The sequence below is a fragment of the Musa acuminata genome, chromosome BXJ3-7, assembly GCF_036884655.1.
Source record: "Musa acuminata AAA Group cultivar baxijiao chromosome BXJ3-7, Cavendish_Baxijiao_AAA, whole genome shotgun sequence".
NCBI classification, from domain to species: domain Eukaryota; kingdom Viridiplantae; phylum Streptophyta; class Magnoliopsida; order Zingiberales; family Musaceae; genus Musa; species Musa acuminata.
Window position 1 is genome coordinate 29,988,663 of NC_088355.1, and position 144,179 is coordinate 30,132,841.

The following is a 144,179-nucleotide window of genomic DNA, read 5'->3' on the forward strand; positions in this document are numbered from 1 at the left end:
TGTACCTCTCGACTGGAGAGGTGGCACCGCCTGGCAGAGCTCGAAGACTGAGCTCTGCCGATTGCTTCTCTCTGCCAGAGCTCGAAGACTGAGCTCGATGGTTGCATCACCTGGCAGAGCTCGAAGACTGAGCTTGGTGGTTGCATCACCTGGCAGAGCTCGAAATCTGAGCTTGGTGGTTGCATCACTTGGCAGAGCTCCAAACTGAGCTCAAGCTGATGCACCATTCTGCCAGAGCTCGAAGACTGAGCTTGGTGAATGCATCACCTGGCAAAGCTCGAGACTGAGCTCAGGCTGATGCACCACTCTGCCAGAGCTCGAAGACTGAGCTCGGTGGTTGCATCGCCTGGCAGAGCTCGGAACTTGAGCTCTGGCGGTGCAACCTCTTGGCTGGAGCGGTTGCACCTCCCAGCCTTGCAACCCTGGCGGTTGCACCTCCTGGCTGGGGCGGTTGCACCTCCCAGCCTTGCAACCCTGGCGGTTGCACCTCCTGGCTGGGGCGGTTGCACCTCTCAACCCCACAGCCCAGGCGGTTGCACCTCCTGGCTGGGGCGATTGCACCTCCTGGTGCAATCAGGGTCCGAATGGTTCACTCCATTCGACCCACTTTGAATCTTTTCAGGGGCCCAATTGCCCCAAGATTAAGCTAATGGGATCACCTCCCATTTTCATGCTTAATCATCGTGCTAACTACGAATATCTCTAAGACAACTTCTACAGCTTTGCTCCGATGCGTCAATCGCTTCTTCCGGCGAGTTTCCGGCCAACTTCCGTCGATCAACCGATAACCTTCGGTGATCCTTCTGCGGACATCCGGCATACTCCTGGACTTTGCGACGATCCACTTGGCGAGTTCCGACGAGCTTCGCTTGGCAAGCTTCTGGACTTCTCGGATCTGTTCTCTCTGAACCTCCGACGACCGTCCGAACTTCCGTCGAACTCTCGAACTCCCAACGTGATCATGATCTTGACTCCGGCGCAACTCCTGCTGCTTGTCTTACTCTCATCGTAGTTAATCCTGCACAACAAAACAAAACTTCAATCGAGACAATTAATCCTAAGCAATTAACCAAGTTGTCCGACATGTCATTGGTCCCTCGATGCTTCATCCGATTCTTCGGCGCATCGTCCTCTCGTGCAGCCTATTGCCCAATCGGCCAGTTGACTCCGCAACTCCGATATCCTTGGCACAATACCCGCTCTTCTTGGCCCGATGCCCGAGTCCACGGCCCGAAGCCTTCTGTCGATACGTCGACCGATCCACTGGCCCGACGTCCAATCTTCTGACATGTTCCTTCGGCACAACATGATTTTCCTGCTTTAATTGTCTCATCCTGATCGAAGCATCCTGCGTCACTCAAAACACAGATTAAATCATAAACATATATCAAGTAGTTTCATCATCAAAATACGAGATTCAACAGTTTTAGTTTCATCATCAAAATACGAGATTCATCATCGAATGCATGAACTTGTTAAGATTATTTTTCGGACTTTCTTGATTCAATTTTCAAATCACTTAATTGCCATGATGATTTTACACTATTACATGCCTTAATAACATGTTGAAAATTATGTGTTTTTATGATCATGAGCATGTTTTATTTGTTGAATCTCGTATTTTGATGATGAAACCACTTGATATGTGTTTATAATTTAAACTGCAGTTTGAGTGATGCAGGTCTACTCGATCAGGATTAGACAATTGACGTAGGAGGAATTGACGTTGCGCTAGAAGAGATCACGTCAGGATATTGGATGGCTGAATGCTTCGGACGTCGGGCATCGGGCCAAGGAGAGCGAAATTGCGCCAAGGATATCGGGGTTGCGAAGGTCAACCGCCGATTGGGCAACTAGCCGCAAGAGAGGACGATGCACCGAAGAATCGGACGAAGCACCAACCAATGACGTGTCGAGCAACAGAATGTCAATTCGCGTTGTAATAATTGTCTAGATCGGAGTAGAGTTTTGGTTTGTGTGTGCAGGATTAACTACGATAACGATGAAGAAATAAAGCGAAACAAAGTGCTGGAGTCAAGCGCGAAGGATTCGTTGGGAGTTCGAGAGTTCGACGGAAGTCCGAAGGTTCGTCGAGAATGTTGCCGGAACTAGCCGAGAATGAGTAGGGAGCTTGCCGAAGGGTTTTTTAGAAGCTCGCCGGAAGGTTCGTTGGAAGTTCGCAGAGCTCACCGAGAAAGATTGGAGCTTACCGAAGAAGCTCATTGGAACTCGCCAAGATCAAATCGTGAAGTCTAGGAGCTTGCCGGGAGTCCGCAGAATGGTTTCCGAGAGTTTATCGGAAGACCGTCGGAAGTTCGCCGGAAGAAGTCTTGACTTACGGACTTTGTAATAGCTTAGAAAATGTCTTTTAATTTGTAGTTAGCACATTAATTAGGTTTAGGATTAGGTGTTAATCCTATAACCCAAGTAGGGGCCAATTGGGCCCGAGTTCGGACTGGTTTGGGCCAAGTTTGGAGCCCAACCAGTGAGCTGAATTGGCCTAGGCGGTGGCACCACCTAGGCTGGGTGATGGCACCGCCCAGCACCTGAGAGCTGGGCGGTGACACCTCCTGGGCTGGGCGGTTGCACCGCCCAGCACCCGAGCGCTGGGCGGTGGCACCGCCAGCATCAGGAACATAAGAGAATTCAAATTTTTGGAGCCCAAATTTGAATCCTCTTGAGACCTATAAATACCCCTCAAATCTCAGCTGAGATTACAACTTTTTGAGCAGCAAGTGTTTGAGAGAAAGGTCTTAGAAAAGTCCTAGCTAATCTTGTTTTCATTTTGCTAGTGTTCACCTCCTTCTTTCTTGCTGAAAATTTGTAAGAGAGTGAACCGCTTGTAAAGAGTTGTAAGAGGGGTATTTACCCTTCCCTTTCAAGAGATTTGCTAGTGGAAGGTGAGAGCCTCATCGAAGAGGGGCCTCGCAAGTGGATGTAGGTCATTTGACCGAACCACTTTAAAATCGGCGTAATCTCCGGTTTGCGTTTATGTTTATGCATTTATCTTTCTGCAAACCTTTACTTTGCTAAGTTCACTGCCCTCATCTTATTACATACGCTTTCAACGCAATTGAAATGGTTTCAAACAAAACATTATTTTTATCGTACGAAAGATTTTCTAAAACCGAAGTTTTAATCTGCTGCACTAATTCACCCCCCCCCCCCCCCCCCCCCCCCCTTAGTGCCACGCCGATCCTAACAGTTTTGCACTTTTTGCTTCTTTCGATAGGCAAGATCTTTCTTCTCTTTTTTAGAAGTGCAAGCTTGCAAGTTTTACTTCCTTAGCATGCTAGGAAGTTTACTTTCATTTTCAATGCACAAGCTAGCAAAAACCTTCTCCCCTTTATCAAAGTAAAAAAGAAAGGGCGGACTCAATGGCTAAAAATTTCAACCATTCAACAAGCTTAATATGCAAAGAATTCATGAAATATATTAATAAGGATCAATTCATGAATACCAAAGATATGATTCAATGGTTCATTAAAATTCTTCTTAACAAGTTCACGATCAAGATTCATTTGAAAAGATATAGCACAAAGAGAAACTTGAAACATTCTTATCCAGATCACATTTTAAAATATTCCAAGTATCAAGAGGAATTAATTGGGTGATGAGATAAATATTTCACGAATACATGGAATTGTATAAAAAAAAATCATATCATATGTGTTTCATACATTCATATCATCACATGAAGGAATATAAACAAAAATTAGTGATGAGATATTACTTCATGAATACAATAAAATTCATATAGCATATCATATATCATAGTTTATTAGAATTAGTCTTCCTTTTGGTGAATAGCAAAAAGAATAGTAGGAGAGCAAGATCTCAATTCATGCACATCAAATATTCAATCATCAAAATCATGATTCATCTAGAAAATTCTCCTCTTTAAATATTCAAAGAGAGAATCATGATGAACATTCTTGGTTTACATAAAGTTTCAAAACATAATTATTAAGATGATGAATACTAAAAGACTATGAAACATTTCGCGAATCTCCTTTTAAATAGAAAACAATCTTGATTCATAAAGGATTTCATGTTATAAATTTCAAGAGATCAAGATCGTGATTTCGATAAAACTTTATTCAAATTTAAATCATCAAAATCATTATCAAAATCCAAGAGATTCACAAGATGATACAAATGGATTCATCAAAATCAATAAGATCGAGCAAAATAATTTTCAAGAATGTTTCCCTCTTTTCGATTGTTTCAAAACATATGATTTTGTTTCATTTATGCCAAATAAAAACATGTATCATGTTTAAAACCGAAAGAGTAAGATTTATTACAACAAAGATCAATAAGGTACTTTTATTATGGTAAAAATCAATAATCCATAAATCATAAGATTCATCATGCATAATTTCGAGATTTATTAAGCATGATCAATATGTATGACACTAAAACATGGTTTCAAAATATTTATTATTTTTATTACACAATTTCATCATTATGCATCATTATATATAACTTTACAATGTCATGCATAAAATCATCAAATCATAGTATTAAAATATTAATATTTTCATTATAACTTTATGCATCATTAAGTGTATAATTGTCAAGCATGACACTTCACTATTTGATATAAGCATGCCTATTTCATTTATGTCAAATCAAAACATACATCATTTTTAAAGCCACTTTTATGTCAAATCAAAAAATGCATCATTAAGCATGATCATTATGCATTACTTCAAATCAAACATGATTTCATTTATTTTCAAAATATTTATAATGATAGAGCATATAAGCCAAAGAAACTATTAAACATAAAGCATATTCATCAATGATGGTTTCATTGGGCATAAGGCATTTTCAAACAAAATCATTTTGTTATTTGTTGTAGTCATACATTTTTCTTTTTAGGTGAATCTATCTTGATTCGCCGTTTCATTTTTGGAAGTTCTTGATTCATCCTTGGGTGCCTTCCTTTTCTTTGGCCTCTTCCTCCGTTCAAGTTAATTATTTATTTTAGATTTTTATTTTATGAACTTATTAAGAGTTACTATTCGAAGTTCAAGTTCATCATTGTCCTCATCACTTGAGTCATCGCTCAAGTGGTATTCATTTGTCCAGAGTTCCAAATCCTCCCTATTCATTAGAAGGTGGTTCAAGTGTTCATTGTGTTCATCATGTGCATTGCACACCATTTCATATGTCATCAATGAGCCGATAAGTTCTTCAAGTGGAAAAATATTTAAATCTTTTGTTTCTTGTATTGTCGTTACTTTTGATTCCCAAGCTTTAGAAAGTGATCGTAAAACTTTACTAACAAGTTCAAAATTCGAGAAACATTTGCCAAGAGCTTGTAAACCATTGACGACATCCGTAAAACGGGTGTACATGTCAACAATGGTTTCGCTCGGCTTCATTTGAAAAAGCTCGAAATCATGCATTAAAATGTTAACTTTCGAGTCTTTGACTCTACTAGTTCCCTCGTGCGTGATTTCAAGTGTTCGCCAAATATCAAAAGTCGTTTCGCATGTAGAAATCCGATTGAACTCATTTTTGTCCAAAGCGCAAAATAAGGCATTCATAGCTTTTGCGTTTAAAGAAAAATACATCTTCTCCAAATCCGACCATTCGTTCATCGGATTAGAGGGAAGTTGAAAACCGTTTTCAACTATATTCCATAAATCTAAATTCATAGAAATAAAAAAAACTCTCATTCGAGTTTTCCAATAAGTGTAGTCCAATCCGTTAAACAACGGTGGACGAAAAATCGATAAGCCCTCTTGAAAGCCATGAAGAGCCATTTCTCTCGGGTATAAATCCGAAATGAGAAATACTGGGCTCTGATACCAATTGTTAGGACCGAAGAAGCACTAAGATGGGGGGGGTGAATTAGTGCAACGGTAAAGTATGATAAAACTTTCGACGATTTAAACACTTACGGAAACTTCGTACGATAAAAGCAACGTTTTGTTTGAAACCATTTCGATTGTGTTTTAACTTGAAGATATATGTAAGAAGGAGACAAAGAAGTAGAGCATCAAAATGAAGATGGTTTGCAGTAATATAAATGACAATAAGATAAATGCAAACCAGAGAAGACGGCAGTTTATAGTGGTTCGGTCAATCGTGACCTACATCCACTCCTCTGATTCCTCTTCCGTCGAGGCCACCGGCATCCACTAATGATCTTCCTTTACTAGGCGAAGATCAACCTCCTTCTTACACCCCTCTTACAACCTCTTACAAGTGGTTCACCCTTTTACAAAGATTTCAATGAAAAGAAAGAAGGTGAACACTTAAGCTATTGCAAAAAAGACCTTTCCTAAAGCTTTTCTCAACTTCTAGCTTCTCCAAAAGGTTATCTTCTCTGCTGAGAAATGAGGGGTATTTATAGGCCTCAAGAGCATTCAAATTTGGACTCCAAAATTTGAATTCTCTTTGGTTTCTAAGGCCGGCGGTGCCACCGCCTGTCAGTGTCTGACACTGACAGTGGACTAGCGGTGCCATCGCCCAGCCAAGCGGTGCCACCGCCCAGCTCTCGGGTGCTGGGCGGTGCCACCGCCTAGGCCAATTCAGCTCACTGGTTGGGCTCCAAACTTGGCCCAAACCAGTCTGAACTCGGGCCCAATTGGCCCCTACTTGGGTTATAGGATTAACACCTAATACTAACCCTAATTAACATGCTAACTACGAATTTAAAGATATTTTCTAAGCTATTACAAAGTCCGTAAGTCAAGACTTCTTCCGGCAAGCTTCTGGCAAACTTCCGACGGTCTTCCGATAAACTCTCGGAAACCATTCTGCGGACTCCCGACAAGCTCCTAGACTTCACAATTTGATCTTGGCGAGTTCCAACGAGCTTCTTCGGCAAGCTCCAATCTTTCTCGGTGAGCTCCGCGAACTTCCAACGAACCTTCCGGCGAGCTTCCGAAAAACCCTTCGGCAAGCTCCCTACTCATTCTCGGCTAGTTCCGACAGCATTCCCGACGAACCTTCGGACTTCCATCGAACTCTCGAACTCCCAACGAATCCTTCGCGCTTGACTCCGGCACTTTGTTTCACTTTATGTCTTCATCGTTATTGTAGTTAATCCTACACACACAAACCAAAACTTAACTCCGATCTATACAATTATTACAACGCGAATTGACATTCTATTGCTCGGCACGTCATTGGTTGGCGCTTCGTCCGATTCTTCGGTGCATCGTCCTCTCTTGCGGCTTGTTGCCCAATCGGCAGTTGACCTCCGCAACCCCGATATTCTTGGCGCAATTTCGCTCTCCTTGGCCCGATGCCCGACGTCCGAAGCGTTTAGCCATCCAATATCCTGACGTGATCTCTTCCGACGCAACATCAATTCCTCCTGCGTTAACTGTCTAATCCTGATCGAGTAGACCTGCATCACTCAAAATGCAGTTTAAATTATAAACACATATCAAGTGGTTTCATCATCAAAATACGAGATTCAACAAATAAAACATGCTCATGATCATAAAAACACATAATTTTCAACATGTTATTAAGGCATGTAATAGTGTAAAATCATCATGGCAATTAAGTGATTTGAAAATTGAATCAAGAAAGTCCGAAAAATAATCTTAACAAGTTCATGCATTCGAGCACATTTTTGCCATAGTTTTTCAAATACACTCATGAAAATAACACATGCTTATCATCATGTATAGCTTAAAATCTCATGCATAAAATTGTTAATCAACATATTTAATTTCATCATTATGCATTTCTTCAAATCAAACATGATTTTTTTTTATCAAAATCGAGAAATAACAATGGAAATCAGCGTAATACACATTATTGCTTCTTAACCATGATTTCATATTTTCAATCAAGATCATTTTATTTGTTTATCATAAAATATGCAATATTATCATTTTCGAAATTACTTAGCATGATCATAATTTTTTAAAACATGTAATATTTAAGAAAATTAATTCTAAACTAAAAGAGAAAATACATCATGAAAGCATCAAGTAATTTCAAAATAAATTAGGGGGATTTCAATTACCTCATCATTGAAAACGATTAAGGCGTAGTTTGCCACCTCGCCTTTCTTGATTTTCTCCTCGTCTTCGGAGAAGCTCGATTCATCCCACTTTGTGTTCTTCTTCTTTGGCCTCTTCCTTCGTTCAAGTTTATTATTTATTTTAGATTTTTGTTTAATAAACTTATTAAGATTTAGTATTTGAAGTTCAAGTTCATTATTGTCCTCATCACTTGAGTCATCGCTTAAGTGGTATTCATTTGTCCGGAGTTCCAAATCCTTCCTGTTCTTTGGAAGGTGCATTGTGCACCATTTCATATGTCATCAATAAACCAATTAGTTCTTCAAGTGGTAGGTTGTTTAGGTTTTTAGCTTCTTATATTGCAGTTACTTTTGAATCTCACTTCTTAGAAAGAGAACGCAAAATCTTGTTTACGAGTTCAAAATCCGAAAAACATTTTCCAAGAGCTCTTAAACTATTGACGACATCCGTGAAACGGGTGTACATGTCGTCTATAGTCTCGCTTGGTTGCATTCGAAAAAGCTCAAAATCATGTAATAAAATGTTAACTTTCGAGTCTTTGACTCTACTAGTTCCCTCGTGCGTGATTTCAAGTGTTCGCCAAATGTCAAAAGCTGTTTCGCACGTAGAAATCCGATTGAACTCATTTTTGTCCAAAGTGCAAAATAAAGCATTCATAGCCTTTGCGTTTAAAGAAAAATACTTCTTCTCCAAATCCGACCATTCGTTCATCGGTTTAGAGGGAAGTTGAAAACTGTTTTCAATGATATTCCATAAATCCAAATTCATAGAAATCAAGAAAAATCTCATTCAAGTTTTCCAATAAGTGTAGTCCAATCCGTTAAACAACGGTGGACGAACAACCGATAAGCCCTCTTAAAAGCCATGAAGAGCCATTTCTCTCGAGTGTAAATCCGAAATGAGAAAAACCTTGCTCTGATACCAATTGTTAGGATCAAGAGCACTAAGAGGGGGGGGGGGTGAATTAGTGCAGCGGAAATCTTTCAACGATAAAACACATTCGAATGATAAAAATGATTTCGGTATGAAAGCTGATTCTAATATTACTTTAACTTAAGATCAAGCGAGATGACGTTAAAATCAATCTATGAAGGCAGTTTGCAATTATGATGAAAACCAGAATATAAGTACAAACTGAAATATGACGTTCGTACGAAGAAACTGATTTACGTCTAAATGTTGATTCGTAAATCACTTGATTAGGCGAGATGCAGCTTAAGCAAGGATATAAAGGTAGTTTGCAGTTAAGATAGAAATCAAAACGTAAACGCAAACTGAAATATGATAATCGTACGAAAAAACAGATTTACGTCTAAACGTTGATTCGGAAAGTGCAAAGCTTGAAACCCAATCGTATATGCGCAGAAAGCAGTAAGCTTTAGAGGAGGTTTGCAGTAATGATAATATGCTCAAAGTAAATGCAAACCGAGATTTAGAGTGGTTCGGTCAATCTTGACCTACTCCACTTTTGGCTTCCTCTACCGACGAGGTCACCGACGTCAACTGGAGGCCTTCCTTCAATAGGCAAAGGCCAACCACCCTTTTACAGTTTCACTCCTTTTGACGGGCTTAGGAGACAACCCTTACAGAATTTTCTCTCCTCTCTTTACAGCTCAGAACTTGGAAGAAAAGAGGGAGAAGAACTTTTGACCTTTACAACAATTTTGAGCTCTAAAAATTACAGAACAAGATCAAGATTTCGGTGTGTATTATGTGCTTTCTCAATGCTAAATGGGTGGGGTATTTATAGGCCCCAACCCAATTCAAATTTGGAGCTCAAAACTGTCAATTCCCGAAATTTCGAGATCAGGCGGTTGCACCTCCTGACTGGAGCGGTTGCACTGCCTGACAGAGCTCGAAGACTGAGCCTCTGGGCGGTGCCACCTCCTGTCAAGGGCGGTTGCACCTCCTGGCAGAGCTCGAAGACCGAGCTCAGGCGGTGCCACCTCCTGTCAGGGGAGGTTGCACCACCCAGTCTCGCTCGGAGATTGAGCTCAAGCGGTGCCACCGCTTGGCTGGAGCGGTTGCACCTCCCAGTCTCGCTCGGAGACTAATTCCAGGTGATGCAACCTCCTACCTTGGGCGGTTCAACCGCTTGGAAGAAATCAGGGTCCGAATGGGGTGATCCATTCGGCTCAATTTGGGTTTTTCAGGGACCCAATTGCCCCAAGATTAAGTTAATGGGATCACCTCCCATTTCCAACTTAATCATTGTGCTAACTATGATATTCCCTAAGACATTTACTGCAACTTGCTCCGATGCGTCAATCGCTTCTTCCGGCGAGCTTCCGGCGAACTTCCGTCGATCATCCGATGAACCCTCGGTGATGCTCCTACGGACATCCGGCAAACTCCTAGACTTGCGACGATCCACTTGGCGAGTTCCGACGAGCTTCTTTGGCAAGCTCATGGACTTTTCGGATTTGTTCCCGCAGAACCTCCGACGATTGTCCAAACTTCTGTCGAACTCTCGAACTCCCAACGTGATCATTGTCTTGACTCCGGCGCAACTCCTACTGCATGTCTTTCTTCCATCGTAGTTAATCCTGCACACTTAAAATAAAACTTCGATCGAGACAATTAATCCTAAGCAATTAACCAACTTGTCCGGCATGTCATTGGTCCCTCGACGCTTCGTCCGATTCTTCGGCGCATCGTCCTCTCCTGCAGCCTATTGCCCAATCGACCAGTTGACTCCGCAACTCCGATATCCTTGGCACAATACCCACTCTTCTTGGCCCGATGCCCGAGTCCACGGCCCGAAGCCTTCTGTCAATACGTCGACCAATCCACCGGCCCGACGTCCAATCTTCTGACATGTTCTTCCGACACAACATGATTTTCCTTCTTTAATTGTCTCATCCTGATCGAAGCATCCTATGTTACTCAAAACGTAGATTAAATCATAAACATATATCAAATAGTTTCATCATCAAAATATGAGATTCAACACGTTTGATAGGCGGTACCACCGCTTTGCTAGTCATAAGTGCCCAGCAAGCCAATCACGTGAGTGATGGCACGTGTGACTTGATACAGAATCTTTTTTGCTTATTATATTTTGGCGTATATCACTTTATAACTATTGCATAAATGCATATATATTGTGATGTCCTTGGATTTGTGCAATGGGAATCGGATCGTGATGAGATCACGATAATGAGATCGATTCACCTTTAAACACATATCCTAAATAATCCCGGTCATAGGTTACTCGAGAGGGACATCGTGATAACCGGATAGACTGGTGTGCTGTATACCCGTCCATATGATGGATGCAGCTGGTCTCATAGCTGCTCGTGTAGGGACACTAGGGATACAGTACAGGTGCTCATTGGAGAATGAGTTCACTGATTGATCCGCTTACGGAATGCTGGATGGTTGATGATGCCTTATTGTCAGACAACGATTCCGTAGTCCTAGTGGTGTATCTGGTTCTTAGACTTGAGACACCAAGGATGTCCTGTATGAGTGCTCCACTCTTTGATACCAGACTTATAGGTTTGGCTGTTCCCAGATCTAGTACAGCTGGTCATTGGGAGTGGTAGTCGACCTTACGAGGGCTATTGAGTGTCGATAGAGGATCATCCACTCTCGGTATCATGAGAGGAATATCCCATGTATTCTTGCTCAGACAAATCCCTGGCCAGGGTCATTCGGGTTGAGAGAGAAAGAGTTCTCCGGGAGAATCCGATTAGAGCGAGACTCGAGTAGAAACCGTATGGGTCTGACAGCACCATGCTCGATATACGGTCTCTGGGATATTAGATGGATGAGGGACTATAGGTACATGGTAACTGAGGACAGACAGGTCCAATGGATTGGATTCCCTTGTATCGTCTGGGGACTACGGCGTAGTGGCCTAGTACTTTCGTAGTCGATGAGTCGAGTGAATTATTACAGAGATAATAATTCACTGAGTTAGAAGGAGTTCTGACAGGTATGACTCACGGCCAGCTCGATATTGGGCCTAGAGGGTCACACACATATGGTAGGCATTGCGATGAGTAGAGGTTCCGATATGAGATATCCGACGGAGCCCTTGTCTTATTGGATGCAGATCCAATACCCACTAGGGAAGGACCCATTAGGGTTTTGACACGGGATCTCTATAAATAGGAGGGATTCACAGCCTCATAGGCTAGAGTCTTTGCTTGCCCTTCCTATTCTCCTCTCCCTCTCCACCTCAGAGTAGGCCTGGAGTTTTGAGGAGCGTCGTCGCAACCCTGCTGTGTGGATCACCGCTAGAGAGGAGGACGCTTGACCTCCTTCACCCTCTCCTAAGGATCTGCAAGGAAACAGGGATATACGATCTCCCTAGGTAACACAATCTCTATACGCAGTTTTGTGTTTTTGCGGATTTTGCGCACCAATCTTCGCACGACGATGAACATCTTTTTGGGAATCGGGGATTTTTGTTTTCTTGTTCTTCCGCTGCGCATATGATGTCGCCCCCTATGATTTCCCAACACGCTTAGCATGTAATAACTGCCAGCGGTACCACCACCTAGACCACTTGGGAGATTGAGTCCCAAGCGGTGCCATTGCCGACCGTGACTTCAGGTGCTGAATGAGCTATTTCAACTGGTCCAATTCAGCCCTATTAAGGGCTCAGTTGATCACTAACTGAGTTTGTAGAATTACCTCCTAATCCTAACTTAACTTATAGTCTAACTATAATAATTAAGATATTTAACTAAGTAATCTCTATTCGATATGTCAATTGTTCTCTCTACGAACTTCTGGCAAACTTCTCGACGAACTTCTGGCGAATTCCCGATGAACTCTCAGCGAACTCTCGACGAACTCTCGGCGAGCTCCCGACGAACTCTCGATGAGCTTTCGATAAACTTCCAACACATCGTTTGAATCTTCAACGTATCGTCCGATCTTTGACTCTGACCCAACATCTGGTTTATGCCTTACCACTATCATAGTTAATCATGTACACTTATCTCAATATATAGATTAGATCAAATAATTTATCAATTGATTTTATCATCAAAATCTAAAATTTAATACTAACCTGTATAAATAGGAAGAACATATCAATGTGGAATATAACTTCTTTTATAATTTCTAGCTTCTATCATGAAGTAGTTTACCTCCTTGCAGAAGGGCTACTTGATTAATTAAGAATACAACACTCTGAAATGCTGATCCAGTCCTAAGGTTTTGATGCTGGGCGAACTCCTATGTCTTATTTATGAAGCCATAAAATGAATTCTAGGTGCCGAGAGGAAGGTATATCTAGCACAAGTTCTTCATATCATACCAATGCCATCACATGGAAGCTTCCCCTTGCAGACGTATCCTCTTCTTTTCTGCTTTTTCTTCTGCTGTCTCCTTGTTCTCCTTAGCTTCTACTAAACACCTTTTGTATGGCTTAAATCCCACTTGATGAGCCTTGAGCTTTCGATGTCCTATGCTGCCATTGCTTCTTATACACATTTCTTCCTTTGTGTCACCATTGAGATGGTTAGGTTCAGTTGCAGATCTTGCATTCTTGTTAAGATCAACAGCAAATTTGCCAGCATCTCCTTTATTTATTATTGTTTCTGTTGAAACGAAGAATGAAACGGAGACCTGAGGATCTAAATGTTGCTTCCATTCCCAGAAAGTAACTCAAGGGTCCTAAATCTTTGAGAGAGCATCGATCAACCAATTATTTTAAAAATGTTTGAATCTTCGATGGATCATTGCCTATAACAATAATATCATCTACATATAATAGAAGATATATTACATTTTCATGTTATTATCGTAGGAATAAAGAGGTATTAGACTTAGAGTTGTTGAAGCCAGTTGATATAAAAAATGATCCAAGTTCAGTATACCAAGCTCTTAAAGCTTGACGGAGTCCATAAATGGTTTTTTGTAATTTGCAGACATGTCTCGGATACTGGTGATGAACAAAGCTAGGGGGTTGCTGTATAAAGATGTCTTCAGTTAGAGTCCCTTATAAAAAGGCATTGTTAACGTCCAATTGTCATAAGTGCCAGCCTTTAGAGATGGCCAAACTTAGAATAAGCCGAATTATTGTGGGTTTAACTATAGGACTAAAAGTCTCTGTGAAGTCAACTCCAGGTCATTGATAAAACCCTTTGGCTACTAATCGTGTTTTATATCAAGCAACGGACCCGTTGGGGTTCCGCTTAATTCGGAAGACTCATTTACACTCCATGATATTTTGTGTAGGATGAAAAGGTATAAGAGTCCATGTGGAGTTATGGAGTAGAGCATAATATTCTTCACACATGGCTTTACGTCAGTGAGGAGATTTTTGGGCTTGAGTAATTGTGGTGGGTTCACTGGTCTCGGGAGAGGATTTGGTGATAGCATGCAAGCCAAGAACCTGACGTGGTTTAAAGATACCACTTTTTGAGCATGTTGTCATTGGATGTCTAGGAAATGTAAGTTATGTTATTGATATGGGTGGTGTAGAGGCATCGATAGGGGTTGGGATAGGCTGAGATACATCAGTGGCACTAGATAAAGAAGGTTATTGTATTTTTGAGGATATTACTTCAGTAGTAGGGGAGGCTTATGAAGAATGAAGAGGAGAAGAAATGGAGGGAGTGGGGAGCTATTGAACCGAAAGAACAAAAGAGTATGGATCTTAAAGAAAAGGATTGGATGGTATGGGAAGAGGTTCGTTTGAGGGGATCGATGGAATACTCCAGTGATGTATATTTGTTGGAGTAGCCTGCATGGGAGAAGACTCATGATTTTAAAATGGAAGGCAGACTCCATAAAAACAACATGACGTGAAATAAAGACTTTTTGAGTTTTTTGTTCATAGCACCGAAAGGCATTATGTTCAAGAGAATATCCTATGAAGATACAAGGTTTAGATATTGGTGCTATCTTGTGTGGGGCATAGGAACATAGCCACGGATAACATAAACAATCAAATATTTTGAGTTTTTGAAGGTTTGGGAATGTAGAAAATAGTTTTTCAAATAGAGACTGGTACTGGAGAACTGGAGTGAGAGTGACTTAAGATATTGGATACCACAGTTTGAGAAGTAGGATGTGAGAGCTTGATATTCGCCTCCACCGTCAGAGTAGACTATTTTAATTGTATATTGAAAGAAGTTTTTGACCAGTTTTTTAAAGTTGGTGAAAATTGTTGAAACTTCTGATTTATGACGGAGAAGGTAAATCCATGTGTACTTAGTAAAATAGTCTACAAAAATGATATAAAATCTAAACTTGTCAAAGGAAGTGACGGGAGCAGGACCCCAAATATTAATATAAATAATTTCAAATGGTGTAGAATATGATATGGAGGAAGAACTAAAAGGAAGTCTATGACTTTTATTACTAAGACAAACATCACAATAAAATCTATTATTTGTAGGAGTAGAAAGAGAATAACGAGAATTTATTTTAGATAGAGAGAGAGGGATGACCAAGACGTTGATGCTATATATCGATTAGAGCTACCACTGAGGAGTAACCAGTGGGCTATTTGATTTGTGGAATTGACGACCATTAATAAACATTATCCTTGTCCTTACTCTGGCCTTGGACTAAAGGTGCCCCCATGTTCAAATCCTTAACAAGAAAAAAGTTATGAGAATTCAATAGAGGTATTATTTTGTTTGTAAAATTGAGAAATGGAAATAAGATTTCATTTAATGTGAGGTGCACACAAAACATCATCGAGTGTAAAAGTTGTGGTAGGTGAATTAAGCATTGTAGAACTAGTATGAGTAATAGGAAGTCCTTTACCATCACCGATGATAATGTCATCATAACCACTATAGTTGTTATGGATCGACAAGTTCTATAGATCAGAGATAATGTGGTGGGATGTGCTAGAGTCCACAATCCAATAATGATTAGTAGTGGTTGGAGTAGTCATGAGATTTGCTTGAGGCCAATGTGATTATGCAGGAAGTCAGGGTCAAGATCGACAGACCTTTGCAGAGTGATCGACTTTATCATATAATTTGCAGACAACTCTTCGTTGGTTTATGTGTTGAGGGTGTCAGGGCTACTGATGATTGAAGTAGCTACCTTGATTATTATGATTGAAATGTTGATGATGTGGAGGAGGGGTTTAGTTGGAGCTCAAAGGTTCAGGAGGCATCGTTGTCAAACTTTTGTTGATAGTCAGTCAATTTGTCGTAGAGTTCTTCAAACGACATTGGTGAATCACGTGCCCGTATTACTGCTACCAGTTCCTTATACTCGTCTCCTATGCCATTAAGAATGTGGACAGTAACTTCTTCATCATTGAGGGAATGACCTATCAAGACCAAGTTATCGATGATAATCTTTATGTTGTGTAGATAATCAACAACAATACTTCCCTCTTGTTTTGTTTTTATAAGTCCGGATAGGAGATTAAGCATAGGTTCAGCAACAATGTCACACGAGGATATGAGTAGGGCGAGAGATCCAACAACTGAGGCTTAAATTGCTTGAAGAATAAGACGATCCTAGTGTAACCATAATTTGTGGTCTGGATTTGATATTGGACTGGGTGCTCTTGGGATGTTGATCATCACTAGTGAACATCAAAAAGAGTCATCAACATAGTCTAGAAGATCATATCCAAATAGAAGATTAAAAAATTGAGCACGTAAGGATACATAGTTACCGCCTTTGAATAATTTGAAGGCTCTGTGGATTCCACGGTAATTGGAACAGTAGAGGTAGAGGTAGATGATAAAGACATATGAAAGATATGACTGCAGTAAGGAAGAAGAGTTCTGCAGTAAGTTCTCGGTAAAGAGGAATCAAGAGTACTTGCTCCCTTGGAAGCAGGAAAGCTACCGTAAGGAGGAACCGGTGCTTGTCCCAGTTTCGTCGCTTGTCAGTTGGTTGAAGAAGAACTGCAATCGGTATAGTTCAGAGAACAATGGCAGAGGAGGGATGGCTGCAATCAGACATCTCCATTCTTGAACACGGAATGGAATGGATGGGGTTGGGAGTCCAAATGCGTGCAGACTCGCCACTCCTCAGGCTGGTCCCAAAGACGACAGGACCCTCAATCGAGTCTGTGATAGAAATCAGAAGCACCGTCTCCTCGGCGATGGGCTTCAGATCGGAAGCAACGACGCCGTAATCGACGAGACCTGCGCGGGCTGTGATGGAGCGGACACTAGGCAGGGCCGTGTAGTCTGGGTGTTGGTGGTCGTTGGAGAAGGGGGTGAGGGCGGCGCAGGTGATGAATGGACTGCCACCGAGGAAAATTTTGGTAGCGGGAAAGGGGAAACTGCTGCAGATGAGGAGAAATTTGGCGGCGATGCGATGTCGGACAGTAAGAAATTTTCTCGGCGTCGACTCGATGAGGGTGCTGCAACAGTAGCAATGGCTATTCACAATTTCTGCTTTGATACCATGTTGAAACGAAGAGTAAAATGATAGAAATAAGGAAAGTATATTCCAATTAATATCACATAAAGTATATTTATATATGATGAAAGAGAATATTTCTTTAACTAAGCAGAGATATTTTCTCATGCAGTTGAAGAAATCTCTTTGCTGCTTCTAGCCTGTGGTGGAGAAAAGCTTTGTGGCAGTACTCCTCTCTTGAACAGTTCTTGGAAGGCAAATTGACCCCGACAACAATGGGACTCATTAGACATAGCGATGAAAATTTTTCATTGCAACCTCTTCAGACACCTCCTTCCAGGACTCATTCATGTTTCCACCAATTATGAACCTGCGGTTGTTGATCTTGCAAGCTGCAGAGTCACTGGAATACGCTTCTTTAGCCTCACCATCTACTTTCTCATGTTTCTCTATGGTATTTGATATGGCAAAAAATGGCAATGTGACACGTCATCCCCCTGACCAACTCACTGCCCGAGGCTCGCCATACCCTGCAGTAGCTCGGCCTCCCACGCAACCAAAGGTACAGTCCTGCCCTGCAGACAGCTACACTAGGTAACATCAAACCTCCTCTATAAATACCCCCGAGCCCTTGGCAAAAGGGGGAGGACACACTCAACAGGCGGAGGTTTCTCCTCCTCCTAAACCCCCTCCGCATCTTTCTCTAACTTGATCGTCGGAGGGGTCGGGTCGAGCACCCCGGCCCGACCTGTGTGCAGGGGCGAGACGGTGTCGGCTCTTCCTGGCGCCGTGGCGGAGCTTCTTCTCGACCGGGACGACCCGACCTCCCGAACCGAGCCGCCGACCCGACCGGGCGACCCGAGTTGCCGAACCGACCTCCCGACCCGAACCACCGAGCTCGACCGCCGGGAGACCTCGAGGAGCGCCCCCAAGGAGATCACCGCCTTCCGGACCCGAACCAAGCCGCGACGGCCCCAATGTTAGGATCGAGAGCACTAAGAGGGGGGGGGTGAATTAGTGCAGCGGAAATCTTACAGTGATTAAAAAACCAAAAGCTGCGTTCGTTCAAAAAGTATTATGATGCAAAAGCAAATTCTCAATTTGTATCTAAGTGCAGTTTGCGTCTAAGCGTAGATTGCGTCTAAGCGCAGTTTTGCGTCTAAGCGCAGTTTACGTCTAAACTCAGATTTACGTCTAAACGCAGTTTTACGTCTAAACGCAGATTTACGTCTAAACGCAGATTTACGTCTAAACTCAGATTTACGTCTAAACGCAGTTTTACGTCTAAACGCAGATTTACGTCTAAACGCAGTTTTACGTCTAGACGCAGATTTACGTCTAAACTTTGAAACTTGTTTGTATACTCACAGAAAGCAGTATGCAGTTGAAATCAAGACGTAAACGTAAACTGAGATATGATGATTGTGCGAGGAAAGCCGATTTACGTCTGAATGCAGATTCGGAAGAACAACACTTAGAACTTGTTCGTGAAAGCGCAGAGAGCAGTAGTAATGAAGGAGGTTTGCAGTAATGATAAAGTGCTCGAGAATAAACGCAAACCAGAGATTTAGAGTGGTTCGGTCAGCCTTGACCTACTCCACTTTTGGCTTCCTCCACCGACGAGGTTGCCGACGTCAACTAGGTGCCTTCCTTCAATGGGCGAAGGCTAACTGCCCTTTTACAGTTTCTCTCCTTTTGACAGGCTTAGGAGACAACCTTTACAGACCTTTCTCTCCTCACTTTACAACTGAAAACTTGAAGAACAGAAGGAGGAGACTTAAAGGCTTTACAACACTTTTGAGCTCTTAGAATCACAGAAAAGATCAAGATTTCGGTGTAGGTCTGTATCTTTTCAGTGCTGAATGGGTGGGGTATTTATAGGCCCCAACCCAATTCAAAATTCGAGCTCAAAACGATCAAATCGATCAAATCCCAGAATTCTGGGATCAGGCGGTTGCACCTCTCAACTGGAGAGGTGGCACCGCCTGGCAGAGCTCGAAGACTGAGCTCAGCCGATTGCTCTTCTCTGCCAGAGCTCGAAGACTGAGCTCGATGGTTGCATCACCTGGCAGAGCTCGAAGACTGAGCTTGGTGGTTGCATCACCTGGCAGAGCTCGAAATCTGAGCTCGGTGGTTGCATCACCTGGGAGAGCTCCAAACTGAGCTCAGGCTGATGCACCTCTCTGCCAGAGCTCGAAGACTGAGCTTGGTGAATGCATCACCTGGCAGAGCTCGAGACTTAGCTCAGGCTGATGCACCTCTCTGCCAGAGCTCGAAGACTGAGCTCGGTGGTTGCATCGCCTGGCAGAGCTCGAAACTTGAGCTCTGGCGGTGCAACCTCTTGGCTGGGGCGGTTGCACCTCCCAACCCCACAGCCCAGGCGGTTGCACCTCCTGGCTGGGGCGGTTGCACCTCTCAACCCCACAGCCCAGGCGGTTGCACCTCCTGGCTGGGGCGGTTGCACCTCCTGGTGCAATCAGGGTCCGAATGGTTCACTCCATTCGGCCCACTTTGAATCTTTTCAGGGGCCCAATTGCCCCAAGATTAAGCTAATGGGATCACCTCCCATTTTCATGCTTAATCATCGTGCTAACTACGATTAACTCTAAGACAACTTCTGCAGCTTTGCTCCAATGCGTCAATCGCTTCTTCCGGCGAGTTTCCGGCCAACTTCCGTCGATCAACCGATAACCCTCGGTGATCCTTCTGCGGACATCCGGCATACTCCTGGACTTGCGACGATCCACTTGGCGAGTTCCGACGAGCTTCGCTTGGCAAGCTTCTGGACTTCTCGGATCTGTTCACGCTGAACCTCCGACGACCATCCGAACTTCCGTCGAACTCTCGAACTCCCAATGTGATCCTGATCTTGACTCCGGGGCAACACCTGCTGCTTGTCTTACTCTTATCGTAGTTAATCCTGCACAACAAAACAAAACTTTGATCGAGACAATTAATCCTAAGCAATTAACCAAGTTGTCCGACATGTCATTGGTCCCTCGACGCTTCGTCCGATTCTTCGGCGCATCGTCCTCTCCTGCAGCCTATTGCCCAATCGGCCAGTTGACTCCGCAACTCCGATATCCTTGGCACAATACCCGCTCTTCTTGGCCCGATGCCCGAGTTCACGGCCCGAAGCCTTCTGTCGATACGTCGACCGATCCACCGGCCCGACGTCCAATCTTCTGACATGTTCCTTCGGCACAACATGATTTTCCTGCTTTAATTGTCTCATCCTGATCGAAGCATCCTGCGTCACTCAAAACGCAGATTAAATCATAAACATATATCAAGTAGTTTCATCATCAAAATACGAGATTCAACAATCTCCCCCTTTTTGATGATGACAACCACTTGATGACGGAGTTAAGCTTAACTCCCGGAGTTTAAATAAACTCCCCCTATCAATATGCCATATTGATAGAACCTTGAATTCAACCTGAATTCAAGTCATTGCACTATTCATCGTGAATACTTGCAACACGTAAATAAACTCCCCCTATCAATATGCCATATTGATAGAACCTTGAATTCAAACTGAATTCAAGTCATTGCAATATTCATCATGAATACTTGCAACACGTCAACATGAACTTATGCATAAACTTATGCATCACATGTCATGTCAACATACTTTCATCAACATACTTCTCCCCCTTTGTCATCAACAAAAAGGAGAAGTATCACAATCAAGTGTTTGTGTGTGATATTGGTTCAACTCTTTGCATGAAAATCATAATATCAAGTTTTATCATCATGCAATCTTGGAGCTAGAAGATTTAGCAAGTGTTACATCATGCTTAGAACATTCATGCTATCAAGTTTTAGATATGCAAGTTTTATAGCATATAAGATAGTACTTTTGGTAATGTTCAAGATAGCAAGTTCTATATTATGCAAGCTAGCAAATTAGAGATGTTCAAGAAGGCAACTCTTGCTTCTTGAAAATTTTGCTCATTTTGCTAGATGCGCAAGTTAGCATTTTTGCCTCGAGATAGGCAAGATAGCACATTTTCTTCTTTTGAGATAGCAACTTTTTGCTTCTCTTTAGACCAACAAGCTAGCAATTTTTATGATATACAAGTTTCACAATATATAAGCTAGCAAAAATTTCAAAAGCAAATGCAAGATAAATTTCTTGTGTAAGCTCATGATTCTTGCTTCCTATTGCAATGTGCAAATTGCAAGTTTTGCTTCTTGAGATATTCAAGATAGTGATGTTCAAGAAGACAATTTTTCTTCTTGAAATAAGCAAGTTAGCAATCTTTGCTTCTTAAAATAGGCAAGCTCGCAATCAAGTTTTTGCATCTTCTTGACTTGTTCAAGCTAGCTATCTCCCCCTTTGTCATTGTAAAAAAGAAAGAGAGAATACAGTTTTGTAGTTCTCTTTTCCTTTTAGAACAATTTCAAAATCATGACAAATGATGAATAATCAAGTTATGAATGTCAAGACAATTTTTCATCATGAATATTTTATCATTGCATGCATCATTATCATAAGTTGAAGTATTAGATGCATGATATCATATCACCATTCATAATTACATTAATGTTTCATATCATGATGGTATCAATTTTGTCAAATTATATCCTACCATGCATGATCAAAACTTCTCCCCATTTTATCATTGAAAACAAGAAGAAAGTAGGGGGTAGAGCATAAAAGTGTTAAATATTTCAATCATTTCAAGGCATTTAAGGAATTTTTGAAACATAGGAGAATGATTAATTTAAGCATACAATGTTTCAATCCAATTCAAGTCATGAATATCAATGCTTTCATATTGTGAGTATCAATTCATGAATACCACAAGATATTATTTGTGACTTCAATTTTGCAACATGAAGATTATGATTTAGATAAAACTTATTCAAATCAAATCATTAACTTGAAATTCATAATCAAGTCATTAAAATTAATTTCGAGATTCACAAAATATCATGAAATCATTAATCTCGATCAGATGGGAAAAGCATTTTTTAAGAGATTCTTTTTTTATCTAAGCATGCCTTAGTCTTTATATGCCAAATTAAGATAAGCATTAAAGTTCAAGACATAAGGCAAAGAAATCTTGTATTATGAAATATATGATATCAAGGCTCATGATTCATTCGAAAAGATATAGTACAAAGAGCATCTTGAAACATTCTTATCAAGATCACATTTTAAAATATTCCAAGTTTCAAGATATCAATATGACACTTCATTGAATTGCATTTCATTTGAAGAACTCCTTTTTGATAAATGTAGGGAGCATAATGAACGATCTTGATTTATAAAGAGCTTCATGTTATCAAGATCATGATTTTAATAATTATTCTCTTTAGCAAAGAATCACAAAAGCACTTTATTTTTGCATAAGAAATCACATTGTGTTATGATTTATAAATTCTTTTTCTGCACACGAATCATAGGAAATATGAATGTGAAACAAATCTTTGCAAGCAAAAACACTATCATTCATATTTCAAGATGGAGTTTATAAGCATGAATCATTTCATCAAATTCATTTTAGAAAAATATTTTTCATAAGTGTATGAGAAAATCCGATTGTTAGGATACCAATTGTTAATTGACTCCGAAAATGAAATTAACACTTTCATATATTCAAACATGATTTTTGCTGTAGATCTTGAAATTAAGTCAAGAAGATCAAACAAGCTCATGATCATGGATAACTTAAAATCACATGCATAAAATTGTTAATAACCATTTCATATTACATCTTTATGCATTACTTTAAATCAAACGTGATTTCATTCAACAATGTTAATCAAACATGATACACATTATTACTTCTTAACCATGATCAAAATCATTTTGTTTGTTTATCATAAAATATGCAATATTATTTTCGAAATTATCAGCATGATCATAATTTTCGTATTTTTTTTTTTTAAACATGTAATTTTCAAGAAAATTAGTTCTAAACTAAAAAAGAAAATATATCATGAAAGCATCAAGTAATTTCAAAATAAACCAAAGGCATTTTAATTACCTCAATGTCGTAAGCTAGTAAGGCGTAGTTTGCCGCCTCGCTTTTGTTGACTTTCTCGTCTTCAGATGAGCTTGATTCATCCCAATTTTTGTTCTTCTTCTTGCGTTTAAAGCAAGTAGTTCCATTCTTTTTGCTTTTAAATTTTCGTTTCATTTGTAGTTTAAGTTCACCATCACTTGAGCTTATGCTCGAGTGGTCTTTAAATGTTCTATGTCCCAAATCCTTCCTGTTCTTTGGAAGGTTGGTTTGTTCATCTTTGTCCTCATCACTTGAGTCATCGCTCAAGTGGCATTCATTTGTCCAGAGTTCCAAATCCTTCCTGTTCTTTGGAAGGTGGTTCTCAAGTTCTTCACGTGCATTGCACGTCATTTCATATGTGATCAATGAACCAATTAGTTCTTCAAGTGGAAAATGGTTCAAGTTTTTCGATTCTTGAATAGCAGTTACTTTTGAATCCCAAGTTTTAGAAAGTGAGCGCAAAACTTTGTTAACGAGTTCAAAATCCGAAAAGCTTTTACCAAGTGATTTTAAACCATTGACGACATCCGTAAAACGGGTGTACATGTCAACAACGGTTTCGCTTGGTTTCATATGAAAAAGCTCGAAATCAAGCAGTAGAATATTAACTTTCGAGTCTTTGACTCTACTAGTTCCCTCGTGCGTGATTTCAAGAGTGCGCCAAATATCGAAAGCCGTTTCACACGTAGAAATCCGATTGAACTCATTTTTGTCCAATGCGCAAAATAAGGCATTCATAGCCTTTGCGTTTAAAGAAAAATTCTTCTTCTCCAAAACCGACCATTCGTTCATCGGTTTGGAGGGAAGTTGAAAACCGTTTTCAATGATATTCCATAAATCCAGATTTAGAGAAATTAAGAAAACTCTCATTCGAGTTTTCCAATAAGTGTAGTCCAATCCGTTAAAGAACGGTGGACGAAAGACCGAACGGCCCTCTTGAAAAGTCATTTCTCTCGGGTGTAAATCCGAAATGAGAAATACCCCGCTCTGATACCAATTGTTAGGATCGAGAGCACTAAGAGGGGGGGGGTGAATTAGTGCAGCGGAAATCTTACAGCGATTAAAAAACCAAAAGCTGTGTTCGTTCAAAAAGTATTATGATGCAAAAGCAAATTCTCAGTTTGTATCTAAGTGCAGTTTGCGTCTAAGCGTAGATTGCGTCTAAGCGCAGTTTTGCGTCTAAGCGCAGTTTACGTCTAAACTCAGATTTACGTCTAAACGCAGTTTTACGTCTAAACGCAGATTTACGTCTAAACGCAGATTTACGTCTAAACTCAGATTTACGTCTAAACGCAGTTTTACGTCTAAACGCAGATTTACGTCTAAACGCAGTTTTACGTCTAGACGCAGATTTACGTCTAAACTTTGAAACTTGTTTGTATACTCACAGAAAGCAGTATGCAGTTGAAATCAAGACGTAAACGTAAACTGAGATATGATGATTGTGCGAGGAAAGCCGATTTACGTCTGAATGCAGATTCGGAAGAACAGCACTTAGAACTTGTTCGTGAAAGCGCAGAGAGCAGTAGTAATGAAGGAGGTTTGCAGTAATGATAAAGTGCTCGAGAATAAACGCAAACCAGAGATTTAGAGTGGTTCGGTCAGCCTTGACCTACTCCACTTTTGGCTTCCTCCACCGACGAGGTTGCCGACGTCAACTAGGTGCCTTCCTTCAATGGGCGAAGGCTAACTGCCCTTTTACAGTTTCTCTCCTTTTGACAGGCTTAGGAGACAACCTTTACAGACCTTTCTCTCCTCACTTTACAACTGAAAACTTGAAGAACAGAAGGAGGAGACTTAAAGGCTTTACAACACTTTTGAGCTCTTAGAATCACAGAAAAGATCAAGATTTCGGTGTAGGTCTGTATCTTTTCAGTGCTGAATGGGTGGGGTATTTATAGGCCCCAACCCAATTCAAAATTCGAGCTCAAAACGATCAAATCGATCAAATCCCAGAATTCTGGGATCAGGCGGTTGCACCTCTCAACTGGAGAGGTGGCACCGCCTGGCAGAGCTCGAAGACTGAGCTCAGCCGATTGCTCTTCTCTGCCAGAGCTCGAAGACTGAGCTCGATGGTTGCATCACCTGGCAGAGCTCGAAGACTGAGCTTGGTGGTTGCATCACCTGGCAGAGCTCGAAATCTGAGCTCGGTGGTTGCATCACCTGGGAGAGCTCCAAACTGAGCTCAGGCTGATGCACCTCTCTGCCAGAGCTCGAAGACTGAGCTTGGTGAATGCATCACCTGGCAGAGCTCGAGACTTAGCTCAGGCTGATGCACCTCTCTGCCAGAGCTCGAAGACTGAGCTCGGTGGTTGCATCGCCTGGCAGAGCTCGAAACTTGAGCTCTGGCGGTGCAACCTCTTGGCTGGGGCGGTTGCACCTCCCAACCCCACAGCCCAGGCGGTTGCACCTCCTGGCTGGGGCGGTTGCACCTCTCAACCCCACAGCCCAGGCGGTTGCACCTCCTAGCTGGGGCGGTTGCACCTCTCAACCCCACAGCCCAGGCGGTTGCACCTCCTGGTGCAATCAGGGTCCGAATGGTTCACTCCATTCGGCCCACTTTGAATCTTTTCAGGGGCCCAATTGCCCCAAGATTAAGCTAATGGGATCACCTCCCATTTTCATGCTTAATCATCGTGCTAACTACGATTAACTCTAAGACAACTTCTGCAGCTTTGCTCCAATGCGTCAATCGCTTCTTCCGGCGAGTTTCCGGCCAACTTCCGTCGATCAACCGATAACCCTCGGTGATCCTTCTGCGGACATCCGGCATACTCCTGGACTTGCGACGATCCACTTGGCGAGTTCCGACGAGCTTCGCTTGGCAAGCTTCTGGACTTCTCGGATCTGTTCACGCTGAACCTCCGACGACCGTCCGAACTTCCGTCGAACTCTCGAACTCCCAACGTGATCCTGATCTTGACTCCGGGGCAACACCTGCTACTTGTCTTACTCTTATCGTAGTTAATCCTGCACAACAAAACAAAACTTCGATCGAGACAATTAATCCTAAGCAATTAACCAAGTTGTCCGACATGTCATTGGTCCCTCGACGCTTCGTCCGATTCTTCGGCGCATCGTCCTCTCCTGCAGCCTATTGCCCAATCGGCCAGTTGACTCCGCAACTCCGATATCCTTGGCACAATACCCGCTCTTCTTGGCCCGATGCCCGAGTTCACGGCCCGAAGCCTTCTGTCGATACGTCGACCGATCCACCGGCCCGACGTCCAATCTTCTGACATGTTCCTTCGGCACAACATGATTTTCCTGCTTTAATTGTCTCATCCTGATCGAAGCATCCTGCATCACTCAAAACGCAGATTAAATCATAAACATATATCAAGTAGTTTCATCATCAAAATACGAGATTCAACACCCGAGGCCACGGCCAAAAAAGTTACTTACCGTAACATAATGGCGCTAGAAGGAGGGCCCGAAATGACAGTACGTTAGCTTTCTCCTTGGTTGCTCCACTGCAGCCGACCTGCACCACGACTTCTGGGGTCGGTCTCGGCTTCCTGGCCAAACCCCCCTCGGTCCCACGCGCGCGGCCAACCCGCGCGCCTCACGCACCGGCCAAACCGCCCGCGTCCCATGCGCGCGGCCAGCCCGACCGCGCCGAACACCTCGGCCACAGCCTACCCGAGACCTCCTCGGCCATAGCGTGCCCGAGACCTCCTCGGCCACAGCCTACCCGAGACCTCCTCGGCCATTGCTTACCCGAGACCTCCTCGGCCATAGCGTGCCCGAGACCTCCTCGGCCACAGCCTACCCGAGACCTCCTCGGCCATTGCTTACCCGAGACCTCCTCGGCCATAGCGTGCCCGAGACCTCCTCGGCCATTGCTTACCCGAGACCTCCTCGGCCATAGCGTGCCCGAGACCTCCTCGGCCACAGCCTACCCGAGACCTCCTCGGCCATAGCGTGCCCGAGACCTCCTCGGCCACAGCCTACCCGAGAGCTCCTCGGCCATAGCCTACCCGAGACCTCCTCGGCCACGGCTTACCCGAGACTTCCTCTACGCGGCCTAAGTAGCTCCTCGGCCATGGTATGCCCGAGAGCTCCACGGCCACGGCTTGCCCGAGACTTCCTCTATGCACGCGCAAGTAGCTCCTCGGCCGCGGCATGCATGAGGAGAGATATGGCGTCGCCTGAGAGACTTGGCTCATGCGCGGCCAACACGCTGCCTCGCCGCCTCGGCCACTCGGCCTCGGGCGCAGCCAGCACGCAGCCTCGCTGCCTCGGCCTCATGCGCAGCCAGCACGCTGCCTCGGCCACTCGGCCTCATGCGCAGCCAGCACGCAGCCTCGCTGCCTCGGCCTCATGCGCAGCCAACATGCTGCCTCGCTACCTCGGCCCCTCGGCCTCATGCGCGGCCAGCACGCTGCCTCGGCCTCATGCGCAGCCGGCAAGCAGCATCGTTGCCTCGGCCATTCGGCCACATGCGCAGCCAACACGCTGCCTCGCTGCCCCGGCCCTTCGGCCACATGCGCAGCCAACACGCTGCCTCGCTGCCTCGGCCCCTCGGCCTCATGCGCGGCCAACACGCTGCCTCGCTGCCTCGGCCACTCGGTCTCGGGCGCAGCCAGCACGCTGCCTCGGCCACTCGGCCTCGTGCGCAGCCAGCACGCAGCCTCGCTGCCTCGGCCTCATGCGCAGCCAACATGCTGCCACCCTACCTCGGCCCCTCGGCCTCATGCGCGGCCAGCACGCTGCCTCGGCCTCATGCGCAGCCGGCAAGCAGCATCGTTGCCTCGGCCATTCGGCCACATGCGCAGCCAACATGCTGCCTCGCTACCTCGGCCCCTCGGCCTCATGCGCGGCCAGCACGCTGCCTCGGCCTCATGCGCAGCCGGCAAGCAGCATCGTTGCCTCGGCCATTCGGCCACATGCGCAGCCGGCAAGCAGCATCGCTGCCTCGGCCATTCGGCCACATGCGCAGCCAACACGCTGCCTCGCTGCCCCGGCCCTTCGGCCACATGCGCAGCCAACACGCTGCCTCGCTGCCTCGGCCCCTCGGCCTCATGCGCGGCCAACACGCTGCCTCGCTGCCTCGGCCACTCGGCCTCGGGCGCAGCCAGCACGCTGCCTCGGCCACTCGGCCTCGTGCGCAGCCAGCACGCAGCCTCGCTGCCTCGGCCTCATGCGCAGCCAACATGCTGCCTCGCTACCTCGGCCCCTCGGCCTCATGCGCGGCCAGCACGCTGCCTCGGCCTCATGCGCAGCCGGCAAGCAGCATCGTTGCCTCGGCCATTCGGCCACATGCGCAGCCAACATGCTGCCTCGCTACCTCGGCCCCTCGGCCTCATGCGCGGCCAGCACGCTGCCTCGGCCTCATGCGCAGCCAACATGCTGCCTCGCTACCTCGGCCCCTCGGCCTCATGCGCGGCCAGCACGCTGCCTCGGCCTCATGCGCAGCCGGCAAGCAGCATCGTTGCCTCGGCCATTCGGCCACATGCGCAGCCGGCAAGCAGCATCGCTGCCTCGGCCACTCGGCCACATACGCAGCTGCCTCACTGCCTCGTCCACTCGGCCTCGTGCGTAGCCAGCACGCAACCTCGCTGCCTAGGCCACTCGGCCACATGCGCAGCCAACGTGCTGCACGCTGCCTCGGCCCCATGCGCGGTCTATCCGCCCACACCGAGCACCTAGGCCAATCACTACCGAGATCCACCTCGGCGCGGCCCGACCGCCTGTCGTGTTCCTCGGCTGCGTGGTGCCCGAGGCCACGTCCTCGCGTCCTGCCCGCCTGATCGTGCTACTCGGTCGCATGACCCTCGCGACCACGCCTGCGCGGTCACCCCGCCTGCGTCGTGCTCCTTGGCCCCATGTTCCCGAGACAGACCAGTGCCGCCAGTACGCCCGCGTCGTGCCCCTCGGCTCCATAAACCCCGAGACACGTCTGCACGGCCAGCCTGCCCGCGCCGAACTCCATGGCCCTATCCACCTGGTTCACGCCCCTCGGTCGCAGCCGGCCTGCACCGAGCACCTCAGCCAATCTCTGCCGAGACCCACCTCGGCGTGGCCCGACCGCCTGTCGTGTTCCTCGGCCGCGTGGTGCCCGAGGCCACGTCCTCGCATCCTGCCCGCCTGATCGCGCTACTCGGCCGCATGGCCCTCGCGACCACGCCTGCGCGGTCTGCTCGCCTGCGTCGTGCTCCTCGGCAGCATGATGACCGAGACCACACCTGCGCGGCCTGCCCGCCTGCGTTGTGCTCCTCGCTTCCATCATCCCCGAGACACACCTGCGCGACCAGACCGCCTGCGTCGTGCTCCTTGGCTCCATGTTCCCGAGACAGACCAGTGCCACCAGTACGCCTGCGTCGTGCCCCTCGGCTCCATAAACCCCGAGATACGTCTGTGCGGCCAGCCTGCTCGCGCCGAACTCCTCGGCCATATCCATCGCCTTGCCCACCTGGGTTACGTCCCTCGGCCGCAGCCTGCCTGCGCCGAGTGCCTCGGCTCCATGCTTGCCGAGTCCACCACCTCGGTCGCGTAATGCCCGAGGCCGCCACCTCGGTCGCATAATGCCCGAGGCCTCCTCGGTCGCTTAATGCTCGAGGACACCCCCTTTGGCTTCACGCCACCCGAGACACACCTGCGCGGTCACCCCGCCTGCGTTGTGCTCCTCGGCCCTCGGCCCTACGCCATCCCGAGACACACCTGCGCGGTCACCCCGCCTGCGTTGTGCTCCTCGGCCCTCGGCCCTACGCCATCCCGAGACCACACCTGCGCGGCCACCCCGCCTGCGTTGTGCTCCTCGGCCCTCGGCTCTACACCTCCCGAGATCACACCTACGCGGTTGCCCCGCCTGCGTTGTGCTCCTCGGCCCTCGGCTTTACGCCACCCGAGACCACACCCGCGCGGTCACCCCGCCTGCGTTGTGCTCCTTGGCCCTCGGCTCTACGCCATCCCGAGACCACACCTGCGCGGTTGCCCCGCCTGCGTTGTGCTCCTCGGCCCTCGGCTTTACGCCACCCGAGACCACACCTGCGCGGTCACCCCGCCTGCGTTGTGCTCCTCGGCCCTCGGCTCTACGCCATCCCGAGACCACACCAGCGCGGCCAACCCGCCTACGTTGTGCTCCTCGGCCCTCGGCTCTACGCCATCCCGAGACCACACCTGCGCGGTTTCCCCGCCTGCGTCGTGCTCCTCGGCCCTCGGCTCTACGCCATCCCGAGATCACACCTGCGCGGTCACCCCGCCTGCGTTGTGCTCCTCGGCCCTCGGCTCTACGCCATCCCGAGACCACACCAGCGCGGCCAACCCGCCTGCGTTGTGCTCCTCGGCCCTCGGCTCTACGCCATCCCGAGACCACACCTGCGCGGTTGCCCCGCCTGCGTCGTGCTCCTCGGCCCTCGGCTCTACGCCATCCCGAGATCACACCTGCGCGGTCACCCCGCCTGCGTTGTGCTCCTCGGCCCTCGGCTCTACGCCATCCCGAGACCACACCTGCGCGGTTGCCCCGCCTGCGTTGTGCTCCTCGGCCCTCGGCTCTATGTCTCCCGAGATCACGCCTGCGCGGCCACCCCGCCTGCGTTGTGCTCCTCAGCCCTCATCGGCTCCATCGGCCCCGAGTCTAACCCTGCTCGGCTTCCTGATTGAGTTGCGCGCTTCGGCCCCATGTTGCACGAGACACGTCCGCGCGGCTAGCCCGCCTACGTCATACGCCTCGGATATGCATGACCAGCCCACCTAAAGTAAAAAGCCATGCATCGGACCCCCTGCATGCAAGAACCGACGCATAGCTCCTTTCGGGGGGCATATGATATGGCAAAAAATGGCAATGTGACACGTCATCCCCCTGACCAACTCACTGCCCGAGGCTCGCCATATCCTGCAGCAGCTCGGCCTCCCACGCAACCAAAGGTACAGTCCTGCCCTGCAGACAGCTACACCAGGTAACATCAAACCTCCTCTATAAATACCCCCGAGCCCTTGGCAAAAGGGGGAGGACACACTCAACAGGCGGAGGTTTCTCCTCCTCCTAAACCCCCTCCGCATCTTTCTCTAACTTGATCGTCGGAGGGGTCGGGTCGAGCACCCCGGCCCGACCTGTGTGCAGGGGCGAGACGGTGTCGGCTCTTCCTGGCGCCGTGGCGGAGCTTCTTCTCGACCGGGACGACCCGACCTCCCGAACCGAGCCGCCGACCCGACCGGGCGACCCGAGTTGCCGAACCGACCTCCCGACCCGAACCACCGAGCTCGGCCGCCGGGAGACCTCGAGGAGCGCCCCCAAGGAGATCACCGCCTTCCGGACCCGAACCAAGCCGCGACGGCCCCGAGGCCACGGCTAAAAAAGTTACTTACCGTAACAGTATTCATTTCTACTTCACTGCTTGATGGTGTGTTTGATCCACAAGAGGAACAATCCTGTTTCTTCTTATTCCTTGCCTTGTCTGAACTATGAAATCCAATGAATACCGATGGTGTGAACTTGTCGGACCTAGTGGCTTTAAGCTCACTTGAGTTCTCACCTCTTCCACTATCATATGAGTCTGATGACGACAACAATGATTTAGAAGAGTGATGCCAAGGCTTTAGATCCTCAACTTGTTTTTGGTTTCCAACTTTCTCCCAAAGGTGCCAACATGTCCTTGAAGTTGGGTTGTATCCGTTGAGGGGATGGTGGTTGTGTTCAGAGGAGCAAATGCAAAACCAACAAGAGGAGGGAACATGGCAAGAGGCCCTGAGCTGCCCACCATGCAGCTGCAACTGCAACTGTAACAGCAGCAATTGCCTCCAAACTTGGAGTTGGATTCATATGCCTTCCTGGAATTTCTCCAGCTAGGAATTCAGCAGTTGACCGAAGGGAGGTCTCCGCCTCCGCAGATGGCCATAAAGATGCTGCCATGCTTGCTGCAGCATGAACTGCTGGATTTTGTAACAATGTAGAAACAATAAGACTTGAAAAATGTAGATGAGATGTTTAGGAATGACCTATAAGCATCTTGACTGCTCTGGAAGTGAGTCAAATGTGTGAAGGCTGGAAATGGATGATGCACAGAACGAATTATCGATACATTCTGTACTGGTATCGCAAACGCTATAGGGTTCATGGATGGGTTAGCATTTGCATGATCCCCGACTTGGCCAGTTACTGCAGTAGGGTTTCGATCATCTGAATCTTCAGTGTCCATGCTTTTACCATTTCTGCCAATAATATGTGTAGCAGGTTTCTTTGGGTGGGTTTGATCCCCTTTTACAGTATTCTTTGAGGTTAAACCTTGAAACACTGACGTACTTGCACCATTTCCTAAGACTAAATTGATATGTGGATATATACAATCTCCTTGAACGCCTGTTTCCTTTCCACTCAAGGATTTGCCCTTTTCACTTGGCTCCTTGTTCAAGGATTTGTTAATTGCAATATTATCTTCCATTTCCTCTGTGGATAAGAATTTAGTATATTTTCTATAATTGGAAGAGCCCTTGTTTACAGAAGAGATGGAAGCAGGCACCGTATCTAGGAAGATATTAACAACTTCCGAGTGACTACGATCTTCTGAAATCTCTTCATTTTGCAGCTTCTGTGCCATCATGAATTTCTGGTCAAAGCAGCTAACTGAGATAAAATTTTGTGTAAAGTACAGAAAATACAATGCTGTTGTGGAACAAATGAAAAGCGTGTATACAAGTGTTTACCTCTTGCAGTGCATCACCTTTGATGTCCATTACTTTATTTGTGCTTGGTGATATTGATTTTAATGGCTGCCCACTTGTTGTTTCATGAGGTGTGAGAAAGCCTGCACCAGACTTTCGTGGAAATCCATCGTTTGACTTACTTTTAGGTCTTGGAGGAGGGATGTCTATATCATGTTCTTGTATGGAGATATACCTTTCTCAATGTTAGTGAACAAACATGTTGTGATTGACGAGTTAGCATGGCTAGGCCCATCTGCCGACGTTGGGAACCTCTGGTGGAACTATTGAGTTGATGGAGTAGTTACGCCCTTCAAATGCGTCGGGCGTCAGTTGAGGTGGCAAGGTCGGCCTGAGCCTCACTGCGGGTGGGCACTCCAGGGCCGATTGATATGAGTGTTGTTCGTGGGAAGGCGTGTCCTCTCTTCCCCTCGGATGGTTGGAATTCCTCCTGATGTGGAAGCCTCCTAGAGATGAGAGGTGCAGGCTGACACTCGACGGGTCTGACTCGTTAGGTCACCCTCCCCTGCATACCGAGCACCGTCTGCGGGAAGAAGGCATTCGCGGCTTGGTGGCGACCGCCTCCCTACAAAAAGGCCCTCGTTAGGTAAGTCCCGACTTTGGCCCCTCTGACGAGTAAGTTAGATTCGTCCCGAATCTTTCGTCCCTTCTTTCTCCTCTCCTTATCTGGTCGGGCCCAGGGGTATTTATACCTGCGTGCGGGAATTGGTCGGGCCTGGGTCTGGCATGGCCATTGACTCTAGGGGCAGAAGAACCTCTCTGACGAGATGGCATCTTCAGGGGTGCTTGAGCATCGTCAGATGACACCGCCCCCAGCTCTTGGGGTGGTCAAGCCGTACAGTAGTACCGTTAGAGCTTTAACATGGCGTGCATCCCACGGTTCTGGAGGCGTACAGTGGCGCGTTACATAGGGCCAAAATATGCCCTATCGCCTCCACACACACACACGCCCCCACCCCGAGGCGTGCCGACGGATCGTTGGCGGTCCTGGAGGCATGCTTGGGTTTAAGGGGTATGATAGCACTAGGCTTTTTGCGGGAGGAACGAATTGATTCGTCGGGGGTAATTTAGGGAGGTCAATCCCCTGGTGTGGACAGGGCTGATCCTGTTGGATGGGGGTGTTATGGAGTGAAGCCGAGACGTAGATGTGGGCAATTTGTGATTGACGCAAAGTGACTCGGGTAGCGGGGTTCGGCTCAACCTAGGGGGCTCGGTCGTCGGTGTCGAGCCTGGGGGTCAAGTGCCTATGCTCGTTTTTGGGTTTTAACGTCGGCGATCACTAACCGAGAGTGATTTAGTACGCTTTGGTCGAAAACCAAGTGCAGTGACCGAGAGGGTGGATCTGGCCTCGAGTCGAGCATGAGAGCCAAGTTATAAGATCGGCTCTCCATTAGTTCTAGGGACCGAGTTGTGAGCTCGGCACCGTATTAAGTCTAGGGACCGAGTTGTGAGCTCAGCATCGTATTGAGTTTGGGGACCAAGTCGTGAGCTTGGCTCCGTATTGAGTCTGGGGACCGAGTTGTGAGCTCGGCTCCATATTGAGTTGCCAATGGGTCGCCAGTCGGGAGCGACCTAGAATGACTCGGGCGAGAATCGAGCTTGGGTTGCCGACGGGTCGCCAGCCGAGAGCAATCTGGAGCGACCCGGGCAAGAATCGAGCTTGGGTTGCTGATGAGTCACTAGTCGGGAGTGATCTGGAGCGACCCGGGCAGGAATCGAGCTTGCGTTGCCGACGGGTCGCTAGTCGGGAGTGATCTGGAGTGACCCGGGCAGGAATCGAGCTTGGGTTGCCGACGGGTCACCAGTCATGAGCGATCTGGAGCGACCCGGGCAGGAATCGAGCTTGGGTTGCCGATGGGTCACCAGTCGGGAGTGATCTGGAGCGACCTAGGTAGGAATCTAGCTTGGGTTGCTGACGGGTCGCTAGTCGGGAGCGATCTAGAGCGACCCGGGCAAGAATCGAGCCTAGGTTGCCGACGGGTCGCTAGTCGGGAGCGATCTGGAGTGACCCGGGCAGGAATCGAGCTTGGATTGTCAATGGGTCACTAGTCGGGAGCGATCTGGAGCGACCCGAGCAGGAATTGAGCTTGAGTTGCCGACGGGTCGCCAATCAAGAGCGATCTAGAGTGACTCGGTCAATTGGGTTGCTGACGGGTCGCTAGTCGAGAGCGATCTGGAGTGACCTGGGTAGGAATTGAGCTTGGGTTAGGTCATACCTGAATGCTACCGTGCCATGTGGCGGGTCAGGCGGAACGTCAGGGGGCACAACGGGCGGAACGTCATGGGGCACAACGGGAAACTTCATTTTGAGCGGCGCTTGGCAAGGGGTTTCGAGTGAGGGGACATCTTTGGTGGGGAGTCTAAGGCAAGCGTTGTTAGGATCGGAGCGGCACTAAGAGGGGGGGGGGGGTGAATTAGTGCAGCGGATTAAAACTTCGGTTTTAGAAAATCTTTCGTACGATAAAAATAATGTTTCATTTGAAACCGTTTCAATTGCATTGAAAGTGTACGTAATAAGATGAGGGCAGTGAACTTAGCAAAGTAAAGGTTTGCAGAAACATAAATGCATAAACATAAACGCAAATCGGAGATTACGTCGATTTTAAAGTGGTTCGGTCAAATGACCTACATCCACTTGCGAGGCCCCTCTTCGATGAGGCTCCCACCTTCCACTAGCAAATCTCTTGAAATGGAAGGGTAAATACCCCTCTTACAACCTTTTACAAGCAGTTCAACCTCTTACAAATTTTCAGTAAGAAAGAAAGAGGAGAACTCTCTAGCAAATTGAAAACAAGACTTGCTAAGACTTTCTAAGACTTTTCTCTCAATCAAAATGCTTCTCAAAAGTTATATTCTCAGCTGAGACTTGAGGGGTATTTATAGGCCTCAAGAGGATTCAAATTTGGGCTCCAAAAATTTGAATTCTCTTATGTTCCCGATGCTGGCGGTACCACCGCCCAGCCAAGTGGTGCCACCGCTCAGCACTCGGGTGCTGGGCTGTGCAATCGCCCAGCCCAGGAGGTGTCACCGCCCAGCTCTCGGGTGCTGGGCGGTGCCACCGTCTAGGCCAATTCAACTCACTGGTTGGGCTCCAAACTTGGCCCAAACCAGTCCGAACTCGGGCCCAATTGACCCCTACTTGGGTTATAGGATTAACACCTAATCCTAACCCTAATTAACGTGCTAACTACGAATTTAAAGACATTTTCTAAGCTATTACAAAGTTCGTAAGTCAAGACTTCTTCCGGCGAGCTTCCGGCGAACTTCCGACGGTCTTCCGATAAACTCTCGGAAACCATTCTGCGGACTCCCGACAAGCTCCTAGACTTCACGATTTGATCTTGGCGAGTTCCAACGAGCTTCTTCGGTAAGCTCCGATCTTTCTTAGTGAGCTCCGCGAACTTCCAACGAACCTTCCGGCGAGCTTCCGAAAAACCCTTCGGCAAGCTCCCTACTCATTCTCAGCTAGTCCGGCAGCATTCTCGACGAACCTTCGGACTTCCATCGAACTCTCGAACTCCCAACGAATCTTTCGCACTTGACTCCAGCACTTTGTTTCACTTTATGTCTTCATCGTTATCGTAGTTAATCCTGCACACACAAACCAAAACTCAACTCCGATCTAGACAATTATTACAACGCGAATTGACATTCTATTGCCCGGCACGTCATTGGTTGGCGCTTCGTCCGATTCTTCGGTGCATCGTCCTCTCTTGCGGCTTGTTGCCCAATCGGCGGTTGACCTCCGCAACCCCGATATCCTTGGCGCAATTTCGCTCTCCTTGGCCCGATGCCCGACATCCGAAGCATTCAGCCGTCCAATATCCTAGCGTGATCTCTTCCGGCGCAATGTCAATTCCTCCTGCGTTAATTGTCTAATCCTGATCGAGTAGACCTGCATCACTCAAAATGCAATTAAACATAAACATAATTATCAATTGGTTTCATCATCAAAATACGAGATTCAACAATCTCCCCCTTTTTGATGATGACAACCAATTGATGACGGAGTTAAACTTGACTCCCGGAGTTTAAACAAACTCCCCCTATCAATATTCCATATTGATATAACCTTGAATTCAAACTGAATTCAAGTCATTGCAATATTCATCATGAATACTTGCAACACGTTATTATGAACTCATGAATAGACTTATGCATATCATGTCATCAACATACTTCTCCCCCTTTGTCATCAACAAAAAGGAGAAGTACAACTATTCTTTGTGTTTGTAATATGAGTTCAACTCATTGTATGAAAAATATAATATTAAGTTTTATCATCATGCAGTTTTGAAGCTAGAAAATTTAGCAAGTAATGCATCATGCTTAGGACATTCAAGCTATCAAGTTTTAGATATGCAAGTTTTACAGCATACAAGATAGCACTTTTGGTAATGTTCAAGATAGCAAGTTCTACATCATGCAAGCTAGCAATATTGAGATGTTCAAGAAAGCAACTCTTGCTTCTTGAAATATGCAAATTTGTCAAGTTTTGCTAGATGTGTAAGTTAGCATTTTTGCCTCTTAAGATAGGCAAGATAGCACATTTGCTTCTTTTGAGATAGCAACTTTTTGCTTCTCTTTAGACTACAAGCTAGCAATTTTTACGATATGTAAGTTTCACAATATACAAGCTAGCAAAAATTTCGAAAGCAAATGCAAGATAGCTTTCTTGTGTAAGCTCATAATTCTTGCTTCCTATTGCAATGTGCAAGTTGCAAGTTTTGCTTCTTGAGATAGGCAAGATAGCACTTTTGTAATTTTTGTTTCTTAAGATAGGCAAGCTTGTGATGTTCAAAATAACAAGCTCTTTCTTCTAGAAGTGTCATTTTTGCTTTCTTTGCAAAGTGTAAGCTAGCAAAATGTTTGAAAAAGTGATCAAGTTTTGCAACATACAAGCTAGCAAAAATGCCAAACTAGCAAGAGATAATGTTTTACATGAGGCAAGCAAACAATTTGGCAAATGTTACATTTGCATCTTCTCTTTTGAGAAGTGCAATTTTTGCTTTAATCTTGAATTGTGCAAGCTAGTTAGTTTGCCTCTTTTCATGATGTCCACGCTAGAAATTCTTGCTCCCTCTTTGTCATTATCAAAAAGAATGGAAGACCCTTATATCAATTTTCATATTATGACAAAGGTAAGTATCATTCTTATTTGTGCATCATTATATATTCAAATTAAAACATACACAATTTCAATAACCTTATTTTTCATGCACGATACCGAAAAATAAATCAATCATCATTAATAAGCATATCATACATGATACTTAAACACTAAAATTTTCAAGCATTTATCAACATGTTGATTATGATACCAAACATTCATCATTTAAAGCATTTCAATCATTGTTTCAATCATCACTATAACTCATCATGCACAAAATGTAAAATCATCTAACATGATACAAACATTTATTTTCAAAATGTTTATCACTATTTTCATGTATGATAATAAAGTATTCATGATGCATATATCATCACAATACAAAGCAATTGCATGTATAATTTCAAATTATAAATATTTCAAATCATGAAGATATTAATTTGTCAAATTTCATCCGATCATTCATGATTATAACTTTTCATTTGTATACATCAAAATAATATCAAGAGTATTTCATGCATAATTTTAATCACCACATAAGGAATATCAAGAAGAAAGTAATTGGGTGATACGATAAACATTTCATGAATACAAGGAATTGTATAAAAATCACATCATGAAAGATTAGAACACATGAATACCAAAAGGCATGATTTCTTTTTGAAAAACCTACTCATAAATAATCAAAAGAAAATTTTAGGAGATCGATTAATGAAAAAATCTTGATTCATAATAAATCTTAATTTGTAAATATCACGGAATCAAGATCATATTTTGAATAAAACTCATTCAAATTCAAATCATCAAAATCTCAACATTTCTTTCAAGAGATTCAAAATGGCATAGATAGTTTTATTGGTCTCTTAGGTAGAAATCAATAAGATAGAGGATTACATTTCATTTTTATAAATTTCTATTCATGTGATTTGCTTCTTATGAGCATGCCTTAGTCTTTATATGCCAAATCAATATAAGCATTAAAGTTCAAGATGTAAAGACAAAATCTTATAAGACAACTCATTTATAAAATATTCATCATGTTTATTTTCATGAGATTCATAAGATTGGTAAAATAAATTCATTAATCTCAATAGAATAGAAAATTCATTTCCATTTCATACAATTGATTTCATGTAAGAGTGTTCAAGTCTTTTTGTGAAAACATTGTATCATCATTTAAGGTCAAAACATAAGTTTCGTCATAAAGCCGTCAAGACCAAACATATCAAAAATAAAATATCATAATATCACATCTATCATCAAAAGACTATCAAGAAATTCATACATAGATGTACATGCACTATGTCATCTTAATATGTCATGAGAATGTCATCTTAATTCGTTATAAAAATGATTAAACCAAAAACATGTTAATCCAAAATGAGAGTATCAAATCAACATTTACTTCAAAAACTCATGCATGACATAAAATCATCAAAATACACATGCATGGATTAATCCTAAGCATTATCACATATCATATAACTATAATCCATAATGTTGCATACATCATTCAACATTTCAAAACATAACATGCATGAAACCTTAGCAATATACTTTTCATTGATCAAATTTTTAATTTTTTCAAAGATGCTAAAAAAGAAAAACATGATATAATTTTTGAAAAATAATTTTTTTATTTCCTATTCCAACTATCTAAATTAAGAACTCATGAAAAACTTCAAGTAATTTCAAAATAATTCAAGAGAGTTGAGTTACTTACCTTGTAGTCGAAGCCCGTCAAAGCCCAATTCGCCGTTTCACCTTTGGAAGTTCTTGATTCATCCTTGGGTGCCTTCCTTTTCTTTAGCCTCTTCCTCCATTCAAGTTCATTGTTTATTTTAGATTTTTGTTTAATGAACTTATTAAGAGTTGGTGTTCGAAGTTCAAGTTCATCATTGTCCTCATCACTTGAGTCATCGCTCAAGTGGTATTCATTTGTCCGAGGTTCCAAATCCTTCCCGTTCTTTGGAAGGTGGTTCAAGTGTTCATTGTGTTCATCATGTGCATTGCGCACCATTTCTATTATCATTAATGAGCCGATAAGTTCTTCAAGTGGAAAAATATTTAAATCTTTTGTTTCTTGTATTGCCGTTACTTTTGATTCCCAAGCTTTAGAAAGTGATCGTAAAACTTTACTAACAAGTTCAAAATTCAAGAAACATTTGCCAAGAGCTTGTAAACCATTGATGACATCCGTGAAACGGGTGTACATGTCAACAATTGTTTCGCTCGGCTTCATTTGAAAAAGCTCGAAATCATGCATTAAAATGTTGATTTTCGAATATTTAACTCTAGAAGTGCCTTCGTGTGTGATTTCAAGAGTGTGCCATACGTCGAAAGCTGTTTCGCATAAAGAAACTGTTGGGAAATCATGGGGGGCGACATCATATGCGCAGCGGAAGAACAAGAAAACAAAAAATCCCCGATTCCCAAAAAGATGTTCGTCGTCGTGCGAAGATTGGTGCGCAAAATCCGCAAAACACAAAACTGCATATAGAGATTGTGTTACCTAGGGAGATCGTATATCCCTGTTTCCTTGCAGATCCTTAGGAGAGGGTGAAGGAGGTCAAGCGTCCTCCTCTCTAGCGGTGATCCACACAGCAGGGTTGCGACGACGCTCCTCAAAACTCCAGGCCTACTCTGAGGTGGAGAGGGAGAGGAGAATAGGAAAGGCAAGCAAAGACTCTAGCCTATGAGGCTGTGAATCCCTCCTATTTATAGAGATCCCGTGTCAAACCCTAATGGGTCCTTCCCTAGTGGGTATTGGATCTGCATCCAATAAGACAAGGGCTCCGTCGGATATCTTATATCCGAACCTCTACTCATCGCAATGCTTACCATATGTGTGTGACCCTCTAGGCCCAATATCGAGCTGGCCGTGAGTCATACCTATCAGAACTCCTTCTAACTCAATGAATTATTATCTCTGTAATAATTCACTCGACTCATCGACTACGGACGTACTAGGCCACTACGCCGTAGTCCCTAGACGATACAGGGGAATCCAATCCATTGGACCTGTCTGTCCTCAGTTACCATGTACCTATAGTCCCTCATCCATCTAATATCCCAGAGACCGTATATCGAGCATGGTGTTGTCAGACCCATACGGTTTCTACTCGAGTCTCGCTCTAATCGGATTCTCCCGGAGAACTCTTTCTCTCTCAACCCGAATGACCCTGGCCAGGGATTTGTCTGAGCAAGAACACATGGGATATTCCTCTCATGACGCCGAGAGTGGATGATCCTCTATCGACACTCAATAGCCCTCGTAAGGTCGACTACCACTCCCAATGACCAACTGTACTAGATTTGGGACAACCAAACCTATAAGTATGGTATCAAAGAGTGGAGCACTCATACAGGACATCCTTGGTGTCTCAAGTCTAAGGACCAGATACACCACTAGGACTACGGAATCGCTGTCTGACAATAAGACATCATCAACCATCCAGCATTCCGTAAGCGGATCTATCAGTGAACTCATTCTCCAATGAGCACCTGTATTGTATCCTTAGTGTCCCTACACGAGCAGCTATGAGACCAGCTGCATCCATCATATGGACGAGTATACAGCACACCAGTCTATCCGGTTATCACGATGTCCCTCTCGAGTAACCTATGACCGGGATTATTTAAGATATGTGTTTGAAGGTGAATCGATCTCATTATCGTGATCTCATCATGATCCGATTCCCATTGCACAAATCCAAGGACATCACAATATATATATGCATTTATGCAATAGTTATAAAGTGATATACGCCAAAATATAATAAGCAAAAAGATTCTGTATCAAGTCACACGTGCCATCACTCACGTGATTGGCTTGCTGGGCACCTATGACTAGCAATCTCCCACTTGACCTAAAGCCAATCACCTATGTGTCTGATCCCCATCAGACCCCTGTGACGCTCAAAGACAATCTGAGACAACGGCTTTGTCAGTGGATCTGCAATGTTATCTTCGGATGGAACTCTTTCCACTACTACATCTCCTCGGGTTACGATCTCTCTTATAAGCTGGAACCTCCTCAGAACACTTCTGATGAGACCCGGGTTCCCTTATTTGAGTAATCACCCCATAGTTGTCGCAATATAAGGAAGTCGACTTGTCGCTATCTGTATCGACTCCCAAACCTGTGATGAACTTCTTCACCCAGACTCCCTCCTTTGCTGCATCTGATGCAGCAATGTACTCCGCCTCTGTGGTCGAGTCAGCAGTGGTATCTTGCTTGGAACTCTTCCAGCACACTGCTCCTCCATTCAAGGTGTACACATACCCTGAATTCGACTTGCTATCATCGACATCAGACTCAAAACTTGAGTCAGTGAAGCCTTCAACCTTAAGGCTATTACCTCCATATACTAGTAAAAGATCCTTAGTCCTTCTCAAGTACTTAAGGATACACTTTACTGCTTTCTAGTGCTCCAAGCCTGGATCCGCCTGATACCTGCTCGTGACACTCAGAGCATGCGCTATATCAGGCCTAGTACATAGCATGACATACATGATATACCATATTGCTGAGGCATAAGGTATCATATCCATGTTCGCCCTTTCTTAGAATTTTCAATGCCAAACCTTTTGACAATGGTTTCTATGTACCTGGACTAGGACAAGCCAAGCATCCTCTTGGATCTATCTCTATAGATTCTAATCCCCAAGATATAGGATGCTTCCCCTAAGTCCTTTATGGAGAAGTGTCTAGATAACCAAGTCTTTACTGTAGATAGCATTCCTACGTCATTCCCAATGATGAGGATGTCATCCACATATAACACCAAAAAGGTGATAGCGCTCCCACTTACCTTCCTGTATACACAAGGCTCATCTTCGTTCTTAACGAAGTCATAAGATCTGATTGACTCATCAAATCTTATGTTCCAACTTCGAGAAGCTTGCTTTAGTCCATAAATGGATTTAAGCAACCTACACACCTTATCTGGGCAGTTCTTAGACACGAATCCCTCAAGTTGCATCATATACACCTCCTCCTCGAGGTTCCCATTGAGGAATGCGGTTTTCACATCCATCTGCCAGATCTCATAATCATAGTGTGCTACAATAGCCAATAGAATTCTGATGGATTTTAGCATTGCTACGGGTGAGAAGGTTTCGTCGTAGTCAACACCTTGCCTTTGACGATACCCTTTAGCCACTAGCCTTGCTTTATAGGTCTCTACCTTTCCATCTACTCCAATCTTTTTCTTAAAGATCCATTTGCAACCGATGGGTACAATACCTTCGGGCGCATTAACTAGGTTTCAAACCTTATTGGAGTACATAGAATCCATCTCAGAATTCATGGCTTCTTGCCACTTCCCGGAGTCTATACTCATAATAGCCTCCTCGTAGGTCTGAGGATCAATATCCTCAGCATCCTCTCCTCTAATATATCCCACGTATCTCTCAGGAGGATGAGATACTCTATCAGACCTGCGTAAATTTGAAACTTGTGTATTAGGTACCTGAACAGACTCGGGCTGTAGAGTGGTGCTTGAGCTTGGTTCTCTAACTTCGCTCAACTCTATCATTCTCCCACTGTCTCCGCCAAGAATGTGTTCCTTCTCAAGGAACACTGCTCTCTTAGCTACAAAGACCTTTTGGTCCTCGAGATGATAGAAATAATACCCACAAGTTTCCTTGGGGTATCCCACAAATTTGCATCGCTCTGTCCTTGATTCTAACTTATCGGGGTTGTGTCTTCTAACATGGGCAGGGCAACCCCAAATCTTAACAACCTTAAGATCAGGCTTCTTCTCTTTCCATATCTCATATGGTGTAGACACTACCGACTTAGTTGGAACTCTGTTCAGAAGGTAAGCTGCGGTTTCGAGGGCATATCCCCAGAATGAGATGGGTAGGTCAGCGAAACTCATCATGGACCGTACCATATCTAATAATGTACGATTTCTCCTTTCAGAGACACCATTGAGCTGAGGTGTATAAGGAGGTGTCCATTGGGATAATATCCCATGGTCCTTGAGGAACTGAGTAAACTCTGTACTTAAGTATTCACCTCCTCGATCTGATCGAAGAGTTTTGATACTCTTTCTAGTCTGGTTCTCCACCTCATTCTTATACTCTCTGAATTTCTCAAAGGCCTCGGACTTGTACTTCATTAAGTACACATATCCATACCTTGAGAAATCATCAGTAAATATAATGAAGTAGGAGTAACCTCCAATGGCATGAGTTGACATGGGTCCACATACATCACTATGTATGAGTTCCAACAACTCAGTGGCTCTCTCTCCAGTTCCACTAAATAGAGAGTTGGTCAATTTTCCACGAATGCAAGGCTCACAAGTTGCATAAGACATATAGTCGAATGGATCTAGATATCCATCATTTAGCAACTTTTGAATCCTTCTTTCATGGATGTGACCTAGCCTACAATGCCACAGGTATGCACTATTCAACTCATCTCGTTTCCTTTTGGACACATTTACATTCATGATATGTGGAGTGGTGTCTAACATAAATAAACCATTATGCAATGTTCCTTTCGTGATGATCTTATCATCTAATAATATCGAACAACCATTGTTCTCAAAAACAAATTTATATCCACTAACTGTTAAACATGAAATGGAGATAATGTTTTTGATAATAGAAGGAACAAAACAACATGCATCTAATGCAATAAAAGCTCCACTAGGTAGATGTAGGGCGACCTCTCCAACAGCTAATACAGCAACTTTTGCTCCATTACCCATCTTGAGGTCCATCTCGCCTCTCTCTAGTCTCCTAGGCCTTGCCAGAACCTGCAACGAATTGCATATATGATAAGCACTACCGGTATCCAATACCCATGTGTTATCATAAGAGTCTGACAAATGGAGACTGATTATGAATGTACCTAAAGCTTCATCAAGCTTTTGTTTCGCCCTTTCTGCAAGGTACTCTTTGCAGTTTCTCTTCCAATGCCCATCTTTACCACAGTGGAAGCACTGGCCTTTGTCCTTTGCTGGGTCTTTCTTAGCAACCTTTGCTTTACCTTGTTTGCCCTTGCCCTTTCCCTTCTTAAGGGACCTTTCTGCTTTCCTTTTCTTTCTGGTCTCACTAGTGTAGAGAACTGGCTTCTCTTTCTTAATAGTACTCTCTGCCTCCCTCAACATATTGAGGAGCTCTCGGAGAGTCACCTCAAGCTTGTTCATATTAAAATTCATTATGAACTGTGAAAAGGAATATGGTAGGGACTGAAGCACAATGTCCACACACAAGTTATCCTCTAGGACCATTCCTAGACCTGTGAGTTTCTCTATCCACTCAATCATCTTTAGGACATGGTTCTGAACCGGTGTCCCCTCAGTCATCTTAGCGCGGAAAAGGCTCTTGGATATCTCATATCGTTGAGTCCTTCCCTGTTCCTCAAACAATTTACGGACATGTAGGAGAATGGATCTGGCATCCATCTTTTCATGTTGTCTCTGTAACTCTGGAGTCATAGAGCCCAACATATAGCACTGAGCAAGAGTGGAGTCATCAATGTACTTCACGTAGCGAGCGATCTTATCCTCGCTTGCCACTTCTTCGGGCGTAGGGATCACTGTATCAAGGACGTACACGATTTTCTCCGCTGTGAGAACAATTCTCAAGTTACGGAGCCAATCCGTATAATTTGGACCAGTGAGGCGGTTGACATCAAGTATGCCACGTAAGGGATTTGAAAGCGACATTTTCTGAAAATAAAGATGTAGCAGAAATGAATAACATGCAGATTTTGCAAGAAATAAACTATCAAGATATGGACTTCTATCTTAATATGCTCCCACTATTTTACTAACGAGTCACGCGACACCCTCAGCACGTGAAACGGAAGTCTCCGGCAGACTTCTAGTGGGGATCAGGATCCAATCAGCGTCTTAGTGTAACCTCGAGGGACTCGACCAATCACACTAAGCCTAAAAGGTAGGCAACTCTTGCCGATCACAACTCCTTGTGATTCCCGTCCTGTTCGGCCTCCGAATCACCATGGCCTCGAGGGACTCGACCAACCATGATGCTCGGTTAAGTCAACACCTTCGTTACAAGATGAGTCTGATTTGATGATATACCCTCGAGGGACTCGACCAAGCATACCATGCCCTCAGGTCACCGGTGACATCTCTATGTCGTAAGCAAGATAGCGAATCGCGATATAGGTGAGTCTCGAGGGACTCGACCAACTCAACCTACACCGGGAATCGGTTCCTACTCATAACGATGGAAGGCCACGTGGGTCAATCTAATTGCCTCACGTTTACCGACTTAATATTATCGAGAGATGTTTCTATAATTTGGTCTCCTAATATGACATGTCACACATATACATATTTAATATATATCTACATCGCATGCAAATATATATACATATCTAGTATGTGTATAAGCAATCACATCAGATGATCATGGACCACAACCTAATATGATTAGGCCCGAGCTAGTAGGCCTAATCACTCACATCAAGATCTATGTGTGCAACGGTGCATCTCCATGCCCTGTGATCGTCCATCTCGTCCTCGTCGGTTCCGTCGACATCTTGATGCATCTCCATGCATCACGATCGTCCGTCTCGTGGGTCCCGCTATCACATCCACGCTCCCGCTGCGCCTCCTCATGTGATTACAACTTAATCATAGGTATGCAGGCGCGACAATAAACGAGAAATATAATGGAGGTTCGCAGACCTCAATAATAATAATCACAAGTACACACATCACACGATCCATGATCATCCGTCCACACATCATACATCACATGTATAAATAATCATCATCATGTGGGACTACTAGATAATAATAAAAATAATAATCAACTAAACCTTTTAATTAATTAATATTTTTCTGAAATCAGGAACATGTAGGGAATTTCTCAATTCCTAAGGGTATTTTCGTAATTTGGACAAAAGATAGAGACTGGAATTTCTCAAATTCCGAGGGGCAAAACTATATTTTGCCCAGAAAACCCTAATACCCTTTCCCCTTTTCGCTGCTGCCGCCGCCGCCACCCTGCCGGCGGCGGCCGGTGCGGCGGGGAGAGGGCGCTGCCCTCGCCTGCAGGCGACACGCTCGCTGGCGGCGCTGTCGCCGCAGGTGGGCTCCCCCTTCGGGCGTCGCTGCCTCCGCAGGCGGTGCTGTCCCGCCGAGCGGCCGCCCCTGTAGGGGGGGGGTTTCGCCCGCAGGAGCAGCGGCGACAGGCGTCGCGCGTCGTTGCCCTGCGGCGGCAGGCGCTGCTTCCTTTCAGCGTCAAGCGCCACTGCCCTGCAGCGCCTCTGCCCGTGGGTTGCCAGCCCCGCCGGCAGCAAGCCTACTGCAAGCAGGCCGCCGGCCGGCTGTTGTAGACGCAGCCCCTGCGCTGCACGCACGTAGATCGAGGGTAGCAACTATTGCTGCCTTTCTCGCTTTTGCGTCAACGATTTTGACGTCAATATTCTTTCTAAACGCAACACACGCAGTTCAAAACCAATCATTCGCACGAACAACCTGGCTCTGATACCACTGTTGGGAAATTATGGGGGGTGACATCATATGCGCAGCGGAAGAACAAGAAAACAAAAAATCCCCGATTCCCAAAAAGATGTTCGTCGTCGTGCGAAGATTGGTGCGCAAAATCCGTAAAACACAAAACTGCGTATAGAGATTGTGTTACCTAGGGAGATCGTATATCCCTGTTTCCTTACAGATCCTTAGGAGAGGGTGAAGGAGGTCAAGCGTCCTCCTCTCTAGCGGTGATCCACACAGCAGGGTTGCGACGATGCTCCTCAAAACTCCAGGCCTACTCTGAGGTGGAGAGGGAGAGGAGAATAGGAAAGGCAAGCAAAGACTCTAGCCTATGAGGCTGTGAATCCCTCCTATTTATAGAGATCCCGTGTCAAACCCTAATGGGTCCTTCACTAGTGGGTATTGGATCTGCATCCAATAAGACAAGGGCTCCGTCGGATATCTCATATCCGAACCTCTACTCATCGCAATGCCTACCATATGTGTGTGACCCTCTAGGCTCAATATTGAGCTGGCCGTGAGTCATACCTGTCAGAAACCCGATTGAACTCATTTTTGTCCAAAGCGCAAAATAAGGCATTCATAGCCTTTGCGTTTAAAGAAAACATCTTATTCTCCAAATCATTCCATTGGTTCATTGGAAGAGCCATTTCAAATCCATTTTCGACTATGTGCCATAAATTCAAATCCAAAGAAAGTAAGACAACTCTCATTCGAGTTTTCCAATAAGTGTAGTCCGTCCCATTGAAAAAGGGAGGACAAATGAGAGAGTGACCCTCTTGAAAGCTGTAAAGAGCCATTTCTATTTGGGTGTTAAACCAAGGTAGAAAAATGTGGCTCTGATACCAATTGTTAGGATCGGAGCGGCACTAAGAGGGGGGGGGGGGGGGGTGAATTAGTGCAGCGGATTAAAACTTCGGTTTTAGAAAATCTTTCGTACGATAAAAATAATGTTTCGTTTGAAACTGTTTCAATTGCATTGAAAGCGTACGTAATAAGATGAGGGCAGTGAACTTAGCAAAGTAAAGGTTTGCATAAACATAAATGCATAAACATAAACGCAAACCGGAGATTACGTCGATTTTAAAGTGGTTCGGTCAAATGACCTACATCCACTTGCGAGGCCCCTCTTCGATGAGGCTCCCACCTTCCACTAGCAAATCTCTTGAAATGGAAGGGTAAATACCCCTCTTACAACCTTTTACAAGCAGTTCAACCTCTTGCAAATTTTCAGTAAGAAAGAAAGAGGAGAACTCTTTAGCAAATTGAAAACAAGACTTGCTAAGACTTTCTAAGACTTTTCTCTCAATCAAAATGCTTCTCAAAAGTTATATTCTCAGCTGAGACTTGAGGGGTATTTATAGGCCTCAAGAGGATTCAAATTTGGGCTTCAAAAATTTGAATTCTCTTATGTTCCCAATGCTGGCGGTGCCACCGCCCAGCCAAGCGGTGCCACCACTCAGTGCTCGGGTGCTGGGCGGTGCAACCGCCCAGCCCAGGAGGTGTCACCGCCCAGCCTAGGCGGTACCACCGCCTAGGCCAATTCAGCTCACTGGTTGGGCTCCAAACTTGGCCCAAACCAGTCCGAACTCGGGCCAAATTGACCCCTACTTGGGTTATAGGATTAACACCTAATCCTAACCCTAATTAACGTGCTAACTATGAATTTAAAGATATTTTCTAAGCTATTACAAAGTCTGTAAGTCAAGACTTCTTCCGGCGAGCTTCCGGCGAACTTCCGACGGTCTTCCGATAAACTCCCGGAAACCATTCTGTGGACTCCCGACAAGCTCCTAGACTTCACGATTTGATCTTGGCGAGTTCAAACGAGCTTCTTCGGTAAGCTCCGATCTTTCTCGGTGAGCTCCGCGAACTTCCAATGAACCTTCCGGCGAGCTTCCGAAAAACCCTTCGGCAAGCTCCCTACTCATTCTCGGCTAGTCTGGCAGCATTCTCGACGAACCTTCGGACTTCTGTCGAACTCTCGAACTCCCATCGAATCCTTCGCGCTTGACTCCAGCACTTTGTTTCACTTTATGTCTTCATCGTTATCGCAGTTAATCCTGCACACACAAACCAAAACTCAACTCCGATCTAGATAATTATTACAACGCGAATTGACATTCTGTTGCCCGGCACGTCATTGGTTGGCGCTTCGTCCGTTTCTTCGGTGCATCGTCCTCTCTTGCGGCTTGTTGCCCAATCGGCGGTTGACCTCCACAACCCTGATATCCTTGGCGCAATTTCGCTCTCCTTGGCCCGATGCCTGACATTCGAAGCATTCAGCCGTCCAATATCCTGACGTGATCTCTTCCGGCGCAACGTCAATTCCTCCTGCGTTAATTGTCTAATCCTGATCGAGTAGACCTGCATCACTCAAAATGCAGTTAAACATAAACATAATTATCAATTGGTTTCATCATCAAAATATGAGATTCAACAGGCGTATCTAGGGGATCCGAGGGGTTGTGACGGGCCTCAAAATGTCGCAGCTGTTGCTCTCGTCAAGAGGCCCTAATCGCCGTCTTATTGTGGGTCGCGCCTTTCATATATCCCCTAGCAGGGGTGGGTTGTCGTCACTCTTGTGATCAATCTTTCGTTTTGTGCTTTTGGCTCCTTCCTTGCAACCTCGCCGCTCTCTTTGGTTCAACTTTAGTCCCCGACGACCGGGCTTCTTTCTTATGACTTTGAGATCGAGATGTCTTCACCTTCATCTTCGTCTTCCTTCTCATCCCCCCTTCCCACTCCTTCTCCTTCTCCCCCGACTTCTCCTTCTCCTTTGGCGAGTTCTCGTGATGAAGTGGTGAGCGTATCCTCGGGTAGTACTTCACCAAGGATCTCTAAGGGCACCGTCGAGCTGGAGACCCTGAAGTCTTTGCATGATGTAGACTCGGTGGTCACCGAGGACTTCCTGAGAGTGCTCCATGACCACTATCGCATCCCAGAGCATTACCGCTTGCATGCTCCTTGTCCGGGGCAGCGGCCATACGACCGGTTCCCTAACTGATTCGGTCTGACGGTGGGGGTGCTCGAAGCCGGCCTATGGTTTCCGATGCACCCCATCATTAGGGATTGCCTTTACTTCTGGGAGATTTTCCCATCCCAAGTATCACCCAACTCTTGGCGGTACTTAGTGGTGTTCATCCGGGAGTGTCAGGAGGTTGGGATTAAACCATCCCACCCTCTCTTCCTGACTTGCTTTCGCTTGGGGAAGGGACCAGGCAGATATTATCTGACCACTCGAAGCGGTTTCAAGATTAGCGGTGCACCCTCCAATAACAAAGGTTGGAAGAGGCGCTTCTTCTTCATCAGTTGTGATCAAGAGTAGGGTTTCAGTACCGGGTGGGCCATTCGGTCCATTGATAACGCCCTCTCGTCGCTCCTTACTAGTGACACAACGCTGGTGGACCATCTGAGGAGCATCCTGTCCTCTTCTCAGGTAATAAAAGAGATGACCGAGGAGTGGATGGTTGGAGCTGAGCTAAGCCCCGCCACCGGGGGTATGGCTATTCGCATATAACGACTTATTTGTTCATTCCATGCCGTCTGATCGCTATCTGTTTTTGCAGGAATGGTGGACTTACGATCAATGACGAGGACGGCCAATACCAAGGCCGCCAAACCCCTACCTCGAGACGGGGAAGGTTCTGGAGGCAAGATTGTTCCGTTGGAGGGGACTCTAAAGAGGGCGCCGGCATCACCAGCAATGGGGCGCCCTCCCAAGAGGACAAAGCTGGCAGTCCGGAAGACACTGGCCAATCGAGCCACGCGCTCGAGCGCTCCCCTGGCATCATCCAGGACCCCTATCTAGGGAGAGGGCATGGGGAGTGAGAAGGGGAAGGGGCTGGTCGGATCATCCGGTGGCGACCCTCCTAGGAGGGGGCCGACATCCCCCTTGGCGGTGCGAGAGATGTGCCGCATCTTCTCCTAGCCTGAGGGCGGGCAATTTCAAGCCCAACTAATGGCCGACCTTCCGGTCGAGGAGCCGGGAGACCCTTTCGCCACCCGATGGTCGGCTTTGAAGGCCGACAGCCGACCTTGGGCTGACGGAGCAACCGCCCAAGAGTTCATCCGAGGGGCACTACACCCCTCATTGGCCAAGGAGTTGTACAGCTCCAACTCGGAGGTGCTGGTGGAGGGGGCGGCCAAGTCACTCGTCCGAGTAAGTGATGGCCTTCCCTTTTCTTCACCTTTTTGCTTTGTGGATGTTCACAGTGACTTTAATGTGTTGAATCTCGGATTTTGATGATGAAGTCAATTGTCATTTGTTGTCTAATCTATGTGTTGAGATAAGTGTGCAGGATTAACTACGATGAAATTTAGACAAGCAGCAGGAGTTGCACCGGAGTCAAGTTCATGATCACGCTGGGAGTTCGAGAGTTCGACGGAAGTTCGGACGGTCGTCGGAGCTTCTGCGAGAATAGATCCGAGAAGTCCAGAAGCTTGCCAAGCGAAGCTCGTCGGAACTCGCCAAGTGGATCGTCGCAAAGTCCAGGAGTTTGCCGGAAGTCCGCAGAAGAATCACCGAGGGTTCATCGGATGATCGACGGAAGTTCGCCGGAAACTCGCTGGAAGAAGCGATTGACGCATCAGAGCAAAGCTGCAGAAATTGTCTTAGATTTAATCATAGTTAGCACATTGATTAAGTTGGAAAATGGGAGGTGATCCCATTAACTTAATCTTGGGGCAATTGGGCCCCTGAAAAGATGAAATTGGGCCGAATGGAGCTAACCATTCGGACCCTGATTGCACCAGGAGGTGCAACCGCCTAGGCCAAGAGGTGGCACTGCCTGGGCTAAGCCTCCCAGCGAGACTAGGCGGTGCAACCTCCCCAGCCAGGAGGTGGCACCGCCTGAGCTCAGTCTTCGAGCTAGACTGGGCGGTGCAACCTCCCTAACAGAGAGGTGGCACCGCCTGAGCTCAGTCTTCGAGAAAGACTGGGCGGTGCAACCTCCCTAACAGAGAGGTGGCACCGCCTGAGCTCAGTCTTCGAGCAAGACTGGGCGGTGCAACCTCCCTGACAAAGATGTGGCACCGCTTGAGCTCGGTCTTCGAGCTCTGCCAGGCGGTGCAACCTCTCTAGTCAAGAGGTGCAACCGCCTGATCCCGAAATTCCGGGATTTGATCGTTTTGAGCTCCAAATTTGAATTGGGTTAGGGCCTATAAATACCCCACCCATTCAGCACTGAAGGGATACAGATCTACACCGAATTCTTGATCTTTTCAGTGATTCTAAGAGCTCAAATTTGTGTAAAGTCCAAAAGTTCTCCTCTTTTCTGTTCTTCAAGTCTTGAGTTGTAAAGAGAGGAGAGAAAGGATCTGTAAGGGTTGTCTCCTGAGCCCGTCAAAAGGAGAGAAACTGTAAAAGGGCAGTTGGCCTTCGCCTATTGAAGGAAGGCCCCTAGTTGACGTCGGTGACCTCGCCGGTGGAGGAAGCCAAAAGTGGAGTAGGTCAAGACTGACCAAACCACTCTAAATCTCTGGTTTGCATTTATTTTGAGCACTTTATCATTACTGCAAACCTCCTACATAGCTACTGCTCTCTGCGCTTTTTACGAACAAGTTTCTAAATTCTAATCTTTCCGAATCTGCATTCAGACGTCAAAAGGTGTTTTCGTACGATCTTTACATTGCAGCTTACATTTACGTCTTGAATCTGTTTATAACTGCGAACTGTCTTCTGCGCTTTTACGAACGAGTTTCTTTGCAGTTTACATTTACATTTTGATTCTATTTATAACTGCAAACTGTCTTCTGCAATTTTACGAACGAGTTTCAACATTTAGACGTAAAACTGCATTTAGACGTAAATCGGCTTTCCTCGCACAATCATCAGATTTCAGTTTACGTCTTGATTTCAACTGCATACTGCCTTCTGCGAGTATACAAACGAGTTTCAAAGTTCAGACGTAAATCTACGTTTAAGACGTAAATCTGCGTTTAGACGTAAATCTGCTTTTTGCAAATTACTTTTTGAGGTGTACAATAGCAGCACATTGTCTTTATACTTCTGCTCAAACTACGCTTATACGCAATCTGAGTTTAGACGCAATTTGCATTTAGACGCAAACTGCGTTTAGACGCTAACTGTGTTTAAAACGTAAACTGCACTTAATCATAAGTAATCTTAGAATCGGCTTTTGCATCAAAATAGTTTTTATCGAACGAACGCAGCTTTCGTTTTTAATCGCTGAAAGATTTCCGCTGCACTAATTCACCCCCCCCCCCCCCCCCCCCTCTTAGTGCTCTCGATCCTAACATAATGCAGGGCCTACACTACGGGATGGCGCTGATCAACCGGGTCCTGGACGTCGGGGGCCCGCTTGGTCGTCAAATGGACCTTGACGACGCCCTCAGGAAGGTGAACCTGAAGCTAAGGGCTGAGGGGGGTGCGGAGGCGGTTGCCGTGATCGAAGGGCGCGCCACGGCGCTGGAGGGGGAGGTGGCTCGTTTGAAGGCCGAGCTTGATGAAAGCCGGTTACACATCCATTCGTTAGATGATGAGCTACTATCCCTCTCCCAAGACATTGAGGCTGCCAAGGCGGCGGCCTAGGCCACTGAGGAGGTGCTCAAGGAGGAGCGTATGAGGTTGTCCGGAAGGGTGGAGGAGGCGGTCACTGGGTACAAGGCATCCGCAAGGTTCGAGCGCAGCTTGGTGAGGTTAGGTCGGGTCACATACGAGTACGGGTTCCGGGTGGCCTATGCTCATTTTCGGGTGAAGTTCCCGGACCTGGACCTGTAATCGGATCCATTTGCCGAGGACCCTATGGACCAGAATGTCAACATGTCGGCGAATGTGCCTTTTGATGATGGGTTGCCGACTCCTCCCTTGGGCTAGGGGCTGCTTCCCTTTGTTTTTGTTTTGTCTTTCCTTCCCTCTCTTTTTGTCCAGTCGGGCATGGGGTCGGGTCACCCGACCGGAATATGTACATACTTTGCAATCAAGAATCGACTTCATTTTGGGAATCCTGGCTTATTTTTCTCCTTTGACCATGTATGTGCTGGCTCTCCATACCTTTATGGTGTCCCGACCAACTCCTCCCCCTTCAAGGGTAGAATTTCTTTAGGTTCGTGACATTCCACGTCCTCGGGAGGGGGTTCCCCTCCATTGTTTCGAGCTGGTAGGTGCCTTCCCACACCATGTCGTAGACTCAGTAGGGGCCTTCCCAATTGGGTGCAAGTTTTCCCCTTGCTTGGGCCGGATCGCTCACTTCTACTTTTCGGAGGATGAGGTCCCTGACTTGAATAGGCCGCGGGCGGACCCTCCGGTTGTATATCCAAGCAGTCGCTTTCTTGTATGTCAGGGTGTGCAGGTGTGCCTCAGCTCTTCTCTCCTCGAGGAGGTTCAGGTTGGCCCGTAGTCCCTCCTCTAAGTGCCTTCGCTCATAGTGGGAGGTGCGCAAGGTCGGGAATACCATCTCGAGCGGAAGAACGACTTCAGTCCTGCACGCTAGGCTGAACAGGGACTCTCCCGAGGCGGCTTTGAGGGTTGTTCGCATCGCCCATAGAACGCTGGGGAGCTCGTCCACCTAGGCCCTGCACGCGCTTGAGATTCTCTTCTTGAGGCCCTCAATTATTGCTCGGTTCATCACCTCGGTCTGACCGTTGGTCTAGGGGTATGCAACCAAGCTGAACTTCAACTGAATTCTATAGGACTGGCAATATGCCATGAACTTACTATTGTTGAACTGGGTCCCATTGTCGACGATGATAGCCCTCGGGATCCTGAATCGGGTGATGATGTTCCTCCATGTGAAGTTCTGAACATGCCTCTCGTTGATGGAGGCCAACGATTCAGCCTCGACCCACTTTATGAAATAGTCGACCCCGACTATGAGGAAACATCGTTGACCCGATGCCAGAGGGAAAGGCCCAAGGAGATCGAGCTCCCATTGGGCAAAGGGGCAAGCCACATCAATGGGGGTTAGGGGGACTGTCAACTGGTGTGGCAGTCGGGCATGCCGCTGGCACTACGGGCACTGCCTTGTGTACGTCATGGCATCCTGGCGCATGGTCAGCCAGTAGTACCCCTGCCGAAGGGTCTTGAAGGCCAAGGTCCACCACCCGACATGCTCCCTACATATTCCCACATGGAGCTCGGCGAGGATGGCTTCAACCTCCGACGGCGTGAGGCAGCGCAGGAGGGGTTGAGCGAATGCCCTTCAGTACAATCTTCCACCGATGACGCAATACTATGCTTGAGCTTGCCTCAGCCATCTTGCAGCCATGGGATCGTTGGGCTCTTTCCCACCCGCCTTGAAGCGGAGGATCTCTTCTATCCAATTCGGAGGTAGATTTGTTTCAGCGACCTCGTGAGTCGGTATTGTCGGGTCCACCATGGACTCAGTGGCCGGGACCGACTCAGGGGTGCAGGTGGAGGCTGATTTGGCCAAAACGTTGGCCCGCTTGTTCTGCGCCTGAGGTATTCTTGTGACTGAAAAGTGGTCGAAACAGTGGGCTAGCCGCTTTACCTCCATTAGGTATGATATCATCGTGGGGTCTCGGGCTTCGTAGCTCCCGTTGATGTGTCCCGTCACCAGTTGGGAGTCACTAAAGACTTCAAGATCGCCCACATGTAACTCCAGAGCGAGACACATACCGTGGAGTAGTGCCTCGTACTCAATTTCGTTATTGGTGGCCCAGAACTTTAATTGGAGAGACCTTTCATAGGTCTCTCCCGACCAACTTCTGAGGACGAACCCGACCTCGGCCCCCTCGGAAGTGGAAGAGCCATCTACATGCAACGTCCACGCGCCCTGGCCAATTTGCCGCCCTGCAGCCTGATCCTCAGGCATCAACTCGAAAATGAAATCGACTAGCACTTGAGCTTTAATGGCGGTCCTGGGGGAGTACTGGATATCGAATTTGCTGAGCTCGACCGACCACCATAGCATGTGACCCGATGTGTCGAAGTTGGATAGGGTCTACCGCAGCGGTTGGTCAGTGACTACTTTGATTGTATGAGCCTGAAAGTAGGGTCGTAACTTCCGGGCTGTCAGGATAAGGGCGAGAGCCAGCCTTTCGATCAGGGGGTATTATATTTCGGGCCCTCCGAGGACATGGCTGACGTAATGCATTAGCTGTTGCATCGGTGGTACCTCCCGAACTAGCACTGAACTGACAGCTTGTGGTGAGGCCACTAGGTAGAGGCCGAGGGTCTCGCCCAGTTTAGATAAGGTGAGTCGGGGCAAGCGGACGAGACATTCCTTCAACTTCTCGAAGGCCTCTTCGCATTCCAAGGTCCAAGTGAAACTGCTGGCCTATCGCAGAACTCGAAAGAAAGGGAAGCTCTTATCGCTCAAGCGTGACACGAACCTACTGAGCGTAGCCAGCCTCCCGGCAATTCGCTGCACTTCTTTGGCCGAGCGGGAGAAGTGCATCTTAGTGATGGCACGAACTTTCTCTGGGTTGGCATCAATTCCTCGTCGGTGAATGATGAAGCCAAGGAACTTTCCCGAGTTGACCCCGAAGATGCACTTTGCTAGTTTCAGATGCAAGTTGAACTGTCTGAGGATTTGGAATGTTTCCACTAGGTCGGCCAAGTGTGTACCTGCGACCTTGCTTTTTACAATCATGTTATCTATGTACACCTTCGTGTTTCTTCCGAGCTAGTATTTAAAAAGCTTGTCGACCATCCTTTAGAAGGTTGCGCGGCGTTCTTCAGGCCAAAAGGCATTACTTTGTAACAATACGCCCCCTGGTTGGTGACGAAGGCAGTATCTTCTTGGTCTTGGGCCACCATCCGGATTTCGTTGTAGCCAGAGAACGTGTCCAAGAACGTAAGGCGTTCATGACCGGCGGTGGCATCGACCAACTGGTCTATCCTGGGGAGCGGATAGCAATCTTTGGGGCACGCTCGATTGAGATCGGTATAATCAATACACATTCTCCAACTTCCATTAGGCTTTTTGACGAGGACTACATTAGATAACCACTAGGGGTACTTAACATCAGCGATGAACCTGGCCTTTATAAGGCGATCGACCTCGTCTTGAATCACCCTCTACCAGTTGGGGGCAAACCTTTGAAGCTTTTGCCTTACCGGTTGCGCCCCAGGGTCAACGTTGAGCTGGTGTTGCGCCACCTTCGAGTCAATCCCAGGCATCTCTTCGAGGAACCACACAAATAGGTCGACGTTCTCCCTTAGGAAATCCACAAGGTGGAGCTGGTCTGCTTCGGGGAGCGAAGTCCTGACTCTAACGGTTTGGTCGAGTTGGCCCCGCTTCAAGGGCACCTTGATAAGCGGTTTTGGGGGCTCCAACGTCACTTGCGGTATAGGTGCCTCGCGAAGGTCGGGAACCGGGGTTGGGAGAAGCATTGGCGGGAGAGCAACTACGGTGAGGTAGCATCGCCTCGACTCCCTTGGGTCCCTCCAAGCCTCCCTAATCCCTGCCGAGGTTGGGAACATGATGGTTCTATGATAGGTGGAGACCATCGCTTGGATCCTATTGAGGGTCGGGCAACCGAGGATGATATTATAGGCCGATGGTAGGTCGACCACCATGAAGGTGGTCATTACTATTTGTTAGGATCAAGAGCACTAAGAGGGGGTGCGAATTAGTGCAGCGAAAAACTTTCGACGATTAAAACTACATTCATATGATGAAATTATTTCCGACGTAAAACTGTTTTCAGAAACTTAACTTGAAAGCGAGTTCGTAAAGGAGTGCAGTAAAAGTAATAAGGAAGTAAAGCACATATGAAGGTTTGCAGTAAGGTAAGCAGCAAGAAGAAACGCAAACCAAAGAGCACCGCAATTTTAGAGTGGTTCGGTCAATCTTGTCCTACATCCACTTTTGGCTTCCTCCTCTGATGAGGTCACTGACGTCCACTAGAGGCCTTCCTTCAATAAGCGAAGGCCAACCACCCTTTTACAGTTTCACTCCTTTTGACGGGCTTAGGAGACAACCCTTACAGAATTTTCACTCCTCTCTTGAATGATTGAAACTTGGAAGAAAAGAGGGAGGAGAACTTTTAGCTTATACAACACTTTTGAGCTCTAAAAATCACAGAGTAAGATTGGATTTTTGGTGCCTTTTGGTTGCCCTTTCATGTAGGAAAGGGTGGGGTTTATATAGGCCCAAACTGATTTGAATTTAGAGCTCAAATGTATCATCTCTCGGATTTCCGGGGTCCTAGCGATACTACCGCCATAACTGGGTGGTACTACCTCTCGGAGATCGAGCTTAGGCGGTACCACTGCCCAGTCTCATTCGAAGACTGAGTTCAGGCGGTATCACCGCCTGACAGGGGCGGTACCACCGCCAAGTCTCGCTCGGAGACTAAGCCTAGGCGGTACCACCGCCTGACCTGGGCGGTTGCACCTCTCAGCTTTCCTGAGCTCCTAGGCGGTGCCACCGCCGGCCAGGAAATCTGGGTCTGAATGGACTGATCCATTCGGCCCAATTTGGGTCTGTCAAGGGCCCAATTGCCCCCAGATTAAGTTAATGGGATCACATCCCATTCCTAGCTTAATCTACATGCTAACTATGATATTTCTTAAGACATTTACTGTAACTTGCTCTAGTGCGTCAATCGCTTCTTCCAACGAGCTTCCAACGAACTTCCGACGAACATCCGACGAACCCTCAGCGATGCTCCAACAGACTTCCGGCAAACTCCTAGACTTGCGACGATCCACTTGGCGAGTTCCGACGAGCTTCTTTAGCAAGCTCTTGGACTTCTTGGATTTGTTCCCATAGAACCTCCGACGACCGTCCGGACTTCTGTCGAACTCTCGAATCCCCAACGTGATCATGGTCTTGATTTCGGTGTAACTCCTGCTGTATGTCTTACTTCAATCGTAGTTAATCCTGCACATGTAAAACAAACTTCGATATAGACAATTAATACTAAGCATTAATCAAGTTGTCCGGCATGTCATTGGTCCCTCGACGCTTCGTCCGATTCTTCGGTGTATCATCCTCTCCTACAGCCTATTACCCAATCAGCCAATTGACTCCGTAACTCTGATATCCTTGGTGCAATACCCGCTCTTCTTGGCCTGATGCCCGAGTCAATGGTTCGAAGCCTTCTATCGATACGTCGACCGATCCATTGGCCTGACGTCCAATCTTCTGACATGTTCCTCCGGCCAAACATGATTTTTCCTGCTTTAATTATCTCATCCTGATCGAAGCATCCTGCATCACTCAAAATGTAGATTAAAACATAAACACAATTATCAATTGGTTGTCATCATCAAAATACGAGATTCAACACTATTTTCGCCCTTGGTTCCTCCCCGAGAGTGACGGGGAGCACTATGGTTCTGAGCGGGGAGATGGAGTCTCCGATGAACCCTGTAAGAGCTAACATCGCAGGGGTAAGATTTTCCTGGGTCAAATCGAGCCTCCCGAAGGCGTCGAAGTAGAGGACGTCGGTGGAACTCCTCGTATCAACCATCACCCTCTTGACTCGGGCGTTGGCAATTTGGACGGAGATCACCAAAGCGTCGTCATGGTGGGAGCGCTCGACCTCTCCCGCCCCAAAGGTAATTGTAGACTCGTGCTCAGGCCGGGGATGCTTCTCCACCGTGCTGCGTATGTAGGCCTTTCTTACTATCGTGCTAGTGTCGTCGACTACCGGCCCGCTGGAGATGACATCGATCTGTCTCTCGGGGGGCCCTCTGGGGCATGGAGTCTCCTCCTGGGACTTGAGATAGCGTCTGAGGTGGCCTCTCCAAATAAGTGCTTCCATCTAGTTCCGGAGGTCATGGTAGTCCTCCGTGTCGTGGCCGTGGTCCCAGTGGAACCGATAGTATTTAGATTGGCCTCTATGGGCAGCCTTAATAGGGCGAGGCTGCTGCAGGAGACCCATCTCTTTGATCTAGAGGAAGATCTCAGTGCGGGATGCGTTTAGGGGGAGAGGTGGGGTTCTTGGGAGTAGTAACTCTTGTCGGTTGGGCCCTCGGCGGGAAGATGTCGGGACTGCCGAGGCCATTCCTCGAGACAGCTCCATCCTCGGCTTCTTGCCTTCCACGCGCCTCCCTGCCACTAAAGCCTCGGCGGCAACATACAAGTTGGCGCGTTGGAGCATCTCGGAGATGGTCGCCAGCGATTTCTTGATCAGCGACCAAAAGAACCTTGAAGGCTTCAAACACATCAGAAAAGCCTGCAAGATTAGAGAAGGATGAGCATCCAGGAAACTCCGGATGTCGACGGCGAACCGTGCCACAAACTGAGAGAGTGACTCGTCCTCGCGCTGGGACAGTGCGAGCAAGGTGGCCATAGTGGGTTGGGTCGCGCCCTAGCGAGGAAATTTTGCTCAAATTCCTCGGCCAGCTAGTCGAAGGACGAGACCGAAGCTTGGCGTAGCTGACTAAACCACGTCCGTGCCGACCCCCTTAGAGTGGTTGGAAATGCTTGGCACATCAGTGCATCGGAGGCGCCATAGAGGGCCATCTGGGCCCGAAATACAGAGACGCCATGGGATCGGAGCCTCCATCATATGTTTCCAATATTGGGAACCTAAAGTTGAGGGGCACTGGTTTATCTAGTACTTCCTGGGTAAAAGGGGACCCGTCCGAGGCACACTCGCCGGTCTCATTATGCAACCTCCGAAGCTCGCGCTGGAAAGCATCCAGGCGCTAGTTAACCCATGATAGCTGGGCTCTAAGCGAGTCGTCCGTCGAGTCAGATGATATGATATCGATCTCCAGGTGAGATAACATGGCTTGGCAAGGGGCAAGTGCATTTTGCTTGGAAGGACCGCTCGGGTCCATCGCTCGCCCACAGGCCTCTCTGATCTCGAGTCGTTCCCTAGTCGGGGGTTGTCGGGCTGGATCGGTCGGGGGGGGTTGCTAGCTACTCAATTTAGGGAATGACCGGGGTGAGCATCTGCATCATGCCCGCCATGGTCTATACTTGCTTGGCTAAGGAACGCCTCGGGCATCACAGCCGGGCCCCTCGGGGCAAGCCCCGAGGGCGATAGTCCCGGGTCATTGAACAGACGCCAGTAACGATTAGGCGTTGAAGTCGTTATCCTTCCATCCATAGGGGCAGAGAGGGCCTATCCTTCTGGCTCGACGGAAGGGAGGTCGGTCGGGAGCTCCCTCCCAGGGCGAGTTCGTGCCAGCTATTCCTACGACATGGGCTCTCCTTTTAGAACCAAAATGTTAGTGAACAAACATACCGTGACTGACGAGTCAGCACGGCTAGGCTCACCTGCCGACATTGGGAACCTCTGGTGGAACTATTGAGTTGATGGAGTGGTTGCGCCCTTCAAACACGTCGGGTGCCGGTTGAGGTGGCAAGGTCTGCTTGAGCCTCGTTACGGGTGGACACTCCAAGGTCGATCGATACGAGCATTGTTTGTGGGAAGGCGCGCCCTCTCTTCCCCTTGGATTGTTGGAGTTCCTCCTTCTGATGTGGAAGCCTCCTGGAGATGAGAGGTGCAGGCTAACACTCGACGGGTCTGACTCATTAGGTCACCCTCCCCTACGTACCGAGCGCCGTCTGTGGGAAGAAGGCATTCGTGGCTTGGTGGCGACCGCCTCCCTGCAAAAATGTCCTCGTCGGATAACTCCCAACTTTAGCCCCTCCGATGAGCAAGTTAAATTCGTCCCGAATCTTTCCTCCCTTCTTTCTCCTCCCCTTGTCCGGTCGGGCCCGGGGGTATTTATACCTGAGTGCGGGAATTGGTCGAGCCCGAGTCTAGCATGGCTATTGACTCTGGGGGCGGAAGAACCTCTCTGACGAGATGGCATCTTCGGGGGTGCTTAAGCGTCGTCAGACGACACTGCCCTAATAGCAAACGGCATCTCCCCTAGCTCTTGGGGTGTTCAGGCCGCATAGTAACACTGTTGGAGTTTTAACGTGGCGTGCACCCCGTAGTTATGGAGGTGTACGATGATGCGTCACATAGGGCCAAAATACGTCCTATCACTCAAGAGCTTCCTTTTCAAGCTGTAATTTGACTTGTTTTAAGGCATATACAGTATGATTTTCAAACTCTGGAGCCAATTATTAGGACTCTGATTATAAAGAACTAGCTATCTAGTTACGTTGATTTGAAATTACCAACCCCCGCATCGGCTGATATTCATGCATTTCCATTTTTTAGGTCCAATAATTGTGCAGAAGTTTTCAATTGTGGTGATAAGATAATATTAGAAGATTGTTGTGTTACCAAATTAACATCACAACACTTACTTCATGATAGAATCTAGTATTCTTTGAGCATAATCGTCTACTTTCACATAGTACACCATTGGTTGCCCCCTTCACTACTCACTAGCTGACTTCAATTCATTAAAACTTTTTTCATAGTGATTGAATGCTAAATTGAATGGGAAAAAACAACTGAGCTATTGTATTCCTCCTAGTCTTAGCTCAAATTATTTAAGGATTTACATGGCCTTGTGGTAACTTGATCTATCACTTGATTTCTGATTGCAAACATAAATCTCAATTTGGCCGTGAAATTAAGATGGATTTCAGATGGTTGAAAGAACTCCAAGTTGTTGGGCATAATTTTACTAGGTTGATGCATAATGCATCGCCATAGCTGAACATTCTTCTAGTATTACCCTCTTTGGCAGCCTAATCTTGCTGCTTCAATTACACAAGCAAGAGGTTCCCCTAGCCTTCAGAATGAAACCTTTTTCTTGTCTATTACTACATCTCTCCCAGAATTTCACCTTTGCAAATCCATATACTATCATATTGTTACTAGATGAAAATATTTTTAGAAGCATCACGCCCCCTATGACAAAGATAAAAATTGCATTGAGGATAATGTTTCTTACTCTGATAGGATATGTCAAATTAATGACACAGTTAATTAAGAAGATAAATAGACTATGACATCCCAATGACTGCATAGAAGATGGATATTATTGAGTGAATTGTATAGAAATACTTCTGCACATGATGGATGTTTCGGTAGTGATAATCTAAAAATATTTCTGCAAAAAACCATTTGTGTCCTTACTCCAGCACTACGATGATATGCCATGGTCATACTTGCATTTGAAAGCCAATAAACCTTCATTATCCACTCTGCAAGTTGTTATGACAGATATTTACTAATATTGGTTCAAGTTAGAATTATTTTTTTGGGACTATGTTACACTCGTGTATGTATGTATTGCCAACAACTACTCCGAATCAACAAAGCTAACCTCAATAAAACATTAAAAGGAAATCCAATAAGTTGATTCAAGCATCAAGCACATAGAGTTGGTAGAGCTCCATACCTGGATTTCTACAAACAAAAGAAAACTGACCTTGGTGAAGAACTTTTGTGCATGGCTTCTAATTTGCACGGCCGTCTTAGTATCAATATGCTCTGTCACAAGCATAATAAACTAAGAAGATGAGAAGTATGGTTAACATAAGTGTAACTCTATTATGTTCCGACAAATCAATACTCCATGCTTCTATCAAGTATCAAACAATTCCAGTACATTGTATCACTCATGCTTCAAACTAAGTCTTTAAGGGGGAGAAGTATGTATCCAACTGACAGAGCACAATTGACCGGGGTAAAGTTGAATCACGAGTTGACTTTGATCAACAAACCTTCAATGCGCTGCCAGTCCCTGCCGTAGAGCTTCAGCGCTTCGAGAAAGCGGCTGTGCTCCTCCTCAGTCCACCTCTCCCTTTGCTTTGTAATGGTATAAGGCTTCCTTGTCTACATCGGAACGAACCCTCGTAAGCATCCAGCTAACAAGAAACAAAAGGTAATGAAGAAGAGGCATCGGCAGTCCCCTGGACCTTCACGACGACCAGCTCTTCTCCGGAAGAACTCCCTTCCATGCTCTAATCTCAAACCCAAGAAGCCGAGGGCAGAAAAAGGGGCACGACGTGGATCAGCTGGACTTCAAGTCATCCACGAAAAGCAAGACTCCTCCTTCCATGTCTCCGACCAGACGCTCAATTTGGCGCAAGAAGTACCTCATCACTCGCCATGACCTGCATCGCCATCAAGTATCAAGAACCCACCAAATCACGGATCGGTTCCATCAAGCCTTTGCCCACCAGACAGCAAGCAAGGAATCGTCATCACCTGAGAGATCGAAGACGGGAACCCTGGAGACCGGAACCCACCTCAGGCGACCGCCATGAGGCATCACCAACGCCGGCAATGCATCTTCGCACTGACTCTCCTACATCTCAAATCCGGATCCGACACGAATCTTAATGGAGACGAACGGGTGGAGACGGGAACGAGAGAGAGAAAGAGGGAAAGAAGTCTTGGCTCGCTTCCTCGAAGTTCCGACGGCAACGGCGAGCAGGAAAGGAGAGTGGCGGGAGGGGCCGGTGGCCGTCTCCCTTTCTCGACGAAGGGACGAGAAACCTCGGCCACGAACTTTTTCCGGTGGCGGGCTCCCTTTCTCGAGCCGAGAAAGCCTTGGACCCTCCGGAGAAATAACAATAATAACAATAAAATTAATATTAAGAAAACAAAGAAGCAGGACGATGCCACGTGGCGCATCCTGCTGTTGGCATGCTAAGTCGGGTGCGTTTTTCGTCCACAAAAGCAAGACCTTACAATTCGAACCAATGCTTTCCTGAGAACTGTGTGTACTGTTTTATGAGGGATGAGATCATACGTTGCTTCCGCCACGTGGAGTCATCACGATGGCTTATGCATTGGCGACGTAGGGAGGATGACGTGTAAAGGTGGCCCGGAGGACGAGGCGGTCGCATGGAGCCGACGAGCGAGGAGGACAAAATGCACGTGATGATCACGTGGGAGTGTGTGGACGTCGGTCGTTGGGGAGCAGCGTTTCTATCATTAGAGGAACAACTCCGATGAACCCCGCAAAAGAAATCTGTCCCCGAGTGTGATTTGCTCGACGGTGTGGGGCGTGTACTTCCCAAGTTGAAGATGGATATGGTCCATCTCACTTCTATTAATCTCAACCGTTGGATTAAGGAAAGGGTCCACCAACGGGGACTGGTCCAAGTCCCATATATGCTTACACTCTGAACGGCTGGATGCGCCCCCAATGACTCCAATGAGCGGTCCAGATGAAGCTATCAAGATTAGTGCCGCACTAATATCTAACTGTCTTGGGTCAACTCGGACGTGGTTCGTCCCTCGACGGTTTTGCGTCGCGAGCTCTCGAGAACAATGGAGATCCGTTGGAAGCGCTTCTTCGCCTTCTTCCTCTCTCCCTGCAGATCTCCTCTCCCCATTGGCCCAATTCGATTGGTAAAGCTCTTCTTTATCCCCAGATCCTTTCACTTCGCTCGGTGCTAATCCAGGGATTTCAGGGTTTTTCTGTTCAACAACCTCGTAAGATATGCCTGGAATGATCTCCTTGGTTGTTTCCTATTCCTTTTGATGCGAAGCAAGTCATGATAATGTTCGGCTTTGTGTTCTATTGCCCATTTGTTTTGGATTTGTATTGTGTGGATTAGATTGGCAACGTCTTCATGCCTCAATGGGTGTTTGAACCCGCTGATCCGTTGCGTGAACAGAAAAAATCGCATCTTTGAATTTGATCGCAGGTTACTGCAAAAAAGATCGAGATTGAAAGGATCTCACTGATTGGTGCGCCTCGATGGCTCCAAATTCCATCTTTTTGAGGTCTTCCATCTTCATCCTTGCTTTCTTGATTGTGATCCTAAATTTGGGGCTGAGCAACGCGTTTTACCTGCCGGGGAGTTATTTGCATACGTATTCTTAAGGTGAAATGATATCGTTTAAAGTGAATTCTCTCACCTCGTTCTACAGCCTTCCCTACTGCCAACCGCAGGGAGGGATCAAGAAGAGTGCGGAGAATTTGGGCGAGCTTCTCATGGGGGATTAGATTGATAACTCCCCTTACCAACTACATGTCAACGCCAATGAATCCTTTTACCTCTGCACCACAAGCCCGTTGAATGAACGTGAGGTGAAGCTCCTGAAGCAGAGGACGCACAATCTGTATCAGGCGAACATGATTTTTGACAACCTTCATGTTAGGAGATTCACTGAACAGAATGGGGTCACCTTTCAATGGACAGGGTTTCCTATTGGCTACACTCCGGCTGGTAGTTCTGAATATTATATCATCAATCACTTGAAGTTTAAGGTCTTGGTCCATGAGTATGAAGGGAACCGTGCAGAGATAATTAGCACAGGGGTAGAAGGGATGGAAGATCTCAGAGACTGAAATGAAGAAGATGTCCAGGTATGAGATTGTTGGGTTTGACGTTTTTCCATGCAGTGTGAAGAGAGATACAACTGCTATGTCAAAGCTTAGCATGTATGATAAAGTTGATCCGGTGGACTGCTCATTGGAGCTTGACAAGTCCCAAGCAATTCAGGAACAAGGGAAGATCTCATTCACCTATGAAGTCGTATTTGTGAAAAGTGATGTCAGATGGCCCTCGAGGTGGGATGCATATCTCAGGACGGAGGGTGACAAGTTTCACTGGTTCTCAATTATGAACTCTTTGATGGCTATATTCTTTCCGGCTGGAATACTCTTTGCAATATTCTTGAGGACTGTGAGGAGGGACCTTACTAGATATGAGGAACTGGATGAAGAGTCTCAAGCTCAAATGACTGAGTAGCTATCAGGCTGGAAACTTGTCGTGGGGTGATGTTTTTAGGGAGCCAACATGCTTGAAGCTACTTTGTGTCATGGTTGGTGATGGAGTGCAAATTACACGTATTGCAGCCGTGATGATTGTATTCGCTGCTCTTGGCTTCATGTCCCCTGCGTCGCAGGGCATGCTGTTGACGGGGATGATCATTCTCTATCTCTTCCTTGGGATTTCTGCGGGATATGTTGGTGTTAGGCCATGGAGGGCCATAAAAGGTGGTTCAGAAGGGTGGAGATCAGTTTCGTGGTCGATTTGAAACTCATCGGAATTGTCCTAAAGGCCTGCTGCTTCAACGTATCTTCCTAGGATGAGTTTTATTGAGCTGCATTTGATCATTTGCTTTTCTTTATCTTTCATTTCACTATGCCACCTCCAAGACATGAACTTTTAAGCTTTATTTGGATGGCGAAGGTCCTAGATTTTCTTTCTTTATCTTATTTATGTATCTCATTCAGTATGTTTCTCATTCAATATTTCTTTCTTTATCTTATTTATGTTTCTTTCTTACTGAATCTTGGAGTAAGGTTCTCAGTTCAGCATCATTTGGTTCTCAGTTCGGAATTAGGTTTTTTACTCATATATCATTTGGTTATCAATGTTTGTTGCGATTATTGTGGTAGTTATTAATTATGTGGACACATTTCTTGCGCTTCAATTTGGTTCGAGGCTTAATCGTCTCAGTTTAAATTGTTTTTGCTCAATTAGATGTTTCTTCCAGATTTGTATGCAGAGTTAACTGATTTATGTCAGCTATGTTCTTGTCTATTTGAAGGTCATTATTAGATATTTATCACTGCTACTCGTGTTGTCTGCTATTTAAAGTTGTAATAAATGGATGGAGGACATTTTTGCATAGTTACTTCGATCATGGAGTTCTTTAATTTGTACAACTAGAGATATAGGTAAACCATTTAATTTGTTTCAGAACATGTAAGGAGTTTGAATTCTTCTATTCAAGGTTTGTTTTACCGGTCCATATTGATGTATCAATCTGTACGATATGCATCACTCTGTATCGATGTACTATGTGTCAGTACGGTGGGACGTATCGACAACACATAAAAATAGTCAAAAATAATTTTAAAAATTCTTGAAGAATAAAAATTAGATTAGGTTTTTAAGTTAAAAATAAATATAAATTTAGTATAATTTAGCAAAGATAATTAGGAAAGAATAGTATCATATATCTTTTTAAGGTTCTAAGGAGTAGCTTTGTGATACGTTTTGGACCATTCTTTTGTTGATATTGAATTATCAAAAAAGAAATGATTTGAGTTGCTAGATTATTTATTAAATAATTTAAACTTTAAGATTCAAATGAATTAAGTAATTGATCGATAGATATACTTGATTTTACCACTAAAAAGAATAATGGAACTGAATAGACAGTGGATTAAGGTTCTCAATCCTATGTATTTGTATATCAATTTAACATGTTTGTCAAACTCAATCCTGAAATTGATCTCATGACATAGTATACGGATACACCATATGTCATTGGTATATCAATATGGTGATGATCGTAGTTTGATTGTCGTGAACCACATGTCTGAGGTAACCCTTGAGATAAGTATGATTGTGGCATATATTAGTGCAGAGCATGCAGAATGTTGAAACTTCTACTTTCACCAATGATCTATTATTCCATATCATAAGATTGATCATTGTACTACTGTTCAAAGAATAATGACCAACTATCATATCGAGCACCATGATTTAAATCTTGAGTAGCATACATAAAATATTATTCTTCGATCCATGCACTACACTCAAACTATGTAGATGGGACCATTGATGCCTCGACATCATTATTGTCGCTTGAGGCACTGTTGTCTACGTTGTTGTCATGTCTCCAAACCAAATGGGTTGTTGAATACGATTGAGAAATTGTCTACATACCTTTGATAAGAAAGTTCTTCTTCTAACTCAGGTGTTATTCCTCTATAATTAGCCCCCTAAACTTGATCCAATCCATAAATCATAGTTTTGTGAATTTCAAGAAAATACAAATGAGAGAACGAGAGAAATATGAGAGAGGAAGTGATTGAGACAGTAGATTAGTTAGAGAGAGTGAATGGGGAGAGAATGTGAGGGTAGAAAGGGTTTGAACCATTTGAGTTCAACAAATTTTAGTCATTGATTGGTATCAATCGAAATCCGATCGGTATAGGTTGGTAACAATCGGATTTCGATCGTTTCGACTAGTACAAACCTCATATTGGGCGAAACGGGATCTCCTATTATGAATTGCATGGTACAAGGCGATCCGCATGTTGATCCCCCGTGGGGGTACAAGTCGGCATGATGAACCATGCTTCCATTATTGTGGGTCGCACCAATTCACTTGGTCCTCTTGTAATGTAGGATTGTTAGTATCCTAGCTCTTATATTGCTACATGGCTTTGTGCACTTTGAGGATGAGCATTTTGGTTTCTTGTCAACCAGTAAACACAATGCTAGATGTAAAAATCATCACAGACTCAGCTAAGCCTAAGAATTATACTTAATTTTTTTGCCTTTTATCTATTGGGGAAAAAATACTAGAGAGATACTTCAGAATGTTGTGAACTACCCATCATTTTCTTTTGAAAGATTGCATCTCAATTTGTTTCATTTTCCTTCAGTCATTTGAATCTTACGAACTCAGAGACTTTGATCAGGTTCTTATTGCTTGTGTGTGTTGGTTTGTATGCTGTTAAATATTTGAATTCTGATATCCTGCATCTCTAAGTCTTTAATTTTGGTAATATCTTGATGTCATTTCTTTTGGGATTCATGTGAGGTGATGTAGTCATTAAAAGTAGGATGTGGGTTATTGGATTGAGGAAGACCTCTGACGAGGGCATGGTATCATGACTTCTTCTCTGTCTATACTACACAATCATGGTATGTCACTTTGTACCCTTGGCTTTCACTCCAGTAAGAAAGTTGTGATATAAATTGCTTGCATTGCAGATATCATCAAATATATCCTTTAAGTTACTTGTAATTTTCCTAGATCACTTTGTGACCATTGATAGATTTAAATGCCTTTGGCAGGTTGAGGTTGATTTCTCAGGGGCTTCTATTGTGGACCCTATGTTCATGGGACATATCTTGGCCCGTGCTTTTCATCAAATTACTGATGAGGAGTCACATACAAATGCCTAACACATAGTAGGTGAAATCAAAAGTAATATGTTGCAAGGACAGGAATAGATGGATGGCCCATCTCGAAACAGAGTCCATGGAGGTCGAAGATAAGTGCAGCAACTCTAGTCCTTTTTTGTCCAGCTGCTGGAGAACAAAAGTGAGGGCCAGCTGAATAGGAGCGTGATCTTTTCTCTGGAACAAAGCAGTTTGTTTCTTAGCAGTGAAATGGAGCATCTGGTATGATTTACTTTTGACACAAATCTAACAAGTTCAGCTCCACAAATTACCTGAAAGCATTCAGGAACAGATGCTGGAATTGATGATTCACACAAGTATTATGTCTCTCTGATAAGAAATTAACCACTCGAGCAATTTTGTCTTTTTGAAAATAGGACTTGATACAGCTTAGAGCAGATGCCATGTTTTCCTGATGGGAAGGCACTCAGTCAAACAATACTTTTGTGCTTTGACAATATCGTTCTGACTAATTGAATTATTGCCTTAAGTCTGCAATAACAGGTGCAAAATCTGCTCCTTTTGTGGAAGAAGTGATTATATAATTCTTTGTGCTAATGCTAGTCTCTACCTAACATGTTTCTGTGGAAGAGGGATGGCAAGTTGTCAGCAGAAGAAAATCTAAATGGTAAGAATAAAGCGTTCTTTTATTTTCTTTGCCAAATTATGCAGACTTATAATAAGATTGTTGATGCTTGATCCTCCCAGCATTTAGCAGACAAGAGGTTTGTCATATTCATTGAAAAAATGGAACTCCCATCAGCTTAAGTCCTCAGAAATAAGGTGGTTCATAGCAGGACTCTTCATGGCTTGATGGGACCTTCCATGATGCGTTGCCGCAGAAGTGGGGAAAGCAAATGAAACCAAGGCAATAGAAAAGAGGTTCAATGCATGCATCTCGCTCCCTTTCTACTGCATAAATAGATTGATATTTGTGCTTTCATGTGAAGCAGTATTTTATCATGATCATCAAGATTTATAGGGTGTTAAAGACGCAACACATGTTCAAGGAAATTAATCATTGTGTTCCACCATGTTAATTTAGGTAGACTGACTTGTTTTTTTAATATATAAATATATATATTTAAGCATGGTATAAATATCTATTGGTCAACTAGTCAAACAATCTTACATATTTTACTTTTGACTTTCTCTTTGTGTAGAAGAATTGAACTACTGTTTTAAAGACACATCTCCATAATAAGTTAAACTTGACATTGACTAATTTCTACAATCATATGAGAAAGCTTATCACCATCCTCTTTGCTGGATGGTGCTATAAATTAAAGATTTAGTTAGTTGATTAAGATCTTAGGATTAAATCATGTGCTGTCTTTTATCCTTCAAGAATAATCTGATTAGTAGATGGCATAGCTGGGCTCTAAATTTTCTTCTTGATTTCACCAATGACACAACGTGGTGATGAGAATCTTATCAAATGGTGTTGACACATGATCGCTTTAGAAAAAGAAAATCTTGACAAAAATCCATGAAACTTTTGCACTCAAAGCTTGTCCTTCTCAGGGGAAGGCAGCTTTTGCTTCGTACACACAAAACAAAGAAGAAATAGAGGTTTCACATGGCATGTTCACCTCTCTCTCTCTCTCTCTCTCTCTCTCTCTCACGCACACCGAGACCCCACGTCTTGCCACCACCATTTATTTTCCTCGGTCGCACCGCATTTTCCTTCACCTCCGTCACCACCTCTCCTTCCTCTTCTTCGGCTGACTCCTCCATGGGTTTCCCCTCCGTCTGCTACACCGTCATCCTCCCTCGCCCCGTCGCCCTCGTCGTCCACCTCCTCGACCGCATCAAGCTTGCCGTTTCCATGGCCCTCTTCCACCTCGGCCTCATCTCCTCCTACGAAGACCACTTCCTCTACCCCCTGCCGCTGCCCGACTTCAACCCCCCCTCCCCCTCCTTTTCCCTTCCCCTCCCCGCCTCCGCCATCAAGACCGGTCTTCCCGTCGTCAGGTTCTCCAACCACAGGAAGACTAGGCTCCACCGGTGCGAGCCCGTCTGCGCCGTCTGCTTGGGCGCCTTGGAGGCCCGACACGAGGTCAGGCAGCTCGGCAACTGCTCCCATGCCTTCCACAGGGCCTGCATAGATAAGTGGGTGGACATCGGGCATGTCACCTGCCCACTGTGCAGAGCTCAGCTCCTCCCCAGTAGAAGGGAGGAGGAGTATGGAGTGGATGCTGATTGAATCTTACTGTTCTTGCTTTGACGAATAATAAGAGTTTTAGGTAAGAGACTTGGTGATACACTAACAAGTGGCTTCAACTCCTTTACTCTTGTATTATTTTCCTTGATCGAGTATTGGTGTACATCATTCGAAATGACAATAGAAAAAGCTCGTCTTCTCTGATCTGATTCCTTTGTTTCTTAAGGCAAATGTTGATGAATCAATAGGTTGGACAGACCTCGTGAGGTGTAGATGTCTGTGGAATAATTCAAAAACATATCAGTAATTCAAAAACATCTCAATCACTGCACTGTATATGGCATCTTCTTCCAAACTGGAGCAACAGGCACAGCTTCAACCCAGAAAAGCTTCCACTGGAACAACTTGCTATCTTAATGCTTGTCTAAGTTTCCTGTTCCAGAAGCTCTTTGCCTCTTTGTTCATCCTCCTGTTTTCTTTACCCTGTTTTGTTCTCATCATCTTATCCCTCAAGTCTTGATTTCGGCATCCATTTACTGTAGAGAACAAGAAAAAAAAAAAGAGGTACAAGGAAAACTCTGATGCTTGGGAGAAGTTCATGCAATTGGCATCTCCGCAACTTGCAGGGGAGGTTGGTGGATGGCATGCTTGAAAGGCAACATTTACCTTCAAGTCGTTCGACCAGCACTAGGGTCCAAAGCTGCCAGTCCCAGTCCTTGACTGGAACACATCCCTCCCTCCCTCTCTTTCAAAGACGGATTCGCCTTGATCTTATCTCCGTGTCACAACACCGGTGACAGCAGGTCCCAGCACCAGAGGTTGCACGCAAGTTGGAACAGCGAGACGAGTCTGTCCTGTTCCACGAAGCAGTCTTGTCAGAAAGGACTTGGGATTAATACACACCAAGAGTGGCACCTAATCATACATATATTTAATACATGTACGTATGTAATGGTGCCATCCTAGTGTGCTTTGACTTAATGAGCATAGTAGGCTCCCTCCAGCGTGACACAAAATCAATTGTTCAGGACAAAATGTCGTGGACCCATGTCGACTGCTGATGGGCCGCAAGCGTCAGAGGACGGTGATTGTGATTATGTTTAATCATGATTCGATTCGTTGAATCGGATTTAAATCCGAATCGAATTTAATTTATTGATTTCAAATCGAATCAAAAATCGATATAGGATAATTCGATTCTGATTTTTTTTATTCGGGAAATCGGAATAGCCAATTCGTAAAATTGACATTTTCGGTTTGAACTATCGGTTTTATAAATTTATTTATTTTTATTATTATTTAAAATTTAATTTATATATTGTATTTATATTTTCAAAATTTTAATTAAAAATAATAAAATTCTAGTTCTAAAATCAGCCCCCTTATTGGTTTGGTTATGGAATCATGACCAGAGCTAATTGTGGCTACCTATTCGCGCACATGAATTTAACTTAACGAAAACACTATTTTGAATGAGGAAGAAAGGGAGCAAGAAAAGAGAAAATAAAAGAAAAGCTAAATTTTCTTTTATTTTGAAGAGGAATATTTTATCAAAAAAAGAAAGGTTCAGATTCATGCCAATGCATGATATAAGAAATACCATTATAAACACCGAGCTCGGACGTTTCAGTTTACTTCAAGAAGAAAAGAGATTTGAGTTGAGTTATAGGATCGTATAAACGTATCGCTATTAAACATTTTAGACCCGTAACTGTTAATAGTATCAAAGTAATCTTAGTTTTATATAATAAGGAATCTAAAAATAGAAAGAAATTATGTCGGCATTTTGACCTTCAAGACGGTCAATTAAAATTTTAACTTCCTGATTGTTATTTTTGTATTTTTGAGGTGGTGTACATCATAAAGCAATTTATTTCAATTGAAGAACATATGGTTATGGATCACCGAAGCTGAGTGTGTATTATGCATCACAATCCAACCCAAAATTTTCAATCACTGAGTTACTCTACTACGACTTTAACATGAACTATAGAATATGCATCCAGTAACATACAACACGGTCTAAGTTAGTGTTTGAGGATAGAATAGGGTAGAACCCAACATTCAACGTAGACGGAACAAAATTCACGTATCCAAATTAGCCATTTCTTGGGAGGCAATAAATTATGGTGTCATGAATGTTGAATTTTAAATTTTGATGATGAAATTAATTGATAAGTTTATTGAACTCATATTTTTGAGATAAATGACGTAGAAAATACTTCGATCACGAATTTAGACCATCGAGAGTCTAACTATTGAGTAGGAGAGTCGGATATTGCATCGAGAAATTATCGTGTTGAAAATTGAACGTCGAGTCGAAGGATTAGTCGACGTATTTGGAGATCGGATTTTGTGTTATAGGTTTGGGTATCGTGCCAGAAGAATTAGATATTGTGTCGGAAGATTGAATATCGTAAAAAAGTCGACATGTCGGTGGAATGAACGTTATGTCAAGGAAAGGGTGATGTGCTGGAGGTTCGAACGAAGTATCGGAAGATCGAAAGACATGCCAAAATAGTGTACAATGTGGTGAAAGCTTTATAAATTTGTCAGATATATGGTTGATTTAACAAAGTCTTGATCGAGATCATTTGGATCAGAGTTGGTATTACGTAGAAACAATATTAACTTATTAAGAAAGTCATTGGACTTAAAGTTGGGTTGAATTGGGTCAGTTAAAAGGTCAAATCGATAACCTAAAGCAGGCTTATGTGATCGTACCAGTAAGCCCATGTAGTAGTATTGTCTAAATCAATCAACAAGCACTATTTATGCTTGTCAGCCTTTCCAACGGTGGTATCGCTTATGACAACAATAGTATCATCTAAAGCAATGATAGTACCTTCCAGAATTTAAATTTTGTAATGGTAGAATCGTTGTAATCTCAAAATTTTTGGGGATTTAAAATTTTGGCTCCATTTTCAAACCTTTTAAGGCCTATAAATACCTCACTTAAGCTTGATTGATGGAGCATTTATTTTTTAGTTTGTGAAGTGTTGTAGCTCTCTCTTTGAGCATTATTTGAGTCTCTTCCTTTCTCTTGAATTTGGTTGTGATACTAAGATGTAAAAGGTGAGAAATCTCTTATAAAAGAGTGAGTGTAGAGGTTCTCTTCTAAGCCTATAAAAAGGAGAAAAGTTATAACAAAAGTAAATGATCTTCACTCATTAGAAAGAAGATAGGCAGTGAAAGTCAGTAGCCTTGAGAGAAGAGGAATTGAGAGTGGACATAGGTCGGAAAGATCGAATCACTATAAATCGGTATGTATTCCTTCTCTTGTTTATGACTTTTGTTTGTGATTGCTTACTTATTATTATTTACTTATAAATCTTACTTGCACTCAATATTTAGTTAATTATATTTTTGATACATTTTTTTCGATCGAGCTTTAAAGTTAGTTAAATTTTCAATAGCATTAAGATCCTAACAATTAGTGTCAAAGCAAGGTTCTCTCAACACCCAAGAGAGATCTCTAATGACTTTTTTAGGTAATCAAGAGGGTAACTCCATCACTCCTCCTATGTTTAATAAGATGGACTTCACTTGTTGGAAAACTAAACTAAGAATTCTCTTGACTTATGTGGATTTTGATTTATGGAATGTTGTCATGGTTGGTTTTTAAAAATCTTCTAAATCAATGGATGAATAAGATGATTTTGAAAATAGAATATTTTTTTTAAATGCTAAAGCTATGAATATATTATTTTATATTTTAGATAAAAATAAGTTCAATCGAGTTTCTATTTGTAATGCTATACATGATATATGACATACACACACTCATGAAGATACAAGTAGAATAAAAGAATCTAAAATTAATCTTCTTCTTTATACTTATGAGTGATTTAAAATGAAGTCAAATGAATCTATTGGTGATATGTACATCCGTTTTATTGATGTTGTCAATAGATTAAAAGCTTTCGGTAAAAATTATAATAATATTAAATTAGTGAGTAGGATTTTAAGGTCTCTTCCTAAAAGTTAAGATCCAAAAGTAATAACTGTTGAATCTCGAATTTTGATGATGAAACTAATTGATAGTGTTTACGATTTGATCGTCTTTTTTAGTAACGCAGGAAGCTTCGACCAGGGAGAGAAAATTAAGGCAGGAAGAATCATGTTGAGCCAGAATAGAACATGTTAGAAGATTGGATGTCGAGCCGGAGGATCGGTTGACGTATCGGCAGAAGGCTTCGGACCATGGGATCGAGCATCGGGCCAAGAAGAGTGAAAATTACACCAAGAAAATCGGAGTTACGGAGGTCAACTGGCCGATTAGGCAATAAGCCGCAAAAGAGGATGATGCGCCGAAGAATAGGACGAAGTGTCGATGAACTAATGACATGCTAGATAACAACATAATTCAAGCTTTATAATAATTATGTAAGATGAAAGTAGGTTTTATTTGTGCAGGATTAACTACGATGGCGATCAAGGCATAAAGCAAACTAAAGTCCCGGAGTCAAAAATGAGATTTCACTGGGAGTTCAAGAGTTCATCAAAAGTCCAGACGTTCGTTGGAAGTTTTGCCAGAATTGACCAAGAAGTCCAGGAGCTTGTCGGGAGTCCGTTGGAATATTCTCGAGAGATTGTCGGAAGTTCACCAAAAGATCGCCGAAAGAAACCAAGACTAACCAGACCAAATTTACTTAGTGTATGCCTTAGAAATCGTAGTTAGCACATAACTGGGTTTGAAATTGGGCCAACCCAATTAGGGGCCAATTAGGCCCATATATGGACTATGTTGGGCCAAGAGAAAGGCCCAAATAGTGACCCAACAAGTGGCATCGTCGGTGGCACAGTTTCTGAGACTATGTCAGGCGGTGGTACCACCTAGTGGTAGTTTCAGGTGGTGGTACCGCTAGTCTGGGTGGTGGTATCGCTTAGACACAGTCTCCTAAGTGGTGGTACAACCAGACTAGGCGGTGGTATTGCCTAGTGTTAGTGCTACATGTTAGGATCAAGAGCACTAAGAGGGGGGGGGGGGGGGGGGTGTGAACTAGTGCAACGGAAAATTTTCGACGATTAAAACTGCATTCGTACGATAAGAGCGATTTCGGTAGAAAAGTCGATTCGTAAATCACTTTAACTTATGATCAAGCAAGATGCAGTTAAAGCGAATCTATAAAGGTAGTTTGCAGTTATGATGGAAATTAGAATGTAAGCGCAAACTGAAATATGATGTTCGTATAATAAAACTGATTTATGTCTAAACACCGATTCGAAAAATACTGAACTTTGAAACACGATCGTAAAAGCACAGAAGACAGTAAGCTATTGAGGAGGTTTGCAGTAAAGATAATATGCTCAAAGTAAATGCAAACCAGAGAGCACCACGATTTTAGAGTGGTTCGGTCAATCTTGACCTACATCCACTTCTGGCTTCCTCCACCGATGAGGTCACCGACGTGCAATAGAGGCCTTCCTTCAATAGGCGAAGGCCAACCACCCTTTTACAGTTTCACTCCTTTTGACGGGCTTAGGAGACAACCCTTACAGAATTTTCTCTCCTCTCTTGAAAGATCAGAACTTGGAAGAAAAGAGGGAGAAGAACTTCTAGACTTTACAATGTTAGGATCAAGAGCACTAAGAGGGGGGGGGGGGGTGAATTAGTGCAGCGAAAATCTTTCGATGATAAAAATGTTCGAACGATAAAAACGATTTCGGTGTGAAAGTCGATTCTAAGATTACTTTAACTTAAGATCAAGCGAGATGACGTTAAAGTCAATCTATGAAGGCAGTTTGCAGTTATGATGAAAACTAGCATACGAGCGCAAACTGAAATATGACGTTCGTACGAAGAAACTGATTTACGTCTAAATGCTGATTCATAAATCACTTGATTAGGTGAGATACAGCTTAAACAAGGATATTAAGGCAGTTTGCAGTTAAGATAGAAGTCAAAACGTAAACGCAAACTGAAATATGATGATCGTACAAAAAAAAAAAAAGATTTACGTCTAAACGTTGATTCGAAAAGTGCAAAGCTGAAACCCGATCGTATATACGCAGAAAGCAGTAAGCTTTAGAGGAGGTTTGCAGTAAAGATAAAATGCTCAAAGTAAATGCAAACCGAGATTTAGAGTGGTTCGGTCAATCTTGACCTACTCCACTTTTGGCTTCCTCCACCGACGAGGTCACCGACGTCAACTAGAGGCCTTCCTTCAATAGGCGAAGGCCAACCACCCTTTTATAGTTTCACTCCTTTTGACGGGCTTAGGAGACAACCCTTACAGAATTTTCTCTCCTCTCCTCTCTTTACAGCTCAGAACTTGGAAGAAAAGAGGGAGAAGGACTTTTTGCCTTTACAACAATTTTGAGCTCTAAAAATCAGAGAATAAGATCAAGATTTCGGAGTGTATTCTGTATACTTTCAGTGCTGAATGGGTGGAGTATTTATAGGCCCCAACCCAGTTCAAATTTGGAGCTCAAAACTGTCAATTCCCGGAATTTCGAGATCAGGCGGTTGCACCGCCTGGCAGAGCTCGAAGACTGAGCCTTTGGGCGGTGCCACCTCCTGTCAAGGGCGGTTGCACCTCCTGCTAGAGCTCGAAGACCGAGCTCAGGCGGTGCAACCTCCTGACTGAGGCGGTTGCACCGCTCAGCTAGTGCTCGGAGACCGAGCCTAGGCGGTGCCACCTCTTGTTAGGGGAGGTTGCACCGCCCAGTCTTGCCCGGAGACTGAGCCCAGGCGGTTCCACCGCCTGGCTGGAGCGGTTGCACCTCCCAGTCACGCTCGGAGACTTAGCCCAAGCGGTGCAACCTCCTGCCTTGGGCGGTTCAACCGCTTGGCAGAAATCAGGGTCCGAATGGGTTGATCCATTCGACCCTATTTGGGTTTTTTCAAGGGCCCAATTGCCCCAAGATTAAGTTAATGGGATCACCTCCCATTTCCAACTTAATCATTGTGCTAACTACGACATTCCCTAAGACATTTATTGCAACTTGCTCCGATGCGTCAATCGCTTCTTCCGGCGAACTTCCGTCGATCATCCGATGAACCCTCGGTGATGCTCCTGCGGACTTCCGGCAAATTCCTGGACTTGCGACAATCCACTTGGCGAGTTTCGACGAGCTTCTTTGGCAAGCTCATGGACTTCTCGGATTTGTTCCTGCAGAACCTCCGACGACTGTCCGAACTTCCGTCGAACTCTCGAACTCCCAACGTGATCATTGTCTTGACTCCGACGCAACTCCTGCTGCATGTCTTACTTTCATCGTAGTTAATCCTGCACACTTATCTCAACATATGGATTAGATAACAAATGACAATTGACTTCATCATCAAAATCCGAGATTCAACAATCTCCCCCTTTTTAATGATGACAATCAATTGATAATGGAGTTAACCTTAACTCCCCCTGTCTATATGCCATAATTGAGATAAGTCTTTCTTGAATTCAAAACCTTTGAATTCATGAGACATATTGATAAGTTAAAATCATATAAACTTATCAATACTCACATCATGATTTCTATCATGATGTATCTATATGTCAAGGCTTGACATTCATTTTCATTACAAGTTTGAATGATGGTAATAGTAGCAATTCATCATATTGTAAGATATCAACATGTGAAACTACGAAGTAAGATTTTGATATCATTATATGATGCACACATTTCAAATGTTTTAGCAATTATTGCATTTCATCACACGGTAAGATATCAATATGTAAAATTATGATGCAAGTTTTTTGTTTGATATCTTGACACGATACAAGGCATAATGCAAATCATAGCATCTAGTCATATATCTCTTGGTGATGCAAGCATGGCATTAATACTCATATATTTCTCCCCCTTTGTCATCAACAAAAAGCTTGGTAATTGTGATACCAGGAAGACAATATAAGCAAATTTTGAGCATAAGTGCGATAATTGTTTATGCCTTTACTCGGTTCATGTTATTTTCCAATAGTAAGTGATAGGAAATCAATTATACAAGCATATAAAGGAAAGCATGATATGTAGATTGCTTTGAATACTTCTTCCTTTTTATTTGTTATAATCTTTTTGCATGAAGGAGGAAAGCCATTTGTGATACCAGCTATTTGTGAGTTTACTTTGAGTCAAGATATGTGTGTGAAACAACTCTTTGCAAGTAAAAACACTATCATCCATATTTCAAGATGGAATTCATAAGTAGGAATCATCAAATCCATTTCAGAAAAATATTTTTCACATATAAGTGTATGAGAAAATCCGATTTTTAAGATACCAATTGTTAAGCGAATTCACACATGAAATGAACACTTTCATGCATTCAGACAAGACTATGCTATAGATTTTCAAATACAATCATGAAGACAAAACATGCTTATGTTATGGAAATTTTTGTATTCAACACATAATTTCCAACATATTATTTAGGCATGTAATGACAATCAAGTGATTTGATCATTCAATTAAGTTCGAAAAATAATTTTAACTAGTTTATGTACTCGGACACATCAATATTCCTAACTCTCTTCTTATGAAATCAAATTGTTCTTCACTTAGATGTTTTGTAAAAATACCAGCTAGTTGATGTTTAGTATCAATGAATTCTATGATTACATCATGATTAGTAACATGATCTCGTATAAAGTGATGTCTAATATCAATATGTTTTGTTCTTGAGTGTTGTATAGGATTTTTCGTTAAGCATATTGCACTTGTGTTATCACATTTAATAGGAATATTTTTAAGATGAATTTTATAATCTTCTAAGGTGTTTTTCATCCATACAACTTGTGCACAGCATGCACTTGCTGTAATATATTCAGCTTCGATTGTTGAAAGTGCAACCGAGTTTTGTTTCTTAGATGACCAGGAAACAAGGGCATGTCCTAAAAATTGACATGTTCCTGATGTGCTTTTTCTATCTAGTCTACTATTAGGATCGAGAGCACTAAGAGGGGGGGGGGGGGTGAATTAGTGCAGCGGAAATCTTTCAGCGATTAAAAACGAAAGCTGCGTTCGATAAAAACTATTTTGATGCAAAAGCCGATTCTAATAATACTTATGATTAAGTGCAGTTTACGTCTAAACACAATTTGCGTCTAAGCGCAGTTTACGCAGTTTGCGTCTAAATGTAGTTTGCGTCTAAATGCAGATTGCGTCTAAGCGCAGTTTGCGTCTAAGCGTAGTTTGCGTCTAAGATCAGATTGCGTCTAAGCGCAGTTTGCGTCTTAGTGCAGTTTGCGTCTAAACGCAGTTTTACATCTAAACACAATTTTACGTCTAAACGTAGTTTTACGTCTAAATGCAGTTTGCGTCTAAACGCAGTTTTATGTCTAAACGTAGTTTTACGTTTAAAAGTAGTTTATGTCTAAAACACAGTTTTACGTTTAAACACAGTTTACGCAATTTACGTCAAAAACACAGTTTTACGTCTAAACACAGTTTGCGCAGTTTACATCAAAAACATAGTTTTACGTCTAAACACAGTTTGCGCAGTTTACGTCTAAACGCAGTTTTAAAGGGATCTGAACTTAGAAACTTTGTTCGTAAAAGCGCAGAAGACAGTTTTGCAGAATCAAAACGTAAACGTAAATTGTAATGTATGAAAACACCGATTTACGTCTGAATGCAGATTCGGAAAGATCAGCACTTAGAAACTTGTTCGTAAAGGCGCAGAGAGCAGTAGCTATGTAGGAGGTTTGCAGTAATGATAAAGTGCTCAAAATAAACGCAAACCAGAGATTTAGAGTGGTTCGGTCAGTCTTGACCTACTCCAGTTTTGGCTTCCTCCACCGACGAGGTCACCGACGTCAACTAGAGGCCTTCCTTCAATAGGCGAAGGCCAACTGCCCTTTTACAGATTCACTCCTTTTGATGGGCTCAGGAGACAACCCTTACAGGACCTTTCTCTCCTCTCTTTACAACTCAAAACTTGAAGAACAGAAAGAGGAGAACTTTAGGACTTTACACAAATTTGAGCTCTTAGAATCACAGAAAAGATCAAGAATTCGGTGTAGGTCTGTATCTTTTCAGTGCTGAATGGGTGGGGTATTTATAGGCCCCAACCCAATTCAAATTTGGAGCTCAAAACGATCAAATCCCGAAATTCCGGGATCAGGCGGTTGCATCTCCTGACTGGAGAGGTTGCACCGCCTGGCAGAGCTCGAAGACTGAGCCCAGGCGGTTGCACCTCTGTGTCAGGGGCGGTTGCACCGCTTGAGTCTGGCTCGGAGACTGAGCCCCAGGCGGTGCCACCTCTTGACTGAGGCGGTTGCACCTCTCTGTCAGAGCTCGAAGACCGAGCTCAGGCGGTGCCACCTCTCTGTCAGGGAGGTTGCACCGCCCAGTCTAGCTCGAAGACTGAGCTCAGGAGGTGCCACCTCCTGGCTGGGGTGGTTGCACTGCCCAGTCTCGCTGGGAGACTTAGCCCAGGCGGTGCCACCTCCTGGCCTAGGCGGTTGCACCTCCTGATGCAATCAGGGTCCGAATGGTTAGCTCCATTCGGCCCAATTTCAGTCTTTCAGGGGCCCAATTGCCCCAAGATTAAGCTAATGAGATCACCTCTCATTTTCCAGCTTAATCAACGTGCTAACTACGATTAGATCTAAGACAATTTCTGCAGCTTTGCTTCGGTGCGTCAATCGCTTCTTCCGGCGAGTTTCCGGCGAACTTCCGTCGATCATCCGATGAACCCTCGGTGATGCTCCTGCGGACTTCCGGCAAACTCCTGGACTTTGCGACGATCCACTTAGCGAGTTCCGACGAGCTTCGCTTGGCAAGCTTCTGGACTTCTCGGATCTGTTCTCGCAGAACCTCCGACGACCGTCCGAACTTCCGTCGAACTCTCGAACTCCCAACGTGATCATGAACTTGACTCCGGCGCAACTCCTGCTGCTTGTCTAACTTTCATCGTAGTTAATCCTGCACACTTAAAGCAAAACTTCGATCGAGACAATTAATCCTAAGCAATTAACCAAGTTGTCTGGCATGTCATTGGTCCCTCGACGCTTCGTCTAATTGTTCGGCGCATCGTCCTCTCTTGCGGCCTATTGCCCAATTGGCCAGTTGACTCCGTAACTCCGATATCCTTGGCACACTAACCGCTCTTCTTGGCCCGATGCCCGAGTCCACTGCCCGAAGCCTTCTGTCGATACGTCGACCGATCTACCGGCCCGACGTCCAATCTTCTGACATGTTCCTCCGGCACAACATGATTTTCCTACTTTAATTGTCTCATCCTGATCAAAGCATCCTGCGTTACTCAAAACACATATTAAATCATAAACATATATCAAGTAGTTTCATTATCAAAATACGAGATTCAACATCTACAACCAGCAAAGTCCGCATCAGCATAAGCAATTAACTCAAGATTCTCTGATTTTGGGTACCATAATCCTAGATTTGTGGTACCATTAAGATATCTAAGTATTCTTTTAACTGCTTTGAGATGAGATATCTTAGGGTTTGATTGAAATATAGCACAAAGTCCTACACTGAACATGATATCTGGTCTAGTTGCAGTGAGGTAAAGTAAACTTCCTATCATACCCCTATAAGTTTTTTGATCGAAGCTTTCTCCACTTTCATCAATTACTAACTTAGTGGAGGTGCTCATAGGAGTGTTAATAGCTTTTGAGTTATTCATATTAAACTTTTTCAGCAAATTCATAGCATATTTAGTTTGACTAATAAAGATGTCATTGCTTAGTTGTTTAATTTGTAAGCCTAAGAAGAATGTTAATTCTCCCATTAAACTCATTTCGAATTCAAGACTCATAGTTTTAGCAAAAGATTCACAAAGAGATTCATTCGTAGAACCAAAGATAATATCATCAACATAAATATGAACAATGAGAAAATTATTTTCAAAATTCTTGATGAACAATGTAGTATCAACCTTGCCTTTTGTGAAATTATTTTCAATAAGAAAAGAACTAAATCTCTCATACCAAGCCCTCGGAGCTTGTTTTAAACCATAGAGAGCTTTGGTTAATCTAAACACATGATTAGGGACGCTATTATTTTCAAATCCAGGAGGTTGTTCAACATAAACTTCTTTGGAAATAAAGTCATTTAGAAAAGCGCTTTTAATATCCATTTGAAACAACTTAAAATTATTACTACTAGCGTAGATAAGGAGCATCCTTATGGCTTCTAATTGAGCCACAGGAGTGAAGGTTTCTTCATAATCGATACCTTCTTCTTGGTTGAAACCTTTGGCCACTAATCTAGCCTTGTTTCTAACCACAATACCATATTCATCTTGCTTGTTTCTAAAAACCCATTTAGTACCAATAACTAAATGGTCATTTGGTCTAGGAACAAGCTTCCACACCTCATTTCTCTCAAATTGATTTAATTCATCTTGCATTACGATAATTCATGAATCATCTTTCATGGCTTCGTCAATACATTTGGGTTCAATTTGGGAGAGAAAAGCGGCGTTGGAACAAAAATTTTTAAGAGAAGAACATGTTTGAACCCCCTTTGATGTGTCTCCTAGGATTAGCTCCTTAGGATGAGCATCTACATACTTCTAATCCTTGGGTAAGGATGTTTCGGAAGTGGATGCATCCAAGTTGCTAGTTGGAGACGGGGTTTCATTTAAATTCAAGGAATTAAAATTAACATCATCATCAAAATCGTTTTTCTTGATTTCGGAAATCTCATTGAAGACAACATGAATGGATTCTTCAATAATTAAAGTTCTTTTATTGAAGATACGAAAAGCTTTAGAAACCGAAGAATAACCAAGAAAGATTCCTTCATCGGATTTAGCATCAAATTTTCCTAAGTTATCTTTTTCATTCAAGATAAAACACTTACACCCAAAGACTTTAAAATATGAAACATTGGGTTTTTTGCTGTTCCATAACTCATAGGGAGTTTTGGTGAGTAAGGGTCTTACTAGAACTCTATTCAAAATATAACATGTAGTATTTATGGCTTCGGCCCAAAAATATTTGGGTAGGCTATGTTCATTCAACATGGTTCTTGCCATTTCTTGTAAATTTCGATTTTTTCTTTCTACTACTCCATTTTGTTGAGAATTTCTAGGAGTAGAGAAATTATGGTTGTATCCATTGAGTTCACAAAATTCTTGGAAATCATGGTTTTGAAATTCACCACCGTGATCACTTCTAATTGACGAAATCATAGAACCCTTCTCATTTTGAACAAGTTTACAAAACTTGGTAAAATATCTAAAGCATTCATTTTTCTGTTTTAAGAAGTAAGTCCATGTGTATCTGCTATAGTCATCCACAATGACGAAGGCGTATTTACTACCTCCTAGGCTTGATGTAGAGATTGGTCCGAACAAGTCCATATGGATCAATTGTAAGGGCCTAGAGGTGCTTATTTGATTCTTAGATTTGAAACTGCCCTTAATTTGTTTACCTAATTGGCAAGCATCACATACATTATCTTTGATGAACTTGATATGAGGAATACCTCTTACAAGTTCTTTAGATGATATTTGAGTGATTAGTTTCATGCTAGCATGACCTAATCTTCTATGCCATAGCCAAGCATCCTCATTCAAAACCGAACAACACATTTCATTACACAACTCATTGATGTCAATAGTGTATACATTATTTTGTTTTAATGCAATCATTGACGTGTTTTTGTGTGGTTTTTTAATGATGCAAGCATTAGACTCGAATCTGACAATATATCCTTTATCACATAATTGACTAATGCTCAAGAGGTTATGTTTTAAACCATCAACTAACAAAACATCTTCGATAAAGAAGTTGGATTTGTTACCTATGGTTCCTTTGCCAATGATTTTACCCTTGTTGTCTCCGAAGGTGACATAGCCTTCGTCTATGCTAGTGAGCTTAGAGAATTGAGATGGATTTCCGGTCATATGCCTTGAGCATCCACTATCAAGGTACCATCTCTTGCTCATAGCTTGCGATGGTATAGGTTTCTACAAGAAAGGATGATTTTTAGGTACCCATTTGCTTTTGGGTGCCTCAAAAATAGATCTACATTGTTTATCATGTTGCATAGAATTTATCATGGTTCCTTTAGGAACCCAAATTAATTTGTTTGGACTAATTTTCTTGAATGGACAATTATGCGTTTTGTGTCCAAGTTTGCAACAAAAGTTGCATTTGCTTTGGTGTCAAACATGTAAAATGGGGCCTTTTATGAAGGTGGTTGGATTTTGGTAAGGACTTCTCACAAATCCGATTCCACTTCTTTTGGGAACGTGACCCTTGTTTGCAAGGATCATGTTCAATGACTTGCTACCAACCTCGAATTTCTTCAAGATGTCCTTAAGTAGCAAGTTTTCCTTTTGGAGAGTTTCTAGATCATGGCATTTTGTGCATGAACTTAAACTATCATGATATTCAGTTTTTAACTTATCAAAATTACAAGTAAGACTATCATGCTCCTTTTTTAGCAATTTATATTTTCTACTAATAATCTTGCATTCATCAAATAAGTCATGGAAGGCATTTAATAATTCATCAAATGATAAATCTGCATCTATTAAATTCGTTACCTCCTCTCCGATGGCCATTAAGGCGTAATGAGCAACTTGCTCGGTGTTGGACTCCTCTTCTTCGGACGCGCTCGAGTCATCCCATGTTGCTTTGAGCGCCTTCTTCTTTGATGTCCTCTTCTTAACTTGGGGACAATCACTCTTGTAGTGTCCCGGCTTCTTGCACTCATAGCAAATAACTTGGTCCTTCTTGGGTTCAAATTTATTTTTTGTTTCATTCTTAAACTTGTTTCTTTTAATGAATTTTTTAAATTTTCTTGTTAGAAGTGCCAAGTCATCATCACAGTCCTCATCACTTGAGTTTTCTCTCAAGTGGTCTTCTGAAATTTTAAGTGTCATATCCTTCTTGTTCTTTGGAAGGATGTCTTCTTGCTCTTCATGAGCTTTGCAAGTCATCTCGTAGGTCATTAATGACCCGATTAGTTCTTCAAGAGGGAAGTTGTTTAGATCTTTCGCTTCTTGAATAGCAGTGACTTTAGGATCCCAACTCTTAGGAAGGGATCTTAGAATCTTATTTACGAGCTCAAAATCCGAAAAACTTTTTCCGAGTCCTTTTAGACCGTTGACGACATCCGTGAAACGGGTAAACATGTCGCCAATAGTCTCACTCGGTTTCATCCAGAAAAGTTCGAAAGAGTGTAACAAAAGGTTTATTTTTGACTCTTTCACTCTACTTGTGCCTTCGTGAGTCACTTCGAGTGTGTGCCAAATATCAAATGCGGTTTCACAAACCGAAACACGGTTGAACTCGTTTTTATCAAGTGCACAAAATAAGGCATTCATAGCCTTTGCATTAAGAGCGAAAGCCTTCTTCTCCAATTCATTCCAATCGATCATTGGAAGAGAAGACTTCGAAAATCCATTTTCGACAAGATTCCAAAGTTCAAAATCCATAGAAATAAGAAAGATCCTCATTCGGGTCTTCCAATAGGTGTAGTTCATACCATTGAACATGGGTGGACATTTAATAGAGTGGCCCTCTTGGTTTCCGATGTATGTCATCTCTCTTGGGTTTTAATCTGTTTGAGAGTTAACCCCGCTCTGATACCAATTGTTAGGATAAAGAGCACTAAGAGGGGGGGGGGGGTGAATTAGTGCAGCGGAAATCTTTCGACGATAAAAACGTTCGAACGATAAAAACGATTTCGGTGTGAAAGCCGATTCTAAGATTACTTTAACTTAAGATCAAGCGAGATGACGTTAAAGTCAATCTATGAAGGCAGTTTGCAGTTATGATGAAATCCAGCATACGAGTGCAAACTGAAATATGATGTTCGTATGAAGAAACTGATTTACGTCTAAATGCTGATTCGTAAATAACTTGATTAGGCGAGATGCAGCTTAAGCAAGGATATTAAGGCAGTTTGCAGTTAAGATAGAAATCAAAACGTAAACGCCAACTGAAATATGATGATCGTAGAAAAAAAATAGATTTACGTCTAAACGTTGATTCGAAAAGTGCAAAGCTGAAACCCGATCGTATATGCGCAGAAAGCAGTAAGCTTTAGAGGAGATTTGCAGTAAATATAAAATGCTCAAAGTAAATGCAAACTGAGATTTAGAGTGGTTCGGTCAATCTTGACCTACTCCACTTTTGGCTTCCTCCACCGACGAGGTCACCGACGTCAACTAAAGGCCTTCCTTCAATAGGCGAAGGCCAACCACCCTTTTACAGCTTCATTCCGTTTGACGGGCTTAGGAGACAACTCTTATAGAATTTTCTCTCCTCTCCTCTCTTTACAGCTCAGAACTTGGAAGAAAAGAGGGAGGACTTTTGGCCTTTACAACAATTTTGAGCTCTATAAATCACAGAATAAGATCAAGATTTCGGAGTGTATTCTGTATACTTTCAATGCTGAATGGGTGGGGTATTTATAGGCCCCAACCGAGTTCAAATTTGGAGCTCAAAACTGTCAATTCCCGGAATTCCGGGATCAGGCGGTTGCACCTCTTGATTGGAGCGGTTGCACCGCCTGGCAGAGCTCGAAGACTAAGCCTCTGGGCGGTGCCACCTCTTGTCAGGGGCGGTTGCACCTCTTGCCAGAGCTCGAAGACCGAGCTCAGGCGATGCAACCTCCTGACTGAGGCGGTTGCACCGCTCAGCCAATGCTTGGAGACCGAGCCCAAGCGGTGCCACCTCTTGTAAGGGGAGGTTGCACCGCCCAGTCTCGCTTGGAGACTGAGCCCAGGCGGTGCCACCACCTGGCTGGAGCGGTTGCACCTCCCAGTCTCGCTCAGAGACTGAGCCCAGGCGGTGCAACCTCCTGCCTTGGGCGGTTCAACCGCCTGTCAGAAATCAGGGTCCAAATGGGTTGATCCATTCGACTCAATTTGGGTTTTTCAAAGGCCCAATTGCCCCAAGATTAAGTTAATGGGATCACCTCCCATTTCCAACTTAATCATTGTGCTAACTACGACATTCCCTAAGACATTTATTGCAACTTGCTCCGGTGCGTCAATCGCTTCTTCCGGTGAGCTTCCGGCGAACTTCCATCGATCATCCGATGAACCCTCGGTGATGCTTCTGCGGACTTCCGGCAAACTCCTGGACTTGCGACGATCCACTTGGCGAGTTCCGACGAGCTTCTTTTGCAAGCTCATGGACTTCTCGGATTTGTTCCTGCAGAACCTTTGACGATTGTCCGAACTTCCGTCGAACTCTCGAACTCCCAACGTGATCATTGTCTTGACTCCGACGCAACTCCTGCTGCATGTCTTACTTTCATCGTAGTTAATCCTGCACACTTATCTCAATATATGGATTAGATAACAAATGACAATTGACTTCATCATCAAAATCCGAGATTCAACATACAACACTTTTGATCTCTAAAAATTACAGAATAAGATCAGGATTTCAGTGTTTTTGTTGCCTTTTCATTGCTGAAAGGGTGAGGTATTTATTGGCTCCAACCCAGTTTGAATTCCGAGCTCAAAACTATCAATTCCTGGAATTTCGGGGTCTAGCGGTTGCACCACCTGGTAGAGCTCGAAGATTGAGCTTCTGGGCGGTGCCACCTCCTGTCAGGGCCGGTTGCACCTCCTGCCAGAGCTCGGAGATCGAGTTCAGGCGGTGCCACCACCTGACTGGGGCGGTTGCACCGCCCAACCCGAGCTCGAAGACTAGCGGTTGCACCTCTGTCAGAGGCGGTCGCACCGCCCAGCCAGAGCTCGGAGATTGAGCCCTGGGCGGTGCCACCTCTGGCCAAGAAATCTGGGTCCGAATGGGCTGATCCATTCGGCCCAATTTGGGTCTGTCAAGGGCCCAATTGCCCCAAGATTAAGTTAATGGGATCACCTCCCATTTCTAACTTAATCATCGTGCCAACTACGAATTTCTTAAGACATTTACTGCAACTTGCTCCGGTGCGTCAATCGCTTCTTCCAGCGAGCTTCCGGCGAACATCCGACGAACCTTCGACGATGCTCCGGCGGACTTCCGGCAAACTCCTGGACTTACGACGATCCACTTGGCAAGTTCTGACGAGCTTCTTTTGGCAAGCTCCTGGACTTCTCGGATTTGTTCCCGTAGAACCTCCGACGACCGTCCGGACTTCCGTCGAGCTCTCGAACTCCCAACGTGATCATAGTCTTGACTTCAGCGTAACTCCTGCTGCATGTCTTACTTTCATTGTAGTTAATCCAACACACTTATCTCAACATATGGATTAGATAATAAATGACAATTGACGTCATCATCAAAATTCGAGATTCAACAATCTCCCCCTTTTTGATGATGATAATAAATTGATAACGAAGTTAATCTTAACTCCCTCTATCTATGTGCCATAATTGAGATAAGTCATTCTTGAATTCAAAGCCTTTGAATTCCCATCATGATGTATCTCTCTGAAAATGATGTATGATGTCAAGACTCGACATCCATTTTCAAATTTCAAATGTGAATTATGGTAATGATAGCAATTCATCATATGGTAAGATATCAACATGTAAAATTTCGAAGTAAGATTTTGATATCTTAACATGATGCACACATTTCAAGTCTATTAGCAACCATAGCATTTCATCACATGGTAAGATATCAACACATAGGACTACGATGCAAGTTCTTGTTATCTTAACATAATGCAAACATGACATATTGCTAATATGGCAATCATAGTTATCATTAATTCATATATTTTCGATGATGCAAGCATGGCATAATCATAGCATCAATTCATATATCTGCTTTTTTTCAACATAATATGGCATTTATAGCATCAATTCATATATTTCTCCCTCTTTGTTATCAACAAAAAGGAGAATAGTATAAACAACATTTAAATATACGTGTGATGCCATAAGTAGGTTCATGTCATTTATCTACATAGAGTGATAGGATACAAACATCTCAAGAAAAACATGACATGAAGTGAAAACTTCTTCCTTTTTATTTGTTATTATCTTTTTGCATGAAGGAGGAAAGCCAATTATGTAGTTCAAATTGATAGGATATTAAGGCATGCTTTACAAGGATCACGATATTTGTGTGAATCAAATCCTTACACAAAAAAATATCTTGCTTTTATAAGAAGGAATCATTAAATTTATTTCTCAAAGGGAATATTTTTCACATGATAAGTCTAAAAGATATGCATTTGCTAGATGATTTTATTTGTCAAAATTCAATGGTGTGAATCAAAGTCCAAAAGAGAATAATGTATTCATGAAATCTGATTGGAACTGAAAATTTAATTTAATACTTTCATGCAATCAGACAAGACTATACAATCATGAAGACATGCTCATTGTTATGAAAATTTTTGTATTAATTTCCAACATGTTATTTTATGCATGTAATGGCAATTAAGTGATTTGATTATTTAATCAATAAAGTCCGAATAATAATTTTAACAAATTTATGCATTCAGATATATTAACATTATGACAATACATCAATATCATGGTAATATTTAACATCATGGTAATGTTACTTTCTCATATCATATTTACCAAGACACGAGGTTTTCAAAGTAGACATTATAGAAACATTTAATTTTAACATTAAATGCGACAATGAGTAACAATATTGAGCATATTCTCACTAATTAATACATTAAGTAACCATATCAGCGATTAGTAGTCATCAAGGCATTGTGATCAAGGTGAGTAATATAAAGAGTTTACAACAACATAATTGTTACAACAAGAGGTGATTGTGTCCATATATACAAGCTTATTCAGGAGGTGAAAAATTAAAGTGCCTAAATAAAGAGTCAAATTGTCGATGAATTTGCTGTAGTTCAGATAGGATTTGATCTTCTCGAAGTTCAAGCCGATCTTGTCTTTGTTCAAATCGGTCCATCCGAATTCCAATGTCTTCGATAGATGATGCAGGAGCTTGCCCAAATGGATGTGTTTCCTCAAAGGGACAGATCGGAGGAGATTGAGTACCCCTAAAAACTGGTGTTTCGGGTTCTGGTTCAGATTGAGGGGGATCAGTTCTTCTAGGCATTCTAACCCAATTACCATTTCTATAAACACATCTCAATCAGTGAAGTAGATTTTTGTTTATTATGCTAAACCTATCTACTTTCATCACTTCTTCGTTGGGTGGTATTGGAATATCGTAGGCTTTAAGTATTCTAGTGATTATACCACCATATGGAAGCATCATGTCTCTCTTGGATAGTTCTATCATGTTTTGTTGTATAAGGTATCCAAAACAGATGTTATATCCTTTCATGATCCAATACATAGTTCCTAATTCCATTTGACTTACTTCATCATGATGATATTATTTAGGGAGAATGATGCTAGTTAGGATATGATGAAGTACTTTAGTGTTTAGTGGTAGTAGATGTTCACAGCTTTTAGGAACTATCACTAGGTTGGGATTACCAAAAACAGTTCCTAAGGCTTCAACATATATTGTTCCAACTGTTTCATTGTCCCACGATCCTCTAAAATAGAGTCCTCTATTTTTTACCGGAATGCCTATCATGTCGTAAATAAATTTATCCGTAATGGAGATGTGTTGTCCTAAGAGATAGGTAGACATTCTTTCTTCTTTATCTACTTGTAGATTGTTGTAAAATAGTCTAACAAGTCTTGGATAGATGGGTTCGCTAATTTATAAGATAGGGAGTAGATATAGGTTTGCAAACCATTGGATTGTCTCTAAGTCTCTTAGTTCATCTAAATCTACATGTTTTCCCTTATTGACACTTCTGAATTCGAAAGAGGAAAATTTTTCAGCATGATATTTTGAATCGAAAAGGGTAAGATCAAAGTCTTCCACTAATATCCTATTCCCTTTGTCCCTTGAGGATCTTCTAGAGCCCACAACTACTGTTATTTAAGAGGATAGGAATGAGCAAGAGTAAATGAATCAAAAATAGAATTTAGAGGCTTCTTAGAGAATACCTTAAGTGAGATCTTCAAGAGAAGGAGAGATTGTTGATCTTTTGCTTTGAAATGAGGAGTATTTGGGATGCTAAGAGGGGAGAAATGGAGGTGGAGAAGCTTTGGAAGAGTAAAGAGGGGAAGGGAGTGAGTTGGGGTCGGTTCCACCGCTGGCCCTAGCTTGGTTTAAAAGGGGGCAGGATTGCGGTCGGTTGCACCGCTGGCTGGGGCGGTGCAACCGCTTGCAATAAGTGATAGCCGGAGGTGCTACCTCCAGCTGGGGCGGTGAGCACTTGTTTTGACTACTGTGTGATCTGATTTGAATATTTTTGACTTGAGAAGAATTTGTATTTAGAATAGTCAACTTTACTTACGCAATTATGTAAGAATTTTCATTTTAAGATGAGAAATTTTGCACGATCAAGATAGATCTAGTGACGCGCATACTCTACTTCAATTGTTGTACGCATGTTTATGACAGATTGTCCAAGTTGGTAAGCTTTGCAAGTCCATGACAAACTTTGCTTACAAGACGTAAGTTCATGATATAGTTGGATTCGAACAAGTCAATTTGATGGGTTCGAAAATCCAAAGGATATGTGAAGGGATAATCATGGGTTTCCAATTCTGAGGGATCAGATAGGATTGTATCTGCATTGCTCTTGTAATTTTAATTTTCTAATCCTCTTTTTGTTATTTAGGCTAGGGAGCATCGTGTGTTCTTTTAGGATCTCGAGTTATGAATATCGAGTATCCAAAAAGCATGATATTATTTCATGCTCCCAACTTAGGATGGTTTATGTCTCTATGAGACAGGATAATTTTTAGGTACCCATTTACTTTTGGGTGCCTCAAAAACTAATCTACATTGTTTATCATGTTGCATAGAGTTTATCATGGTTCCTTTAGGAACCCAAATTACTTTGTTCAGACTAATTTTCTTGAATGGACAATAATACATTTTGTGTCCATGTTTGCAACAAAAGTTGCATTTGTTTTGGTGTCGAACATGTAGGTTGGGGTCTTTTATGAAGGTGGCTGGATTTTGATGAGGATTTCTCACAAATCCGATTCCACTTCTTTTGGGAATGTGACCATTTTTTGTAAGGATCATATTCAAAGACTTGCTACCAACCTCGAATTTCTTTAAGGTGTCCTTAAGTAGCAAGTTTTTCTTTTGGATAGTTTCTAGATCATGGCATTTTATACAAGAACCTAAACTATCATGATATTTAGTTTTTAACTTATCAAAATTACAAGTAAGACTATCATGCTCCTTTTTTAGCAATTTATATTTTCTACTAATAATCTTGCATTCATCAAATAAGTCATGGAAGGCATTTAATATCTCATCAAATGATAAATCTGCATCAATTAAATTTGTTACCTCCTCTCCGATGGCCATTAAGGCGTAATGAGCAACTTGCTCGGTGTTGGAGTCCTCTTCTTCGGACGCGCTCGAGTCATCCCACGTTGCTTTGAGCACCTTCTTCTTTGATGTTCTCTTCTTGGCTTGGGGATAAGCACTTTTGTAGTGTTCCAGCTTTTTGCACTCATAGCAAATAACTTGGTCCTTTTTGGGTTCAAGTTTATTTTTTGTGTCATTTTTAAACTTGTTTCTCTTAATAAATTTTTTGAATTTCCTTGTTAGAAGTGCCAAGTCATCGTCACAGTCCTCATCACTTGAGTTTTCTCTCAAGTGGTCATCTGAAGTTCTAAGTGTCATATCCTTCCTGTTCTTTGGAAGGATGTCTTCTTGCTCTTCATGAGCCTTGCATGTCATTTCATAGGTCATTAATGACCCGATTAGTTCTTCAAGAGGGAAGTTGCTTAAATTTTTAGCCTCTTGAATAACAGTGACTTTAGGGTCCCAACTCTTAGGAAGGGATCTTAGAATCTTATTTACGAGCTCAAAATCCGAAAAACTTTTTCCGAGTTCTTTTAGACCATTGACGACATCCGTGAAACGGGTGTACATGTCGCCAATAGTCTCGCTCGGTTTCATTCGAAAAAGTTTGAAAGAGTGAATCAAAAGATTGATTTTTGACTCTTTCACTCTACTTATGCCTTCGTGAGTCACTTCGAGTGTATGCCAAATATCAAACGTGGTTTCATAAACCAAAATACGATTAAACTCATTTTTATCAAGCGCACAAAATAAGGCATTCATAGCCTTTGCATTAAGAGTGAAAGTCTTCTTCTCCAATTCATTCCAATCGATCATTGGAAGAGAAGACTTCGAAAATCCATTTTCGACAAGATTCCAAAGTTCAAAATCCATTGAAATAAGGAAGATCCTCATTCGGGTCTTCCAATAGGTGTAGTCCGTCCCATTGAACATGGGTGAACGTGTAATAGAATGGCCCCCTTGGTTTCCGGCGTATGCCATCTCTCTTGGGTTTTAATCCATTTGAGAGTAAACCCCGCTCTGATACCAATTGTTAGGATCAAGAGCGGGGGGTGAATTAGTGTAGTGAAAAACTTTCGACGATTAAAACTGCGTTCGTAAGATAAGAGCAATTTCGGTAGAAAAGCTGATTCGTAAATCACTTTAACTTGTGATCAAGCAAGATGCAGTTAAAGTGAATCTGTAAAGGCAGTTTACAGTTATAATGGAAATTAGAATGTAAGCGCAAACTGAAATATGATGTTCGTATGATAAAACTAATTTACGTCTAAACACCGATTCGAAAAATACTGAACTTTGAAACACGATCGTAAAAGCGCAGAAGACAGTAAGCTATTGAGGAGGTTTGCAGTAAAGATAATATGCTCAAAGTAAATGCAAACCAGAGAGCACCGCAATTTTAGAGTGGTTCGGTCAATCTTGACCTACATCCACTTCTGGCTTCCTCCACCGACGAGGTCACTGACGTGCACTAGAGGCCTTCCTTCAATAGGCGAAGGCCAACCACCCTTTTATAGTTTCACTCCTTTTGACGGGCTTAGGAGACAACCCTTATAGAATTTTCTCTCCTCTCTTGAAAGATCAAAACTTGGAAGAAAAGAGGGAGGAGAACTTCTAGACTTTACAACACTTTTGAGCTTTAAAAATCATATAATAAGATCAGGATTTTGGTGTTTTTGTTGCCCTTTCATTGCTGAAAGGGTGGGGTATTTATAGGCTCCAACCCAGTTTGAATTCTGAGCTCAAAACTATCAATTCCTGGAATTTCGGGGTCTGGCAGTTGCACCGCCTGACTGGGGTGGTTGCACTGCCTGGCAGAGCTTGAAGACTGAGCCTCTGGACGGTGCCACCTCCTGTCAGGGGCGGTTGCACCTCCTGCCAGAGCTTGGAGACCGAGCTCAAGCGGTGCCACCGCCTGATTGGGGCGGTTGTACCGCCCAGCCGGAGCTCGGAGACTGAGCCCTGGGCGGTGCCACCGCCGACCCAAGCGGTGCCACATTTGGCCAAGAAATCTGGGTCCGAATGGGTTGATCCATTCGGTCCAATTTGGGTCTGTAAAGGGCCCAATTGCCCCAAGATTAAGTTAATGGGATCACCTCCAATTTCTAACTTAATCATCGTGCTAACTACGAATTTCTTAAGACATTTACTGCAACTTGCTCTGGTGTGTCAATCGCTTCTTCCGGCGAGCTTCCGGTGAACTTCCGACGAACATCCGACGAACCTTCGGCGATGCTCCGGCGGACTTCCGGCAAACTCCTGGACTTGAGACGATCCACTTGGCGAGTTCCGACGAGCTTCTTTTGGCAAGCTCCTGGACTTCTCGGATTTGTTCCCGTAGAACCTTCGACGACCATCCGGACTTCCGTCGAGCTCTCAAACTCCCAACGTGATCATAGTCTTGACTCCGGCGCAACTCCTACTGCATGTCTTACTTTCATCGTAGTTAATCCTGCACACTTATCTCAATATATGGATTAGATAACAAATGACAATTGACATTATCATCAAAATCTGAGATTCAACACTATAAGCGGTGGTACCACCAAGACTTGGGAAACCCGGGATGAGACCTTTTTAGGCTCCAAGTTTGAATTAACTTGAGGCCTATAAATACCCCTCTCATCCTTAGTTAACACACAACAACTGAGAGCAAAATGAAAAGAAAACACTATTGTAATCTTTTGTGAATTCCTCAAACTCTAAAGTGTTAGTCTTGCTTAAGAGAGGAGTGAAGGGGGGGGGGGTTTGTAAAGGTTCTTTCATGAACCTGTCAAAAAGAGAATCGAGTTGTAAGGATAGTTGATCTTCGCCCATTGAAGAAAGATCATTAGTGGATCCTGGTGGCCTCGACGGAAGGAGAATCGACAGAGTGGATGTAGGTCACGACGACTGAACCGCTATAACTTGGTTTGCAATTCCATTCTTGCAATATATCTTTACTGAAATTGCCTTACCTGCTTACTGCTTTCGCTACGCTTATGAACGAGATTTGAAGTTATCTTTCCGAGATCGATTTTAATCGAATCGAAGATTTTTCAAATCGGTGATTTTATCCGCTGCACTAATTCACCCCCCTCTTAGTGTTGACTTGTGCCTAACAGTTGGTATCAGAGCCACGTCTTTCTCATTTGGTTTAACACCTAAGAGAAATGACCCTTTTTGGCTTTCAAGAGGGTCACTCTCTCATTCGTCCTCTCATGTTCAATGGGATGGACTACACATATTGGAAAACTCGAATAAGAGTTTTCTTGCTTTCTTTATATCTAAATTTATGGAATTTTATTGAAAATGGTTTTCAAAAGTCTTCTCTTCCAATGAATGATTAGAATGAGTTGGAGAAGAAGACTTTCTCTTTAAATGCTAAGGCTATGAATGCCTTATTTTACGCTTTAGATAAAATTGAATTCAATAGAGTTTTTATTTATGAAACGGCTTTTGACATTTGACATACACTCGAAATCACACACGAAGGTACTAGTAGAGTAAAGGATTCTAAGATAAATCTTTTGATGCATGATTTTGAACTATTTCGAATGAAGCCATGTGAAACTATTATTGACATGTACACCTGTTTTACGGATGTCGTCAATGGCTTAAAATCTTTGGGCAATATATTTCGAATTTTAAACTTGTTAATAAAGTTTTATGATCTCTTTCAAAAAATTAAGATTCGAAAGTAACGACAATATAAGAATAAAAAAACTTAGACCATTTTTCTATTGAAGAACTAATTGGGTCGTTGATAACCTACGAAATGAGTTATATGAAACTTGATGAACATGAGAACAACATTTCAAAGAATATGAAGGGTTTGACACTTAGAACTCAAGATGACCACTCGAGCGAGAGCTCAAGTGATGATGACTTTGAACTTCTCACGATAAAACTTAAAAAGTACTTAAAACAAGAATAAAAAAGTAAAAATAAACTTAAAAAGAAGTTGTTAAAGGAGACGAGAGCACTCAAAGTGACTTGCGACGAAACGAGTGCATTCGAAGAAGAGAAGCAAATCGATGAAGATGAAACGACAAACTTCACTTTAGTGACTCTCGACAATGAGGTAAAAAACTCAAACAAAACCCCTTAGTTTATTTTGAAATTACTTGATGCATTTCATATGTTATTCTTAAATTAGTTAGTAAAAAAATTATATTAAATAAATAAGAAAAAGGGATCATGCTTTTCTTTTTCTAGCTAATTTTGAAAATGATAATGACAATTCCATGTTTTATGAAAATACAACAAAATGCTAGATTTAAATCTAATGATTAATCCTATGTATTTTTTCATTAAAAAAATAATATGTATCTAAATTGATGATTTTCGACTTTGATTGAAAATGCTTTATGAAATCATTTTTGATGATATCATGCTTAATGAATTTATAGTTTGAAATTATTTATGTTATACCTTGAAAACTTGAAACTATGTTTTGATGTCATGCCCAAAGTATTGATGCATAATAATCATGCTTAATAAGTTTATATTTTGAAATTATGCATGATGATTTTTGTGATTCATGGCTTATTGATCTTTGTCACAATGAAAGTTGTTTTTTCGGTTTTAAACAAGATGAATGGTGTTTATATGAAAAACATGAGTATATTTATATGAAATTAATCACATAAAATAAAACATATAAAAAGGAAAATATATTATCATTGAAATTAAAATGATGAATCAAATCTCTTATTTGAATAAGCCTTATGTTTAATGTGTTATATTTTTTTTAGTCTTTATATTTTTTATGACGAAATTTATTTTTCGATCCTAAACATTGATGCATGTTTTTATTTGGCATAAAAAGACAAAAGCATGCTTATATGAAACCAACAACTTCAAATGAAACATCTCTATCTTATTGATTTTTTAATAAAAGATTTATGAATCCATGTATATTATACTTTTGTGAATCTCTTGGATTATGAAATTGATTTGAATTTAATGGGTTTTATTCAAATCGTGATCTTTATTTCTTGATATTTGATATATGAGATTTTTCTATGAATCAAGATCTTGTTTTTGTTCTCCTACAATTCTTTTTGCTATTCACTAAAAAGGAGACTTATTCTAAAAAGAAAAAACTATGGTATGCTACTTGACATCTTGAGAATTTAAGACTTGAGTTTTATTATGCATTTCTACCCTTCTTCTTTCTTGCTTATAATGATAAAAGGTGTAAAGAATATAGCTAGCATCTCAAAAGAACCAAATTTGATAGCTTGAATGATAAACTTAGACATGTTAAATCTCTCAAATGCATAAATTCTTCTTAAAGATTTTTCGAATCATGATCTTGAATTCTCAATATTGATATTTGAAAATTTTCTATGAATCAAGATCTTGTTTTTGAACTCCCATGTTTCTTTTTGTTATTTACTAAAAGGAAGATTTGTCAAGATAAATCATGTCATTTAGTATTTATGAATTAATCCTTCATGGTCTTTAATATTTTATATTTCATGATATGATTTTTATATATAATTCCTTGTATTCATGAAGTGTTTATCTCATCACCCAATTAATTTTTCTTGATATTATTCATGTGATGATATGAAATTATGCATGAAATACTCATGATATTATGTTGATTCGTACAAATGAGAAGTTATGATCATGCATGATAGGATGTAATATAATTTAAAATATTAATACCATTATGATGTGAAAAATTTATGATTTAGAATGATGTATGCAATACTATAATTTTTTTTAATGATATATCATGAATGCTTGAGTATCATGTATGATATGCCCATAGTAATGATTTATTTTTGGTATCACGCATGAAGGATGAAATGTAAGGATTTAAAATTATGCATGTTTTAATTTGAAATTATAACGATGCACAAACATATTGAAATAAGATTGATGCTTTGCCTTTGTCATGATTTAAAAATTATTGTAAAAGAAAAAAGAATTATAAAATTATATTCTTCCATTCTTTTTGACAATGACAAAGGGGAGATTAATTCGTTAGCTTGCACATTTGCAAGATAGAAAAACTTGCTTGCACATCTCAAGAGAAGCAAAAGTGCTATCTTGCCTATCTCATGAAGCAAGAATGCAAACTTGCAAAATTTACAATCTTGCACATCTTTAAAATTAATGATGATTTGATGATTATGCATGTTGTAAAGTGATGAAAAAATTTACTAGCTTGTATATTGTAAAACTTACATATCTCAAAAAATTTGAAAGTTGCACTTCTCCTTTTTGTTGATGACAAAGGGGGAGAAGTTATAATGATGATCATGCATGGAATGATGTATTGAAAATTTGATTATGCATGATTTTATGTTGCACATATTCATGATGAAATATTGCTTCGACTTAAATTCAAGATTCAATCAATATGACATATTGATAGGGGGAGTATGTTTAAACTTCGTCATCAATTGGTGTTGTCATCATAAAAAAGGGAGAGATTATTGAATCTCAGATTTTAATAATAAAACCAATTGATAGTGTTTATGATTTGATCTGTATTTTAAGTGACACAAGAAGCTTTGATCACAGAGAGACAATTAAAGTTGGAAGAATCATATTGGGCCAGAATGGAACATGTTAGAAGATTGGATATAGAGCCGGAGGATCGATCGACGTATCGACATAAGACTTCGAGCCATGGGTTCAAGCATTGGACCAAGAAGAGTGGAAATTACACCAAGAAAATCAGAATTGCGGAGGTCAACTGGCCAATTGGGCAATAGGCCGCAAGAGAGGACGATGAGCCGAAGAATAGGACAAAGCATCGATGAACCAATGACATACCGGACAACATGATTCAAACTTTATAATAATTGTCTAAAATCGAAGTAGTTTTTATTTATGCAGGATTAAATATGATAATGATCAAGGTATAAAGCAAAATGAAGTCCCGGAGTCGAGAATGAGATTTCGTTAGGAGTTCGAGAGTTCGTTGGAAGTCCGGACGTTCATTGGAAGTTCTGCCAGAATTGACCGAGAAGTCTAGGAGCTTGCCAAAGAAAATCATCGTGAAGTCCAGGAGCTTTCTGGGTGTCCATTGGAACATTGCCGAGAGACCATCGAAAGTTCGTTGGAAGATCGCTGGAAGCTCGCCGGAAGAAACCAAGACTAACCGGACCGAATTTGCTTACTATATGCCCTAGAAATCGTAATTAGCATATAATTAGGATTAGAATTGGGCCAACCCAATTAGGGGTCAGTTGGGCCCATTTATGGACTGTGTTGGGCCAAGTGAAAGTCCTAAACAATGACCCAACTAGTGCCACCGTCGGTGGCACAGTCTCCGAGACTATATTAGGCGATGGTACTGCCAGACTGGGCATTGGTACCGCCCAATGGTAGTGTTAGGTAGTGGTACTACCAATCTGGATAGTGGTACTGCCTAGACATAGTCTCCCAAGCGATGGTACCACCTAGCACAAGCGGTGGAACCGACAAGACCCGGGAAACCCGGGATGAGATATTTTTAGGCTTCAAGTTTGAATCAACGTGAGGCCTATAAATAACCCTCTCATCCTTGGTTAACACACAACAACTGAGAATAAAAAGAAAAGAAAACGCTATTGTAATCTTGTGTGAACTCTTCAAACTCTAAAGTGTTAGTCTTGCTTAAGAGAGGAGTGAAGGGGGGGGTTGTAAAGGTTCTCTCCTGAACTTGTCAAAAGGAGAATTGAGTTGTAAGGGTAGTTGATCTTTGCTTATTGAAGGTAGATCGTTAGTGGATGCTGGTGGCCTCGATGGAATGAGAATCGGCGGAGTGGATGTAGGTCACAATGATCGAACCATTATAACCCGGTTTGTATTTTTATTCTTGCAATTTATCTTTACTGCAAACTACCTTACCTACTTACTGCTTTCACTATGCTTACAAACAAGATTTGAAGTTATCTTTCTGAGATCAGTTTTAATCGAATTAAAGATTTTTTAAACTGGTGATTTTATCTATTGCACTAATTCACCCCCCCCCCCCCCCCTACAGTGTCGACTCGTTCGTAACATATATATGACATACACACACTCATGAAGGTATAAGTAGAATAAAAGGATATAAAATTAATCTTCTTATTTATACTTATGAGTGATTTAAAATGAAGTTAAATGAATCTATGGGTGGAATGTATATCCATTTTATTGATGTTGTCAATGGATTAAAAGCTCTTGATAAAAATTATAATAATATTAAATTAATGAGTAAGATTTTAAGGTCTCTTTCTAAAGTGAGTAGGATTTTAAGATCCAAAAGTAATAACAATTCAAGAAGCTAAAGATATGAACAATCTTTCTCTTAAAGAGTTCATAGGATCTTTAATGACCTATTAAATGATATACAAAACTCTGATGAAGAAAAGGAAAACATTTCAAAGAAAATAAAGGATATAACTCTTAAATCCAAAGAAATTACTCAAGTGAAAGCTTAAGTGATGATGATGAAGAAATAACACTTCTTACAAAATGATTTAAAAAATTCATAAGGAAAAACAAGACAAATCTAGCAAGAATAGAAGGATAAACTAAAAGTAAGCCTAAGATATAGTCGTATGCTATGAATGAAAAAAGCCGACACATTTAAAAAATGATTATCCATAATTGAAGAAGAAGTTATTAACCTAAAAGAAGAAGAATATACTCAAAGTAACATAAGATATATCAAGTGAGTTAGAAGTAAAAGAGCAAATTATTGAAGAAGAAATGATAAATTATGCCTTAATATTTCTCAATGATGAGGCATTTGACTCTCTCCAAGCTTCCTCATCGCATGAAGAATTATTTGAAGCATTTCATGATTTATATGATGAACTCAAAAAGACTGGTAAAAAATATAATTCACTAAAAAAGATCATACATTACTTACTAATGAATTTGATACATTAAAAATTATTCATAACAAATATATATTAATATCTTATACTCTTTGTTATAAATGTGAAGATTTAAGATCATCTAATCTTAAACTTAAAAAGGAGTTATTTTCAAAATTATATGCTTTGAAAAATTAAAAAAAGGGCCTAATTGCCATGAATGAGAAACTAGAATATTGGTTAGGAGAATCAATTAATAATAATAATATAATAGAATCTCTTAAAAAAAGAAAATATATTGCTATGATAAATAAATAAAAAATTAAAATTAAAAAATAAATCACTTGATATAATTTTTTACTAAATAAGATTGTGTATTTAGAAAAGAATATATTGGTTTCACAAGAAGTAACACATGTCAAAAGGCAACTATATTTGTAAAAGGACTCAAACTACATATTTTATTGGATCTTAGATTTTGATGATGAAATCAATTTATGAGTTTACGATCTAATATACGTTTTGAGTGACATAGGACTAACTTCGATTATAAAAGATAATTCGATTAAAGTAGGAAGAATCATACGTTAGGCCGGATTGAACATGTTTGAAGATTGGATGTCGGCCGGAGGATCGATCGATGTGCCGGTAGAAGGACTTCGTGCTATGAGTTCGGGTATCAGGTCGAAGGATCAGACATTGCGCTAAGGAGATCGAAAGTTACGGGAGGTCAACATAGAATTCTAGTCTTATAATCGCTTGTCTTAATTAGTTGTAGTTAGGTCATAATTGAGTTGGTTTCAGGTGTAACTACGGCAACTCAATTAGGGGCCCATTGCGCCTAAGTTGGGACTGTTTTGGGCCTAGTGGAAACCCCATTCAGTGACCTAAAAGTTGGGTCAGGCGATGGCACTACCGGTCCAAGCGGTGGAATCGCTAGTGACTTAGTCTCCAAGATATAATCTCCAAGATTATGTCAGGTGGTGGTACCGCTCAATGTCAGTGCTACAAGTAGTGGTATTGCCCAACATAAGCGGTGGTACTGCCAATACCTCGAAATCTTAGGGATTTAAATTTTAGCTCCAATTTTTGAAGTCATTTGGGGTCTATAAATACCCTAATCTCTCTTGTTTAAGAAAGCACAAAAGGTAGAACAAAACTCTATGATTCTAAGGTTGGAAACCCTATTAGAAAGCCGAGTTCTATCCTCCATATGCATAGAGGCTATTCTAAGGGAGAGTGTGAGGGAATACTTATAATAGATGGGTATAAAGGTTCTCTCCTGAACCTATGAAAAGGAGAAAGAGTTGTAAGGGTAGTTGATTTTCGCCTGTTGGAAAGAAGATCATTAGTAAATGCCGGTGGCCTTGACGGAAGAGGAATCGGGAGTGGACATAGGTTGTGATGACTGAACCACTATAAAACTCGGTTTGTATTTCTATTTTGCTATTTACCTTTATTGCAAATTGTTTTACTTGCTTATTATATTCTTACGAATGTTTTCAAGTTAAACATATTTCTAATATGATTTTGTCAAACGAGATTTTTGAATCAACGTAACTTTTACGAATGCACTAATTCACCCCCTCATCTTAGTGCCGATTTTGGTCCTAACAATTGGTATCAGAGCCACATTTCTCTCTGAGTTAAAGAGTCTAAAATAAATCTTTTGATGCATAATTTTGACTTAGTTCGAATGAAACCAAGTAAAACCATTATTGACAAGTACACCCGTTTTACGGATGTCATCAATGGCTTGAAAGCTTATGGCAAATATTTTTCTAATCTCGAACTTGTAAACAAGATTCTAAGATCCCTTCCAAAAAGTTAGGATCCTAAAATAATGACAATACAAGAAGCAAAGGACTTAAATAACTTTCTTCTTGAAGAACTTATCGAGTCTTTGATTACCTATGAAATGACGTGTATAGCATATGATGAACTTGAGAACAACCTTTCAAAGAACAGGAAGGATTTGACACTTAGAATAAAAGAAGACTACTCGAGCGAAAACTCAGGTAATGATGACCTTGAACTCCTCATTTCAAAGAACAGGAAGGATTTGACACTTAGAATAAAAGAAGACCACTCGAGCGAAAACTCAGGTAATGATGACCTTGAACTCCTCACCAGTAAATTTAAAAGGTTCATAAAACAAGAATCAAAAAATAAAAATGAACTAAAAAAAAGAAGTTGCCAAAGAAGAATAAAATACTTAAGGCAACTTAGGACGAATTGAGCTCATCCGAAGACGAGAAGCAAACCAACAAAGGCGAGATGGCGAACTACACCTTAATGGCTCTCGATGACGAGATAAATGACTCAACCAAAATGTCTTTATCTTATAATGAATTATTTGATGCATTCAATGATTTGTATGATAAATTTAAATTAGTTGATAAAAATTATAAATTGCTAAAAAAGGATCATGCTTCACTTTCTAATGAATTAAAAAATTAAAATATGAGCATTATAATTGCATGTTAAACTCTTGCATTAAATGTGAAGAATTAGATTTATGCAAAAAGAAAATTTTATTATTACAACAAATATTAGATAAATTTAAAATTGGTAGTAAATATTTAAACATGATTCTTGCTAATAAGAGTCATGTTCATAGAAAGGAAGGAATTGGCTTTGTGAATACCACTCAACAAAAGCCAACTATCTTCGTTAAACGACCCACATTATATGTATCCCATGAAAATAGATGTAATTTTTATGATAGATGTGGTCATTTTACTTTTAAATGTTCATTTAAAAAGTATGACTCACATAAATTTGTTTGAGTTCCTAAAAGAACCATGAATATCTTAATGCCAAAAATTAAAATAGATAGATTCAACTATGAGGGACCTAAAGTCAAATGGGTACCTAAAAGAATCTCACGTTTCTTATAGATATATCTACAATCGAAAGCTAGGAGCAAACATAAAATTTTGATAGTGGATGCTCAAGGCTTATGATCGGAGATCCAACATACCAAAGCTCACTAGCCAAAAACAAAATGATTTTGATTGAAAATGCTTTATGTTTAATGAAATGATGATTTAATGATTTAATTATGCATGATGATTTGAAGTAATGATAATTTTTATGATTTATGGTTTATTGATTTGGATGATTTTTATGATCAAATTTGCTTTTTCAGTTTTAAACAATGATGCATATTTTTATTTGACATAAAAGATAAAGGCATGCTTATATGAAATAAATCACATAAATTGAAACATATAAAAAGGGAATGATTTTTCTTAAAAATTTCTCTTTCACTATCTTATCGATTTTTCAATAAGAGATTGATAAATCTATTTATGTCATTTTGAATCTCTTGAAAGTGAATTTGATGATTTCACGATTTGAATTTAAATGAGTTTTATCCAAATCATGATCTTGATTCCTTGATAATTAAAACTTGAGATCTTTATGAATCAAGATTGTTTAATATAATTCTTCTTTTTGCTATTTAATTTATCCAAACGAATCATCATTTTTATCTTGATTTCTTGGTTTTCAATGACTTACATTTTTTATTGAATCAAGATCCTTTATTATGATTCTTCCTTTTGCTATTCACTAAAAAGGATATTTCTTTTAATCATGATCCTTCTCCTGATTTCTCGATATTCTTGAAATTCTCTATGATGTTTTTATTTAAGAGGAGATTTATATAAATTATAATCTTAATTTCTCAACTTGAGATTCATTATGACTCCTTTGTATTGATAATCAAATTGATCTCTTATATTTTGAAAATTTTCTTTATAATACAAAAGACCGATGATTTTTTGTATTAATCTTTCATGATCTTTAATATCTTTCATGTGATGATCATTGATGTAAATTTTTGTACCTCCCCTCTTCTTTTTTCTTATTTGTAATGACAAAGGGGAGAAATAAAATTGCTAACATCTCAAGAGAACCATAATTGCTAGCTTGAATATTAAACTTAAGCATGTTGAATCTCCCAAATGCATAAATTCTCCTTATACATTTTTTGGATCATAATCTTTGTTGAATCTCGTATTTTGATGATGAAACTACTTGATATATGTTTATGATTTAATCTGCGTTTTGAGTGACGCAGGATGCTTCGATCAGGATGAGACAATTAAAGCAGGAAAATCATGTTGTGCCGAAGGAACATGTCAGAAGATTGGACGTCGGGCCAGTGGATCGGTCGACGTATCGACAGAAGGCTTCGGGTTGTGGACTCGGGCATCGGGCCAAGAAGAGCGGGTATTGTGCCAAGGATATCGGAGTTGCGGAGTCAACTGGCCGATTGGGCAATAGGCTGTAGGAGAGGACGATGCGCCGAAGAATCGGACGAAGCGTCGAAGGACCAATGACATGCCGGACAACTTGGTTAAATTGCTTAGGATTAATTGTCTCGATCGAAGTTTTGTTTTTGTTGTGCAGGATTAACTATGATAACGATGAAGACATAAAGTGAAACAAAGTGTCGGAGTCAAGCGCGAAGGATTTGTTGCGAGATCGAGAGTTCGACGGAAGTCCGAATGTTCGTCGGGAATGCTACCGGAGCTCACCGAGAAAGATCGGAGCTTGTCGAAGAAGCTCATTGGAACTCGCTAAGATCAAATCGTGAAGTCTAGGAGCTTGTCGGGAGTTCGCAGAATGGTTTCCGAGAGTTCATCGGAAGACCGCCGGAAGTTTGCCGGAAGCTCGCCAGAAGAAGTCTTGACTTATGAACTTTGTAATAGCTTAGAAAATGTCTTTAAATTCATAGTTAGTACATTAATTAGGGTTATGATTAGGTGTTAATCCTATAACCCAAGTAGGGGCCAATTAGGCTCAAGTTCGGACTGGTTTGGGACAAGTTTGGAGCCAAACCAAGTGAGTTGAAATAGTGAAAGAGGTGGCACCGCCAGGGTTGGAGGTGGCACCGCCCAGGAGAGGATCTCCCAATGAAGCTGGGCGGTGCAACCGCCCCAGGCAGGAGGTGGCACCGCCTGGGCTCAGTCTCCGAGCGAGACTGGGCGGTGCAACCTCTCCTGACAGAGGTAGCACCGCTTAAGCTCGGTCTTCGAGCTCTAGCAGGAGAGGTGCAACCGCCTCAATCAGGAGGTGGCACCGCCTGGGGCTCAGTCTCCGAGCCAGACTCAGGCGGTGCAACCGCCCCTGACAGAGAGGTGCAACCGCCTGGGCTCAGTCTCCGAGCTCTGCCAGGCGGTGCAACCTCTCCAGTCAGGAGGTGCAACCGCCTGATCCCGGAATTCCGGGATTTGATCATTTTGAGCTCCAAATTTGAACTGGGTTGGGGCCTATAAATACCCCACCCATTCAGCACAGAAAGAGCAAGAGACCTACACCGAAATCTTGATCTTCTCTGTGATTCTTGAGCTCAAAATTGTTGAAAAGCCTTTAAGTTCTCCTCCTTCTGTTCTTCAAAGTCTTGAGTTGTAAAGAGAGGAGAGAAAGGTTCTGTAAGGGTTGTCTCCTGATCCCGTCAAAAGTAGTGAAACTGTAAAAGGGCAGTTGGCCTTCCCCTATTGAAGGAAGGCCTCTAGTTGACGTCGGTGACCTTGTCGGTGGAGGAAGCCAAAAGTGGAGTAGGTCAAGACTGACCGAACCACTCTAAATCTCTGGTTTGCTTTTACTTTGAGCACTTTATCATTATTGCAAACCTCCTACATAGCTACTGCCCTCTGCGCTTTTACGAACAAGTCTCTAAGTTTTGATCTTTCCGAATCTGCATTCAGACGTAAATCGGTGTTTTCATACAAACTTTACATTGCAGTTTACGTTTACGTTCTGATTCCATTTATAACTGCAAACTGTCTTCTATGCTTTTACGAACGAGTTTCTAAGTTCAGATATTTCCAAAACTGCGTTTAGACGTAAAACTACGTTTAGACGGAAAACTGCGTTTAGACGTAAACTGCGCAAACTGTGTTTAGACGTAGAACTACGTTTAGACGCAAACTGTGTTTAGACGTAAAACTACGTTTAGACATAAACTACGCAACCTGCGTTTAGACGTAAAATTGTGTTTAGACGTAAAACTGCATTTAGACGAAAACTGCGCAAACAGTGTTTAGACGCAAACTGCGTTTAAACGTAAACTGAGTTTAGACGTAAACTGAGTTTAGATGCAAACTGCGTTCAGACACAAACTGCGTGCAGACGTAAACTGCGCTTAATCTTAAGTTATCTTAGAATCGGCTTTTACATCGAAATCGTTTTTTATCGAACGAACGCAGCTTTCATTTTTAATCGCTGAAAGATTTCCGCTGCACTAATTCACCCCCCCCACCTCTTAGTGCTCTCGATCCTAACAATTGGGACATAGAACATTTGAAGACCACTCGAGCATAAGCTCAAGTGATGGTGAACTTAAACTACAAATGAAACAAAAATTAAAAAGTAAAAAGAATGGAACTACTTGCTTTGAACGCAAGAAGAAGAACAAAAATTGGGATGAATCGTGCTCCTCCGAGGACGAGGAGAAAGTCAAAAAAGGCGAGGTGGCAAACTACGCCTTTACGCCTTTCGATGCTGAGGTAATCAAAATGCCTTTAATTTACTTTGAAATTACATGATGCTTTTCATAAAGCATTTTTCTTTTTTATTAAATTTTCTTAAAAATTACATGTTTAATAATTTTATAATGAAAATACAAACAATTAGGAATCATGCTTATCATTCTAGTAATTTTGAAAATAATCATGAAAATTGTATGTTTATGATAAACAAAATGATTTTGATTAAAAATACCTTATGAAATCATGTTATATGTGGTTGAAAAGTAATAATGTGTATCATGTTGATTTCCATTATTATTTCTCGATTTTGAGTATATGAAATCATGTTCAATTTGAAGTTATGATTAATGAGTATATATTTGAAATTATGATGATTCTTGATATTTATGGATTATCGATTTTCATGATAATAACAGTGGCTTTAAAAAATTGATGCATGTTTTCATAAATGAAAAGGCATGCTAACATGAAATCGACCACTTAAAATGAAACACTTAAAAATAGGAAAAATATATTATCAATGAAATCATGAATCTATTTATGTTATAAATTTTGTGAGCCATAAAAATGATTTTGATGATTTAAATTTGAAATGAGTTTTATCAAAATCATGATCTTGATTTATCAAATTGAATGAATTAAAAATGAATGATGATTTTTCTCTTGAATGATTGTGACTTGTATTCCTTGTATTCATGATATGATTTTTATGCCATTCTTTGTACTCATGAAATATTCATCTCATCACCCAATTATTTCTTTTCAATATTCCTCAAGTGATGATATGAATGCATGAAATATTCATGAATTTATTTTGATGTATGCAAATGAGAAGTTTCGATCATGCATGGTAGGATGCAATGTGACAAATTAATACCATGATGATTTGAAATATTTATGATTTGGAATGTTGCATATGCTTTTTATTATGATGTGTATCATGAATGCTTTAAATGATAAATGTTTGGAATCATAATTAAAATGAAGTGATAAATACTTAAAAAATATTGATTTAATGTTCGGTATCATGAATACTTCATTATCATACATTAAAATAGTGATAAATATTTTGAAAATAAATGATTGTATCATGTTAGATGATTTTATATATTGTGCATGATAAGCTATAAGTGGTGATTGAAACAATGATTGAAATAATATGAATGATGATTTGGAATCATGCATATAATAATGAGTTTATATGTTTTGAAAATGTGCATGTTTTAATTTGAAAATATAATGATGCACAAATAAGATTGATACTAACCTTTGTCATGATTTAAAAAATTGATGTAAAGGGTTTTTCCCTTCTTTTTGACAATGACAAAAGGGGAGATAGCTAGCTTGCACAATTTAAGAAAAAGCAAAAATTGCACTTCTCAAAAGAGAAGAACTTGCTATCTTGAACATTACCAAAAGTGCTATCTTAAATGATATAAAACTTGCATATCTAAAACTTGAAAGTATGAATGTTCTAAGCATGATGTAACACTTGTTAAATCTTCTAGCTCCAAGATTGCATGATGATAAAACTTGATACTATGTTTTTCATGCAATGAGTTGAATTCATATCACAAACGATTGATTGTGATACTTCTCCTTTTTGTTGATGACAAAGGGGGAGAAGTATGTTGATGAAAGTATGTTGATGACATGACATGTGATGCATAAGTTTATGCATATGTTCATGTTGACGTGTTGCAAGTATTCATGATGAATATTGCAATGACTTGAATTCAGTTTGAATTCAAGGATCTATCAATATGGCATATTGATAGGGGGAGTTTGTTTAAACTCCGGGAGTTAAGTTTAACTCCGTCATCAAGTGGTTGTCATCATCAAAAAGGGGGAGATTGTTGAATCTTGTATTTTGATGATAAAACTACTTGATATATGTTTATGATTTAATCTGCGTTTTGAGTGACGCAGGATGCTTCGATCAGGATGAGACAATTAAAGCAGGAAAATAATGTTGTGCCGAAGGAATATGTCAGAAGATTGGACGTCGGGCCGATGGATCGGTCGACGTATCGACAGAAGGCTTCGGGGCGTGGACTCGGGCATCGGGCCAAGAAGAGCGGGTATTGTGCCAAGGATATCGGAGTTGCGGAGTCAACTGGCTGATTGGGCAATAAGCTACAGGAGAGGACGATGCGCCGAAGAATCGGACGAAGCGTCGAATGACCAATGACATGCCGGACAACTTGGTTAAATTGCTTAGGATTAATTGTCTCGATCGAAGTTTTGTTTTTGTTGTGCAGGATTAACTATGATAACAATGAAGACATAAAGCGAAACAAAGTGTCGGAGTCAAGCGCGAAGGATTTGTTGCGAGTTCGAGAGTTCGACGGAAGTCCGAAGGTTCGTCGGGAATGCTAACGGAGCTCGCCGAGAAAGATCGGAGCTTGCCGAAGAAGCTCATTGGAACTCGCTAAGATCAAATCGTGAAGTCTAGGAGCTTGCCGGGAGTTCGCAGAATGCTTTCCGAGAGTTCATCGGAAGACCGCCGGAAGTTTGCCGGAAGCTCGCCAGAAGAAGTCTTGACTTATGGACTTTATAATAGCTTAGAAAATATCTTTAAATTCATAGTTAGCATGTTAATTAGGGTTATGATTAGGTGTTAATCCTATAACCCAAGTAGGGGCCAATTAGGCTCAAGTTCGGACTGGTTTGGGCCAAGTTTGGAGCCAAACCAAGTGAGCTGAAATAGTGAAAGAGGTGGCACCGCCAGGGTTGGAGGTGGCACCGCCCAGGAGAGGATCTCCCAGCGAAGCTGGGCGGTGCAACCGCCCCAGGCAGGAGGTGGAACTGCCTGGGCTCAGTCTCCGAGCGAGACTGGGCGGTGCAACCTCTCCTGACAGAGGTAGCACCGCCTGAGCTCGGTCTTCGAGCTCTGGCAGGAGAGGTGCAACCGCCTCAGTCAGGAGGTGGCACCGCCTGGGGCTCAGTCTCCGAGCCAGACTCAGGCGGTGCAACCGCCCCTGACAGAGAGGTGCAACCGCCTGGGCTCAGTCTCCGAGCTCTGCCAGGCGGTGCAACCTCTCCAGTCAGGAGGTGCAACCGCCTGATCCCGGAATTCCGTGATTTGATCGTTTTGAGCTCCAAATTTGAACTAGGTTGGGGCCTATAAATACCTCACCCATTCAGCACAGAAAGAGCAAGAGACCTACACCGAAATCTTGATCTTCTCTGTGATTCTTGAGCTCAAAATTGTTGAAAAGCCTTTAAGTTCTCCTCCTTTTGTTCTTCAAAGTCTTGAGTTGTAAAGAGAGGAGAGAAAGGTTCTGTAAGGGTTGTCTCCTGATCCCGTCAAAAGGAGTGAAACTGTAAAAGGGCAGTTGGCCTTCGCCTATTGAAGGAAGGCCTCTAGTTGACGTCGGTGACCTCGTCGGTGGAGGAAGCCAAAAGTGGAGTAGGTCAAGACTGACCGAACCACTCTAAATCTCTGGTTTGCTTTTACTTTGAGCACTTTATCATTACTGCAAACCTCCTACATAGCTACTGCCCTCTGCGCTTTTACGAACAAGTCTATAAGTTCTGATCTTTCCGAATCTGCATTCAGACGTAAATCGGTGTTTTCGCACAAACTTTACATTGCAGTTTACGTTTACATTCTGATTCCATTTATAACTGCAAACTGTCTTCTGTGCTTTTACGAACGAGTTTCTAAGTTCAGATCTTTCCAAAACTGCGTTTAGACGTAAAACTACGTTTAGACGTAAAACTACGTTTAGACGTAAATTGTGCAAACTGTGTTTAGACGTAGAACTGCGTTTAGACGCAAACTGTGTTTAGACGTAAAACTGCATTTAGACGTAAACTATGCAACCTGCGTTTAGACGTAAAATTGCGTTTAGACATAAAACTGCATTTAGACGTAAACTGTGCAAACAGTGTTTAGACGCAAACTGCGTTTAAACGTAAACTGAGTTTAGACGTAAACTGAGTTTAGACGCAAACTGCGTTCAGACGCAAACTGCGTGCAGACGTAAATTGCGCTTAATCTTAAGTTATCTTAGAATCGGCTTTTACATCGAAATCGTTTTTTATCGAACGAACGCAGCTTTCATTTTTAATCGCTGAAAGATTTTCGCTACACTAATTCACCCCCCCCCTCTTAGTGCTCTCCATCCTAACAATCTTGATTTCTTGATTTCTCGATTTTTATGAATTGAGTTTTCTATAAATCAAGAATTTTGCTTTAACTATCGAAGAGATGTATTCAAATTAACTATGATATGTCACTTAACTTCTTGATGTTTATGACTTGAATTTTATTATATACAATTGCCTTATATTTATAATTTGTATATCTCATGATATAATTGAATCATTGATATAAAAAAGGGAGAAAAATTATACTATTGTATTCTTCTTTCTCTTTGACAATAACAAAGGGGGAGAAAACTTGCTAGCTTGCACATCGCAAAGAAAAGAAAAATTGCTACCTTAGACATATATAAAAGGAAGAAAAAATTACTATCTTGCCCATCTTAAGAAGCAAAACTTGCAAACTTATCTCAAAAGAGAAGTAAGAATTGCTAGCTTGTAATCTTAAGAGAAGCAAAAGTGCTATTTTGCCCATCTCAAGAAGCAAAAAAATTGCTAAACTTGCATATATCTAAAACTTGCTAGCTTGCATTTTCAAAACTTGCTATCTTACTAGCTTGCATATTTCAAAAACTTACTAGTTGCAGTTCTCCTTTTTGTTGATGACAAAGGAGGAGAAGGTATGGTGATGATCATGTATGATATAATGAAATTTTATTATGTATAATAGTTTGGATGCAATACTTGAACTTATGATGTAAGTAATGATATGATGTATCGTATATAATTCATGATTGAAATGATGGCATATTGATATGAGGAGTTTAGTTTAAACTCCATAATCAATTAGTTGTCATCATAAAAAAAGGGAGATTGTTGAATCTCGGATTTTGATGATGAAATCAATTGATGGGTTTACGATCTAATCTATATTTTAAGTGACGTAGGACTAACTTTAATTAGAAAAGGCAAATCGATTAAAGTAGGAGGAATCAGACGTTGAGTTAGATTGAATATATCAGAAGATTGGACATTGACCAGAGGATCGGTCAATGTGCCGGCAAAAGGACTTCGTGTTGTGAATTTGGGCATCTGATTGAACAATCAGACATTGCGTCAAGGAGATTGGAAGTTATGATAGGTCAACACACCGATTGGACAATACACCGAAGGAGAGGACAATGCGCCGAAGGATTAGATAAGCGCCAGATGAACCAATGACATGCCGGATAACATAGAATTCTAATCATGTAATCAGTTATTTTAATTGGTCATAGTTAGGTCATAATTGAGTTGTTTCAAGTGTAACCATGCTAACTCAATTAGGGACCCATTGGGCCTGAGTTGGGACTCTTTTGAGCCTAGTGGAGAGCATAGTCTCCAAGACACAATCTCCAAGATTATGTCAAGTGGTAGTATCGCCAGATTGAGCTGTGGTACCACCTAGTTTCAGGTGGTGGTATTACAAGACTAAGCGGTGGTACCGCTTAGTGTTAGTACTATAAGCGATGGTACTAGCTAGAACAAGTGGTGGTACCACCAGTACTCCAAAATCTCAGGGATTTAAATTTTGGCTCTAATTTTTAAAGTCATTTGGGGTCTATAAATACCCCAATACTCTATGATTCTAAGGTTGCAAACCCTATTAGAAAGTTGAGTTCTCTCCTCTATATGCTTAGAGGCTATTCTTGTTAGGATCGAGTTGACACTAAGAGGGGGGGGGGGATGAATTAATGCAGTGAATAAAAATAATAAATTTAATTAATTTTGAAAAACTTCGTACGATGAAAACTGATATCGTAAAGATGCTTGACTTGAAAACATATAGAAGCATAGTGAAAGTAAGAATTCAGTTTGCAATTGAAGTAAATAGCTTAAAATAAATGCAAACCAGATTTGTATACTTGTTTAGATGTCATGACCTATATCCACTCCCGATTTCTCTTCCGTTGAGGCTACCGACATCTACTAACGATCTTCCTTCAATTGGCAAAGATCAACTACCCTTTTACACTCTTTCTCCTTTTCACATGTTTAGGAGGCAACCCTTACAAGCCTCTCTTTCTTAGACCTCACTTCTCTCTTTAGACAAACTTCTAAATACTAGGAAGAAGTGATCCTAAATCCTAAGAGAGTTTCCCAATTTTTCTCAAGTATTCTTTCCCCTTTTGAATTCAATTTCGTGCTTAATTCTTGCTACTCTATGTAGGAATAACTGAGGTATTTACATACCCTAAATAGTTTCAAAATTAGAGCAAAAAAAGGTCTCATCTCGGGTTTCCCGAGTTCTGGCGGTAGCATTGCCTGTAGCACTGATACTGGGCAGTACCACCGCCTGACAGTATGAAAAAGTATGCTCTTGACTTTTCCAGCTCATGGGTGGTTCCTCTTAACTTAGGATGACTGAATGGGCCTTTCACTTGGCCTAAAATAGTCCAAACTCAAGCCCAATAGCCCCCCTAATTGAGTTAGATTAATTCCAACCCAATTACATCTTAACACTACTTCGATCTAGACAATTATTATAAAGTGTTAATCAAATATTTTTAGCATGTCATTGGTTCATCGGTGCTTCATCCAATCCTTCGGCGTATCATCCTCTTTTGCGGCCTTTTGCTCAATCAGCATGTTGACCTCTGCAACTCCGATCTCCTTGGCGCAATGTCCGCTCTTCTAGGTCCAATGCTGGAACTTATGGCACAAAGCCTTCTATCAATACGTCGATCAATCCTCTGGCTCGACGTCCAATCTTCTAACATGTTTCACTCCGGCCCAACATTGATTCTTCCTACTTTAATGTCTTTCCTGATTGAAGCTAATCCTGTGTCACTTAAAACGTAGATTAGATCACAAACACATCAATTGATTTCATTATCAAAATATGAGATTCAATAATCTCCCCCTTTTTTATGTTGACAACCAATTGATGACAGAGTTAATCTTAACTCCCCTTATCAATATGCCATATTAATAGAACCTTGAATTCAAATTGAATTCAAGTCAAAGCAAATTTAATTATGAATATTTGCAACACATTATATGCATATCATTGCATTTCATGCATCATTATAATAAGTTTTGCATGGTTAAAATATCAAATTATATTACATCATGGTATCAAAATATCAAAGTATATTACATCCTACCATGTATGATTGTCATATCATCATATCTTTTCTCCCTTTGTCATCAACAAAATGGAGAAGTGCAACTATCAAGTTTTAGAGATATGAAAGCTTAGCTATTTAACAAATTTTTCATCACTTTAGAACATTCAAGCTAGTGAGTTTCTTTTTCTCTTTTGAGAAGTGCAAGATAGCTTGTTTTTGCATTTTGAAGTGTGCAAGCTAGCAAATTTTATCTCCCCCTTTGTCATTGTCAAATAGAAGGGAAGAATAAAATTTTATAATTCTTTTCCCTGTACATCAATTTTCATATAATGACAAGGGTAAACAATAAAGATAAATTTGCATCAATATTTCAATCATAAAAAATGAAAGATTAATTCATGAATACCAAAAGACCATGTGTCATTTTTGACAAATTTTTTCTTTTGTAAATAGAAGGAATGATAGGAAACAATCTTGATTTAAAAAGAACACTCAAGTCATAAAAATCAAGAAATTAAGATCAAGATCCAAAAAAAGTATAAGAAGAGTTTATGCATTTGTGAGATTTAAGTTTATCATTCAAGCTAGCACTTTTTTTGTTCTCTTTTACAATATACAAGCTAACAATTTCCTTCTTTTTTTTACAACAATGATTCAATCATATCACGAGATATACAAATCATAAATACAATAAAATTGTACATAATAAACTTCAAATTATAAACATCAAGAAGTCTAGTGATGTATCATGGTTAATTTGAATGAATCCCCCCTTTTTAGAGCATACCAAGTAGAATTGTAGGGGGACAATTTGTGAAAAATCTTGATCCATAATAAAACTTTCAAGTTATAATCAAATATCAAGAGAAAAATTATGATTATTTTTTTATGACTTAAATAGCGAAAAGAAGAATCATAGTAAATAGTAAAAAAAAAGAATTATGGGAGTTCATAAACAAGATCTTGATTCATAGAAAGATTTCAAGTATCAATATCAAGAATTCAAGATCATGATATAGATAAAGACATTCCTATAGCAAAAGGAGTCATAAGAGAACATATAAAGGATCTCGATTCATGTATAATATCTTTCAATTCTTTATGAATCATAAAAAAATTGTAATTCTGAAAAATCATGATTCACTTAGAAAAATTTCCTCTTTAGTAAAAAATAAGAAGAAACATAGCAATGATATCAATCATGATTCATTTGGATAGTAGATAGCAAAAAAAAACATTGAGGATAAAAGATCTCGATTCATAATAATAATATCAATCATGATTCATTTGGATAGTAGATAACAAAAAGAAACATCGAGGATAAAAGATCTTGATTCATATAGAATAAATCTCAAGTTATAAATTTCGAGAAATCAAGATAAAAATCATGATTAGATGAAACTCATCCAAATTCAAATTAACAAATCATCAAAATCACTTTCAAGAGATTCAAAATGCCATAAATAGATTTATCAATTTCTTATTGAAAAATTGATAAGATAGAGAAAATTTTAAAATGCATTCCTTTTTTAGTTGTTTCAATTCATGTTATTGATTTCATAGAAGCATGTACTTGTCTTTTTTTACCAAATCAAAACATATATCATCATTTAAAACGAAAGTGCAAGATTTATCATAAAAATCATCAAGATCAATAAATCACAAAAATCATTATGTATAACTTTAAAATCTGATGCATAGAATAAAATCATCAAGCATTGTTCAAAAACTTTTAATGTTTTCATTACATCGTTACATCATTATACATCATTAAATAATCAAAATTAATTTCATCAAATATAAAGTATTTTCAAAATTATTTTGTTTGTTATAGTAATGTATTTTTTTTTTTAAGTAAATCTAAATTTTTATGCTTAGTGCTAGGAATTAACATGAAATTTTCATTCTCAAATTTTAATTTTTTCAAAATCACTTAGAAAGAGAAGCATGATATTTTTTATATTTTTTGTATTTTTTTCTTATTTTTACTAACTAATTTAAAAACAACTCATAAAAAGCATCAAGTAATTTCAAAATAAGATAAAGTTGTTTCGTTTGAGTTGTTTACCTCATTGTCGAGAGTCATTAAGGAGAAGTTCACCATTTCGTCTTTATCGGTTTGCTCCTCATCGACATATGCACTCATTTTGTCCCAAGTCACCTTGAGTGCTTTATTGTTCTTTGACAACTTTTTCCTTTTAAGTTCATATTTATTCTTAGTTTCATATTTTATAAATTTTATAAATTTACTTGTAAGGAGTTCTATGTCATCATCACTTGAGCTTTCGCTCGAGTGGTTTTCTTTTGTTCGAAGTGTCAAATCCTTCCTGTTCTTTGAAAAGTTGTCCTTATGTTCATAAAGGTCATCATGTGTCTTATATGCTATTTTATAGGTTATCAAAGATCCAATAAGTTCTTCGAGAGAAAAATTATTCAAATCCTTGGCCTCTTGAATGATCGTTCCTTTAGGGTCCTAACACTTTGGAAGGGATCTCAATATTTTATTCATAAGTTCCAAATTAGAAAAATATTTACCAAGACTTTTTAAACCATTGACGACATCCGTAAAACGAGTGTACATGTCTCTAATGGTTTTGCTTGGTTTCATATGAAACAACTTAAAATCATGCATCAAAAGATTAACTTTAGAATGTTTAACCCTACTCGTGCTTGTGTGATTTCAAGTATATGCCAAATGTCATAAGTCATTTCATAAATAGAAACCCAATTAAATTTATTTTTATCCAAAGCACAAAATAGAGCATTTATAGCTCTAGCTTTTAAAGAATTTTTTTTTTCTCCAAGTCATTTCATTTGTTCATTGGAGTAGAAGACTTTTGAAAATCACTTTTGATAATATTCCATAAATTCAAATACATAGAAAGCAAGAAAACTCTTATTCGAGTTTTCCAATAAGTATAGTCCATCCCATTGAACATTAGAGGACGAATAATAGAGTGACCCTTTTGAAAGCTGAAAAAAATCATTTCACTTGGTTGTTAAACCAAACGAGAAAAAATGTGGCTCTAGTACCAACTATTAGGATCGAGTTGGCACTAAGAGGGGGGGGGGATGAATTAATGCACTAGATAAAAACATAAATTTAATTAATTTCAAAAAACTTCATACAATAAAAATTGATATCGTAAAGATGTTTGACTTGAAAACATATATAAGTGTAATGTAAGTAAGAATTCAGTTTGCAATTAAAGTAAAGAGCTTAAAGTAAATGCAAACAAGATTTTTATAGTGGTTCAGTTGTCATGACCTACATCCAATCCCGAATCCTCTTCTGTTGAGGCCACCGGTATCCAATAACAATCTTCCTTCAATGAGCGAAGATCAACTACCCTTTTCTCAAGTATTCTTTCCCCCTTTTCAACTCAATTTTGTGCTCAATTCTTGCTACTCCATGCAGGAATAGTTGGGGTATTTATAGACCCTAAATGGCTTCAAAATTAGAGCAAAAAAAGGTCTCATCCCGGGTACTAGCTATTAGGATTAGGGGTCGGCACTAAAGGGGGGGGGGGGGGTGAATTAGTCCAGCGGTAAAAACTACATCGGTTCAAAAAACCTTCGTACGATAAAAGTCATTTACGTTGAGAATCGATTTTGGAAAGTTAATAACATGGAAGCGTAAGGAAGCATAGTGACTATCTAAGTAGTTTATAGTATGTAAATGGCAAGAATAAAATGTAAACTAGAGAAGACGATAGTTTATAGTGGTTCGGTCAATCATGACCTACATCCACTCCTCTGATTCCTCTTCCGTCGAGGCCACCGGCATCCACTAACGATCTTTCTTTACTAGGCGAAAATCAATCTCCTTCTTACACCCCTCTTCTCCTTTTACTGGGTTTGAGAGACAACCTTTACAAGCACTCACTCCTCTCAAACTAATCTAACACTTAGACTCAAGGAGGAGGATTCTCACAAGAGATTACAACAACGTTTTTCTCTCTTTAAACTCTCTGTGCTTATGTGTTTTAACCAGAGATGAGAGGGGTATTTATAGGCTTCAAGTTGATTCAAACTTGGAGCCTAAAACTTTCTCATCCTGGGTTCTCCGGGTACAAGCGGTACCACTGCCTGCGCTGGGCGGTACCACCGCCTACGCTAGGCGGTACCACCGCCTAGTGTCAATTTGACTAACACTATCCTGGGCGGTACCACCGCCCATGTCTGGTGGTACCACCGCTTGGGGCTCAGTGTTGGGTAGTACCACCGCTTGGGGCTCAGTGTTGGGTAGTACCACCGCCCAGACTGGTGGTACCACCGCTTGGCACCCTGCTAGGGGTGGTACAACCGCCCAAACTAGTGGTACCACCGCTTGACATAGTCTTGAAGACTGTGCCACGATAGTGAGACTTCTTGGGGCACTGTTTGGGCTTCTTATTGGGCCCAACACAGTTCTTACATAGGCCTAGCTAGCCCGTAATTGGGTTGGCCCAATCCAAGTCTAATTACGTGCTAACTACGAAATCCTAAGACATTTGCTAAGCAAAACAACTCCCTATGTCTATTCTTCCTACGAGCTTCCGGTGAACTTCCGGTGTGATTTCAAGTATATGTCAAATGTCATAAGTCATTTCATAAATAGAAACCCAATTGAATTTATTTTTATCCAAAGCACAAAATAGAGCATTTATAGCTCTAGCTTTTAAAGAATTTTTTTTTTCTCCAAGTCATTTCATTTGTTCATTGGAGTAGAAGACTTTTGAAAATCACTTTTGATAATATTCCATAAATTCAAATACATAGAAAGCAAGAAAACTCTTATTCGAGTTTTCCAATAAGTATAGTCCATCCTATTGAACATTAGAGGACGAATAATAGAGTGACCCTTTTGAAAGCTGAAAAAAATCATTTCACTTGGTTGTTAAACCAAACGAGAAAAAATGTGGCTCTAGTACCAACTATTAGGATCGAGTTAGCACTAAGAGGGGGGGGGGATGAATTAATGCACTAGATAAATACATAAATTTAATTAATTTCAAAAAACTTCATACAATAAAAATTGATATCGTAAAGATGTTTGACTTGAAAACATATATAAGTGTCATGTAAGTAAGAATTCAGTTTGCAATTAAAGTAAAGAGCTTAAAGTAAATGCAAACAAGATTTTTATAGTGGTTCAGTTGTCATGACCTACATCCAATCCCGAATCCTCTTCTGTTGAGGCCACCGGTATCCAATAACAATCTTCCTTCAATGAGCGAAGATCAACTACCCTTTTCTCAAGTATTCTTTCCCCCTTTTCAACTCAATTTTGTGCTCAATTCTTGCTACTCCATGCAGGAATAGTTGGGGTATTTATAGACCCTAAATGGCTTCAAAATTAGAGCAAAAAAAGGTCTCATCCCGGGTACTAGCTATTAGGATCAGGGGTCGGCACTAAAGGGGGGGGGGGGGTGAATTAGTCCAGCGGTAAAAACTACATCGGTTCAAAAAACCTTCGTACGATAAAAGTCATTTACGTTGAAAATCGATTTTGGAAAGTTAATAACATGGAAGCGTAAGGAAGCATAGTGACTATCTAAGTAGTTTATAGTATGTAAATGGCAAGAATAAAATGTAAACTAGAGAAGACGACAGTTTATAGTGGTTCGGTCAATCATGACCTACATCCACTCCTCTGATTCCTCTTCCGTCGAGGCCACCGGCATCCACTAACGATCTTTCTTTACTAGGCGAAGATCAATCTCCTTCTTACACCCCTCTTCTTCTTTTACTGGGTTTGGGAGACAACCTTTACAAGCACTCACTCCTCTCAAACTAATCTAACACTTAGACTCAAGGAGGAGGATTCTCACAAGAGATTACAACAGCGTTTTTCTCTCTTTAAACTCTCTGTGCTTATGTGTTTTAACCAGAGATGAGAGGGGTATTTATAGGCTTCAAGTTGATTCAAACTTGGAGCCTAAAACTTTCTCATCCTGGGTTCTCCGGGTACAAGCGGTACCACCGCCTAGTGTCAATTTGACTAACACTATCCTGGGCGGTACCACCGCCCATGTCTGGTGGTACCACCGCTTGGGGCTCAGTGTTGGGTAGTACCATCGCCTAGACTGGTGGTACCACCGCTTGGCACCCTGCCAGGGGTGGTACAACCGCCCAAACTAGCGGTACCACCGCTTGACATAGTCTTGAAGACTGTGCCACGATAGTGAGACTTTTTGGGGCACTGTTTGGGCTTCTTATTGGGCCCAACACAGTTCTTACATAGGCCTAGCTAGCCCGTAATTGGGTTGGCCCAATCCAAGTCTAATTACGTGCTAACTATGAAATCCTAAGACATTTGCTAAGCAAAACAACTCCCTATGTCTATTCTTCCTACGAGCTTCCGACGATCTTCCGGAGAACTTCCGATGGACTCCTGGTAAGCTCCTGGACTTCACGACAATCTTCTTGGTGAGTTTCGACGAGCGTCTCTGGCAAGCTCCGAGACTTCTCGGCTAGTTCATCCAGAACTTTCGACGAACGTCCGGACTTCCGATGAACTCTCGAACTCCTAATGTGATCGCGTCCTTGACTCCGGGACTTTATTTTGCTCCATGTCTTGCCATCGTAGTTAATCTTGCACATATAAAACATACTTCGATCTAAACAATTAATACTAAGCATTAATCAAGTTGTTCGGCATGTCATTGGTCCCTCGACGCTTCGTCTGATTCTTCGGTGCATCGTCCTCTCTTGCGGCCTATTGCCCAATCGGCCAGTTAACTCCGCAACTTCGATATCCTTGGCACAATATCCACTCTTCTTGGCCCGATGCCCAAATCCACAACCTGAAGCCTTTTGTTGATACGTCAACCGTTCCTCCGGCCCGACGTCCAATCTTCTGACATGTTATCCTCCGGCACAACATGATTCTTCCTGCTTTAATTGTCTCATCCTGATCGAAACATCCTATGTCACTCAAAACGTAAATTAAAATATAAACACACATTGATTGGTTTCATCATCAAAATCCAAGATTCAACAATCTCCCCCTTTTTGATGATGACAACCAATTGATGATGGAGTTAAACTTAACTCTCGGAGTTTAAACCAACTCTCCCTATCAATATACCATATTGATAGAAACTCTTTGATTAAAAAATCCAAGCAACATGTCATACATGTCATCATAAACTTATGTATAACATCATACTTCTCCCCCTTTGTCATCAACAAAAAGGAGAAGTCCAACTATTCATGTGTTTGAGATATCTAAGTTCAAATCGCTGCATGAAAAAGATAAGATCAAGTTTTATCATGATAGATATGCAAGTTGGCATATTTGCTTTTGTTGAGATAGGCAAGATAGTAATTTTTGGTAATATTCAAAATAGCAATTTTTGCCTCTTCTTGAAATGTGTAACTTAGCACACATTGCTTCTCTTGAGATTTGCAAGATAGCACTTTTGCTTCTTTTGAGATAGCAACTCTTTGCTTCTCTTTAGATCACAAGCTAGTAATTCTATCAAATTTTACATCATGCAAGGTAGCAAATTTTTGTGATGTTCAAGATAGTAAGTTCTTTCTTCTCTTTTGAGAAGTGCTATTTTTTGCTTTCTTTGCAAAGTGCAAGCTAGTAAAATGCAATATAACAAGCTAGCAAGAGACAATGTTTTACATGAAGCAAACTACATTAAGTACATTTGCATCTTCTCTTGACTTGTGCAAGCTAGCTAGCAACATTTCTTCCCCTTTATCATTATCAAAAAGAAGGGAAGATCTTTTACATCAATTTCTAAATCATGACAAAGGTAAGTATCAATCTTATTTATGCATCATTACATTTTCAAATTAAGACATGCACAATTTTAAAACCATACATTTCATTTTTCATGCATGATACAAATAAATCAATCATCATACATCATCATAATAAAAAAAATAAGTATTGCATGTATCATTCCATCACATGGAGAATATCAAGAAGAATCATAGTATGAAAAATCTTGATTCATAGAAAAATATCATGTATTGAATATCGAGAAATCAAGATGATGATATAGATGAAGACATTCCTATAGCAAAAAGATGTCACGTAAATGATCTTGATTCAAGTATAATATCTCTCAATTCTTTATGAATCATTATAATTCCAAAAAATCATGATTCATTTCGATAAATTTCAATAGATACAAGAACACATAGTAGAAGATCTTGATTCATAAATGATTTCAAGTTATAATTCATGAGAAATCAAGATCATGATTTCGATAAAAATCATTAAATTCAAATCATCAAAATCTCAACATTACTTTCAAGAGATTCAAAATTGATACAAACAACTTTATCAATCTCTTAGTAAAAAATTGATAAGATAGAGAAAAATAAATTTTCAAAAAAAAAACTTTTCTTTTTTTAGTTGTTTAAATTCATGTGATTTATTTCATTTATGCCAAATAAAAATGTGCACCAACGTTTAGGATCGAAAAATTAATTTTGTCATAAAAACCATCGAGACCAATAAATCACAAAAATCATCATGTATAACTTTAAAATCTCATACATAAAATCATCAAATCATGGTATCAAAACTTCAATATTTTTATTACAACATCAAGCAAGGTTTCATTGAACATATTTTTATTATTTGTTCTCCTACAATTCTTTTCTTGTTTACTAAAGAGAATATCTTTTTCGGAATTCATGACTTAAAATTATTGAATCTTGTATTTTAATGATGAAACCAATTGATAAGTGTTTATTATTTAATCTGCGTTTTGAGTGATGTAGAATGCTTCGATCAGGGAGAGACAATTAAAGTAGGAAGAATCATGTTGGGCCGAAGGAAAACGTGTTAGAAGATTCGACATCGGGTCGGAGGATCAGTCGACGTATTGACAGAAGGCTTCGGGCCAAGAAGAGCGGATATTGCGCTAAGGATATCAGAGTTGCAGAGATCAACTGGCTGATTGGGCAATAGGCCGTAAGACTGGACGATGCGTCGAAGAATCAGATGAAGCATCAATGGACCAATGACATGCCAAACAACATGATTCATACTTTGTAATAATTTTCTAGATCAAATTGTGTTTTTGTGTGTACAAGATTAACTACAATAGCAAGGCATAAAGCAAAATGAAATCCCGGAGTCAAGAATGCGATTTCGTCGAGAGTTCATCGGAAGTCCGGACGTTCATTAGAAGTTCTGCCGGAACCAACCGAGAAGTCTAGGAGCTTGCCAAAGAAGCTTATCGGAACTCGCTAAGAAGATCATCGTGAAGTCTAGGAGCTTGCTGGGAGTCTGCCGGAACATTGCCAAGAGATCGTCAGAAGTTTGTCGGAAGATCGTCGAAAGCTCACAGGAAGAAATCAAACTTATCTTACTTAGAATATGTCTTAGAAATTGTATTTAGCATATAATTAGAGTTAGGATTGGGAGGTAATCCTATCAAGTCTGTTAGGGGCCAATTGGGCTCGAACTTGGGCTGGTTTAGGCCAGATTCAAGTCCTAACCAAGGTGCTGAAACCCTGGTTGGCGGTGGCATCGCTAGGGAACAGCACCCCAGGAAATCTAGGCGATGGTACTGCTGGCAGTAATGCTACCAACGGTGGTACTGCCCTTGTCAAGTGGTGGTACCACCCAGTAGCAGATCCTACGATGGTAGTACCACCCAAGAACGGTGGTGGTACCGCCAATACATAGGAAACCTGGGATGAGACCTTTTTAGGCTCCGAGTTTGAATCAACTTGAAGCCTATAAATACCCCTCTCATCCCTGGTTAACTTACATAAGCACAAAGAATTTAAAAAGGGAAAAATGCTGTTGTAATCTCTTGTAAGAATCCTCCTCTTCTAATTTAAGTGTTAGAATAGTTTGAGAGAGGAGTGAGTGCTTGTAAAGGTTGTCTCCTAAACCTGTGAAAAGGAGAAGAGGGGTGTAAGAAGGAGGTTGATCTTCGCTTATTAAAGGAAGATGCTGGTGGCCTCGACGGAAGAGGAATCGATAGAGTAGATATAGGTCATGACAACCAAACCACTATAAAAATCCGGTTTGCCTTTTCTTTTATGCAATTTATCTTACCGCAAACCTCCTTACTTGCTTACTGCTTTTAATACATTTACAAATATTCTTTCGAGTCAACATCTTTCGAAATTGGTTTTATCGTACAAAATGAAGATTTTCAGAACCATGATTTTTACTGTTGTACTAATTCATCCCTCCTCTTAGTGCCGACTCGTTCCTAACAAAAATTTCTTTTGAAGATCTTTTACTATTTGATCTCCTAAGATTTTCTTTTGATTATTTAAGAAGAGATTTGTCAAAATGAATTATGTCTTTTGGTATTTACATGATCTTATCTTTCGTAATATGATTTTTCTTTGTATAATTCCTTGTATTCATGAAGTATATTTCATCACTAAATTTTTTTTGATATCTTTCATGTGATGACTTGAATATTTACACCTTTGTACTATTCCCCTCTTTTTGCCTATGATAGAAGGAGAGAAAATAAATAATGAATGTTTGGTACCAACAATTATGAAGTGATAAATGTTAAATCTCATATTTTGATGATGAAATAAATTGATAGTATTTATCTAATCTATGCTTTGAGTGATGCAGGAAGCTTCGATCAGGGAGAGACAATTAAGGAAGAATTATGTTGGGCCAGAGTGGAACATGTCAGAATATTAGACGTCGAGTCGGAGGATCGGTTGACGTATCGACAAAAGGTCTCGGGCCATGGGTTCCGGCATTGGGCCAAGAAGAGCGAAAGTTATGCCAAGGAAATTGGAGTTGCGGAGGTCAACTGGCCGATTGGGCAATAGGCTACAAGAGAGGACAATGCGCCGAAGAATCGGATGAGGCATCGATGAACCAATGACATGCCGAACAATATTTGATTTATCTTTATAATAATTATCTAGATCGAATTAGGTTTTAGGTGTAAATGGGTTGGAATTGGGCGAACTCAATTAGGGGCCAATTGGGCCCTAGTTTGGGCTGTGTTGAGACAAGTGAAAGGCCCAAACAATGACCCAATAGATGGAACCATCTGTGACAGTCTTCGAGACTGTGTCAGGCGATGGTACAACTAGTCTGTGTTATAGCTAGCCCTAGGAAATTTACCAAAGGGTAATTTTGGCAACCCAAAAAAGATAATAAAGCGAAAAGATAAAAGCGTCAAGAACACCATATTTACGTGGTTCGATCAATTGACCTACATCCACGGACGAAGGAGGAGCAAATCACTACTATAAAAGAGGGACTATTACAAATGTCTTAGGAAGATGTTCCTAGGCCATAAAACACTAAAAATTACTGAACAAGAAAAACCTAAAGCAAACAATTAGGTTTTCTTGTGGTGTATCTGACTTCAAAGCCCAGACCCTTATTTATAGTTTCAATAGGAGATAACAAGCTTGATTTTCCCGATGTAGGACTATGTGGGACTTGCCAAACTAACAAATCTCTACCTTGGCATGTCCCAACAAAACTTGCTCCACCTTCTTCATAAAAGCCCCAATGGGTAATCACCAATAATGAACACCAACCAAGTCCAAGCACTGCTTGAACTTATAAATCGAAAGAGGCTTCGTAAGCATATCAGCTGGATTATCCTTCGTATGAATTTTCTGAATAAGGACCTTTCTCTTAGCAATAGTATCCCATTTGCATCCAACAATTTTCTTACCTGAAGACGGTTTCACAAGATCCTAAGTTCTATTCCGATGGAGAGATTCAATTTCTTCATTCATCACAATCAACCACTTAGCGGAATTATCACAAGAAACTACATCTGAGTTGGTAGTAGGCTCACCAGCTTCACTTATTTCTTCTATAACAGACAAAGCATATGCAACCAAATTTGCATATCTTTGTGGTGGTCGAATATCTCTCCGTGGTCTATCCTTGGCTATGGAATATTGCTCTTCCTTTGGATCATCTGCGTTAGTAGACTCAGGGCCATCTACTGGCATTCTTTGAGTAGAAGAGTTCGATTGAAAAGAATTAGAACTACCAATCTCAAGCTCCATCTGCTTCTGCGCACTGTCATTTGTACAACTAGTAGATTCTTGTTTTGAAGATAACATAGACAATTCATCAAAAGTAACATCTCTACTAATTATAAATTTTGGGGATTTGGGATCAGAACACCATAATCTGTATCCTTTTACCCTAGAAGCATACCCAAGGAAAATACACTTTTTAGCTCGGGGCTCTAATTTTCCTTCATTTACATACATGTATGCTGGACACCCAAAAAATTTTAAATCAGAATAATCAGCAGGAGTACCTGACCAAACTTCCTCTGAAGTTTTAAAGTTAAGTGCCGCAAAAGAAGCGCGGTTGACAACGTAACATGCCATATTAATTGCCTCTGCCCAAAAGTCCTTTGTCAACCCTATATTTGAGATCATACACCTTGCTCTCTCCAAGAGTATTCTATTCATATGTTCAGCCACACCATTTTGTTGAGGCGTCATCCTAATAGTGCGATACCGAACGATTCCTTCATTTTTGCAGAATTCATCAAAGACACCTTAACAAAATTTCATGCCATTATTTGTTCGAAGCCGCTTAATCTGTTTACCTGTTTGCTTCTCAATCAAGACTTCCATTGTTTAAAGGTTAGAAAAACATCATTTTTATGCTTCAAAAAATAAACCCAAACTTTCCTAGAATAATCATCAATGAAAGTCAACATATACCTAGCACCACCCTTAGACTGAACATGAGCTAGACCCCAAAGGTCTGAATGAATATAATCAAGAGTACCGTTTATTTTGTGAACTGCTAGAGAATTGAAGCTAACTCTTTTCTGCTTTCCAAAAATGCAGTGTTCACAAAAATCCAGTGGCCCAATACTCTGTCCGCAAAGTAGACCCTTTTTGCTCAATATGCTCAAATCTTTTTCACTCATATGACCCAAATGCATATGCCATAATTTGGTGATGTCAGAATCAGACAATGATGAGACTGCAACCGAGCCTATGATAGTAGTTCCCTGCAAAATATATAAGCTACCAGACCTACAAGCTTTCATAATAATAAGAGCACTTTAGAAACTTTCATAACTCCACCTTTAACTGTGTATTTACTCCCAAGGGCCTCTAGGGTGCCTAAAGAGATGAGATTCTTTTTTTAATTAAGAACATGTCTAACATTAGTGAGCGTCCTCACAATGCCATCATGTATTTTAATTCGGATTGTTCCTCTACCAACAACATCACATGCTGCATTATTTCCCATCAAAATAATTCCACCATTACAAGATTCATATGTGGAAAACAAATCCCTATTAGGACACAAGTGATAAGAACAATCCAAATCTAAAATCCATTTATTTTTAGACCTCGTCCTATCATCAGTAGCAAAGAAAATATTTTCATCATTCTTATCAACTGCTACACTAGCTTCAGTAGACTCAGTAGTTTTCTCAATAATTTTGTCCTTTTGCTTTAATTTATTTTTCAATTTAAAGCAATTAACCTTAATGTGCCCTATTTTATGACAATATCTACACTCCAAATTTCTATATCTGAATTTAGATTTAGATTTAGATCTACTACTGTCAAATTCTCTTTTATCTGTTCTCCTCCTAACAACTAGACCTTCAGCCTGATTCTCTCTACTTTCCCCAATGATATCCCTGTTTATTTGCTCTTTAGATTTTAGTGCAGATTTAATTTCCTGATATGAAATTTTTTTTTTTTCATAAATCATAGTATTATGGAAATGCTCAAAAGATTAGGGAAGAGAACACAAAAGTAACAGGGTCTTATCCTTATCATCAATTTTTGCATCTATATTCTCCAAATCCATAACCAATGAATCAAATTTATCAAGATGTGAGAGTATAGATGTACCTTCAGTTATCCGAAGCATATACAAACTCTCTTCAAGTAGAGACGATTCTCTATTGTCCTCTTCATATACAAGGCTTTAAGCTTGTCCCAAATGCTCTTAGTCGTAGTCTTCGTAGCTACCTCCCGTAAAACCTTGTTAGAGAGATTTAGCATAATGCTGGATCGAGCCTTCTTATCCATACCCGCAAGATCTTCCTTTGATGTACCATCTGTAATATTCTCAGCTCCTTGTAATGCCAAATCAACTCCGTCTTACACTAGAATGGCGCCCTAGGAAATTTACCAAAGGGTAATTTTGGCAACCCAACAAAGACAATAAAGCGAAAAGATAAAAGCGACAAGAACACCAGATTTACGTGGTTCGGTCAATTGACCTACATCCACGAACGAAGGAAGAGCAAATCACTACTATAAAAGAGGGACTATTACAAATGCCTTAGGAAGATGTTCCTAGGCCATAAAACACCGAAAATTACTAAACAAGAAAAACCTAAAGCAAACAATTAGGTTTTCTTGTGGTGCATCTGACTTCAAAGCCCAGACCCTTATTTATAGTTCCAATAGGAGATAACAAGCCTGATTTTCCCGATGTGGGACTATGTGGGACTTGCTAAACTAATAGTTTGGGCGATGGTGCCACCTAGACTCAGTCTCCGAGAGATTGTCAAGCGGTGGTACTGCCAGACTGGGCGGTGGTACTGCCTAGTGGCAAGGTGTTAGGTAGTGGTACCGTTAGATTGGGCGATGGTACCACCTAATAGCAGGGTGTCAAACGATGGTATTGTTAGACTGGGCAATGGTACCACCTAATGTTAGTGTTGTAGGCGGTGGTACTATCGGTACCCCAAAAATCAGGGATGAGATATTTTTAGGCTCCAAGTTTGAATCCACTTGAGGCCTATAAATACCCCTCTCATCCTTGGTTAACATACATAAGAATTGAGAGCAAACACTGAAGAAAACACTGTTATAATCTTGTGAGAACTTATTTCAAACTCTAAGTGTTAGCGATATTTAAGAGAGGAGATAGTGGGGGTGTAAAGGTTCTCTCCCCAGCCTACAAAAGGAGAATAGAGTTATAAGAATGAGGTTGGTCTTCGCCTATTGAAGGAAGACTGCTAGTGGATGCCAATGGCCTCAACAGAAGAGGAATCGGGAGTGGATGTAGGTCACGATGATCGAACCACTATAAATTTTGGTATGTTTTTTCCTTACTGCTTATTATGTTTACTGCCTTATGAACTATCCAATCCCCTCTTCTCTATTCACTTGCAAACTTATACGAGTCAAACAAACGATTTTCATCGAAATTAGTTTTTATCGTATGAAGATTTTCAAAACCGACGTTTTTATCTGTTGCACTAATTCACCTCCCCTCTTAGTGCCGACTCGATCCTAACAGTTGGTATCATAGCCATGTTCTTTATCATTTGATTTAACACCCAAGAGAAATGACTCTTTTAGGATTTCAAGAGGGTCACTCTATCATTCATTCTCTTATGTTCAATAGGATAGACTACACATATTGGAAAACTCGAATAAGAGTTTTCTTGCTTTCTTTAGATTTGAATTTATAGAATATCATTGAAAACAGATTTCAAAAGTCTTCTCTTCCAATGAACGATTGGAATGATTTGGAGAAGAAAACTTTCTCTTTAAATGCCAAAGCTATGAATGCCTTGTTTTGTGCTTAGATAAAAATGAGTTCAATTAAGTGTCTATTTGTAAAATAGCTTTCGATATTTGGCGTATACTCAAAATCACTTACGAAGGTACAAGTAGAGTTAAAGGTTCGAAGATAAATCTTTTGATGCATGATTTTGAGTTATTTCATATGAAACTAAGTGAAACCTTTGGAGACATGTACACCCGTTTTACGAATGTTATCAATGGTTTAAAAAGTCTTGATAAATATTTTTTCAAATTTTGAACTTGTTAATAAAGTTTTACAATCTCTTTCTAAAAATTGAGATTCGAAAGTAATGGCAATACAAGAATCAAAGAACTTGAATCATTTTCCAATTGTAGAACTTATTGGGTCTTTGATGACCTATGAAATGATGTGCAAGACACATGATGAACTTGAGAACAACTTTTCGAAGGATAAGAATGATTTGACACTTAGAACTCAAGAAGACCACTCGAACAAAAGCTCAAGTGATGATGACTTTGAACTTCTCACAATAAAGCATAAAAAGTTCTTAAAATAAAAATCAAAGAATAAAAATAAATTTAAAAAGAAGAAGCTGTCAAAGAAAAAGAAAGTTTTCAATATGACTTGAGACGAATCGAGCTCATCCGAAGACGTGAAGCAAACCAACAAAGACAATGTGGCGAACTACACCTTAATAGCTTTTCACAATGAGGTAACCAAAACCCCTTTAGTTTATTTTGAAATAACTTAATAATTTTCATGAGTTATTTTTTAAATTAGTTAGTAAATAAAAATAAAAAAATAAAAAAGTAGCATGCTTCTCTTTCTAAGTGATTTAAAAAAAAAAAAATTTGAGCATGATAATTATATGTTAATTTCTAGCACTAAGCATGAAAAGTTAGATTCACTTAAAAAATAAAAAGATATTATTATAACAAACAAAATGATTTTGAAAATGCTTTATGTTTGATGAAATCAATATTGATGATTTAATGATGTATAACGATGTAATGATGTAATGAAAATATTAAAAGTTTTGGTACAATGCTTGATGATTTTATTCTGTGCATGAGATTTTGAAATTATATATGATGATTTTTGTGATTTATTGATCTTGATGATTTTTGTGATAAATCTTGCATATTCATTTTAAACGACAATATATGTTTTGATTTGGCAAAAAAAAAACAAGGATATGCTTGTATGAAATCAAATCACTTAAATTGAAACAACTAAACGGGAATGTATTTTGAAATAAAAATTTATATCATATTTGATGATTTTACATTTTGAAACTATGCATGATGAGTTGAAGTAATAATGGTTTGAATGCACGAATCGATAATATTTTTGTTACACAAATCATGATTCCTTCACTTGATACTCTAATTTTTTTTATCATTCATGATAAATTGAGACATTATGCATGAATTAAGTTCTCATGTGAATCTATTTAGATTGCCTTCATTGAATTTTTTGAAAAGTGATTTTGATTATTTGAATTTGAATGAAAAATTTTCAACCGAATCATGAACTTTCTTTTGATTTCTCTACTTGAGGTATCTTTTATGAGAATCAAAATATTTTCTATCTTTAATGATTTCTTCTTACCATTTACTAAAGAAGAGACTTATGCAAACAAACTATGACCTTGATAATGGTTTGTAATGGTTTGAAATTATGCATGTTATGTGTTGAAGACTTAAAATCATATTTTGGTATCATGCATACCCAAGTAATGTTGATTTAAAAATTTAATAATTTAATATCATGCCTAACGTAATAATGATGATGACCTGTTATTTCATACAAGAAAACTTTATGGGTTAAGATTTATTTTTTTATCCAAATCATGATATTAATTTTTTGATATTTGATACATGAGATTTTTCTATGAATCAAGATCTTGTTTTTGGACTCCCATGTTTCTTTTTTGCTAATTACTAAAAAGAAAAATTATCCAAATGAATCATAATTTTTTAGAATTATAATTTTTTTTTATGATTCATAATGAATTGAGATATATAATACATAAATCGAGATCCTTTATGTATTCTCTCATGACTCCTTTTTGCTATAGGAATGTATTTATCTATATCATGATCGATCTTGAATTCTTGGAATCAAAACTTGATAATTTCTTTATATGAATCAAGATCCCACACTTTTTATTCTCGAATGAATTATTACATTTTATTAAATAGAATATTTATAAAAATGAATCATGTCTTTTGGTATTCATATGATCTTATCTTTCATGATATGATTTTTACTATGCAAGTATATCTCATCACCAAACTTTTCTTGTTATACTTTATGTGATGATTTAAAAATTGATGTAAATGGAAATGAATTGCACTATTGTATTGTTATTCCTCACTTTTTACCAATGACAAAGGGGGAGAAAGAATTGCTAATGTGCACATCAAAGAGAACCTAAATTTGCTAGCTAACACAATATAAGAAGAAGCAAATCATGCTAGCTTGCACATCGCAAAGAGAGGCAAACTTGCTAGCTTGCTCATCTTAAAAGAGATGCAAGAAGTGCTTGCTATCTTGCAAATATCAAGAGAAGCAATGTTTACTAAGTTACATATTTCAAGAAGATACAAAAACATGCTATCTTATACAAAATTTGGAAACTTGTACATTGCAAAAGGAAGAAAAACTTGCTAGCTTGCACAACTTTAAGAAAATGCAAAAACAAGCTATCTTGCACTTCTCAAAAGAGAAGAAAGAAACTCACTAGCTTGAGTGTTCAAAAGTGATGAAAAAATTGCTAAATAGCTAAGCTTTCATATCTCTAAAGCTTGTATAGTTGCACTTCTCCTTTTTGTTGATGACAAAGGGGGAGAAGGCATGATGATGATCATGTATAGAATGATGTATTAAAATTTGTATTATGCATGATTTTATGATGATATGTTGCTTAGACTCATAATGATATTCATGATTAAATTTGCTTTGACTTAAATTCAATTTGAATTCAAGGTTCTATCAATATGGCATATTGGTAGGGGGAGTTAAGGTTAACTCCATCATCAATCGATTTTCATCATAAAAAAGGGGGAGATTATTGAATCTCAAATTTTGATGATGAAACCAATTGATAGTGTTTATTTGATATATACTTTGAGTAATGCAAGAAGTTTCGATCAGGAAGAGACAATTAAAAGCAAGAAGAATAATATTGGGCCGGAGTGAAACATATCAGAATATTGGACGTCGAGCCAAAAGATCGATCGACTTATGGACAGAAGGTCTCGAGCCATAAGTTTGAGCATCGGGCTAAGAAGAGTAGAAATTGCACCATGGAAATCGGAGTTGCAAAGGTCAATTAGTCGATTGGGCAATAGCCTGCAAAAGAGGATGATACGTCGAAGAATCAGACGAGGCATCGATGAACTAATGATATGCCAGACAATATTTGATTTAGGTTTATAATAATTATCTAGATTGAAGTAGATTTTAGGTGTAATTGGGTTGGAATTGGGCTAACTCAATTAGGGGCCAATGGGGCCCAAGTTTGGACTATATTGGTCCAAGTGAAAGGCCCCAATAGTGACCCGATAGATGGAACTATCGGTGGCATATTCTCCGAGACTATGTCTAGTAGTAGTACCACTTAGTGGCAGGGTGTCAGGCAGTGGTACCACCAGACCGGACCGGGTGGTGGTACCGCCCAGTGTTAGTGCCGCAGGCGTTGGTACCGCCCAGCATAGGCGTTGGTACCAGTAGTACCCCGAAAACTAAGGTGAGACACTTTTAGGCTCTAAGTTTGATTCCACTTGAGGCCTATAAATGCCCCACTTATCTCTGGTTAACATACACAAGAATTGAGAGCAAAAAAGTAAGAAAATACTATTATAATCTTGTGAGAACTCCTCTCAGACTCTAAGTGTTAGTGAAGTTTAAAAGTGGAGGTAGTGAGGGTGTAAAGGTTCTCTCCTGAGCCTACAAAAGGAGAATAGAGTTATAAGAAGGAGGTTGGTCTTTGCCTATTGAAGGAAGACTATTAGTGGATGCCGGTGGCCTGGATGGAAGAGGAATCGGGAGTAGATGTAAGTCACGACGATTAAACCACTATAAATTCCGGTGCATTCTTTCCTTACTGCTTATTTTGTTTACTGCATTGCAAACTATTTAATCCTCTCTTCTCTATTCACTTACAAACTTATATGAGTCAAACAAATAGTTTTCACCAAAATCAGTTTTTATCATACGAAGATTTTTAAAACTGATGTTATTATCCACTGTACTAATTCACCCCCCCTCTCTTAGTACCAACTCGATCCTAACAATAAATGCTTAAAAATATTGATGTAATGTTTGGTATCTTGAATGCTTTAGTATCATGCATGGGAGAAATGATGAATGTTTGGTATCATGATCAAAATGTTGATTTAATGCATGAAGTGATAAATGCTTAAAAAATTTAATGCTTCAGTAATATGCCCATAGTGATGATTGATTTATTTTGGGTATCATGCATGAAGTAAGGATGAAATATAAGGTTTTAAAATTATGCATATTTTAATTTGAAACTATAATGATGCACAAACATATATAATTAAGAATGGTACTTTATCTTTATGATGATTTGAAAATTAATGTAAAGGGAAAAATATTATAACGTTGTATTCTTCCCTTATTTTTTTTGACAATGACAAAGGGGGAGAAAAATGGTTAGCTTATACATTTCAAGGAGAAAAACTTACTAGGAAGCAAAAGTGCTATCTCGTACATCTCAAGAGAGGCAATATTTGTTGGGATCAAGAGCGGCACTAAAGGGGAAGGGGGATGAATTAGTGCAGTAGATAAAATTATGTCGGTTCAAAAATCTTTCATTCAATTAAAACTAATTTTAGAAAGATACTAACTTGAAACATATGTGTAAGTGTGTGCAGCTAAAGTAACGAGGAAGTATGACAATTTACAATAAATTTAAATAGCAAAATAGAAATGCAAACCATTTTACAGTGATTCGGTCGTCATGATCTACATCCACTCCATCGATTCCACTTCCGTCAAGACCACCAGCATCCACTAATGATCTTCCTTCAATGGATGAAGATCAACTACCCTTATAACTTGATTCTTTTTTTGACAGGTTTAGGAGAGAACCTTTACAACCCCCTTCACTCCTCTCTTAAACAAGACTAACACTTAGAGCTTGAGAGGAGTTTTCATAAGATTACAATAATATTTTTCTATTTTTTTTCTCTCAATTCTTGTGTGTGTTAACCAAGGATGAGAGGAGTATTTATAGGCCTCAAGTGGATTCAAACTTGGAGCCTAAAAATGTCTCATCCTCGGTTTTCGGGGTACTACGATACCACCACCTGTGCTGGGCGGTACCACCGCCCAGTCTAGCGGTACCACTGCTTGACACCCTGCCACTGGGTGGTACCACTGCATAGTCTGGTGGTTCCATTGCCTGACAGTCTCTCGGAGATTGTGTTTGGGCAGTACCATCGCCTAACATAGTCTCGGAGACTATGCCATGACGGTTCAACCTATTGGGTCACTATTTGGGCCTTTTCACTTGGCCCAACATAGCCCAATTAGCCCCTAATTGAGTTGACCTAATTGTAATCCAATTAAGTGCTAACTATGAATTTTAAGGTATACACTAAGTTAAATAAGTCTAGTAAGTCTCAGTTTCTTCCGGTGAGCTTCCAGCGATCTTTTGGCGAACTTCCGATGATCTCTCGGCAATGTTTTAGCGGACTCCTGGTAAGCTCCTGGACTTTATAATGATCTTCTTGGTAAGTTCCGACGAGCTTCTTTGGCAAGCTCCTGGACTTCTCGGTCAATTCCGACAGAACTTCCGACGGACATCCAAACTTCTAATAGACTCTCGAACTCCTAACGAAATCTTGTTCTTGACTCTAGGACTTCATTTTGCTTTATGCCTTGATCGCTATTGTAGTTAATCCAGTACACTTAAAACCTACTTCGATCTAGACAATTATTATAAGGTTTGAATTAAATGTTGTTTGGTATGTCATTGGTTTATCTACGCTTCGTCCGATTCTTCGGCGCATCGTCCTCTCTTACGGCCTATTGCCCAATCGGTCAGTTGATCTCCGCAACTTCGATTTCCTTGGTACAATTTCTACTCTTCTTGGTCCGATGCTCGAACCTATGGTCCGAAGCCTTTTATTAATATGTCGACCAGTCTTCCAACTCAACGTCCAATTTTCTGACATGTTCCACTCCGACCCAACATGATTCTTCCTGCTTTTAATTATCTCTCCCTGATCGCAGCTTCCTACGTTACTCAAAACACTGATCAAATCATAAACACTATCAATTGGTTTCATCATCAAAATTGAAGATTTAACAATCTTTTCCTTTTTGATGATGACAATCAATTAATGAATTAATCTTAACTCCCCCTATCAATATATCATATTGATAGAATATTGAATTCAAATAAAAATAATATTTTATTAGTGATGAGGGTAATAATGGCGATAAGACTCGGGTTGACATCAGATGACGTCTCGCGCCCCTGTTAACCTGACAGTACCTGGTCAACACGGACCGGAACGCCAACCGAAGCACATTAACATCCTGCTCAGGCTCGATCCTTCACGCCACGCTAACATTGATGTCAGACACTACCAGGAGTATGAGCCTGCCCCCTGCAAGCGGGCACATCAGGAAACAGTAAGCTTCCCTATAAATACCCACGCATTCTGAATGAGGAGGGAGGAAGACAACCAACAAACCCCCTGCGACTATTCATTGACTTGATCGTCGGAGGGGTCGGGTCGAGCTCTCCCGACCCGACCTGTGTGCAGGTGCGAAGACGGAGGCCTCCCGCTAGATGCCCAAGCGAGGAGCCCCCTCTCGGAGGAAACGATGACCCCGTCCCTATTGGACCATCGCAGCCGGTCACCTTAGCGGTCTCAAGGGTCGTCCCGGGAAGATCCCCCATCATCCAGACCCGAACCAAGCCGAGTCGACCCGAGGCCATGACTTAAAGTGTTTACACAAACAATTAGTAAGACAAACTTAGCAACTTGAGTCGTATCATCTTGGCTGACATCGAGGGTAACAGTTCAAATCTGTAGCACGCTGCTGTTCAGGGACTTTAGACGACGGCAATTGGAAATCTGAGACAGAAAAATTCTGATGTCGACGATCACGCATGGCATCTGCTTCCTTTGATACAGAAGGGGACAAAGAAACAGGAGATGGTGTCAATGACATCCACTGGTACACATATCGGATGCTTTGATAGATTTTTCGGAACGTCTGGAGATCCTAATTTCGATCCATTATTTTGGGGCAGCAGCACAATCCCCAATCTCTGTACAGAGCTTTTCGGATGGAGGAGAATTCAATGCTATCCGAAAAGAACGTCTCGATGATAAAAAATACATGCACAACGCATTCCACCGTCTGAACTGAACTGGATAGCTTCCCTCCTGTTCGTAGCCCCTACCTATGACCTGGTTGGTTAAGATACAGGAGTCACCGCAGGCAAGGACGTCTTCTCGTTGCATCATCTCTCAAACAGGGAGTCAACAGACGAGGTTTATTGGTCCTGAAGGCATCCATCATGACTTTCACTGAAGTTCTATTCAAAATGCGATTCCTTGTATTACTTTAAACCATTGTCGTCAACCACACATGAACCCGGTGCTTGCCATTTGAAGTTACAGTAAATGCCAAATCCATTGAACTTGCTGAAACAGTTGCCTCTTCCCAGATTTCCAGGAGGTGTACCGCAAGCCCACGTATCCGAGGTAAACAATGCACACGATATTTCATTACATCAACCGCAAACTATGATACCCTTGGATTGGGAAAGCCGGGTAAAATCCTACTATTCTCCTTATGCCTCATGGGATTTGGTTGACTGGTACTTTCATTTGTTTTTGCTGATGACAGGGTTGTGTCTGCGTGTTGCTGTCAGCTGAATCAAGGACTATGGGGATGCTCAGCAGCAGGATAAAGCTATTTTGTTGCTCTTTTTTTTTTTTTGTACTTGCCCTTTCGCAAGTGTAGTTGAATTCAACTGCATACTGGAAATCCAAAACAGAGACAAGTAGATTCTCAAATTTCATCGGTCGTTGGGCTTCAGATTGCATACCCTCTCTTGGTAGATATATAGATAACGCTACACCGCATATCATCAAGCCCAAATGGTCCAAATCCTGTGACTCCTTTTATTCTCTGTTTCTGATTTAGATTTATGGATTATGCCTCTTATTTTCCATCTATTGTTTTATTTATTTTTATTTTTTTCTACAGCAAGCAGTATCCCATTGTTACAGGTGGTAAAGGCAGTCATCCAGAGGACTTAGAGACGTTGTTCGATACGGAAGTAATACATATGCACTTGATCATAGACCCGGTCATCGTCCAGTTTGAGTAGGAATTGAACCAACTAAGAATCAAAATCGAACTGGGTAAACGGTTCAATAATTTTGAATCTAAGTGAAATCGATTTCTTATGATTCGGTTTTGGTTCATGGAATCTAATAAAATCAGAATCGGTGATTTCGATTTAATCACAAATCAGTCGGAAAAAACAAAAAAAAAACCTAGATATTTCTGCAAATGATGAATCACCTTTTTATAATCCTTTAATAAACGACAAATCAAAGAAAATTTCAGTTCAAAATTGAAAACGGAACCAGAATTATCAACTTAATAAGATTTGTTCGTGAAGCGTAATCAGAATCACTCGGAACTAATTTGATTCTAGTTCCAAATTAGACAGAATCAAAACTGTCGAGCGATAAGATTTCTGGAAGCAGATCATCGCAGGAAGGGTTTGCACGATATTGGTAACAAGCTAGACTATTTTTAATATATATACACATATATATATATATATATATATATATATATATGTATATATATAAACTGATTAAGGTGACATCATCTTTTCTCACCGTGGGTCAAATTCAGGGATTGGTGACGCAAATGACAAGGATTCCAACTCTTTGTTTAAGCTGCTACACGGTAGTTATCAACCAATTACATGTCTTGTTCTCATCACGATCGGACGTAACGTTATGCATTTCTTTGGTTTTTTCTAACGGTGACCGATGCGTCCGCAGAGATATGGCGTTCTGTACGGTCGTCCGCAACAAAGGATTGCGGTCGCAGAGACGGGAAACGGGCCCCACCTCCCTCCCTCCTGCCACTTGTCCAGCGTCGCTTCCATCCAACCCCCGTTCCGTCTCGGGTAAAATTCCTGCGCTCTAACACACAAGCCAAGCAAATATATTATATTGGAATGGTGGCCGCAGCAGCGCCAAGTATGTAAAGTCGACGCCATCCCACCACCCCTTCCACCTCTTACTCCCCCTCCCTTTTCCTTCGCTTGCTACATCCCCCGATATCTCTGCCCCCTTTTATGGTGTCTGTTAACGCCAAGGTAGCCCAAGGCGGCGGCGGACGAGAAGCAGCAGCGTCGTCGGTGGTCTTCTTCCCCCACGACCTCCCGGGCCTCTCCTCCATGGCCCTCCCTGGCGCGGCCGGCCTCCTGACCCCCGCAGCTGCCGCTGCGGAGGACCCCAGCAAGAAGGTCCGGAAGCCCTACACCATCACCAAGTCCCGCGAGAGCTGGACCGAGCAGGAGCACGACAAGTTCCTCGAAGCCCTCCAACTGTAAGGAAAACTTGCGCTTTTGCTGGGATCGGTCTTGGCTTTCTGTAGTTTTTGATGGGAACTTGGGGCTACACTTGGTTTCTCATATGGAAAGTTCTTGCGGATCTGGTGCTATGTTTGCAGTTATCGTCTCTAAAATTAGCATCTTTTAGTCATGGTTGTATTGTGTTCTTGGTCATGCGGGACTCTGTTTGCTTAATTCCTATGATGATATGTAGAATTTGGGATCCGTTACCATCCTTTACAATAGGAGTTGTCATAGTCTGGCCATAGTGGCTGGAAATTGGGGTTATCGCCATCATTGATTACTTTCTGGTCGTTCAACTTATATCTTGCCTGATGCTGTAAAGGATTTGGTTGTTGCTGATGAAGTTGCTTCAGTTGACCTTGTTAAGAATCCAGCGTCGATGATCTTGCTTCCTTTCTTTTTTAGATTGTTTAACGAGGATTCCCCTTTTTCTTTTTGTCCATTACAGAAGATAATTATGCTAAAACTAAAGATTCTACTAAAGGCCTTGTCTTTCCTTTGTGTGTATCTCTAAGTAGAATTATGAGGATTGCATTTTGGTTCTCCTTTGTGATAGTGGATGAAATAACAGGAATTTTCCTTTAGACGACAATGTCCTGGCTAATTTATCAGTGATAATGGACGCTTCTCCAAGCAATTTCCATACGAGACCAGGAAACATTATATGTGGCTTAGGGAACTTCTTGTTTATAGATACTGTGGAAACTTCTGTTACTGGTGAGTAGTAATGATCCATGGGATATTATGACCTCATGTTGGGAAAGGAGAACAAATTTAAGCTCAAAATCAACTTGCAAAGAGTAAATCAGCCTTTGCACATTATATTTGAGTAGAATCAGAGCATTATGGGTGCAGAAGAGAATTGAGCACATATTTGGTGATTATTGTTATTAACTCTCTTGAGCTTACAATTATCATTTTACCGAGCAACAATTGCCCATCTTGTTGCCTCAATCTTAAGAAGGGTATCTAAAGTACAACATGTGAGGTTGTATTTTTATAGAAGATCACATACAGCAGAATTAAGTGTGAAGTTGGCCCACTTGCATCTCAAACTCTTCCATCAATTTCAGTGGATTTTAACAACATGATCTAGAGAGAATTTGTCAGTTTTCCTCCATGATGCTCAATTATGATGTAACAAGCTTTTGATTGCTTTGCTGCACCAATACCTCCCTTTTGTACAGAACCAAGCTTTGCCCCTAAAGAGCAATACAAATAGACTCTTTGCCTCTCAATGGTGAAGCCAGATATGCGGTTCTCTTATGCTCAGCCTTGACATTTTGTTCATTCTTTTGAAAATATGCTAAGAGGAAAGTTAGAATTGTAGTTCATGCCTATGCTTAATATAATTACATAGTATTTATTGGTATTTATAGCTTCATTGAGACCTATTTTCTTCAGTATATTAACAATTATTTTAATACTAATCAGTACTTTGTCAATCATATTCTACCTCTATGCTTTAAGTTTTGATGTTTGATCAAAGACAATAAACATAGATTTGAGAATAGTAATCATTTAAGATGTATACTAGAAACACAATTTCTTGGTGCAGATGACAAGGTAACTGCTATTAATTTCTCATTCGGCAGAATACAACTAAATCATTTATTTGAAATTTTAGTAAGCCCATTGGTTTTCATCTACTATATTTAACAGCTTTTGTGGTCAGTTCTCATAACCTTGTATCTACAAATGTTGTTAGGACTTAGAAAGTTCTATGGCATGCTTCACTGGGTATTATTTACCGTAACAACTTTAATGTGTAAAAGCGGCATGACATCTGAGTAGTGTATAACTAACTTTGCACATGAATAACACTATAGGCTTTATAACTATAACAATGTTCCTCTTCTTCTTTTTTCAGTTTTGACCGTGACTGGAAAAAGATAGAAGCAT

General features: G+C 41.5%; 2 protein-coding genes and 2 pseudogenes across 4 annotated transcripts in view; 3 read left to right on the plus strand and 1 right to left on the minus strand.

Moving 5' to 3' along the window:
- Positions 1-17,494: 17,494 nt before the first annotated feature.
- LOC135642897 (protein CCA1-like) lies at positions 17,495-64,963 on the minus strand (annotated as a pseudogene).
- A 701-nt stretch (positions 64,964-65,664) lies between these two features.
- Positions 65,665-67,694, plus strand: LOC135643064 (transmembrane 9 superfamily member 12-like; annotated as a pseudogene).
- Positions 67,695-72,037: 4,343 nt separating this feature from the next.
- LOC135642898 (brassinosteroid-responsive RING protein 1-like) lies at positions 72,038-72,508 on the plus strand. The gene has a single exon (XM_065159377.1). It carries the CDS (start codon positions 72,038-72,040, stop codon positions 72,506-72,508), a length of 471 nt encoding a protein of 156 aa, XP_065015449.1.
- Positions 72,509-141,880: 69,372 nt separating this feature from the next.
- Positions 141,881-144,179, plus strand: part of LOC135584170 (protein REVEILLE 5-like) — a 5,573-nt gene continuing 3,274 nt past the window's right edge. For 2 of the 3 annotated variants that reach the window (XM_065158094.1, XM_065158096.1), the window contains exons 1-2: positions 141,883-142,249; positions 144,148-144,179. The exon at positions 144,148-144,179 is cut by the window's right edge and continues 26 nt beyond it. In XM_065158094.1, coding sequence (XP_065014166.1) covers positions 141,996-142,249; positions 144,148-144,179 — 286 coding nt within the window. In that variant the 5' untranslated portion in view covers positions 141,883-141,995. Of the gene's footprint in view, positions 142,250-144,147 lie in introns of all 3 variants that reach the window. The other variant, XM_065158095.1, reaches the window with a different exon arrangement.

What these genes read in the sequence shown, in the direction of transcription:
- LOC135642898 (XM_065159377.1), top strand. Translation starts at nt 72,038, where the DNA reads ATGGGTTTCCCCTCCGTCTGCTACACCGTCATCCTCCCTCGCCCCGTC.